The sequence below is a fragment of the Nycticebus coucang genome, chromosome 3, assembly GCF_027406575.1.
Source record: "Nycticebus coucang isolate mNycCou1 chromosome 3, mNycCou1.pri, whole genome shotgun sequence".
Taxonomy (NCBI): Eukaryota; Metazoa; Chordata; class Mammalia; order Primates; family Lorisidae; genus Nycticebus; species Nycticebus coucang.
In genome coordinates this window covers 64,137,681-64,256,469 of record NC_069782.1, presented here as the reverse complement: position 1 = coordinate 64,256,469, position 118,789 = coordinate 64,137,681, and the positions used below count along the sequence as shown (strand labels likewise).

General features: G+C 51.2%; 9 protein-coding genes across 23 annotated transcripts; 6 read left to right on the top strand and 3 right to left on the bottom strand.

The window, feature by feature from the left end:
* Positions 1-6,058: 6,058 nt before the first annotated feature.
* Positions 6,059-18,176, top strand: CDC37 (cell division cycle 37, HSP90 cochaperone). 2 transcript variants are annotated; one of them, XM_053583203.1, is made up of 8 exons: positions 6,059-6,255; positions 13,020-13,295; positions 13,612-13,720; positions 13,824-13,939; positions 14,024-14,146; positions 15,455-15,637; positions 15,724-15,795; positions 17,601-18,176. In XM_053583203.1, exons 1-8 carry the CDS (start codon positions 6,154-6,156, stop codon positions 17,754-17,756), a joined length of 1,137 nt encoding a protein of 378 aa, XP_053439178.1. In that variant the 5' UTR covers positions 6,059-6,153; the 3' UTR covers positions 17,757-18,176. The 2 variants fall into 2 exon arrangements, with proteins under 2 accessions (XP_053439178.1, XP_053439176.1); XM_053583201.1 differs by having other exon boundaries at positions 6,062-6,255; positions 13,800-13,939.
* Positions 18,177-28,848: 10,672 nt separating this feature from the next.
* On the top strand, positions 28,849-50,934 carry TYK2 (tyrosine kinase 2). 3 transcript variants are annotated; one of them, XM_053584768.1, is made up of 26 exons: positions 28,859-28,939; positions 29,716-29,911; positions 31,028-31,238; positions 33,885-34,008; positions 34,103-34,250; positions 34,609-34,772; positions 38,444-38,810; positions 39,257-39,463; positions 39,546-39,703; positions 42,005-42,113; positions 42,197-42,389; positions 42,468-42,571; positions 42,657-42,830; positions 42,936-43,023; positions 43,989-44,081; positions 44,473-44,600; positions 45,881-46,016; positions 46,096-46,250; positions 46,459-46,609; positions 46,806-46,903; positions 47,216-47,408; positions 47,729-47,847; positions 48,129-48,301; positions 48,574-48,691; positions 50,328-50,438; positions 50,523-50,934. In XM_053584768.1, the coding sequence occupies exons 3-26, from the start codon at positions 31,043-31,045 to the stop codon at positions 50,655-50,657; spliced, it is 3,642 nt and encodes a 1,213-aa protein (XP_053440743.1). In that variant the 5' UTR covers positions 28,859-28,939; positions 29,716-29,911; positions 31,028-31,042; the 3' UTR covers positions 50,658-50,934. The 3 variants fall into 3 exon arrangements, with proteins under 3 accessions (XP_053440741.1, XP_053440742.1, XP_053440743.1); XM_053584766.1 differs by lacking the exon at positions 29,716-29,911 and having other exon boundaries at positions 28,849-28,939; XM_053584767.1 differs by lacking the exons at positions 29,716-29,911; positions 43,989-44,081 and having other exon boundaries at positions 28,849-28,939.
* An 8,591-nt stretch (positions 50,935-59,525) lies between these two features.
* On the top strand, positions 59,526-67,258 carry ICAM3 (intercellular adhesion molecule 3). 4 transcript variants are annotated; one of them, XM_053582315.1, is made up of 7 exons: positions 59,526-59,557; positions 59,769-59,860; positions 60,884-61,150; positions 65,151-65,456; positions 65,785-66,072; positions 66,348-66,602; positions 66,721-67,258. In XM_053582315.1, exons 2-7 carry the CDS (start codon positions 59,779-59,781, stop codon positions 67,215-67,217), a joined length of 1,695 nt encoding a protein of 564 aa, XP_053438290.1. In that variant the 5' UTR covers positions 59,526-59,557; positions 59,769-59,778; the 3' UTR covers positions 67,218-67,258. The 4 variants fall into 4 exon arrangements, with proteins under 4 accessions (XP_053438290.1, XP_053438293.1, XP_053438289.1 ...); XM_053582314.1 differs by having other exon boundaries at positions 59,550-59,646; XM_053582316.1 differs by having other exon boundaries at positions 59,554-59,860; positions 66,721-66,969; positions 67,052-67,258.
* Positions 67,259-67,493: 235 nt separating this feature from the next.
* On the top strand, positions 67,494-82,429 carry RAVER1 (ribonucleoprotein, PTB binding 1). Of its 5 annotated transcripts, XM_053582310.1 has the most exons (14): positions 67,494-67,802; positions 69,325-69,391; positions 72,032-72,501; positions 76,560-76,751; positions 76,853-76,982; positions 77,377-77,471; positions 78,207-78,294; positions 78,566-78,777; positions 78,874-78,967; positions 79,043-79,191; positions 79,958-80,032; positions 80,358-80,498; positions 80,897-80,980; positions 81,078-82,426. In XM_053582310.1, exons 1-14 carry the CDS (start codon positions 67,533-67,535, stop codon positions 81,222-81,224), a joined length of 2,214 nt encoding a protein of 737 aa, XP_053438285.1. In that variant the 5' UTR covers positions 67,494-67,532; the 3' UTR covers positions 81,225-82,426. The 5 variants fall into 5 exon arrangements, with proteins under 5 accessions (XP_053438285.1, XP_053438284.1, XP_053438288.1 ...); XM_053582309.1 differs by having other exon boundaries at positions 78,874-79,191; XM_053582313.1 differs by lacking the exon at positions 76,560-76,751 and having other exon boundaries at positions 78,874-79,191; positions 81,078-82,429.
* Positions 82,430-82,551: 122 nt separating this feature from the next.
* On the top strand, positions 82,552-87,861 carry FDX2 (ferredoxin 2). 3 transcript variants are annotated; one of them, XM_053582324.1, is made up of 5 exons: positions 82,552-82,828; positions 82,916-82,970; positions 83,161-83,267; positions 87,000-87,087; positions 87,343-87,861. In XM_053582324.1, exons 1-5 carry the CDS (start codon positions 82,684-82,686, stop codon positions 87,374-87,376), a joined length of 429 nt encoding a protein of 142 aa, XP_053438299.1. In that variant the 5' UTR covers positions 82,552-82,683; the 3' UTR covers positions 87,377-87,861. The 3 variants fall into 3 exon arrangements, with proteins under 3 accessions (XP_053438299.1, XP_053438297.1, XP_053438298.1); XM_053582322.1 differs by having other exon boundaries at positions 87,306-87,838; XM_053582323.1 differs by having other exon boundaries at positions 87,242-87,448.
* On the top strand, positions 87,748-91,295 carry ZGLP1 (zinc finger GATA like protein 1). The gene is made up of 5 exons (XM_053583440.1): positions 87,748-87,940; positions 88,984-89,296; positions 90,190-90,275; positions 90,641-90,734; positions 90,912-91,295. The coding sequence occupies exons 1-5, from the start codon at positions 87,748-87,750 to the stop codon at positions 91,039-91,041; spliced, it is 816 nt and encodes a 271-aa protein (XP_053439415.1). The 3' UTR covers positions 91,042-91,295.
* Positions 91,296-93,897: 2,602 nt separating this feature from the next.
* Positions 93,898-101,404, bottom strand: ICAM5 (intercellular adhesion molecule 5). Of its 2 annotated transcripts, XM_053582307.1 has the most exons (11): positions 101,185-101,403; positions 99,974-100,243; positions 99,455-99,775; positions 98,941-99,228; positions 98,405-98,659; positions 98,019-98,267; positions 97,289-97,534; positions 96,929-97,201; positions 96,606-96,845; positions 94,979-95,245; positions 93,898-94,316 (listed from the first exon to the last, which is right to left on the bottom strand). In XM_053582307.1, exons 1-11 carry the CDS (start codon positions 101,264-101,266, stop codon positions 94,042-94,044), a joined length of 2,766 nt encoding a protein of 921 aa, XP_053438282.1. In that variant the 5' UTR covers positions 101,267-101,403; the 3' UTR covers positions 93,898-94,041. The 2 variants fall into 2 exon arrangements, with proteins under 2 accessions (XP_053438282.1, XP_053438283.1); XM_053582308.1 differs by lacking the exon at positions 99,974-100,243 and having other exon boundaries at positions 101,185-101,404.
* Positions 101,405-103,507: 2,103 nt separating this feature from the next.
* ICAM4 (intercellular adhesion molecule 4 (Landsteiner-Wiener blood group)) lies at positions 103,508-104,862 on the bottom strand. Its single transcript, XM_053582321.1, has 3 exons — positions 104,237-104,862; positions 103,818-104,120; positions 103,508-103,667 (listed from the first exon to the last, which is right to left on the bottom strand). Exons 1-3 carry the CDS (start codon positions 104,628-104,630, stop codon positions 103,549-103,551), a joined length of 816 nt encoding a protein of 271 aa, XP_053438296.1. The 5' UTR covers positions 104,631-104,862; the 3' UTR covers positions 103,508-103,548.
* A 412-nt stretch (positions 104,863-105,274) lies between these two features.
* ICAM1 (intercellular adhesion molecule 1) lies at positions 105,275-117,388 on the bottom strand. 2 transcript variants are annotated; one of them, XM_053582319.1, is made up of 8 exons: positions 117,070-117,388; positions 115,766-115,887; positions 113,398-113,658; positions 108,165-108,470; positions 107,642-107,929; positions 107,312-107,566; positions 106,891-107,139; positions 105,275-106,806 (listed from the first exon to the last, which is right to left on the bottom strand). In XM_053582319.1, exons 2-8 carry the CDS (start codon positions 115,830-115,832, stop codon positions 106,631-106,633), a joined length of 1,602 nt encoding a protein of 533 aa, XP_053438294.1. In that variant the 5' UTR covers positions 115,833-115,887; positions 117,070-117,388; the 3' UTR covers positions 105,275-106,630. The 2 variants fall into 2 exon arrangements, with proteins under 2 accessions (XP_053438294.1, XP_053438295.1); XM_053582320.1 differs by lacking the exon at positions 107,642-107,929.
* Positions 117,389-118,789: the final 1,401 nt, after the last annotated feature.

The window sequence follows — 118,789 nt, the reverse complement described above, 5'->3', positions numbered from 1 at the left end:
ACATGGAGCTCTCTTCTGGCAAATATCTGCAAGTCCCTCATCTCCTTCAAATCTTTACTTACAACTCACCCTTTCAGTATTTCTCCCCTTCTCGCCCCACCCCTATTTTTTTTATTTTTTTGAGACAGAGTATAACTATGTGGCCCTCAGTAGAGTGCCATGGCGTCACACCTCACAGCAACCTCAAACTCCTGACTTCAGCGGTTCTCTTGCCTCAGCCTCCCAAGTAGCTGGGACTACAGGCGCCCACCACAACGCCCAGCTATTTTTAGAGTTGGTCTCTCACTGTTGCTCAGGTTGGTAGGGAACTTGTGAGCTCAGGCAGCTCGCCCGCCTCAGCCTCCCAAACTGCTGAGATTACAGGCGTGAGCCACCATGCCCGGCCCACCCCACCCCCATTTAAAGTTACAAGCCCCCAGGTCTCCGGACCTCCTCCTTAACCAGAGGTTTTTCCCCAGCACTTATCACCTCATACCATACTATACGATTTATTTATTGTATTTATCATCTGTCTCTCCTCACTCTAGCATATCATATCCTGAAAGAGGGTAAGAATACTTTTTCTATTTTATTCATTACTATATCCCCAGTACCCGGAATAGAGTCTGGAAGATCGTAAGCTTTTAATAAAGTCTGGTTATTACATTGAGGACCCAAGAACATATTTATAATGTTCTTAGCAGGTCTGCTGTGGACTAGCTGCTTTGCCCCCTGTGTGGGTCTTATTTCATTTTCTTGGTTTATTTCACTAGCTAGCACTTCAGTTCAATGTTAATTAGTAAAAGAGAATGTAAATATTATCTCATCAACCTAGCACTTAGCTCCCAGAAGGCCCTTGATAGACATTTGTTGAATGAATGAATGAATGAATATAAAGAAAGCTTCAATGTGACCTCCATTTTTCAGCCAGATTGTAGACTGTGTTGCCTCTACTAAAGCACTCATCACTCTGGATTGTAATTATCTGCATTCTGCAGTAAGAAGTGGTATCCATGCATCATGGCTCCTCGCACATAGACTCAGTGAATACTGAATGAAGGAAGGAAGGAGTAAGGTAGACACAGGGAGAGAAAGGGTGTCTACCTGTGTAAATGCAGACAGACAAAGATATAGATGGCAGAGAATAGGTCATGTAGTTAAGATGCTTGGGCTCTAAAATTATACTGAGAGCCCTGTACTCAAATCCTGGCTTTGCTTATTAGCTGTACAGTTACACCCATTTTATTATGCTTCACTTTATTGTGATTTTTACAAATTGAAAGTTTGTGGCAATCCTGAGTTGAGCAAGTCTGTCAGTTTTTCCAACAGCATGTGGTCACTTGGTGTCACATGGTCTCTGTGTCACTTTTTGGCATTACAATATTTCAAACTTTTTTCATTATTATTATAACTGTTATGGTGGTCTGTGATCAATGACCTTTGATGTTACTATTGTAATTATTTTGGGGTGCTATGAATTGAGCCCTATAATCCATAAATGTGTGTTCTCATTGTTCTATCGACTGGACATTTCCTGATCTCTCTCCCTCTTTTCAGGCCTCCCTATTCCCTGAGACACAGCAATATTGAAATTAGGCCAATGAATAACCCTACTATGACCTCTAAATATTCAAGAGAAAGAAAAGTTTACGGCACCTGTGGCTCAAAGCAGTAGGGCGCAGGCCCATATGCTGGAGGTGGCAGGGTCAAACCCAGCCCCGGCCAAAAACTGCAAAAAAAAAAAAAAAATAATAATAATAATAAATATATATATATATATATATGGCTAGAAATGATCAAGCTTAATGAGAAAGGCATATCAAAAGAAAGTTGAGATAGGCTGAAAACTAGGCTTCTTTTGCCAAATAATTAGCCAAGTTTTTTTTTGTAGAGACAGAGTCTCACTTTATGGCCCTCGGTAGAGTGCCATGGCATCACACAGCTCACAGCAACCTCCAACTCCTGGGCTTAAGCGATTCTCTTGCCTCAGCTTCCCAGGTAGCTGGGACTACAGGCGCCCGCCACAACGCCTGGCTATTTTTTTTTTTTTTTTGGTTACAGTTCAGCCGGGGCTGGGTTTGAACCTGCCACCCTCAGTATGTGGGCCGGCGCCTTACCGACTGAGCCACAGGCGCCGCCCATAATTAGCCAAGTTTTGAATACAAAGGAAAATTTTTGGGGGGGAGAGAGATAGTCTCATGATGTCACTTTGGGTAGAGAGCCTTCTGGTCATCAGCTCACAGCAACCTCAAACTCTTGGACTCAAGTGATCCTTGCCTCAGCCTCCCCAAGTAGCTGGGACTACAGGTTCATGCCACAATGCTTGGGTAGTTTTTCTATATTTTTTAAAATTTTTTTTTTTTTTTTTGTAGAGACAGAATCTCACTTTACGGCCCTTGGTAGAGTGCCATGATGTCATAGGACTCACAGCAACCTCCAGCTCTTGGGCTTCTGTGATTCTCCTGCCTCAGCCTCCCGAGCAGCTGGGACTACAGGCGCCCACCACAACGCCTGGCTATTTTTTTATTGCAGTTCGGTGGGGGCTGGGTTTGAACACGCCACCCTTGGTATATGGGGCCGGTGCCCTACTCACTGAGCCACAGGCGCCACCTTAGGGACATTGTTTAAGCTCGTAATTTGGGGCCTGTTTATGGTGTTTATTTGTGTTATTGCATTTGTCTGGGTTTGAGTGTGCATGTGTGTTGAAAAGCAATTTACCGCCTCCAGGAAGTCGTTCTAGGATACCCAAGCAAGCCCACTATTTCTCAAGCCCTCCTATTCACAATGTGTCGGTATAATTTAGTTTATGTTGTTTCTTTTCAGTTTCCTGCAGTAAAGGTCAGCTCCACAGAGGCAAGAAGTCTTGTTTTGTTCTGTGCCCAGCACCTAGCATACAGTAGGCACTGAAAAAATACTCAAATAGTCATTGAATAGATGAATGCAGACTGTGTCTGTGTGGTATGTGGGGAGGGGTGGACACCAGTGGGCTTCATGAGTTCCTGAAGGCCCTGTGCTCAATTTGATCTCTGTCCCCTTCTTTCCCAGACATTCGCCCTTCCTTCAGACATCTTTTTTTTTTTTTTTTAGACAGAGTCTTACTATGTCGCCCTTGGTAGCGTGCCATGGCGTCACAGCTCATAGCAACCTCAAACTCTTGGGCTTAAGCAATTTTCTTGTCTCAGCCTCCCAAGTGGCTGGGACTATAGGCACCCGCCTCAATTTCTGGCTATTTTTGTTGTAGTTGTCATTGTTTACCAGGCCTGGGCTGGGTTTGAACCGGCCAGCCCTGGTGTATGTGGCTGGTGCCCTAACCACTGAGCAACAGGTGCCAAGTCCCTTCAGCCATCTTCACTTCTGCAGGAATGATGATACACTGGGCTCACTGCCTCCTATGAAAAATGGGAGGGGAATTGGATTGTTTCATGATAAAGCCTTCTTCCTGATCTACAGTTGTATGAATCTTTTTTTTTTTTTTTAGACATGTGGTCTTGTTATGTTGCCCAGGCTATCCTCAAATTCTTGGGCTCAAGTGATTCTCTCACCTTAGCCTTCCCAGGAAGCTGGACTACAGGTATGAGCCACTGTGCTCAGCTATACTGTGGATCTAGTGTTTCTCTAATCCTCTATTTCATTCAACATGAATCGGACATCTACTGCATGCCAGGCACTGTTGGAGACCTGACCCTGCCCTAATGTAACTCAGACTGAAGGAGGAAGATAGATGGGAACTAGAAATCTCTTTTAATCTTCAGGGCCTTGAACCCCCACCAAGTCTCTCTCTGCTCCAAGACAGAATTTTAATCTTCACGTGCTGAAATCACTTAAGGGATTTCTGTTTTTGTACTCATCTTGTTCCCTCACCAGCCAAGAGCAGGGACCCTGCTGGGCTGGCTGGTTGCTGCAGCCTCAGGAGCTGGCCACACGCCTAGCTCTTGGGAAATAGTCTCTGGATAAATGAGTGAAGTAAATGATGGCACAAAGACAAGCCTGGCAAGAATGACCTCGCCGATTCTTTCAATGTGTGAATTACCCACTTCGCAGATGAAGAAGTTGAGGCTGACCCGTAAGGCAAAGCCCGGCAGCTAAGTGGCTTGTGGCTGTGGGACACAGCAGAAGCAGCCAGGGTAGCCCCCCAAAAGGATCCCCAGGCCCCGCAACCCCCACCCTACAGGAACAAGAGACACAGTAAGGGATCACTGATTGGAGGCAGGGATTGGGGACAGAGGCACAGTGAAAAGCAGCTAGGAATCCCTGTCTATCTCAGTCCCCAGGGCTGGAGAGGATGTGCTGGCAGATTAGGAAATATTTAGCGCTGAAGGGGGAGCTTCCAGTGCCCTGTCCCCTGTTCTGGTAGCTGGGACTCTGGGGACCCGGTTTCGCTGGGGCGGGGCACCTCCTGAACCCGGCAGTACCTGAACTGGGAGACAGACCATCGCCCCACCCTTCCACCCCGCGCGCGCCTACCCAGAAACCCTCAGCATCTGGGGTCCTCCCCAGAACTCCCCAACCTGGCAGCGGGGCCAAGGCCCTCAAAAGGCCTACAAGGTAGGGAGTCTGCCTTTCTTGGCGAGCCAGGGAAGCCCCTGTTGTCCTGGTCCCCACCCTCTGGGACAGCGGAACCCCCACCCTACCGTAGCTCGCGTCCCAGAGCCCGAAGCTTACCTTGCAGGAGGGTTGTGAAGGGGATGCCCCGCTCTCTCCAGCCTAGGGAGCGGGATGGGGCCGGGGGGGTCCAGACCCTTTGTTTGCTGGTGTGTGTGTATGTCAGTATATGTGCGATTGTGAGACCTCGGGTGTGTGTCCGTCCGCGCGTGTGCCCAAGCCGTAACAGTCTCTGGTGTGTGCTGTACTGCCAGGGCTGGAGGGGGAGGTGGAAGAAAGGGGGACTCCCCCTCTCCTGCCCCTGCCTGCCCACTCAGGAGTTTGAATGGAGCGCGAGGAGGAAGGGCAGCCGCGGGAGGGCGCTTTTGTCCAGATGGCCCCGCCCCTTCCCGCGCCGGGGAATCCCCCCTATAGGGCGCCCCACACCCTACTCTCGCCAGGGCCGGCCCCCAACCTCGATTCCGGTAGAGACTGAGAAGAGGCGCAGCTCACACTGGCGGCTGGAGTTCTTCCCACCCAACCTCTCCCCCACGGGGCACTCTTTAATCTGAGATAATCCCGGCTCTTGGCTGCAATTTGGCTTTTTATTCCCGTTTCAAAACGTGGATTGGGATGTATACGTGTGCCAAGGTCCCGTAAGCTCAGAGTAATGGAGTCCTTAGGGGCGACCCCCCAGACTAAGGGGTGGGGCTATGAGTGACCTCAGACTAGGACTACAAGGAAAGCCCCCTCCCGTCCCTCCGCTGTCCTCCACTCGGCGCCGGGCCAGGAGCAGTGACTGCTCACTAGACTTCAGCGACACCCAGCGGCCATGCGGGGAGACTCCACGGAGGGGCGCCCGAGACCCGTTAGGGAGGTCCGGGTGATTCCAGAAAGTCTTCGCTGCGGGTGACAGGTGGAAGCGAGTTGGTCCGAGGCGGGGAAACACCAGATTCCAGGCAGGGCCACGATCCCCGCCGTAACTTCAATCCCCACCACAGGCAAGGTCATACTGCCCCCCACTTAGACCTTCCCAGGGCAGGGCCATACCACCTCTTATAGACCTTTACAGGGCAGGGCCATGGATCCCTCAGAAGGTCCCTCAGATCAGCCACCACTCCACAGCGTAGGTATGGGTCCCCCCAGCACAAGGGGCACGAGGCAGGCTTCTCGCCTAGGCTCTGCCCCCAGCAGACGTCACTGCGGCGTGGCTAAGGGGACAATCCTCTCTCTCAGCCTCGTTAACTGTACTTCCGTTGCCGCCGCAAATGCCCACCTTGGGGTGGAGGGAGATGAAGCGGGCTCATAGTCGGAGCGTCACCCATATCGCCCCCAGCATGCCTAGTGGAGCCCCTGCGCCGGATAAAGCCGGGCCTTGGAGGGAACTCCGGGTGGCTCGGAACACGTGTGCAGGGTCCTTTAAAACAGCCTCGGTCTCTAGTGCCGCTGCCGCGGTTACTAGGGATGTGACGTCCGCTAAGGGGGAGTGACACCTGGGCGGAAGCGGAAGGGGCGGAGCTCCCCGGACAGTGTTTTTAGCACTCCCCCCACCGCCACCACCGTAGCCCTACCGGGCTGGGCCGCCGAGGCAAGATGGTGGACTACAGCGTGTGGGACCACATCGAGGTGTCTGATGATGAGGACGAGACGCACCCCAACATCGACACGGCCAGCCTCTTCCGCTGGCGGCACCAGGTAGAGCGCGCGCGCCCATCCTCTTACTCTCCCCGACCCTGCTTAAGAGTTCTGAGACCTAGTACTGTCCCCAGACCCCACTACTCACACCTGGGATTCTCACCCCACAGTCTGGACTCTCAGGTTTCTCGATTCAACTCCTGAACCCCAGTATCGATGGAACCCTGCGTGTCTCCCCGCGATCTCCGGGTGCCCACTGCCATTTCTGCGTGAGACTCTGAGCGTCCTTTTAATCTAGTTTCCCAAGACAAGCCTTGGAGGGCCTTCCTAATCCCGTATGGGACCTGCTGTTTACACCCATAACTCTACCTCAGATTCTGGACCCCGAATCTTGCTAAATGATCCCTGGTCCTGTTCGGATACCGGGTACGCACTTCTGACTTGGGATCTCACATAGTCCCTTCCCCAAAGCCTTAGTCCGGACTACCAATGCTTTAGTTTTACCTTGGGATCTCCTTTCCAGAGTTTTGATCCGGAATTCTCATTCGGATCCAGAGACCCCACTTCTTTTGGAAACAGCAAGAAACTGTCCTATGCTGAGATTTCTATCCCTGGCCTGGGACCCCCTTTCTGGAATGTAGACTCACGCCCACCCAACGTCCTCAGTCCCATCTCTGGTTTGGGTTCCCCTCCACATTCAACTACCATTCCACCCCACTGGACCCTCCACTCTGGCCTATCACCTTTGACTGGACCTTCTGTAGTCCCTGTTAGACAAGGAAACACTGCCCACGTGGCTTCTGGAACAGCCAGAGCCCCTGCCACTACTTGGTGTTGCAGTCACTGTCCACCCCAAGGATGGCTTCCTGTATGAACCTCTGCCAGCATTGGAAACCGACCCCACCTTACTTCTGTCCTCAGCCTGACCTGCTACTTTCTGACATCCAAATTGTACCTGCCTCCACCCCAAGGTTTTCCAAGTTCACTACTACTCCATCTTTTATCTGTCTGCCCACAGAGAGCCCCCATGTCCAGACCTCCAAACTCCAAGTCTGGGTGATCCATCTTCTACCACTCCTCAGTGTTCACTGGCCAGTAGGGTGGCTCTAAGACCTAATACTCTAACCTCTTCCCCAAATCAGAGCACCTGCACCCACATACCTGTGTTTGTTATACACTCAAACTGCGGGCATATACCTCTCAGTACCTTCCAGTTAGGAATTCCTCATCTCACTTTCCAGTAGGGTAACTCACGGTCATGTATCCAGAAACCCCTGTCTATCTCCCAGTCCCCACCTCCAAACCTGTTCTTTTTTTTTTTTTTTTTTGCAGTTTTTAGCTGGGGCTGGGTTTAAACCCGCCACCTCCGGCATATGGGACCGGCGCCCTACCCCTTTGAGCCACAGGCGCGGCCTGTACCACCCCAAACCTATTCTTTAAAGCTGCAGTCTCAGGGCGGCGCCTGTGGCTCAAGGAGTAGGGCGCTGGCCCCATATACCGGAGGTTGTGGGTTCAAACCCGGCCCCAGCCAAAAAAACTGCAAAAAAAAAGCTGCAGTCTCCTGGGTAGTTACTTGCTAGGCAAGCTACTGGAGTGTAGGAAGAATGTTCTAGCACTTCTATTTCTTGCTGCGTGTAACATTTTATTATGGAATATTTAAGACCTCCACAAAGCTCCAAAGACTATTCTTGGTAACACCTATTTCTGTCGTGTAAAGAGGTTAATCTTTACTACTATGTGGAGAGTGGTCAGTCCTGCCTGCCCAGAGGAGGCTTTTCCTCAGCTGCTGGCTGCTGTACAGTCAGCCTGCCACGCCCTCCTCCCTTCTGGCACCTCTCCCTTCCTGTCCTACCTCTGAGAGCCCCATGGCTGTAGTGCACCGAATGAGAGGCAGGGGTCCTCAGCATGTCCAGTGCAGGTTCAAGGACAGGCAAACTTGGATTCTGTTCCCAGCTAAATTCGAAAAAACTTGGGGCAGGTCAAGGGATTGAGCCTTCTAGAGAGATAGGGGGATTAGTAAAGAGGTAGCCTGAGGTCTTTTTTCTGAACACAGGCCTGACCAAGTAGGTTCAAATCCCAGTTCCATGGCACCATGGCTCATGCCTTTAAACTCAGCACTTTGGGAAGCCAATGCAGAAGGATCACTTGAGCCGAGGAGTTCAAGACCAACCTGGGCAACCTAATGTGACTCTATCTCTTAAAAGAAAATAGCTGAGCATGGTGGCATGTCCCTGTAGTCCCAGCTACTCGAGAGGCTGAGATAGGAGTATCCCTTGAGCCTAAGAGTTCAAAGCTGCACTGAGCTGTGATTTTGCCACTGCACTCTAGCTTGGGCAACATAGTAAGACTCTGTCTCTTTAAAAAAAAAAAAAAAAATTCTGTCCGGCGGCGCCTGTGGCTCAGTCGGTAAGGCGCCGGCCCCATATACTGAGGGTGGTGGGTTCAAACCCGCCCCGGCCAAACTGCAACCAAAAAATAGCCGGGCGTTGTGGCAGGCGCCTGTAGTCCCAGCTACTCGGGAGGCTGAGGCAAGAGAATCGCTTAAGCCCAGGTGTTGGAGGTTGCTGTGAGCTGTGTGATGCCACGGCACTCTACCAAGGGCCATAAAGTGAGACTCTGTCTCTACAAAAAAAAAAAAAAAAAAATTCTGTCATTCGCATGCTGCAATGACTTATGCAGAGGTTCTCAACCTGTGGGTTGCAAACCCTTTTAACTATATTAAAAGGCTGTGGCATTAGGAAGGTTGAGAAGCACTGACTTATAGGTAGCTGTGTGATTGCTCTGTGCCCCATTTTCCCCACCTGAGAATCTGAATAACATCTACCCCATAAAGTCATTGTGAGGGTTACCTTATTTGATGTCTGTGATGCTCTTGAGGCAGTAGCTACTATTGTCATCATTATTTAGGTAATTCTTGCTAATGGTTTTTTTTTTAGAGACAGAGTCTCATTTTATCACCCTCAGTAGAGTGCTGTGGCATCACATCACAGCTCACAGCAACCTCCAACTCCTGGGCTTAGGAAACTCTCTTGCCTCAGCCTCCTGGGTAGCTGAGACTACTTGCTAATTGTGTTTGTTTGTTTGTTTGTTTTTGAAACAGAGCCTCAAGGTGTCGCCCTAGGCAGAGTGCTGTGGCATCACAGCTCATAGCAACCTCCAACTCCTGGACTCAAGTGATTCTCCTGCTTCCGCCTCCCAAGTAGCTGGGACTACAGGCGTCGGCCACAATGCCCAGCCATTTTTTGGTTGCAGCTGTCATTATTGTTTAGCAGGCCCAGGCTGGATTCGAACCCACCAGCTCAGGTGTATATGGCTGGTGCCTTAGCTGCTTGAGCCACAGGCACTGAGCCACTTGCTAATGGTTTAAAAGAAAAAAAAAACTTCCAAGCCAGGCGCAGTGGCTCATGCCTGCAATCCTAGCACTCTGGGAGGTCAAGGCAGTTGAATTGTCAAGCTCAGGAGTTTGAGACCAGCCTGAGCAAGAGTGAGACCCCATGTCTGCTAAAAAAATTGGAAAACTAGGCACTGTGGTGGGTGTCTGTAGTCCCAGCTACTTGGGAGGCTGAGACAATGGGATTGCTCAAGCTCAAGAGTTTAAGGTTGCCATAAGCCAAGATGCAGTGGCACTCTACCCAGGGTGACAGAGTGAGACCCTGTCTCAAAAAATAAATTTAAAAGTAAATTAATTATTTTTTAAAAATTCCAAAAGTTCTAGAAGGCAGCAAGTGTTTCTCTGTTCTCAGCCCCAGTTCCCTGACTCTTGCCCATAGATAGATGCTGTTAGTGGTTTCTTGTGGCTCCTTCCAATGAGCTGAACAAAATTGAGATTCTATGGGCCTCGGTTTCCCTGTCTATAAGGTAGGGAGGGGCCTAGTGACACCTGCAGCCCCTGCTTCCTTTGATGGCTTCTGCCCTGTCCAGCCTGCCACATCTCCTCCTAGGTGGGAGGTATAAGGCCTAGATTGGGCAGGCTGCCACCCCTAACCCTTCTAGGAGGCCTTTTTTAGCTTTAGCTTTCTAGCAGCTGCTCAGAGGATTCTGGGGAGAATGGTGGCCACCCAGCAGAGGCAAGCAGGGCTTGGGATTGCTTGTGTTAGTTCTATCAGGTATTAGAATAGGGTCCAGGAGGCTGGGTGGGGTGGCTCCCACCTGTAATCCCAGCATTCTGGGAGGCTGAGGCTGGTGGATTGCCTGAACTCATGAGTTCGAGACTCCATCTCTAAAAACAAACAAAAAAAATGGCCGGGCATTGTGGCAGGTGCCTGTAGTCCCTGCTACTTGGGGGGCTGAGGCAAGAGAATTGCTTGAGTCCAAGAGTTTGAGCTTACTATGAGCTGTGACACCGGCACTCTACTGAGGGCAACAAAGCAAGACTCTTGTCTCAGAAAAAAAAAAAAAAGAATAGGGGCCAGGTCTCCTAATTTTCATCCACTGTATGCTGGACCCTCTGATAAAACTTTGGGACATAACCTCAACTAAGGCACAGCAATGAATCAGCAGACCTGGTGACAGTGATGAGGATGATGACGACAATGGGACTTGCTTACTGAGTGCTGTTTGGGAAGTATTTTCCACAGACTTACTCATTCAGTCCTCACAGCAATCCTGTGAGGTCCCATTCACAGAGGGGAAAACCAAGGCCAGGAGAGGTTTAGGTGACATGAGGGAAGTCACATTAGCAGAGCTGAGTGCTTAGATCATATGGTAATTTTCAAGCATTAATTGATGATGATTATCAAGCATTAATTTCAGGTCAAGAGCTAATCACTTGAAGGACATTTCCTTGTTTAAGCCCCAGAATAGTTCTCACAGAAACAGAGAAGTGGACAGCACAGGAATGGTGTTTGCTGAATGCCCAGCATGCCCCTCCACTTTTTACTTTAATGTTCTCCTTTTTTTCTCCCAGTACAAGTTTGTGAGGTTGGCGCTGTTGCCTGTGTTTGACAGATGAGGAAACTGAGGTTCCAAGAGGTTAGAAGATGGCCTGACCTAAGATCTGGTGCCCTGAGGCTATCCTCCAGCACCTCATTACGTCCTCTGATGATCCTCTAGCACCTTGGGCGGGGTCACTTGAGAGCAAAAGTAGGTGAACCCCATGTGCAAAGGCTGAGAGGCAAGAGAGCTGGTGCCTTCAGGGAACATGGAGAGCCAACATCTGCCTAGGACCCGGAGTAGGTGTCCAAATTCCCATCTGAACCCACCCCTCTTAAGGTGGGGTGATGGGGAGAATGGGTAGGGTCAGGCAGTCAGATGTACAGGTGTCAAAGACCCCTCTGGAACCCTCTAACCCTGGATCAGAGGGATAGTGATTGAAGGCAGCAGCTCTAGACAGAGCAGGCCCCATAGCAAGCCAGGTAACATGACATGATAGCAGAGCCATGTGAGGATGATGGGGGGCAGAGAAGGCCCAGCGACCCAAAGGGGCCCAAATGGGGGTCTGAGTAAGAGTGGCAATAAAGGCAGGGCTAAGAGTCTGAAGAGATAGGCCACCATCACAGAGCTTGGGATGCAGCTCAAGAGGACTTGCTAGGCAAGTAACATCTGGGATAGTTGTGGGCGGGAGGGAGGTAAACACCAAGCTGGAGCTCAGGAGGGCACATTGGCCTGGAAACAGAGCTGCGGTGGCCTTGACAATTATCCTAGAGCAAGGCCAGGGGTAGAAGGAAGTGAAGAAGCATCTAGAAATGGCCGGGAAGGGTGGCTCATGCCTGTAATCCTAGCATTCTGAGAGGCTGAGGCAGGTGGATTGCTTCAGCCCAGGAATTTAAGAGCAGCCTGAGCAAAAGCGAGACCCCATCTCTAAAAATAGCCAGGCATTGTGGTGGGCACCTGTAGTCTCAGCTAATTGGGAGACTGAGGCAAGAGGATTGAGCTCAAGACTTTTTTTTTTTTTTTTTTTTTTTTGTAGAGACAGAGTCTCACTGTACCCCCCTCAGTAGAGTGCCGTGGCGTCACACGGCTCACAGCAACCTCTAACTCTTGGGCTTACACGATTCTCTTGCCTCAGCCTCCCGAGTAGCTGGGACTACAGGCGCCCGCCACAACGCCCAGCTATTTTTTTGTTGCAGTTTGGCCGGGGCTGGGTTTGAACCCACCACCCTCGGCATATGGGGCCGGCGCCCTACTCACTGAGCCACAGGTGCCGCCAAGACTTTTTTTTTTTAAGAGACAGAGTCTCACTTTGTTGCCCTTGGTAGAGTGCTATGGCGTCACAGCTCACAGCAACCTCCAACTCCTGGGCTTAGGCGATTCTTTTGCCTCAGCCTCCCGAGTAGCTGGGACTACAGGCGCCCACCACAACGCCCAGCTATTTTTTGTTGCAATTTGGCCGGGGCCAGGCTCAAACCTGCCACCCTCGGTATATGGGGCTGGCGCCCTACTCACTGAGCCACAGGCGCCGTCCATGAGCCCAAGACTTTGAGGTCACTGTGAGCTGTGACGTCAGGGCACTCTACTAAGGGTGACAAAGTGAGATTCTGTCTCAAAAAAAAAAAAGGAAGTATCTAGAATGAAAACTACCAGGATTTAGTGGGAGGGGAAGACTGGGCCTTTGTTGGCAGAGGGTACAGCGGAAGACCTGGTTTTGTGGGGGGAAGATGGGCTGTGGTGAGGATTTGGGCTCTGCTCTGAGTGAGATGGTAGCCACGGAGGGTTCTGAGCAGAAGGACCTGACCCAATATGATACTCAGTTGTGCACAGGTGCCCATGGGTGTGATAGTGGGAGACCAGGACACAGAGGTGGGCCAGACATTTCCTGTGACCATCTCCAGTGGGGGCCAGGCCTTTCCCCTGAGTGACAGGCCACTGGCGGCCCCTGCCTACAGGCCAGGGTGGAGCGCATGGAACAGTTCCAGAAGGAGAAGGAAGAACTGGACAGGGGCTGCCGGGAGTGCAAACGCAAGGTGGCTGAGTGCCAGAGGAAGCTGAAAGAGCTGGAAGTGGCCGAAGGTGCCAAGGCAGAGCTGGAGCTGCTGCAGGCCGAGGCGCAGCAGCTGCGCAAGGAGGAGCGGAGCTGGGAGCAGAAGCTGGAGGAGATGCGCAAGAAGGAGAAGAGCATGCCCTGGAACGTGGACACGCTCAGCAAGGATGGCTTCAGCAAGGTGGGCAGGACAGCTGGTACCATGTGCCACTGGGTGACCGTAGGAGGTGGGCAGGGACCCTAGGGAAAGGGGAGAGTAAAGGACTGAGGTAGTAGGGACAGGTTTGGGGGGCCGGGCAGATGAAACACTCCACCAGTTCCCCCTTGTGATCTGCTCGAAGGCCCATGCCCATGTGCCTGCTACCTTGATGTTCATGGCTTCATCACCACCTCCGCTGTGGATGGGATGGGCACTGCTGGCACCATGACCCACCTGGCCACACTCAAGGCACCCCGTAGCTGTGCCCCAGCCCACTCCCCTTCTCACTCTACCACAGAGCATGGTCAATACCAAGCCCGAGAAGCTGGAGGAGGACTCAGAGGAGGTGAGGGAGCAGAAACACAAGACTTTTGTGGAAAAATACGAGAAACAGATTAAGCACTTTGGTGAGTTGAACATGGGGCTCCCTGAGTGCTAAGGGGGGGCAAGGTATAGGCTGGCCTGTTGCCTCAAGGGCCTTTCCAGCATCTTGCCAGCACCTTCCTGCAGGCATGCTCCGCCGATGGGATGACAGCCAGAAGTACCTGTCAGACAATGTCCACCTGGTGTGCGAGGAAACAGCCAATTACCTGGTCATCTGGTGCATTGATCTGGAAGTGGAAGAGGTGAGTGGCTCTTGCCCCAGGGCTGGAGAAAAGCACTATCTTGAGACCACCACTTGGTGACATTGTTCCTGTTGTCCCTGGCAGAAATGTGCACTCATGGAGCAGGTGGCCCACCAGACCATTGTCATGCAGTTCATCCTGGAGCTGGCCAAGAGCCTGAAGGTGGACCCCCGTGCCTGCTTCCGGCAGTTCTTCACTAAGATTAAGGTGGGGCACTGCACAGCCAGGTGGTCCTTGAGGAGGCAGACACACGTCCACTTTGACTCAGTTCACCTTGTAAGAAGATGGGGCCTGGGAGGGGATGAGAGGCAGGCAAATCTTGTCCAGATTTTTCTTTTTATTGAGACAGAGTCTCATGCTGTTGCCCTGGGTAAGAGTGCCATGATGTCATAGCTCACAGCAACCTCAAAGTCTTGGACTACAAGCAGTCCTCTTGCCTCAGCCTTCAAGTAGCGGGGACTACAGGTACCTACCACAGTGCTTGGCTATTTTTAGAGACGGGGTCTCACTCTTGCTCGAACTCCTGAGCTCAGGCAGTCCTCCTGCCTTGGCCTCCCAAAGTGCTAGGATTACAGACATGAGCCACCATACCTGGCCATCTTGTCCAGATTTTATAAGTAGAGGTAGGGCGGGGTGTGATGGCTAATGCCTATAATCCTAGCAATCTGGGAGGCCAAAGCCAGTGGATTGCTTGAGCTCATGAGTTCAAGACCCAGCCTGAGCAAGAGTGAGACCCTGTCTCTAAAAATTAGTTGGGCAGCCTTGGCACCCATAGCACAGGGGTTACGGTACCGGCCACATATATCGAGGCTGGCAGGTTTGAACCCGGCCCGGGCTAGCTAAACAATAATGACAAGCACAACAAAAAAGTAGCCAGGCATTGTGGTGGGCACCTTCAGTCCCAGCTACTTGGGAGGCTGAGGCAAGTAAATAACTTGAGCCCAGGAGTTTGAGGTTGCTGTGAGTTATGACATCATGTCACTCTACCCAGGGTAACAAAGTGAAACTGTCTCAAAAAAAAAGAAAAAGTGGAGGCAACAGGATCTGCTGAAGGTCTCAATATGGATTTGGGGGTAAAGGATAGAGATAAGGATGCTCCATGTTGGTTTTTTTGTCTGTTTATTAGAGTACTTAGAAGAACAGGGCTGCCCTTTCTGAGATTAGAGAGACCCAGGGGCTGGGTGGGCTGGAGACTAATTAGGAGCTGGGAGATAGCTATTTTGAGTTACAGGTGCCCATGTGAGAACATTGAAGATGTGAGTGTCATAAGTCTGCAGTGAAGGAGGTCTCACAGGCTGGTGGGTGTCATCATATAGGCAGATGAGGTCCTGGTTGGGGGAAACCTAGACAGAGGAGAGGAGAGTCCCAAGCCTTGGGGCACCCACCACAGAGTTCAGGACCAGAGTTCAGTTCTGGGGTGCCTCTTAGGACCTGCAGCTGAAGGGTCTTTGGCCTGTTGCTGCCCAATCTGCCCAGCATTGGGCCAGGGCCAGTGAGTATTGCCTGCCCCTGCAGACAGCTGACCGTCAGTACATGGAAGGGTTCAATGATGAGCTGGAAGCCTTCAAAGAGCGAGTGCGGGGCCGTGCCAAGCTTCGTATTGAAAAGGCCATGAAGGAGTATGAGGAAGAGGAGCGCAAGAAGCGGCTGGGCCCTGGTGGCCTGGACCCTGTTGAGGTCTACGAGTCCCTCCCTGAGGTGTGGCTCCCCAGCCCAGGTGGGTGGCAGGTGGGCAGTGAGTCACAAGGACCTAGGCTCTGACCCTGGCTCCTTTGTACCCCCAGGAACTCCAGAAGTGCTTCGATGTGAAGGATGTACAGATGCTACAAGATGCCATCAGCAACATGGACCCTACTGTGAGTAACTGGCCAAGTCCCAGGCCTTAGGGTGCGGGCCATGTGTCCCCTTGGCCCTGCAGTTAGAAGCAGGCTAGTGAAAGTATCTTTCTTGGGCTTCCCCAAGGAGTAATGGGGGGTTGTGTCACTGTGCCACATGCTCATGTACATTTATTGAGCTCCTAATATCTGCCCAGGGTCCAATGATGGTTGTAGAGCTTCTAATGCATGGCCCTAGGGACTTAACAATGACTGTTACTGGGGACCATTTATGGGCTCAACCTCAGTTTCTTTATCCAAACCACATTTTCTCTGTTGATAGCAACTCACAAAATGCCTAGGGAAGGAGCTGACATGGGGTGGGTTCTGGTAGACACTGCCGCATCCTGGGCACCTCATTAGTGGTGGTAGATAAGGATTTGAGTCTTTTTTTTTTTTTGTAGAGACAGAGTCTCACTTTACGGCCCTCGGTAGAGTGCCGTGGCCTCACACAGCTCACAGCAACCTCCAACTCCTGGGCTTAAGCGATTCTCTTGCCTCAGCCTCCCGAGTAGCTGGGACTACAGGCGCCCGCCACAACGCCTGGCTATTTTTTGGTTGCAGTTTGGCCGGGGCTGGGTTTGAACCCGCCACCCTCGGTATATGGGGCCAGCGCCTTACCGACTGAGCCACAGGCGCCGCCCAGGATTTGAGTCTTAACAAACCTTGATTTGACTCCATTTCCTGCCACCTGGCTTACTGGTTGGCTACACCAGTTTCCTTATCTGTAAAATGAATCTAGTTGAGGGACCTGGGTTTCTAGAAGTTTCCATGGGAATAAACATCTAGAGCAGGGGCTGCAAAGTATAATAAATATAAAGTTTTATTGGGCCAGGCATGGTGGCTCACATCTGTAATTCCAGCATTTTGTGAGGCTGAAGCAGAAGGCTCACTTAAGGCCAGGAGTTAAAGACTATCCTGAGCAACATAGACCCCTTTTCTTTTGTTTTCTTTTTTTTTTTTGAGACAGTCTCACACTGTCACCCTCAGTAGAGTGCTGTGGTGTCAGAGCTCACAGCAGCCTCCAACTCTTGGGCTTAAGCGATTCTCTTGCCTCAGTCTCCTGAGCTGGAACTACAGGCACCCACCACAATGCCCAGCTATTTTTTGTTGCATTTGACGTTGTTTAGCTGTATTCAAACTGGGCTGTATTCAAACCCACCACCCTCATGTGGCTGGCACTGTAATCACTGTGCTACAGGGGTCAAATTAATTTTTTAATTTAAAAAATTAAAAAAATTTTTTTTTAATTATGCAGGCTTAGTAGCACATGTGTATAGTCCCAGCTACTTGGGAGGCTGAGGTGGGAGGATCACTTGAATCCAGGAGTTGGAGGCTGCAGTGAGCTGTATTCCAGCCTGGGGAACAGAGAGAGACCTTTGTCTCTAACAATAATAATAAAATTTTATTGGAACATGGCAGCCACGCTCACTTGTTTTTATATATTGTCTACAACTGACTTTTTTTCTACAATGGCAGAATTGAGTCGTGACAAAGACCATATGGCCTGGAAAGCCAACAGAGCCAAAAATATTTATCGTCTGGCCCATTACTAAAAAAGTTGGTTGGCCTTTTTTCTAGATTACACTACTTAAATTTAAATTTAAGTAAAATTTAATGTTCCATTGCTCAGCCGCACCAGCCACATTCAAAGGGCTCAGTAGGGCTCAGTAGCCACACATAGCTGGTGGCTGCTGACGTTGACTAAACAGGAAACAGGCTTGAGGGCGTACAGGAGGCAGGTGGGTCACTTGGCGGACTGCTCAGCCTCCCCATTTTCCCCACAGGATGCGAAGTACCACATGCAGCGCTGCATCGACTCCGGCCTCTGGGTCCCCAACTCAAAGTCCAGTGAGGCCAAAGAGGGGGAGGAGGCGGGTCCCAGGGACCCACTGCTGGAAGCTGTCCCCAAGTCAGGCGATGAGAAGGATGTCAGCGTGTGAACTGCCCTAACTGCCACCTGCCTACCTGCAGGCCTATGAGTACCCTTTTTCAGAAAACAAAAATAGATACCATCTCCCCAGCTCCTGCCTTCCTCCATTTTCGCTGTTTCCTCCAGCCCAGGGGGCTCACCCCCTACCCCTTGCCACTGCCCTGTTCCCCAGCACTCATCCAAGTCTCTGGTTTGAGTCAAGGGGCTTCACTGCCTGCAGCCCCTCTTACCCCCCAAATCAGCATTATGCCAAAGGCCCTGAGGTCCAGGGAGGGGCAAATGTCACCAGACTGGTCTACCAGGTTGGGGGAGTTCACAGCCCAGGGGCCCACTCCTCACTGTGGGCTCTGTTTTCACTGTCCATCTGCTGTGTGAGGCTTCTGTTTGGTAGGCAGCAGTGATCTTCCAATAAAGGATGTCAGATGCTTGCCAGGGCCTCTGCGATGACTATTAGCACTGCCCTCCTTTTGGGAGTGTGAGGTAAAGCCTGTGGATAAACCCAGCAGTCCAGGGTCCTCACTTCACACATGTTATCCCACTGCTGGAACAGTCTTCATTCAGAGGGTTTTGTTGTTGAGCTGCTAAAATAACCTTCAGTTCTTCCCCACCCACACCCCGGCCCTCTGTCCCTTGCATCGACGCCTTTGTGGCCAGCTCTACTTTCAAAACAGGTCTTGAGGCTTGGTGCCTGTAGCTCAGTGGTTAGGGCACCAGCTACATACACCAAGGCGGGCAGGTTCAAACCTGGCTTGGGCCTGCTAAACAAGAATGACAACTGCAACAAAAAAAATGGCTGGGCATTTTGACAGGCGCCTGTAGTCCCAGCTATTTGGGAGGCTGAGGCAACAGAATCTCGTAAGCCCAAAAGTTTGAGGTTGCTGCGAGCTGTGATGCCACAGCACTCTACCAAGGGTGACATAGTGAGACTGTCTCAAAAAAAAAAGATCTTGAGTGTGACTACTGTCCTTCATCATCCCCATGGCCTCCTCTACCTTGTTCAAGTCCCCTGTCACCTCTGGTCCTGACTACTGACCCAGCCTCCCTGTATTTTGCAGAAACATCAGTCTCCAGCAGGTGGCAGCCACAGAGCACCTAGAAACAGAAGTCAGTGCAGGTCCTGTCTCTCCCTGGGAAACTGGTGGGGTGCTCCTCCCTACAGCTCCCAAGGCCCTACACACTTGCCTGTTCCTGCCCTCTTGTGCCCACTCACAAAAGATCTTTGAACAGTTAGAATTTCCTGAGGGTACTGTGACTCTGGGCAACATAGAGTCATTGTCCCCCTATGTACAGCAAAAGTAACACTAGGGCCTTCCTCCCTAGGCAGTAACAAGGGGAGGATTAGGAGAGATACTGCTTCAGGCAAACAGTGCCTGGCACTTAGGTGCTCAGAATGTGGACCTTCACTGGCTCATGTATGTAGGCTCAACTTTTCAGGAGGCTGAGGCAGGAGGATCCCTTGGGCCTAGGAGTTCAGGCTACAGTGAGTGACACTACTTCCACCCTGGGTGGCAGAGAAAGACCCTGTCTCTTTTGTTTTGCCACAGTCTCCCTTTGTCACCCTCTGCCTGCCGTGGTATCACAGCTCACAGCAACCTCAAACTCTAGGACTTAAGCGATTCTCTTGCCTCAGCCTCCCAAGGAACTGGGACTATAGGCACCTGCCTCAACACCCAGCTATTGTTTTGTTATTGTCATTGTTATTTTAGTAGGCTCTGGCCAGGTTCGAACCTACCAGGCCCAGTGCATGTGGCTAGCCCCCTAACCACTGAGCTATGGGCACCAAGCCGACTGTGTCTCTTTTTTTAAAAAAAAGGGCTTTGTCACTTGCCTGTCTGCCTGGAATACCCTTCCCTCAAGTGCACTCCTTTACAAAGTCATGATTTCTGCCACTTAAAGCAAGGTGAGTCTCCAATCCATTGGAGCCAGCCGCCCGGCCCTCCCTGCCAACACCACCCTATGGAGGCTGTTTATCACTCAGACCACGATTCATGCCACCTCCTCCCATAGGCCTCCTTGACCCTTCTTTTTCTTTCTTTTTTTTTTTTTTTTTTTTTGCCGTTTTGACAGGGGCTGGGTTTGAACCTGCTACCTCTGGCATATGGTGCCAGTGCCCCACTCCTTTGAGCCACAGGCACCGCCCTTCTTTTTTTCTTTTTTTGCAGTTTTTTGGCCAGGGCCAGGTTGAAACCGCCACTTTTGGTATATAGGGCCAATGCCCTGCCCATTGAGCCACAGGTGCCGCCTAACCCTTATTTTTCTTTTTTAGCTGTTTGGGATTCATTGAAAGTACAAAGAATTAGGTTACGCTGATTGCATTTGGTAGGTAAAGTTCCTTTTGTAATTGTGTCCCACCCAAGAGGTGTGCCTTACACCATGACCCACCATTCCCTTCCCTCCTCCCTGCTCCCTGATCCCTCATTCCCCTCCCCTCTCCCCTTGTATTAGATCATCTATTAACTTCATATTAGAATTGAGTATGTTGGATTCTTACTTCTTGACCCTTATTCTGAGTCATCCTCATGCTAAGCCACCCCGCTGGCCTCAGGTGCCCTTCTCTGCTAACCTGTGTATTATGAGTCTCCCATATAGTGTGAACTCTGTCAGGACACAAACTAAATCTTTCATTTTTTTTTTTAAATACTGACAGCGGCCAGGTACCATGGCTCACGCCTGTAATCCTAGTACTCTGGGAGGCCAAGACAGGAGGATGGTTTGAGCTCAGGAGTTAGAGACCACCTGAGCAAGAGTGAGACCCCATCTCTACTAAAAATAGAAAAACTAGCTGGGTATTCTGGTGGCCACCTGTAGTCCCAGCTATTTGTAAGGCTGAGGGAAGAGGAGCCCAGGAGTTTGAGGTTGCTGTGAGCTATGACACCACGGCACTCTGTTGCACCCAGGGTAACAGAGTGAAGAAAAGAGGAGGGGAGGAGAGGGAAATCAACAGCACCATAAAAGGGGGTCCCCAGGAAACATTTGCAACTTTCAATCTAAGTATTCCCCAGATTGCTGTTGTGGCCAAGCTGATCGCCAGAAGGGGATAGTAGTAAGCTGCAAACTGAGTGCTTTGTGCAGGACAGAATGGCAGATGGAGGCTGCTGTTGACCAGAATCTCAACTTTTTTTTTCAGAGTCTCAAGCTGTGGCCCTGGGTAGAGTGCTGTGGCGTTACAGCTCACAGCAACCTCAAACTCTTGGGCTTAAGTGATTCTCTTGCCTCAGCCTCCCAAGTAGCTGGAACTACAGGTGCCCACCACAACGCCTGGCTATTTTTTTGTTGCAGTTGTCATCGTTGTTTTAGCTGGCCCAGGCTGAGTTCGAACTCACCAGACTTGGTGTATGTGGCCGGTGCCCTACCCACTGAGATATGGGTGCTGCCAAGAATCCTCAACTTTTTAAGAGATGGAGGTTTGGCCAGGCAGGGTGGCTTTCTGGGAGGCCGAGGTGAGTGGATCGCCTGAGCTCAGGAGTTTGAGACTAGCCTGAGCAAGAGTGGAACCCCATCTGTACTAAAAATAGAAAGAAAAAAAAACTAGGGGTGGCACCTGTGGCTCAAGGAGTAGGGCGCCGGTCCCGTATGCCGGAGGTGGCGGGTTCAAACCCAGCCCTGGCCAAAAATCAAAAAAAAAAAAAGAAAAAAGAAAAAAAACTAGCCAGACAAGGTGGCACATGCCTATAGTTCAAACAATCCAGAGGCAATAAGATCGCTTGAGACCAAGACTCTGAGGTTGCCGGCCGGGCGTGGTGGCTCACACCTGTAGTCCCAGTGCTGTGGGAGGCCGAGGCGGGTGGATTATCTGAGCTCAGAGGTTCAAGACCAGTTTGAGTAGCGGTGAACCAGAGTAACTGCTCACTGCTAACAACATCAAAAATAAAAAAAAAAAGCACTGCCAGAGGAAGAAGAAAATCAACAAAAAAGGAGTACTTCAAACAAAGAAGAATGAACAAGCAAACTGAAATTAAAAATAAAAAAAAAAGACTTTAAGGTTGCTGTGATCTGTGACGGCACAGCACTCTACCCAGAGCAACAGAGTGAGACTCTGTCTCAACAAAGAAAAAAAGAAGGCTGGGCATGGTGGCTCATGCCTGTAATTCCAGCACTTGGGAGGCCGAGGCGGGTGGATTGCCTGAGCTCATAGGTTTAAGACCAGCCTGAGCCAGAGCAAGACCCTGCCTCTAAAAAAAGAGCTGAGTATTGTGGGGAACACCTGTAGTCCCAGCTACTTGGGAGGCTGAGGCAAGAGGATCACTTGAACCCAAGAGTTTGAGGTTGCTGTGAGCTAAGACAGCACCGCACTCTACCAAGGGTGACTAAGTGAGACTGTCTCAGAAAAAGAAATAAGATTGGGTCTAGCTATGTTGCTCAGGATGGCCTCAGCCTCCCAAAGTGCTGGGATTACAGGCTTGAGACACCCTGCCTGGCTGAGACCACTATTAATAGTTTCTCACAATTCCTTTCATCATTTCTTTTTGGAAAATAAAATATATTCTTATCCCTCCCCACCTTTCTTTTCCACACAAAACATAGCACACTCTATGATCTGTGTGACCTGTATGCATTTTGCTTTATTTACTGAACAGCTTAGCCTTCTGATCTTCCCTTATCAGGCCCACATCAACTTCCTCATTCTTTCTAACTGACCTAGAGCCCCAGAATGTGCATGGATCAGCATTTATCACATTGGTCCCTTCTGACTGCCAGTTGGATAGACCACAGTTTTTCTATCCATTCGTTTGTTCATGGACACATGGCTTATTTCTACCTTTTGACAATTGTGAATAGTGCTGGTAACATGGATATATAAATATCCGAGTACCTCCTTTCAGTTCTTTTGGGGATATACCTAGGAGTGGAATTGTTGAATCATATGGCAATTCTATTGTATGTTTAACTTTTTTAGGAACTGCCACACCATAGCCTTTTTTTAATTCAGTAATGAGCTGGATGTGGGCGGCGCCTGTTGCTCAGTGGGTAGGGCACCAGCCCCATATACTAAGGGGTGGCAGGTTCAAACCTGGCCCTGGCCAAACTGCAACAAAAAATAGCCGGGCGTTGTGGCAGATGCGTGTAGCCCCAGCTACTCGGGAGGCTGAGGCAAGAGAATCGCCTACTCCCAAGAGTTGGAGGTTGCTGTGACCTGTGACGCCATGGCACCCTACCGAGGGCGATAAAATGAGACTCTGTATCAAAAAAAATTGAGCTGGATGTCAGAGACCCTGAAGCATACTGGAGACTCATCTTTAATGCCCTCTTGTGCCTTTAGGATTTGGAACCAGGTGAATGAATTACTTATTATTTTTTTTTTTTTTTGTAGAGACAGAGTTTCACTTTATGGCCCGCGGTAGAGTGCCATGGCATCACACGGCTCACAGCAACCTCCAACTCCTGGGCTTAAGCGATTCTCTTGCCTCAGCCTCCCGAGTAGCTGGGACTACAGGCGCTCACCACAACACCCGGCTACTTTTTTGTTGCAGTTCGGCCAGGGCCGCGTTTGAACCCACCACCCTCGGTATATGGGGCCAGTGCCCTGCTGACTGAGCCACAGGTGCCGCCCCAACTTATTCAAAAAGAAACAATAAAAAAAGAAAAGGATAAAGATGCTTCTTGGAAGCATTGAATCCACAAAATTGATATATATATATATTTTTTTTTTTTTTGAGACAGTCTTGTTCTTTCACCCTAGAAAAAGTACAGTAGTGTCATCATTACTTACTGCAATCTTGAACTTCTGGGCTCAAGCGATCCTCCTGCGTAAGGCTCACAAGTAGTAAGACTACAGGTGCACCACTATGTCCAGCTAATTTTTCTATTTTTAGTAGAGATAGAGTCTCACTAAGCTCAGGCTAGTCTCAAACTCCTGAACTCAAGGGATCCTCTTGCCTTAGCCTCCCAGAGTGCTAGGGTTGCAGATGTGAACCACCACACTTACTGAATCCACAAAATTGAAAACCCCATAAATGGCCAGGTGCAGTGGCTCACACCTGTAATCCTAGTACTTGGGAGGCAGAGACAAGAGAATTGCTTGAGCTGAAGAGTTTGAGGTTGCTGTGAACTATGATGCTAGGGCACTTTACTGAGCCAACAAAGTGAGGCTCTGTCTCAAAAAAAAAAGAAGGCAGTGCCTTTGGCTCAAAGGGTAGGGCCGGAGGTGGTGGGTTCAAACCCAGCCCCGGCCAAAAACCACACAAAAAAAAAGAAAAAGAACAAGAAAACCCCTTAAATGTTCATCATGACAGAAGGTCAAAGAAACTGTGGTCTGTAGGGCAGCACCCACAGCTCAGTGAGTAGGGCACCGGCCACATACACCTGGGCTGGCGGGTTCAAACACGGCAGCCACCAAAACAACAATGACAACTGCAACCAGGGCTACTTGCTGACTAGAGCTACTTGCATCAATAAGGGTGAGACTCAGGAACATGATATGGATGGGGCAAGTTACAGATCTCAGCAGATGGATCACATTATAGAATATAATGAATGGTATTCTCTTTTTTTTTTTTTTTTTTCTGAGTTTATTGTATGTGTCAGACTTTCTTTTTTTTTTTTTTTTTTGGTTTTTGGCCGGGGCTGGGTTTGAACCCGCCACCTCTGGCATATGGGACCGGCGCCCTACCCCTTGAGCCACAGGCGCTGCCCAATGAATGGTATTCTCTTTTGCTTTGTCTGTTCCCCTGCCTGGTATATTCTTTTCCGGGGCATCCATGTTTCTCCCTTTTTACCACCCTCAGGTGAAAGAGGAGGTCTCCAACCACCTAGTCTCCACCATTCCTCTCCAGAACTTTCTCTTATTCCCAAACTGAAAGTCTGTCCCCTTTAAACTTTAATTCCCAATACACCTTCTTCAGCCCTTGGCACCCACTATTCTATTTTCTGTCTATGAATAGAACTATGAAGTCTCTTAGAGACTTCATTTAAATGGAATCATACAGTATTTGTCCTTTTATGTCTGGCTTATTTCAGTTAGCATGATGTTTTCAAGGTTCATCTGTGTTATAACATAGGATGATGGACAATGAAGTTCACTACATACCTCATTGCTGAATATCACTGTGGTTACCTTCAAAGTTCACTTCTTGGCCATCTGGTGACCATAGTGATATTCAACAATGAGGTATGTACGGCTGGTGCCTGTGGCTCAAAGGGGTAGGGCGCCGGCCCCACATGCCAAAGGTGGCGGGTTCAAACCCAGCCCTGGCCAAAAAATGCAAAAAAATAAAAAATAAATAAATAAATAAAAAAACAATGAGGTATGTAGTACTTTTTCTAGGATGAATCTGTAAACTTAATTGTCCAACCCTGGCTTAGTGCCTATGGCTCAAACGGCTAAGGTGCCAGCCATATACACCTGGGTTGGTAGGTTCGAATCCAGCCTGGGCCCGCCAAACAACAATGATGGCTGCAACCAAAAAATAGCTGGGCGTTGTGGCGGGCACCTGTGGTCCCAGCTACTTGGGAGGCGGAGGCAGAAGAATCACTTGAGCCCAGGAGTTTGAGGTTGCTGTGAGCTGTGATGTCATGGTACTCTAACCAGGGCAACAGCTTGAGGCTCTCTCTCAAAAAAATTTAAAAAAATTAAAAAAAAAATTGTCCAACCCTGTATATCAGAATTTCCTTCTGTTTTGTAGCTGTATAATATTCCATTGCATAGGTCTACCACATTCTGTTTATTCATTCTTCTGTTAATGGACATTTGGGTTATTTCCACCTTTTGCCTAGTGATATTTTGATTTATCTCGATGTCTTTGGGGGCGTTAAATAGTTTATAATAAATTTCACAATATAGGGTGGTACCTGTGGCTCAGTGAGTAGGGCGCCAGCTCCATATACCGAGGGTGGCAAGTTCAAACCTGGCCCTGGCCAAACTGCAACAAAAAATAGCTGGGCGCTGGGGCAGCGCCTGTGGCTCAAAGGGGTAGGGCACTGGCCCCATATGCCGGAGGTGGCGGGTTCAAACCCAGCCCCGCCCACATACACCAGAGCTGGCAGGTTCAAATCCAGCCCAGGCCTGCCCAACAACAATGACATATAGTGAGACTCTGTCTCAAAAATCAAAGGAAAAGAAAAAGAAATACTGTGAGAGGAAAAACATAAATAGCGTTCATTTGCTCCATTATAAGCTCTTTGTGAGTATTAATTCATTTGATGTCCTCAACACACTTCTGAGTTTGGGACTCTGAGGAGCTTTGTTATGTAGAGGAAGAAACTGGGACACATATAGGTTAAGGGACTGCCCAAGATCAACCAGTGGCCCAGCTGGGGTCTGAACTCAGGCTTCTGGCACTAGCCTTTGTAAATGTAAATCTTTTGTTTCCACTCAGGCCAGCACAGAGTGTCCCATCCATGGCTGCTCTTGGGAATTTTCTAGAGAACAAAGGTTCACACATGTGCCCAATGGGGTATGGAACCTTCTTGGAAAAATTATCCTTGGGAAACATACTTCAGATCTATTTTTGAGAGGAGCTGTTTGCTGAACTCTCTCATTCAAAAGAATACAGAGGAATAACTGGCTTATTGTACCCTCAATGAATCCCCAACAATAAAAAAAAAAAAAGGAATACAGAGGAATTTTGTTTATAATTCATCAACTCTTGGTGTTTCTCAGGCCTGGAGAGAGTTCTAGGGAGGCTGTTCCTAGCAGGCTTGGTAGGATCAGGGAAATACCCTCTCCCACCCCCCCACCCCCCCACTTTCTGGTGCCTTCCTGAAAACCTACTGAGGCAGGGTCACCAACTGTCCTAATTTACCCATGACAGCACGGAAAGGCCTTCGCTGGGGAAATCCCCTCAATCCTGGGAAAGCCTGGCCTGTCATTCTTAGAGCCTGGGGCATCCCTTCTAGGCCAGGGCTGGTATTTGGAGAGCAGGCATGGGTCTTGGCACATGAACCTTTGCACAGCCTCCCTTGCTTCTTTTCTTTTGCTGGCAAGTGGGGGTGCTGGATTCACTTGAAAATCACCTGAGAAAAAGCAGGGAATGCTATGTACCCAGCCCTTGGCCAATCATCCAGGCAGGGAAAATTCAAGCTATTGTGATAATTTATTATGATTACTGAGATCATTACCAAGATTGTTATTAGTCACCCCATCTAGGATTTCCTGCTGGTTCCTGAGGCCCACCTAATCCTCTTGTTATCTGCAGCCAATCCCAGAGCCTCACCCATGATGACTACTGAAGAATTTGGCACCTTCAGCTTCCTGCTGCTGCACTCTCAGCAGTGACAAAAGAGAAACTGGCAGGAAGGTCACAGCCAGCCCCTAGACTATTCACTTCCCCAGTGCTGGCTTTTTTTTGAGACAGAGTCTCAAGCTATTGCCTGAGTAGAGTACCTGGCATCACAGCTCACAGCAACCTCAAACTCTTAGGTGTAAGTGATTCTCTTGCCTCAGCCTCCTGAGAGCATGTGTCTGCTCTCACTCAGACATAGTGAGACTCTGTCTCCAAAAAAAGAAAAAAAGTATGGCTCGTGCCTGTAGTTCAGTGGTTAGGGCACCCGCCCAATACATTGAGTCTGTTGGGTGAGGGTTCCAACCGGCCCAGGCTTGCTAAACAACAATGACGACTACAGCAAAAAAATTAGCCCTGGGCATTGAGGCAGGCTACTTGGGAGGCTGAGGCAAGAGAATTGCCTAAGCCCAAGAGTTTGAGGTTGCCATGAGCTGCGACACCACAGCATTCTACTGAGGGTGACAAAGTGAGACTCTGTCTCAAAAAAAAAAGTAAAAATAAAAAATCTAGCTGGGCATTGTGGCAGGTGCCTGTAGTCCCAGGTACTGGGGAGCCTGAGGCAAGGGGATCGACTGAGCCCAAGAGTTCCAGGTTGCTGTGAGCTATGATGTCATAGCACTCTACCCAGGTGACTAGGTCTCAAAAAAAAAAAAAAAAGGGCGGCGCCTGTGGCTCAAAGGACTAGGGTGCTGGCTCCATATGCCAGACCCGGCCAAAAACCGCAAAAAAAAAAAAAAAAGAAAAGGTGGGGTGATGACTTAGTAGGATCCTTTGGTAAGACTGGGCTGGGCAGGGCAAAGACAGGCTCAGCATCATGGTTAAGAACTGGTCAAGGCCTAGTCCAGGAGAGGACTCTCTTTTGACTAAAGTTTGGTCAGAGTGACAGTCTTTGTCATCTCTGGATGCCTCAGTTTCTTCCTCTGTGAAATGGAAGAGCCCCACACTGAGAGCGGCTGCCAGGATTAAATGAGAAAAGGCACATAAAGCGCTTAGTAAATGGCAACCATTTGCCCCGTGGGGATTTTGAACTCAGAAGTCCAAACTAGTACCTTGGACCTGATAAAAGACCTCAGATGACTGGGTTGCAGGTGATCAGGAAGAGGACAAAAACTGGAGGGTCAGGAATCCCTTCAGAAAGTTAAGAGGGAAATCCCAGCCAGTAAGATGAGGGCACCTGTGGCTCAAGCGGCTAAAGCGCCAGCCACATACACCTGAACTGACAGTTCGAATCCAGCCTGGGCCCACCAAACAATCAATGACGGCTGCAACCAAAAGTAGCCGGGCGTTGTGAGGGGCACCTGTAGTCCCAGCTACTTGGGAGGCAGAGACAGGAGAATCGCTTGAGCCCAGGAGTTGGAGTTTGCTGTGAGCTGTGATGCCACAGCACCCTACCCAGGGTGACAGTTTGAGGCGCTGACTCAAAAAAAAAAAAAAAAGATGAGGGTGGCCAAGGGGAGGGCCAGGTAAAGCCAAGAGCAGGGAGGTGGGACGGGATGGAATAGGGATCCAGATGGCAGGGGGTGGAGGGTTGAATAGCCCCCGAGTGCAGCTTCAAACTCCGAGATGAGAACAAGAGCCTATGACCAGGATCAGAGACATATAAATCTGACTAGAGCGCACAGCCCAGCCGGGAAATTAAGGTCTGCAGGCAATGCAGACAAACCTTGCTTTCCGGACTACTTCCGCGTCTCCGCCCCTACCCCCGTAGCAGCCATCGCAGAAGTTGTAGTGCATTTGAGAGCCGATTCAGCCATTGGCGGCTGAGTCACGAGTAACACCAAGGACCACCCAGAGTGCGGTTGTCGCGTTGAAAAGCCCAATGGTTGCAAACGAAGGGCCAGGGCAGTGGCCAATGGGTGTGTGCGTTTCAGGCGGCCAATGGGAGGTGGTGTCTCAGAGGCGAACAACCCTCGGGCTACCAGCTACAGAGGCGGGGCGGGGTCCGAGTTGGAGCCAGAGTTCCCCAGGAAGGGTGAGTCTAGAGGTGGGCATGCAAGGGGCGCGCTTGAGAGGTCATCGTCAGGAAAGAGGGGTGGGGACTTGCTGCGTGTGGCAGGCAGCACTTGCCCCCTCTGCCTTGGGTCTGGTGTGATGCCGGGGTGGGCGCAAAGCCCCATTTCCTGCCCCTGCCAACCGTCTTTGGAGGTTTTGGGGGGCGGTGGGTGCAGTCTTCCCGGGTGCAGACCTCACCCGACCTCATCTTCAAGGGTAAGTCTGGATACAGCGAGAGCGAAGAAGGAGGAAATAGGCACCTGGAAAGCCCCATCTCCAGGATCCCATCTCAAACTTAGTAGATATTAATAACGAGCATTTATTAAGCGCTTACTGTGTGCCAGGCTCTTTCCTTGCCTCACCTCGTTGAATCCTCCCAACAATTTTTTGACTACAGACTGGTACATACCCATTTTCCAGATGACAAAATAAGATCAGAGACGAGGAATCTACTTTTTGCCATTGTAACTTTTTCCTCTTCCCATCACTGTCTAAAATTAGCAACATCAGTGGAATCCCTGACAGCCCTTTCATGACAATACAGGAGACCTGGGAGGCCTAGGCCCTGAATTTGGGGGACAGAGTTGACCCTAATTCTCTTAGCTTTGGGCAGTCAGCAGGGACTGGGGGTTATTCATGGGGGCAGGTGTGGGAGACAGAATCATAGCCTGAAGGAGAAAACGATCATAATGATGAAATTAATCATAATTATTTTAATTTTGATTATATTTGTTATTTTTTCATGTCCGCATCAAGGTCTGAGCTGTACGTGTTAACATGCAGAATTGCGTTGAAATGTCACAACCATCTTTTGATGGCAGTGTTCTCAGCACTTCTCTTTTCCGGATGGGGAAAGTGAGGCCCAGAGTGGCTAAGTGACTTGCTAGAGTTGACACATGACACAGGGTGCTCTAGGACTCACTCCGTCTATCTGCCTCGTTATTTCAGGAAGGTGGGTTCAGAGTGGATTGTTACATTGGTGCTTATTTGTGGAAAGAGGTTAGGGGCCAGGTGCAATGCCTCACACCTGTAATCCCAGCACTTTAAGAGGCGGAGGCAAGAGGATCACTTGAGGCCAGGAGTTTGTGCGCAGCCTGGGGCGACACTGCGAAACCCCATTTCTACAGAAAAATATTTTAAAATTACGTAGTAGGCTGGGTGCAGTGGCCCACACCTGTAATCCTAGCACTCTGGGAGGCCGAGGTGGGTGGATTGCCTGAGCTCACAAGTTTGAGACTAGCCTGAACCAGAGCAAGACCCTGTCTCTAAAAAATAGCAAGGCATGGGCGGCGCCTGTGGCTCAGCCAGTAAGGCGCCGGCCCCATATACCGAGGGTGGCGGGTTCAAACCCGGCCCCGGCCAAACTGCAACCAAAAAATAGCCGGGTGTTGTGGCGGGCGCCTGTAGTCTCAGCTACTCGGGAGGCTGAGGCAAGAGAATCGCTTAAGCCCAGGAGTTGGAGGTTGCTGTGAGCTGTGTGAGGCCACGGCACTCTACAGAGGGCCAGAAAGTGAGACTCTGTCTCTACAAAAAAAAAAAAAAAAAAAAAAATAGCAAGGCATTGTGGTGGGCGCATGTAGTCCCAACTACTTGAGAGGCTGAGACAAGAGAATTGCTTAAGCCCAAGAGTTAGAGGTTGCTGTCAGCTGTGATGTCATAGTACTCTACTGAGGGTGACAAAGTGAGACTGTCTCAAAAATAAAATAAAATAAAAATTAACTGGGCATATTGGCATGTGCCAATTGTTCCCCCTACTCAAAAGGCTGAAGTGGGAGGATCACTTGAACCCAGGATTAGAGGCTGCAGTGATCTACGATTATACTACTGCACTCCAGCCTATGTGACAGAGTAAGACCCTTTCTCTAAGTGGGGCAAAAAGAGAGGTGTGGAGGTGACAAATCTTTTGGGATCCACATACCCTAACCCTGCCAAACAAATGTAGAAACTGGGGCCCAGAGAGAGGAGAATTTGATGTCACATAGTGAGAGAGACCCAGAAATCTCTGAGGTGCTAAAGGTGGCCTTTAAGCTGAAGCCTGGGACATGATGGACTATTCTTTCCCACCCAGGCCAGTTTCAGGAGCATGCCTCTGTGCCAGCTGGGGGCCTCCAGGGGCAGCAAGCCTGATGGGAACCGAGCTCAGCCTATGGCTACTACTGTAGGAGGCCTAAAGGTGCTTTTGCACTGGGCTGGCCCTGGTGGTGGGGAGCCCTGGATCATCTTCACTGAGGGCTCTCTGACTGCTGAGGAGATCTGCATCCATATAGCACACAAAGTTGGTGAGTCTGGGGCCTAAACACCATCGAGGTTGGGAGTTGGTGGGAGTACAGGCCGCTTCTAGGCCTTATCTGTCCATTTATCCATCTGCCCATTCATTCATCAGGTGCTGAGTGAGCACCTACTATGTGCCAGCCTCAAACTGCAGCCTTTGTAGAGCTGATATTCTAGTAGGGAAGAAACATAACAAATAAATGGCCAGGAGGCCAGGCGCAGTGACTCTTGCCTGTAATCCCAGCACTTTGGGAGGCTGAGGGAGGAGGATTGCTAGAGCTCAGGAGTTGGAGCTGTGATCATGTCGCTGTACTCCAGCCTAGGCAACAGAGTGAGACCCTGTCTCTAAAAAAATAATAATAATTACAGAAATAAATAGCCAGGTGTCGTGGCTCACACTTGTAATCCTAGCATTCTGGAAGGCCAAGGTAGATGGATCATCTGAGCTCAGGAGTTCAAGACCAACCTGAGTAAAATTGAAGCCCTGGCTTTTCTAAAAATAGAAAAACTAGCTGGGCATCGTGGCAGGTACCTGTAGGCCCAGCCACTTGGCAGGCTGAGGCAAGAGGATCTCTTGAGCCCAGGAGTTTGAGATTGCTGTGAACTAGGCTGATGCTATGGCACTCTAGCCTGGGCAACAAAGTGAGACTCTGCCTCACAAAAAAAAAAAAAAAAAAAAAAAAAAGTATGATTTCATCTGATAGAGGAGGGATGACCACGCCCAGCACCATGGTTGATTCTTTTTTTTTTTTTTTTTGAGACAGAGTCTCACTTTGTCACCCTTGGTAGAGTGCTGTGGCGTCATAGCTCACAGCAACCTCAAACTCCTGGGCTCAAGCGATTCTTTTACCTCAGCTTCCCAACTAGCTGGGACTACAGGCGCCTGCTACAACACCCGGATATTTTTAGAGATAAGCTCTCTCTCTGGCTCAGGCTTGTCTTGAACCTGTGAGCTCAGGCAAGCCACCCTCCTTGGCCTCCTAGTGGCTTACAGAATTACAGGCATGAGCCACTATGGCTGGCCACCATGGTTGATAATTAAAGGATTTGGGTAGGTTAGCTGTGTGGTATTGAATGAGGCCTTGCAGAGGGAACAGCATGCATAGAGTGCCCAGGAGGCTTTGTCTGTTTGCAGAAACAAAACATCTTCAGGGTCACTGGGGTGTCCATTTGCAGTCTGGAAGGGGAAGTAAGAATTGAAACTAGAGCATAAGAAGCAGAAGCAAGGTCATGGTTACTCAGTGCTGAAGAGGTTAGACTTTCTCAGGGGGCAGTGGGGAACCATGGAGGTTTTAAACCAAAGAGTAAAGCTGTCTAATTGGGTCTTTAGAAAGTCTCACAAGGAAGGTGTCTTCCCTTTGCAGAAGGCAGTGCATTTAAATACAGTAATTTTGGCCAGATGAGGTGCCTTACACCTGTAACCCTAATACTTTGGGAGGCTGAGGCAGCAAGATTGCTTGAGTTCAGGAGTTCCAGACCAGCCTGAGCAAGAGTGAGACTTTGTCTGTACTAAAAAAAAATTAAAAATTAAAACAGAAATACTAGCCAATATCATGGTAGATGCCTGTATTCCCAGGTACTCAGGAGGCTGAGGCAGGAGGATCGCTTGAGCCTAGGGAGTTTGATGTTGCTGTGAGCTAGCCTGATGCTACAGCACTCTAGCCAACAGAGTGAGATTGTCTCAAAAAAAAAAAAAAAATGCAGTGAATTTGCAGAGCAACTTGACATCGTCTAGGGTAGTTTAAATGTACATTCCCTGGGGCCATTTATTTCCACCCCTGGATATTCACTCTACAAACTCTCAGCTTATGTTCCAGAAAACACCTCTGGGAGCCTTCGGTGCTGCCTCATTTATCATAGTGAAAAATGGTTTCTGGGCACAGTGGCTCACGCCTATAATCATAGCACTTTGGGAGGCCTAGGCAGGAGGATTGCTTGAGGCCAGGAGAACATGGAGAATACAGAAACAGCAGGCCTTTGTGACTAATCTGATGTGAAGGAAAATGAGAAGTTGAGGATGAAGACCAGGGGCTCAGAGAACTAGGTAGAGGAGGGACAGGTTTGAGGTCCATGGATAAGATACATTTGGAACAAGGGCCATCTGATGCAGCCTGTGATGTTCCTGGGAAGATAACTAAGAGGAAGTTGGTTGTTTTTGGGGGGCTAGAGTTTAGGGGAGACACCAGGTAAATTGCCAGCAGTTTATAGAGTTGTTAGGCTAAGATAGGTTTTGCTGCAGTAATAACCAACTTCCCAAATCTTCCTGCCTTAAGACAATCAAGGATTACCTAAAATCAAATGCAGGTCTCATGGTTCACCTCCATCTTATATAGCTTTACCACCTGGCACAAGGTGCCTTCGAAATCTCTGACGTAGGGAAGATCAAGGAGTTGATTTCCAGCCTTGGAATGTGCCCACATCCCATTGGCCAGAAATCAGTTGAATGGCCCCATCCTAGCTGCAAGGGAAAGTAGGAAATGTCCTCTTGTGGGGCCACAGCATTGTCCTCCGCCCATAAGCAATGTGAACTTGAAACTGTAGGCAGGAGAGGTGGCCCATGATGGGAGTATGAAGAGAGACAGTGGATTTGGGGGTCCTTGTGGCTGATGGTATCAGATGACCTGACTCCCGACCTCTTTTCTCCCCTGATGCAGGCATCACTCCTCCCTGTGTCAATCTCTTTGCCCTCTTCGATTCCCAGGCCCAAGTCTGGCTGCCCCCAAACCATATTATAGAGATCTCCAGAGACACAAGCCTAATGCTATATTTCCGCATGAGGTGGGTAAAGGCCCCTGGGAAGGTTTGTCCCTTTTGTTCTGAAGCTGATCTGAGTCTGTATTAAGCTCACATCTATGCCTTTCCCTTCTTTCAGATTTTATTTCCGGAATTGGCATGGAATGAATCCTCAGGAGCCAGCTGTGTACCGCTGTGGACCCCCAAGCACTGAGGCTTCCTCAGAACAGACAGAGAATGGGGTGCAACTCCTGGACCCAGCCTCATTTGAGTACCTCTTTGAGCAGGTGTGAGAGGGGCTAGCCGGGAGGCAAGACTATTTATGGGGGACTAGGAACAGTTGAGGAGTCCCCACTTCTCTCCCCTATTCAATATAGCTAGTAGTTTTCAACTCATGTCATCTGGGGTCTCTTGGCTACCTGAACCAAATGTTTGGGTTGAAGGGGAGAGTGCTGTGATTGATTAGTGATATCTGCCACAGGCACAAGCTTGCACAGGAGAGGTATGTGTGCTGTATATTTGGGGTTTCTAGGAAACAGTGATACTTCCCTTCTCCAAGGTGGCTAGAAATAGTAAATCACAGTCCTCTGGCTAGAGTGAATGCATTCTCACACCTCCTTTTCTGCCCTACTCCCCCATCCTCAGGGCAAGTATGAGTTTGTGAATGACGTGGTATCACTGTGGGAGCTGTCAAATGAAGAGGAGATCCACCACTTTAAGAATGAGAGCCTAGGCATGGCCTTTCTACACCTCTGCCAACTTGCTCTTCACCATGGTATTTCCCTGGAGGAAGTGGCCAAGAAGATCAGGTGACTGGGAATGGGGTGGTAACATCGCCTAGGAAGCAGGGGATGGAAATGCCCCAAACATCTGAGAGACCGCATGGACTTTGCATATTGCCATGCCTTTATTCATTCAACAATTACTGAGTACCTAATGTGTCCTGGCACTAGTTTTTTTTTTTTTTGTTTGTTTGTTTGTTAAGCAGGCCCAGGCCGGGTTTGAACCCACCCCCTCACCATGGACAGGGCCAGCACACTAACCACTGGGCTACAGGCACCCAGCCTTTTGTTTGTTTTGTTTAAGGCAGGTATAGGCCAGGTGCAGGAACTCATACCTATGATCTAGCATTTTGGGAGGTGAGGCAGGAGCATTGCTTGAGCCCAGGAGTTTGAAACCAGTGTGGGCAACATAGTTAGACCCTATCTCTACAAAAAATAGAAAAATTGGCTTGGCACTTGTAGCTCAGTGGCTAGAGTACCAGTCACATATACCGGACCAGAGCTGGCAGGTTCGAACCCAGCCCGGGCCTGCCAAACGACAGTAACAACTACAACCAAAAAATAGCCAGGTGTTGTGATGGGTACCTGTCATCCCAGCCACTTGGGAGGCTGAGGCAAGACGATACTTAAGCCCAAGAGTTTGAGGTTGCTGTGAGCTGTGATGCCACAGCACTCTACTGAGGGTGACATAGAGAGACTGTATCTCAAAAAAAAAATAATAATAAAAGAAAAATTATTGGGCATGGTAGCTCACAACTATAATCCCAGCACTCTGAGAGGCCAAGATGGGTGGGTTGCTTGAGCTCAGGAGTTCAAGACCAGCCTGAGCAAGAGCGAGACCCCATCTCTTAAAAAAAAAAAAAGAAGTCAGGCTTTGTGGCCGGTGCCTGTAATCCCCCCGCTACTTGGGAGGCTGAGGTGAGAAAATCACTTGAGCCCAAGAGTTTGAGGTTGCTGTGAGCTATGATGCCATGGCACTCTACCCAGGATGACAAAGTAAGACTCTGTCTCAAAAGAAACAAAGAAAAGAAAAGAAAAATCAGCCGAGCATTGTGGCATGTGCCTGTCGTCCCAAGTATTTGGGAGGCTTAGGCATGAGGATCACTTGAGCCCAGGAGTTGGAGGCTGTAGTAGGGGATGCCAGCAGGTGTGTGTATGGGAATTTGGAGCAGAGAGGTGGAGAGTTGGTAGACCCTCAAAGCCCATTGGCTTTGAGAACTCATTAGAATTCAAGGAAAGGAAGAAGGCGGTAGTCCAGGGAGCTGGAAGCCAACTTTTCTCACTCCCCCTAATAGAGCTATTATAGATCCCTGCATTGCAGTGGCCTGGGCAATCAGCGCACAGTGACTGGAGGAGGAGGCACAAGAGCTGGCTCTTTCAAAACCAGACATTCTTTCTGGGTTTGGTGTCTCAGACCTGTAATCCCAGCACTTTGGGAGGCTGAGGCAGGAGGATTGCTTGAGGCCAGGAATTAGAAGCTACAGTGGGCTATGATTGGGCCACTACACTCCAGCCTGGATGATAGGGTGAGATCCTGTCACTAAATAAATAAATAAGACATCCATTCTTCTAGAAGGAATGTTATCACTATCCTGTTATCACTCTGAAGGACTAGGGCTGTGATAGCAAAATCCAGGGTGCTGGGAAGCCCGGAGAAGGGACTCTGTCCAGCCTGGAGAATAGAAAGTACTTCTCTGGGGAGATGACTTATCTGCTGAGAGTGGAAGTAGGGTGGTTTTACCCAGCTGCAGAATGCATTGGCAACTCATTCTAGGCAGAGGGAACAGCACATGTGAAGGCCCAGAGGCAGAACTTGGCAAAAACCTGTTTCCAGGGGAACTGAATGTAGAATGTTTTGATTTTTCTTTCTTTTTTGTAGAGACTGAGTCTCACTGTACCGCCCTCGGGTAGAGTGCCGTGGCGTCACACGGCTCACAGCAACCTCTTAACTCTTGGGCTTACGTGATTCTCTTGCCTCAGCCTCCCGAGCAGCTGGGACTACAGGTGCCCGCCACAACGCCCGGCTATGTTTTGATTTTTCTTTCCAGGAGGCTGAGGCAAGAGAATCGCTTAAGTCCAGGAGTTGGAGGTTGCTGTGATCTGTGATGCCATGGCACTCTACTGAGGGCAATAAAGTGAGACTCTGTCTCTACAAAAAAAAAAAAAGAATTTTTTGATTTTTTTTTTTTTTTTAAGACAGGATCTTGCTGTGTTGCCCCAGCTAGAGTACACAGGTATCATCATAGCTCATTGCAGACTCAAACTCCTTGGCTCAAGTGATTCTCCTACCTCAGCCTCCTGAGTGACTGGGACTACAGGTGCACACCATCATTTTTGGCTAGTTTTTCTATTTTTAGTAGAGACAGGGTCTTCCTCTTGCTCAGACTGGTCTCAAACTCCTGACCTCAAGCAATCTACCCACTTTGGCATTCTAGGAATGTAGAAATTGATTACCTGGGTTCGGCACCTATAGCTCAAGCAGCTAAGATGCCAGCCACATACACCAGAGCTGTTGGGTTCGAATCCAGCCCAGGCCTGCCAAACAGTGACAACTCCAACAAAAAACAAAAAAAAAATAGCCAGGCGTTGTGGCAGGTGCCTATTGTCCCAGCTACTTGGGAGGCTGAGGCAAGAGAATCGCTTAAGCCCAAGAGTCTGAGGTTGCTGTGAGCTGTGAGCTATGGCACTCAACCGAGGGCAACATAGTGAAACTCTGTCTCAAAAAAAAAAAAGAAAGAAAGAAAAGAAAAGAAATTGATTACCCACATGTAAGCGTCTGCCAGGTACTTGTCAAGGACCTTTTTCCTGGGGGTTCTGGGGAGCCTGGGAAGGCTTGGGAGGCAGCTAAAACCTTGAGCTTTAGAGTCCCTGTGTTCACAGTGGCAGAGAGAGGTTTGGGAAGTAGAAACTGAGGATTGGAAACCTGTGCTCTAGGTTTGCCATATTTGTGATCATTTGCAGGCAGGTGATGGGGAGAAGGGAGTAGATTTGGGAGGGAGAGGAGTAGGACTTTGTGAGGGGCCTCCCAGAACTGTGCCTTTTGTTTCATTTTGATTTTTGAGATTGGGGTCTCACCATGTTGCCTAGGCTGGTCTCGACCTGGCCTCAAATGATCCTCCTGCCCACCTTCCTGAGTAGCTGGGGCTATAATCACATGCCACCACATCTAGCTAATTGTTTTTTGTTTTTTGTTTTTTTTTTGAGACAGAGTCTCAAGCTATCACCCTGGGTAGAGTGCTATGGTGTCACAGCTCACAGCAACCTCCAACTCCTGGGCTTAAGCGATTCTCTTGCCTCAGCCTCCAAGTAGCTGGGACTACAGGCGCCCGCCACAATGCCTGGCTAATTTTTTGGTTGTAGCTGTCATTATTTGGCAGGCCCCGGCCAAATTCGAACCCGCCAGCTCTGGTGTATGTGGCCGGCACCTTAGCTGCTTGAACTACAGGCACCGAGCCTGTTTTGTTTTTTGTAGACATGGGGTCTCTTTATGTTGCCTAAACTGGTCTCTGACTCCTGGCCTCAAGTAATCCTCCTACCTCAGCCTTGAAAAATGCTGGGATTTTCCATTACTCCAGGGCAGTGTGCCTATTTTCTAGATGAGGTAGCTGAGGCTCAGAGAGGTTAAGACACTTGCCCCTTGTTACCCAGCCTGGTGTGTGGCATAGGTGCCTGACTGCCCCTCCACTTGACCTCCATAGCTTCAAGGACTGCATCCCATGCTCCTTCCGGAGGCAGATCAGGCAGCACAACATGCTGACGCGCCTGCGCCTGCGGAATGTCTTCCGAAAGTTCATTAAGGCCTTCCAGCCAGGCGTCCTCTCCCAGCAGGTGGTCATGGTCAAATACCTGGCCACACTCGAGCATCTGGCACCCCGCTTTGGCACGGAGTGCATGCCTGCTTGCCATCTGAGGTTGCTGGCCCAGGCTGAAGTTGAACCTTACTACAACCTGGATAGCAAGCAGGCCCCTGTGGACCCTAGCCCTGAGTTTGCTGCTGGGCCCTTCACCCACGAGGTGCTGGTTACAGGCACTGGTGGTATCCAGTGGCGACCTATACAGACAGAGGTGAGAAGGGCACCTCTTTTCACTCTGGGAATCCAGGTAGAGCTGAGGGGCGGGGTCTCTGCTTATCCTTGAGGGTAGCTGGGTGAGCCCTCTCTCCATATGGTTCTTGGCCATCTGTCCCTTGGGGTTTGTTCCTTGGAGAGTGTGCTGGATCTGTCTGCCTCCTGGGGACCTGATTTCTGGGGTTTATACTTATGTCTGGGGACCTGGCACTTGGGGTGAGTGGGCCAGGATTCTCCATTCTGCCCTCTCCAGGATTCTGGCTTCTAACATGTGTTATCTCTTGGAGGTGAATCCTTGTCCTGCCTGTGACACTGGGACTTGTGGGAGGGTGAACTGAGGTGGTGCCTGGCTCCTGTGGCTCTCATCTGAACCTAGAGGAAAAGTGCAAGGGGAATTAATAAGCATCGCTTACTCCAACCCCCACGTTACACACTGATATTTAGGACTCTAGTGGTAGCAGTGGCAGCCAAGGCAGGAATCCCCATGCCACCCGATCTGGGAAGAAAGCCAAGGTACACGAGGTGGGCAAGCTGCCAGCGGATGGACAGCAGGAGCCACAGTGGGCATACTTCTGCGACTTCCGGGACATAACCCACATGGTACTGAAAGAGTGCCATGTCAGCATCCATCGGCAGGACAACAAGTGTCTGGTGAGACCCAGGACAGGGGACTGGGCTAGAGGTCACTCTCACCTGGGACATCTGCCTGACCTGATGTGCCCCCGGCCTGCAGGACCTGAGTCTGCCTTCCCGGGCAGCAGCCCTGTCCTTCGCGTCGCTGGTGGATGGGTATTTCCGCCTAACAGCTGACTCCAGCCACTACTTGTGTCACGAGGTGGCCCCTCCACGGCTAGTGATGAGCATTCAGGATGGTATCCACGGCCCTCTGCTGTGAGTGGGGGCGGGGGAGCCCTAGAGCAACTGTGGGTGGGGGAGTGGCACTAAGGCTGCCAACTAGACTGGGAGCACCAGGGGCTGTGTGTATGCATATATGTTATATGCATATAATTCACGTGTGCATGTGTGAGTAGATGCATGCATGTATGGGTCTGTATCTGTGTGTGATACAAATGCATTGTGTGTATGCATGCCTTTCTGTGTGTGTGGATGTACAAATCAGTGTACATGGGTCAGTGTGTGCTTGTGTGAGTGCACATGCATATATGAGAGTGTGTGCACATGTGTGTATGCACCCATATCTTTGTAAGTGTGAGCACTGCCCATGTGTGTGCATGTTGCACATGTGCATGAGCACATATACCTATGAGCTATGTTGCTCTGATGCTGGTGACCATTGGTATGCGGGACACTTCCACCTTTGCAGGCAGGGAACTGTGTTTGAAATTTTTTTTTTTTTTTTTTTTTGGTACGGAGTCTTACTCTGTCACCCTAGGTAGACTGCTGTGGTATCCTAGCTCACAGCAACCTCAAACTCCTGGACTCAAGTGATCCTCTTGCCTAAGCTGGAGTAGCTGGGACTACAGGCATGAACCACAACATCTGGCTAATTTTTCTTTTTCTTTTTTTTTTTTAAGTAGAGACAGTCTCGCTCTTGCTCAGGCTGGTCTTGAACTCCTGAACTCACACAATCCACCTGCCTTGGCCTCCCATAGCTAGGACTACAGGCATGAGCCATTGCTCGGTCACTTGCAATTTTTGTATCTGTCTCAGCAGTTTTGTTTGTGACAAGTGAGGAGTCCATCCATGCCTGTGAGGTCTTCTTGTGTGGAGGTGTGTGCAGCCAACCTGAGTGGTGCCAGGTCATGGTTTATGATTATGTGCTTGTCTGGTCATCACCCCTGTGTCTGGCTGTCTCTTGTTCTACCTGTGACTACAGAGTGAGATATAGGGGGAAGTGGCTGCTTCACCTTGTGAGACCTGTGGCTGTTCCTGAATTCATGGCTGGGTGTATGCTACCCCTGGCAAAAGTGTCTGGGTTCCACACTGTCCGGTATGTCGGTCACACTAAGTGTGTTGCTGTCTGGGCCTATGGCTGTGTCACCTTACAGTACCTATGACATTGTCACCTGTGGGTCTGGGATATTAGGGCCCAGTGTTGCTATGTTACACTAGATAATCAGGTGTATCTATGATTGTTGTCCTTTGGGTATGTGATAGACCATCCAACATCTGTCACCTATGAGTGGTTGTGACCATGGGTGGGTGTGTACCTATCCAGCTCTGGATGGCTGTGTCAGCCCTTGTGTCAGATGTTGAGCATGAATGTGTGCCTGTCCTTGTGCTTGTGTCACCACGTTAGTTGGCTGTGTTTGATACTTGTCTCATTTGGGTTGTGTCCCTCTGGACAGGTGTTCTTTTTTTTTTTTTTTTGAAACAGTCTCACTTTGTCACCTTTGGTAGAGTGCCATGGCATCACAGCTCACAGCAACCTCAAACTCCTGGGCTTAACCGATTCTCTTGCCTCAGCCTCCCAAGTAGCTGGGACTACAGGCGCCCACTACAACACCCGGCTATTTTTATTTTATTTATTTTTTGAGACAGAGTCTTACTGTGTCCCCCTCGGTAGAGTGCCGTGGCATCACAGCTCACAGCAACCTCAAACTCTTGGGCTCAAGTGATTCTCTTGCCTTAGCCTCTCAAATAGCTGGGACTACAGGCACCCACTGCAACGCCTGGTTATTTTTTTGTTGCGGTTGTTTAGGTGTATGTGGCTGGCGCCATAACCACTATTCTACAGGTGCTGAGCCTATTATTTTTATTTTTATTTTTGTTATTGAGACAGAGTCTTACTTTGTCACCCTCAGTAGAGTGCTATGGTGTCATAGCTCACAGCAACCTCAAACTCTTGGGCTCAAGTGATTCTCTTGCCTCAGCCTCCCAAGTAGCTGGAACTATAGGCACCTGCCGCAGCGCCCAGGTTTTTTTTTTTTTTGTTTAGCAGGCCCAGGCCTTGTTTGAACCCACCAGCCCCACAGCATGTGGCCAGTGCCCTAACCACTGAGCTATGGGCACCCAGCCCCATCTATTTTTAGAGGCAAGGTCTCACTCTGGCTCAGGCTGGTCTTAAACTCTTTGAGTTTAGGCAATCCACCCTCATTGGCCTCCCAAGTGCTGAGATTACAGGTGTGAGCCACCATGCCCAGCCTAGGACAGGTGTTCTGTATCATTACCAGGTGTGTCCAGGAGTGGCCATGGGTGGACTGATGGTGTCCCTTTGTCCCTCCCCCTCAGGGAGCCATTTGTGCAAGCCAAGCTGCGACCTGAGGATGGCCTCTACCTCATTCACTGGAGCATCAGCCATCTCTACCGCCTCATTCTCACAGTGGCTGAGCGTGGCCAGGTGGGCCTAGTGTGGGGTTCCTGGGCTGAGGCTGGGCACACTCCTTGCCTGAACTGCTCACCACCTGCACCACCTGCACACAGGCCTCTGACAACACACAGAGCCTGCGCCTCCGGAAGTTCCCCATTGAGCAGCAGGCTGGGGCCTTTGTGTTGGAGGGCTGGGGCTGCCCTTTCACCACTGTGCAGGAGCTGCGGGCCACCTTGCAGGGCTGTGTGTTGCGCGCCGGGGATGACTGCTTCTCCCTGCGCCGCTGCTGCCTGCCACAGCCAGGAGGTATGATGACAGGGATTGCTGGGAAGGGTAGCACCTCTTCCCCATACCTGCCCTTAGTGACATCACTCCTGCCCCCAGAAATCTCCAATCTCATCGTTATGCGGGGGCCTCAAGCCAGCAGCAGGTCACTCAACGTCAGCCAGCTCAGCTTCCACCGGGTTGGCCAGGACGAAATCACCCAGGTGGGTGGGGGACACAGGGTTTGGGGCCTTGGGGAGGTCAGCTTCTAACTGTCCTCATGGCAATTTCTGTGCTGTGTTCCCACAGCTGTCCCACTTGGGCCAGGGCACAAGGACCAATGTGTATGAAGGCCTACTGCGAGTGGAGGGTGGGGACCCTGAGGAGGGCAAAGTGGATGGCAGAGACCCCCCAATGCCCTGTGGGCAGAAACTACGAGTGGTGCTCAAAGTATTGGACCCAAGTCACCACGACATTGCCCTGGTGAGTGGGCATAGCCTGCCTGGCCCATGTGTCACTGACAAGGGCACGGAGGCTGGATGGGAGGGGTCAGGTTTGCACCCATCTGACCTGCCTTTGTCCCCACAGGCCTTCTACGAGACGGCCAGCCTCATGAGCCAGGTATCCCACGTGCACCTGGCTTTTGTGCATGGCGTCTGTGTGCGCGGCTCTGAGAGTGAGTGGGCCCCATCCCACCCAGGCCCCTTTTCTAGGCCAGTCCCCCACTTGTACCCATTCCTCGGGTGGTACCCCCTCCCTCAATTTACAGCCATCCCACCTATGACTATTGCTCCACTCTCTCCTGCACCGTTGCCTGGGCTACACCTCAACCTTCAGCCTATACCTAAAGCCCTGCCTATATTCCAGGCCTCAACTTATATCCCTTAACCTTACCGTACCCAACTTTTGCCGACACCCTAATTCCTGGCTATGCCCTGATTAACATCTGCAACCCGCATACCTGCAAACCCAACCCCTGTCCACCCTCTGACCCCATCAGCACTAGTGCTCTGAGATGACCCCAGCCCTGTCAGGCCCCTGCATGTATCATATCTAGTCCTACTGAAAGCCCAGCTAAGGGCACCTCAACTCTGTGTGGACCTCAAAAATCACCTGTACAGGTGATTCCAGACCTACTATCCCTCAACCCCCATGTGTGGACATTTCTCTTACTTTCACCTTGGCACTGACCATGCCCCTACCCAGCCTATACTAGAATCCTTGTTTTTGTTTTTTTTTTGTAGACAGAGTCTCATTATGTCACCCTTGGTAGAGTACTGTAGCATCACAGCTCATAGCAACCTGAAACTCTTGGGCAGAAGTGATTCTCCTGCCTCAGCCTCCCAAGTAGCTGGGACTACAGGCACCCAGTACAATGCCCAGCTATTTTTTATTGCAGTTGTCATTGTTTAGCTGGCCTGGACGGGGTTTGAACCCGCCACCCTTGGTGTATGTGGCTGGCAGGTTCAAACCTGCCAGGCTTCTAGAATCCTTTTTTTTTTATTTGCGACAGGTCTTGCTCTGTCACCCAGGCTGGAGTACAGTATGCCTGGGTTCAGAGATAATCCTGCCTCAGTCCCCTGAGTGAGTAGTTGGGTCTATAGGTGCATGCCACCATGCCTGGCTTATTTTTTTTAATAGAGATGGGGGTCTCACTATCTGCCCAGGCTGGTCTGGAATTCCTGGCCTCAAGTGATTCTCCTACCTTACCTTCCCAGAGTGCTGAGATCACAGGTGATTACCACGCCCGGCCTAAATCCTAACATTACTTACTTTTCCCCATCTTCAAGCCCAACCCCCTGCTCCCCCACCCGCCACCCCCATTTGTACATACTTATCTCCAGTTCTTCACTTCCAGCGCTCACTTTTACCACTTAAACTTCATTTTCTTCAATGCCTCACCCTACATGCTACTATCTACCTCTGACTTACCCTGCATCCACCTCTACCTCTGCTCCATTTCTCCTCTCCCCAACCTCACTGCCAACCCAGACCAAACTCTGTCTATGTTTCTGTCATGACACTGCCCCAGCCACAGGCCAAGTCCCTGAGTCCCATCCTGCCTCTGGCTCCCCCAGAGAGAGGAAGCAGTCAGGCAGCCTCTGGAGCAGCTTTGTCTTTGCAGACATCATGGTGACCGAGTATGTGGAACATGGGCCCATAGATGTGTGGCTGCGGCGAGAGAAGGGCCGTGTGCCTGTGGCCTGGAAGATGGTGGTTGCCCAGCAGCTGGCCAGCGCCCTCAGCTACTTGGTGTGTGGCCTGTGCATGGGACCCTTCTCAGTCAGGGAGGGCCAGTGTGGCCTTAGTATTGGGGTAGGAGGCCTGCACTCTTCACTTAGTCTACATGTTGTTCCTGGAAGATCTCTCCATGAACCTCCTCTGCCTAGTAGATGAAGTCTTTGGGGCCTGGCTTTGGCCTCCTCTGTCTCTGCTTCTTGCCCTTCATCCCCAGTGCTTCCTGGTCTGTCACCCCAGTTTCCAGAATCCCCCTTTATATACTCATTGAGTGTTTACTGGGCACCCTCTGTGTTGCGGGTCCTGTCCCAAACCCTGGGGACACAACAGAGAATAAAATAGACAAATGCTTGTCCTCAGGGAACTGCCATTTTAGTTGTAAGGGATAAATAAGGAACAATAATTAAATATGTGACATAATATGTTAGAAAGTAATGGGAACTGCAGGAGGCTGTGCTCATGCCTGTAATCCCAGTAGTTTGGGAGGGTGAGGTAAAGTGGTAGAAGGATCACTTGAGGCCAGAGGTTTGAAACTAGCCTGGGGAATATAGCAAGACTTTGTGTCTTAAAAAAAAAATTAAAATATAAAAGAACGTAGAGGCAGAGATGAGTAGTTGCTATAATTTGGGGAAGAGGTGAAATTTTAAATAAGTGGCCACCTGAAAGAAAGGAGGGTGGGAGCTGTGAGGATCTGGGGGAACAGTTTTCCAGGCAGAAGAAACAGCCTCTGGAGGAGGAGTGTACCTATGTGGGTTTGAGTACAGCAGTGGGGTCTTGTGACCTCTTGCCCCTGACCTTTGGCCACCAGCTATGGGAGAACAGAAAGGATTCACATAGTTTCCAGTGCTATTGGTCGTGATGACAGTATGTTAGTATCCAAAACAGTGACCATGATTGTCATTTTCTTCCTTTTTGTTTCTTCTTTTGAGAAACACACCTGGGTAGAGTGTGATGGCATCACAGCTCACAGCAACTTCAAACTCTGGAGCTTAAGCAATCCTCTTGCCTCAGCCTCCCAAGTAGCTGGGACTACAAGTGCCCGCCACAATGCCCAGCTAATTTTTCTATTTTTAGTAGAGACAGCCTTGCTCTTGCTCAGGCAGGTCTCAAATTCCTGAGCTCAAGCAACCCACCTCGCCTCCAAGAGTGCTAGGTTTACAGGCATGAGCCGCCACACCTGGCTATTGATTGTCTTTTTATATCAGCTGTACCTAGAGGGGTCCCATGGTTTAGGGGATGGGAGTTGGGTCTACACCCCCTTCCCAGTGTTCACATCCCTATCCTTCCCACTTCAGGAGGACAAGAACTTGGTTCATGGTAATGTGTGTGGCCGGAACATCCTGCTGGCACGGCTGGGGCTGGTGGAAGGCACCAGCCCCTTCATTAAGCTGAGTGACCCAGGTGTGGGCCTGGGTGCCCTCTCCAGGGAGGGTGAGTACCTGAGTAGGGCAGGTACAGAGAGGGGCTTCCTGCACTCCTACCCTTGGTGACCTCTGACTATGGTCCGCAGAGCGGGTGGAGCGGATCCCCTGGATGGCTCCCGAGTGCCTCCCTGACAGGACCAGCAGCCTGAGCACTGCCACTGACAAGTGGGGCTTTGGTGCCACCCTCCTGGAGATATGCTTTGATGGGGAAGCCCCCCTCCAGGGCCGCGGCCCCTCTGAGGTATGTCCTAGAGGATGGATGGAAGCCAGTCCAGGGAGGGATAAATGTGACAACTATGGCCATGAGCAAGTTGTCTCTCCTTTGCCAAGCCTCAATTGCCTCATCTGCAAAATGTAACTAAGAGTAGACATGTAGCTGGTCCAGCCCTGCTGCTCTAGGCCTCTGCCTCTTGGGGCATACTGGCTCCTGTGGATCTCCTCCCCTGCAGAAAGAGCGTTTCTACCAGAAGCAACACCGGCTGCCTGAGCCCTCATGCCCAGAGCTGGCCACACTTACCAGCCAGTGCCTAACCTATGACCCAGCCCAGAGGCCATCATTCCGCACCATCCTACGTGACCTAACTCGGCTGCAGCCACAAAGTGAGCCACATCCCAGTTCTGGGACCCTGGGGAAGGGGGACAGGGCTGGGGTCCCTGCTGACTCACTCATAGTACACCCAAGATCTCTGGGTGAGACCAGAGATTCTGGGAGAACAGTGGCCCGCTTTGGGACCTCCAAATGTAAGTCTGCTGGGGAAAAGGCCAGGATTGGACTTACTTTCTGGGGTGCTTGCAGATCTCACAGACATCTTGACTGTGAATCCAGACTTTCCCGCGTCAGACCCCACAGTGTTCCACAAGCGCTACTTGAAAAAGATCCGGGATCTGGGTGAGGTGAGGGAGGAGCCTGGGCTGCTGGAAGACCCACGTAGTGGACGAGGAGTTTGGGGATTGAGTAAAGTCCCACCTAAGGGTAGTTTTGGGGAGAAGTGGATGGGGCCTGGCCTGAAAGGCGCTCAGCTTTGAGGGAGGCCCTGGGGAACCTCAGAGAGGGGTTTTCTGTACTACTCCTACTCCCTGGAGACTAAGCCCTCTTCCTGGGAGTATGTGGGCCCTGGAGCTTTTCAAATGGGTCTGCCTCCGGGCAGAGCCTGGGAACTGGGGGTGGGAGGATAAGGCTGACCCTTCCATCCACGGTCTGGCCAGGGTCATTTTGGCAAGGTCAGCTTGTACTGCTACGACCCTATCAACGATGGCACTGGCGAAATGGTGGCTGTGAAAGCCCTCAAGGCAGACTGCAGCCCCCAGCTGCGCTCGGGGTGGAGGCGGGAGATAGACATCCTCCGCACACTCTACCATGAGCACATCATCAAATACAAGGGCTGCTGTGAAGACCAAGGTGGGTTAGGCTAGGCGCGGCCTGGGTGTGAGGGACATGTGGTATTGTGGGTGGGGCTTTTCTAGCTTGGCCAATTAGAGCCCAGCTTGAAGGACGCAGCTGCAGGTTCCAGACTTCCTCCTTCCCACCTAGGGGGCTGTGCCTACAGGAATCTGTACGGGCAGAGCCATCAGCAGCTCGCTCCTGGGGGACCCTGTACAGGATGGGCCCCTTCCCTCCTGATGAGTGGGCCTAGCCTTCCTGGTCTTGTCCTTCCTTCCCCACCTTGGAGGAAGTTCTGCACCGCTCAGGGTGGGCTGTCCACGGCCCCTCTCTGCCAGGTGAGAAGTCGGTGCAGCTTGTCATGGAATATGTGCCCCTGGGCAGCCTCCGAGACTATCTGCCCCGGCACAGCATTGGGCTGGCCCAGCTGCTGCTCTTCGCCCAGCAGATCTGTGAGGTGGGTCAGCCCTTCGGATGCTTCCAGTACTTGCTCCCTCTTCGCCTAGCCTCTATGAGCAGTCTCTTTGGTCTGCTCGCCCGCCTCGCCTCTGCCCACTGAGCTACACCCAGTTGACCCAGCCCTTACCAATTCCTCCTCTTCCTGCCTGGCATTGTTCACCTGGCACTGCCTCAGCTTTCAGCCCGCTCCCTTTGCTTGGCTCCTGCCTGAGGCCCTGCCTATGGCTGCGAGCCCACCCTTGCCCCACTGACCCCTGAGTTGCCCCGCCTCATCCCCAGGGCATGGCCTACCTGCACGCTCAGCACTATATCCACCGAGACTTAGCTGCGCGCAACGTACTGCTGGACAACGACAGGCTGGTCAAGATCGGGGACTTTGGCCTGGCCAAGGCTATACCTGAAGGCCACGAATACTACTGCGTGCGCGAGGATGGAGACAGCCCCGTGTTCTGGTGACCAGTCGGGGCGCACTCAGAGGGGAGTTGCTAGGGTCATTTGGAAGTGCCAGGATGAAGTATATATCTGGTCTGAGATTACAAAGCCAGTCCAGAGGTGAGGGGGCGGGACCAGAAGGCAACGTGGTCGTTGGGTAAGGCCAGGCAGGCCTGGCCAGTTAGAGCCTTATCCCACTCCAGCTGTGCCCCTAAGGGTAGATCCTAAGGCCAGAGGGTCTGACCCCCAAACCCTGAGTCTAGCCCCCAGTCCTGAATGTCCTTTCCCCTAGGTATGCCCCAGAGTGCCTGAAGGAGTGTAAATTCTACTATGCTTCCGATGTCTGGTCCTTCGGGGTCACCCTGTATGAGCTGCTAACTCACTGTGACTCCAGCCAAAGTCCACCCTCGGTGAGAGCCAGTCCCACATCCCCCAACCCCAGAATTTGCTAGAGAAGTTAGACATGTGTTTATCTTCCACCTCTTTACTCTGACAAGCACTTAACTGGAACCTCACAGTCCTGATCTATAAAATGGGATGCATACAAAGCAGGGAACTTTGTGACAGAAACCCTATTCATACTGATGTAGGCAAAATCAAAACAGCATACTCCACATATTTGCAAACTAGATGGGAAGGAGTGTGGCGGAGGATATGGCTTACACTGGACTCTCAGATGTCATCAGGAATCCAATTTTCTCCATCTCTCTGGTCTCTGAGGTAGCATCTCCCTCACTTGTGCAATAGTACACCCCAGTGCTTCATCCACCCAGCTCTCTGGGGACCAGTGGTCCTCCTTCTGGGGTAATTCTCAGGACTTTGTCTGATTAGTCCAGCTTGCCTCATGTGTCCACCTTGGAGCCAATCATTGCATAGCCCTGGAGCCATGTGATTAGTCAGGCCTAGGCTGGAGGGAGGAGCCCAGAACCTGTAAGGGATTTATTCCCAAGGCCAGAGTACATTTATAGAAAAAAAAGATTCTGGTCAGGCTCAGTGGCTCAGGCCTATAATTCTAACACCCTGGGAGGAGGTGGGGGGAAGGATCCCTTGAGCTCAGGAGGGACCAGACTGAGCAAGAGTGAGACCCAGTCTCTACTAAAAATAGAAAAACTTAGTAGGGTTTTATGGCCAGTGCTGGGGAGGCTGAGGCAGGAGTGGGCAATAGGTGAGACTGTCTTAGAAAAGGAAGATTCTGAACAGGTAAGAACAACTTTCTGTTAAGGTTTTAATATAATAATAATAGCAGATACTGATTCAGACTTAGTCTGTGAATATTAGTTTATCCAATTCTTCACAGTAACCCCAAGTAGTAGATGCTATCACTCCATTTTACTGATTAAAAAAAAAAAAAAGGGCGGCACCTGTGGCTCAGTGAGTAGGGTGCCGGCCCCATATACTGAGGGTGGTGGGTTCAAACCCAGCCCCGGCCGAACTGCAACAAAAAAATAGCCGGGCATTGTGGCGGGCGCCTGTAGTCCCAGCTACTCGGGAGGCTGAGGCAAGAGAATCACATAAGCCCAAGAGCTGGAGGTTGCTGTGAGCCATGTGATGCCACGGCACTCTACCGAGGGCAGTAAAGTGAGACTCTGTCTCTACAAAAAAAAAAAAGGAAGAAGAAAAAAAATAGCTGAGCGTTGTGGTGGGCACCTATAGTCCCAGCTACTAGGTAGGCTGAGGCAAGAGAATTGCTTAAGCCTAAGAGTTGGAGGTTGCTGTGAGCTGTGATGCCACTGCACTCTACCAAGGGCGACATAGTAAGACTGTCTCAAAAAAAAGAAAAGAAAAATTAGCTGGGAGTGATGGCGTGTGCCTATAGTAACCAGCCACTTGGGAGGCAGAGCCAAGAGGATTACTTGAGCCCATGAGTTGGAGCCTACAGTGAGCTATGATGTTACCACTACACTCTAGCCTGAGTGACAGAGAAGACTGTCTCAAAAAACAAACAAATGTAAATAAATAATAAAGGAAAAAAACCCACCCAGTAGAGCCTCACCTTTCCCTAGTCTTCACTTCCTCTTAAAAAGAATTTATCTTGTTTCTACTTAGAAATTTATTGAGCTCATAGGCCTCACCCAAGGCCAGATGACGGTGCTGAGACTCACAGAGCTGCTGGAACGAGGGGACAGGCTGCCACAGCCTGACAAATGTCCCCCTGAGGTGAGACCTCCTGTGTTTTTTCCTGCCCCTCATGATCATGACATGGAAAGAGCTGCCACCACAGCCCCAGGTTTTTCTTCCTAGATCTATCTTCTCATGAAGAACTGCTGGGAGACAGAAGCCTCCTTCCGACCAACGTTCCAGAACCTCATACCCATCCTTAAGACCGTCCAGGATAAATACCGAGGCCAGGCCCCGTCAGTGTTCAGCGTGTGCTGAGACTCAGTGGTGGCACAACTTGGGGGAAATGGACCAGGCAATACTCACAAAGTGGGCCCAAGAGGGAAAATCAGTCTCACTTATCCCTTGTGCCTTATTCCTGTCTGGAGATCCCACCTCTGTGAACTGACTTTCCTTCCATGGCCAGGAACCTAACCATGATCCTGAGGGATTCAGGACAAGCAGGGAGAGAATCAGGCCCTGAGTCCCCCAGTTCCCATATTTGAGACCCTCCATCTTCATTAGCTGGTAATAAACTCCAGTTTCCTCTACTGGAGACTGTAGTCCTTGGGGTCTTCCTTCAGCCAAGGTGGGTTAGTGGGGGTCTGCTCTCCTGGGGACACTGTAGAGGTAGCTGGATTCAATTTATTTTGTGTGTGTGTGTGTGTTTTTTGGCCAGGGATGGGTTTGAACCCACCACCGGGGGACCGGTGCCCTACTCCTTGAGCCACAGGCGCGGCCCAATTTTTTTATTTTATTTTATTATTTTTTTTGAGGCAGAATCTCACTTTGCTGCCCTTGGTAGAAAGCCATGGCATCATAGCTCATAGCAACCTCAAACTCTTGGGCTCATGCGATTCTCTTGCCTCAGCCTCCCAAGTAGCTGGAACTATAGGCACCTGCAACAACTCCCAGCTGTTTTTATTTTTTTATTTTTTTTGAGACAGAGCCTCAAGCTGTCGCCCTGGGTAGAGTGCTGTGGCATCACAACTCACAGTAACCTCCAACTCCTGGGCCCAAGCGATTCTCCTGCCTGTGCCTCCCAAGTAGCTGGGACTATAGGCGCCCACCACAATGCCTGGCTGTTTTTTTTTGGTTGCAGCCGTCATTGTTTGGCGGCCCAGGCTGGATTTGAACCCCACATCTCAGGCGTATGTGGCTGGCGCCTTAGCCACTTGAGCCACAGGTTCCAAGCCTCCCAACTGTTTTTAGAGACATGGTCTCACTCTTGCTCATGCTGATCTCGAACTCATGAGGTCAGGCAATCCACCTGCCTTGGCCTCCGGAGTGCTAGGATTACAGGCATGAGCCACCATGCCAAGCCTATATTCAAATATTAAATTTTTGCTTACCTCTAAATCACTATCCAGACCACTACCTGGTACACAGAAGGCACTCAATAACTACTTAAATGTACAAAGTACTTGGTGGTGACCACATGTCACATAAATAAGACTCCCCTTTTTACTTTTTGATTCCTGTGTGACCTCAGGCCAATGGCTTTGCCTCCCTAGGCCTCATTCTCAACATATAATGGTAATTCTTGCTACCTCATAGGACTAATGTAAAGAACTAATGAGGTGGTATATGAAAAATGCTTAGCAGAGATACATGCAAATAAGTGTTTAATAAACATTTGATGTTATTGTTATTCTGGTGTTTGCCAAAGTGTTTCTCCTTAGTGGATGTGACTTAAGGTGGATTATGGTATCAGGCACATTTGTGAAAGGCAATTAAATAATTTTCTTCTCCCTCAAGGGCTTCTAAAGACTTTATGCATTGCAACTCTCCTGGCTGAACATTTCCATACTACTCCAATGACAGATGCTTTTATTTATTTTATTATTATTTTTTTAAGAGACAGTCTCACTTTGTCCCCTCAGAATGCCTAACGTCACAGCTCACAGCAACCTCCAGCTCTTGGGCTTAGGCGATTCTCTTGCCTCAGCCTCCCAAGCTATAGGCACCTGCCATAGCACCCAGCTATTTTTTTGTTGCAGTTTGGCTGGGCAGGGTTTAAACCCGCCACCCTCAGTATATGGGGCTGGTGTCCTACTCACTGAGCCACAGGCACTGCCAACAGATGCTTTTAATCACATTTTTCAAAATTAAATATTCATTATAATTTGAAATCTTTTGGTATGAATAGGTAATATCAGCATTGTTATAAATTCAAAGAGCATGTAAATGTAGGCAGTGAAATGTATCTCCTCTGTCCCTCAGTCACTAATTTCTCCTCTTTGAAGGTGACTAATGTAATCAGGTTTTCTGTGTTTGGTTCTAGTGATATTTACCCACAAACAAGGAAATCTGCATACATATGTTTTCCCATGTGTGCATGATAGTATATTATACCATACAGAGTTCTAAACTGTATCTTTTTTTATTTTTTCCCTCATAATAGATCCTGGGGATTGTTCCATACATCATGACATACAGAGTTTCCTTTCTGTTTTAAAATTGTATTATAGCCCGTCATTTAAAAGTTACAGCATTCATTTCCTATGGGTGTTTATGTAATTTCCAACTCCTTGTTGTTCCCATGATGTTGGTCCTAAGGGTGTTTATGTAGTAATTTCCAGTCCTTGCTGTTCCCATTCTGTTGCTACAGTGAGCAACTATAGACTTACACATTTCACCCACTCGCTAGGATCTCTGTAGGACAAATTGCCAGTGGGAACAACTGGTTGAGGGATCTGGCCTGGTTATTTGGAAAGATGGTACCACTGGAATATGCTTTGAAGTTTGGTAGGGCAGGTCTCTCTGTGTTCTTTTTCCTTTCCTTTCCTTCCCTTTCTTTCCCTTTCCTTCCCTTTCTTTTCCTTTCGTTCTTCCCTTTCCCTTTCTTTTCCTTCTTTTCTTTCATTTTTTTGGAGATAGCATCTCATTCTGCTGCCCAGGCTAGAGTGCAGTGGCATCAGCCTAGTTTACAGCAACCTAAAACTTCTGAGCTCAAGCAATCCACCCACCTCAGCCTTCCAAAGTACTAGGATTACTTAGGCATGAGGCCCGGCACCTGGTGCTCCTTATTCTTTTTGTTCAAATTTATCTTGGGTTATTCTTGTTTTTTAAAACTAACAACCTAAGGGTGGCACCTGTGACTCAAAGGAGTGGGGGGCCAGCCCCATATGCTGGAGGTAGCAGGTTCAAACCCAGCCCCAGCCAGAAACTGCAAAAAATAAAATAAAATAAAATAACAACCTTAATTTGTTTAGAGCAGTTTTAAGTGTACAGTAGAATGGAAGGTGTAGAGTTCCTAGGACTGTTTGTGAGAATCAGTAAACCTCCATAAAAACATTATCACCCCAAACTTCATTTTCATACAAAAGTCTCTAGTTTACATTAGGGTTGATTCAGTCTGCATGTTGTATATTCTGTGGGTTTGGACACATATATAATCACATGTATCTTCCATTAATATGCATAGTATCATGCATATTAATCTCACTGCCCTAAAAATCCTCTGTGCTCTGCTACTCCTCCTAGCCTCTGGGAACAGCACTGACCTTTGTATTTATTGTCTTCACAGTTGTGCCTCTTCCAGAACGTCATGTAGTTGGAATCATACATTGTGTTGCCTTTTCTGATTAGCTGTTTCCACTCAATGATAATGCATTTAAGGTTCCTGCACATTTTACCATGACTTGATAAGTCATTCCATTGTCTGGATATACCATGGTTTATTTATCCACTCACCTTATAAAAGACATCCTTCTAAGTTTTGGCAATTACTATGAATAAAGCTGTTATAAACACCCATGTGCAGTTTTTTGTGTGGACATATGTAAATCTTTTATTATCAATGATTTGTCAACATTATTCAAAACTATAGAGGGCTCGGCACCTGTAGCTCAAGCGGCTAGGGCACCAGCTACATATACTGGACCTGGCAAGTTAGAATCCAGCCGGGCCTGCCAAACAACAATGACAACTACAACCAAAAAATAGCCAGGCGTTGTGATGGATGCCTGTAGTCCCAGCTACTTGGGAGGCTGAGGCAAGAGAATTGCTTAAGCCCAAGAATTGGAGGTTGCTGTGAGCTGTGACGCCATGGCACTCTACCCAGGGCAACAGCTTGAGACTGTCTCCAAAAAAAAAAAAAAAAAAAAAACTAGAGAGAATAATGTAACTAACTTACACTTAACCACCAGTCAGCATCAACAGTTTCCAACACCTGTGGGCAGTCTAGTTTTAACTTTTACCTCCTGCGCCCACCCCTACAACTGGATAGTTTTGGGGTTTTTTGCAGTTTATGGCCAGGGCTGGGTTTGAACCCACCACCTCCAGCATATGGGGCCGGCGCCCTACTTCTTTGAGCCACAGGTGCCGCCCACAACTGATAGTTTTAAAGCCAATCCCAAACCTAGTCATTTTTTTTTCTTTTGAGTGATGATCCCAATTTATATAAAAATGTACATAGCTGGCTTGGTGCCTGTAGCTCAGCGGCGCCAACCACATGCACCACACACACTGGAGCTGGAGGGTTCGAATCTGGCTGGGCCTGCCAAACAACGACAACTACAACCAAAAAAAGCCAGGTATTGTGGTGGGCACCTGTAGTCCCAGCTACTTGGGAGGCTGAGGCAAGAAAATCACTTAAGCCCAAGAGTTTGAGGTTGTTGCGAACTGTGAAACCATGGCACTCTACCCAGGGCAACATAGTGAGACTCTGTCTCAGAAAAAAAAAAGTACATACCTCATAGAAAAAAAAACCTACAGGAGCGGCTGGGCGTGGTCGTTCATGCCTGTAGTCCCAGCACTGTGGGAGGCCGAGGCGGGTGGATTGCCCGAGCTCGGAGGTTTGAGACCAGTATGAGCAGCAGTGAGCCAGAGTAAGACCCCGTCTCTACTAACATCAAAACCAGCCAGACGTTGTGGTGGGCGTCTGTAATCCCAGCTACTGGGGAGGCAACCGGAAAGAGAATTGCCAAAGGAATAACATTAAAAAAAAAAAAGAAAGAAAGAAAGAAAAGAAACAACAACAAAAAAGTATTTCAAACGAAGAACAATGAACAAGCAAGCTGAAATTAAAAATAAAAATAATAATAATAAAAAAAAAAGCCTACAGGGGCTTGGCGCCAGCCATACACACCGAGGCTGGCGGGTTCGAAACCAGCCCGGGCCAACTGAGGCAACAATGACAACTGCAACAAAAAAACAGCTGGGTGTCGTGGCGGGTGCCTGTCGTCCAGCTACTTGGGAGGCACAGGCAAGAGAATTGCTTAAGCCCAGAGTTGGAGGTTGCTATGAGCTGTGATGCCACAGCGCTCTACCCAGGGTGACAGCTTGAGACTCTGTCTCAAAAAAAAAAAAGAAAAATAAGATAAAACCTACAGGAAGAATATATACCATCGTATTACTAGTGGTTTCGTTTCAGTGGAGTGTTGATAGGTAAATTTTATTTACTTTTAAAAATTTGGATAAATGTTTATAAAGTTTTTTTTGCAGTTTTTGGCCGGGGCTGGGTTTGAACCCACCACCTCCAGCATATGGGGCCGGCACCCTACTCCTTTGAGCCACAGGCACCACCCATGTTTATAAAGTTTTAATTTAAGATTTTCTTCTCCCTTTTTTTTTTTTTTTTGGTGAGGCAGAGTCTCACTCTGTTGCCTCAGGCCAGGCTAGAGTGCCTTGGCATAAGTGCTCACAGCAACCTCAAACTCTTGGGTTCAAGTGATCCTCTTGCCTCCCAGTAGCTGGGACTACAGGTGCCTGCCACCACACTCAACTAGTTTTTATATTTTTAGTAAAGACAGGGTCTCATTCTTTTTTTTTTTTTTGAGACAGAGTCTTACTTTGTCATCCTCTGTAGAGTACTGTAGTGTCATAGCCCACAGTACCCTCAAACTCCTGGGCTCAGGCAATTCTCTTGCCTCAAGAGAGGCAAGGGGCTGGGTTTGAACCTGCCACTTCCGGCATATGGGGCCGGTGGCCTACTCCTTTGAGCCATAGGTGCCGCCCACAACTGGACAGCCAATACTATCGAGTAGCTGATACTATAGGCACCTGCCACAACACATGGCTATTTTTAAAGATAGGGTCTCGCTGTTGCTCAGGCTGGTCTCCAACTCATGAATTCAAGCCATTCACCTGTCTTGGCCTCCCAGAGTGCTAGGATTATAGGCATGAGCCACCTCGCCTGGCCTCAGGGTCTCACTCTTGTTCAGGCTGGTCTCCAACTCCTAAGCTTGAGCAATCCTCAGACCTTGGCCTCCCAGAGTGCTAGGATTACAGATATTAGCCACCGCACCCAGAGTCCTATGCATTTTTTTATTGATATGTGATACTTGCATACATTTGGGGGGGTACATATTTTTGTGCATATATTTGGTACCCTGATTGGTACCAAATCAGCACATCATATGGTTTCACCTCTAAAACCTTTGAAGTGTATAGGTGGCTCACACCTGTAAATCCTAGCACTCTGGGAGGCCAAGGCAGGTGGATCACCTGACTTCAGGAGTTCGAGACCAGCTTGAGCAGAAGCAAGATCCCTGTTCTTTACTGAAAATTGAAAAAACTAGCCAGACATTCTGGTGGGCATCTGTAGTCCCAGCTTCTCTGGAGGCTGAGGCAAGAGGATTGCTCAAGCCAAAGAGTATGAAGTTCCTGTAAGTTATGACACTGGCACTCTACCTAGGGGGACAGAGTGAGATAGTCTCAAAAAAATTTTAAAAGATATGAGTGGCGCCTGTGGCTCAGTGAGTAGGGTGCTGGCCACATATGCCCAGGGTGGCGGGTTCAGACCCAGCCCCGGCCAAACTGCAACAGAAAAATAGCCGGGTGTTGTGGCGTGTGCCTGTAGTCCCAGTTGCTCGGGAGGCTGAGGCAAGAGAATCGCGTAAGCCCAAGAGTTAGAGGTTGTTGTGAGCCGTGTGATGCCACGGCACCCTACCTGGGAGCGGTACAGCGAGACTCTGTCTCTACAAAAAAAAAAAAAAAAAAAGATATAACCACACACAATAATCAGAATGTCACTATCACACCCCCAAAAGCCCAATCATTCCTCAATGTTGTTGTATATCTTGTGAGTGTTTAGATTTCCTCAATTCTTTTTTTTTTTTTTTTTTGAGACAGAGCCTCAACCTGTCGCCCTGGGTAGAGTGCTGTGGCATCACAGCTCACAGCAACCTCTAGTTCTCGGGCTTAAGCAATGCTCTTGCCTCAGCCTCCCAAGTAGCTGGGACTACAGGTGCCCACCACAACATCTGGCTATTTTTTGGTTGTAGTTGTCATTGTTGTTTGGCAGGCCTGGGCTGGATTCGAACCCGCCAGCTCTGGTGTATGTGGCTGGTGCCCTAGCCTGCTTGAGCTACATGCGCCAAGCCTTTTTTTTTTTTTTTTTTTGAAGCAGAGTCTCACTTTGTCACCCTCAGTAGGGTGCTGTAGTGTCACAGCAACCTCAAACTCTTGGGCTTAAGCAATTCTCTTTCCTCAGCCTCCCAAGTAACTGGGACTACAGGCGCCTGCCACAACACCCGGTTATTTTTTGTAGTTGTCATTGTTGTTTGGTGGGTCCGGGCTGGATTCGAACCTGCTAGCTCCGGTATATGTGGCTGGCAACTGAGCTACAGGCACCCAGCCTCTCAATTCCTTAAATATTTGTGTTTTGTTTGCTTACAGTGTGTTCAAATAACAATCCAAACAAGGTCCACAATTGCATTTAGTTGGGGCTAGTTTCCTTTTAAGTTTCTTTTAGCCCCTGGCTTCCTCTTCCTCTCCTTTCCCTGCTCTTACAACATATTTGTTGACAAAACCAGGCTATTTGTCCTGTAGACTTTACCAATCTGATGTCTTTGTGGTACACATTCCTCTATCTGCTGAACCTGATGGACAGTACACTGATTCAGTTTTGATTTTCTTGGCAAGATTCTTACATGCTCTTAGCAAGGAGCACACAAGTCCTGCTTGTCTTTCCTTTTATGACATGAGCAGCTGCCAAGTTCCACTAGGGACACAGTTTTTCTTTTCTAATTTTTTTTTGAGACAGAGTCTCACTTTGTCACCCTCAGTAGAGTGCTATGGTATCACAGCTCACAGCAACCTCAAACTCTTGGGCTTAAGTGATTCTCTTGTCTCAGTCTCCCAAGTAGGTGGGACCACAAGAGCCTACTACAATACCTGGCTATTTTTTGGTTACAGTTGTCACTGTTGTTTAGTAGGCCCATACCAGGCTCGAACCCACCAGCCTCAGTGTACGTGGCCAGCACCCTACTCACTGAGCTATGGGTGCCGAGCCATCTTTTCCAAATTTTTTTTTTTTTTGAGACTGAGTCTCACTTTGTCACCCTCAGTAGAGTACTGTGGCATCACAGCTCACAGCAACCTCCAGCTCTTGGGCTTAAGCGATTCTCTTGCCTCAGCCTCCCGAGTAGCTGGGACTACAGGTCCCAGCCGCCACAACGCTCGGCTATTTTTTTGTTGCAGTTTGGCTGGGGCCAGATTGGAACACACCACCCTCGGTATATGGGGTCAGCACCCTACTCACTGAGCCATAGGAGCCGCCCCATCTTTTCCAATTTCAAAAATTTTTCAAATATATAGAAAGTTGGGAAGAACTGTACAGTGAACACTTCAAGATACTTCTTTTGTTTTGTTTTGCTTGAGACAGAGTCTTCCTCTGTTGCCCCAAGCCATGGTGTCATATCTCACAGCAACCTCAAACTCTGGGGCTCAAGCAATCCTCTTGCCTCACCCTCCTAAGTAGCTGGGATGACAGCCTCTGTCACCATGCCCAGATAGTTTTTCTGTTTTTAGTAGAGACAAGGTTTCACTCTTGCTCAGGCTGTTCTCAAACTCCTAAGCTCAAAGGGTCCTCCTGCCTCTGCTTCCCAGAGTGCTACGAGTATAGGCATGAGCCACTGCACCGGGTCCAACAAACTCCTCTTGAGGCTATGCCTAGAAGTGCCCCTAACTTTGGCCCCCTTAAAACATTTCCTTGAAATCCCACCTCATCACTTCAAGAACAGTGCCTGCAATTCCCTCATTAACTTCCTCTCCTCACACAGAGTCCCCCTCAACACCTAAGTTCATCTGGGAGGAGGTGTCTTCTGCCACTCACACACAAGGCTTTCCAGGGCTGACAGCAAAGGAAGTGGGTGTGTTAGCATTTCCTGTGAGTTCAACTGGTAGTCAGCAGTGTAAGAGAGGCCTTTCCTGGTCTTGGCGGAGACCCACAGGTGGCAGCCACCTTCCTGTGCCTCACTTGTGTCCCCCACCTTAGGCCTTCAGGGCCAGAGCATCTCCCTTCCCCACCAGACCTGGAAAAGTACAGTTCCCTCCTCCCCCCAGACTTTTGCAATCTCAACTGCTGTGCTTCCGTTCTCCTGGGTGGCCCTGCTTCACACCTGCCTTTTTGGGGCACCTCCTAAAGGCACCTTTTTCCCTCAGGCCAGCTAACATGGTGCCCTCCAGGCTACTGCTGGAGCCCTGTTGGACTCTGCTTCTCTCCCTGTTGCTGGTCTGCTGTCTGCTGCCCTCAGGTGAGACTGGTCAACCTGGGGAGGCTAAGGTTAGAGTGGATAGGTAGAGGGTGGGAGACCAGAGAAAGTGAAGCTCCCCACATCCTGCTACCCTGGCTGCTGTCCTAGCGTCCTCGAGAGAAAGTTCTGGCTCCTTAGCTCAGCCTTCAGGTGGTCAGCTTCCCCCATCCCCAACTCTCTCTCTCTCTATGGGCCCTACCCCCACCCCAGGTCCATCTGGACCCCTGATATTTACCTATGCTGTTCCTCTGCCTAGATCAGTGTTTCTTTTTTCTTTTTTTTAACACTTTGTACATGTCTTTATTATTAGCACATTATACTGAAGTTATCAGTTTATAGGTCTGTCTCCCTTCTGAGACTGTGAACTTCTCATTAGCAGGGATGCTGGGTGAGTCATCTGTGTATCCCTCTGCTTGGTGCTGGGCCTGGCACAGAATTGGTATTGGCAGAGATTGTTTTTTTTTTTTTTTTTGTAGAGACAGAGTTTCACTTTATTGCCCTCTGTAGAGTGCTGTGGCGTCACACGGCTCACAGCAACCTCCAACTCCTGGGCTTAGGCCATTCTCCTGCCTCAGCCTCCGGAGTAGCTGGGACTACAGGCGCCCGCCACAACGCCCGGCTATTTTTTTGTTGCAGTTTGGCCGGGGCTGGGTTTGAACCCGCCATCCTCGGCATATGGGGCCGGCGCCCTACTCACTGAGCCACAGGCGCCGCCCTAGATCAGTGTTTCTTTCATATGGCTGCTTTTCCTTAGCCTTCAAAACTGATTGATGTTGTTCCTTCCTCCAGGAAGCCTTCTCTGACTCACCTCCTTCTATATGCTGGATCAGAGCCACCTCTGGTCTCTCTCTGAGCCCTCCTCCATTCCTGAAAGATTCTCTGTCATCCCTTCTGTACTGGGAGCATCATGAGGGCAGGGACCATATGTCTAAACTCCAGGATGGGGTTAAATTGTCGTACCTGCTAATGAGTGGGGTGCAGTGTCACCTGAACAACCATCAGAAATTCTCAATGTTCCCAAAGGTGCCGACGGGCAGGCATTCCCACTGCTAGTGGAGCCCCAGGACCCGGTGCTTCCTGTTGGCAAGTCCCTAGTGGTGAACTGCAGTACTCAATGTCCCCATCCTGAGCTCATCACCCTGGAGACATCCCTATTAAAGGAGCCAGTGGGCAACGGTCTAGGCTGGGCAGCCTTTCGGCTCAGCAATGTGACTAGTGACAGCCGAGTCCTTTGCTCTGGGTTTTGCAATGGCTCCCAGGTGACAGGCACCTCTGGGATCACCGTGTACCGTGAGTAGATAACACCTGAAGGTGGCACTGACCTCTGGCAGTGGTTGGGGAAGATAGCTAATGGCTTGGGAGAGTGAGAACCTGATTGCAGGGATGAACCAGGGTCTGACTCAGAACCTAGACCAGAACATATGTGTGAGACAGACAGGCAGACAGTACACAGTATGTCTATACAGAAGTTGAGAAATAAGTTTTCCTACAGGCATTTGTAAAATGTTATCTCATGACTTTTATTTATTACTTTTATTTTTGTGGCAAGAAATAAATGAATGTGGCTCAAAAATCAATAAATATAAAAAGATGTGGGTGGTACCCATAGCTCAGTGGTTGGGCACCGGTCACATACACCGAGGGTGGCAGGTTCGAACCTGGCCCAGGCCAGCTAAAACAACAATGACAACTGCAACAACAACAAAAAATAGCCAGGTGTTGTGGCAGGCGCCTATGGTCCCAGCTACTTAGGAGGCTGAGGCAAGAGAATCTCCTTAAGCCAAAGAGTCTGAGGTTGCTGTGAGCTGTGACCCTACGGCATCCAGGGTGACAAAGTGAGACTCTGTCTCAAAAAAAAAAAGTATTAAAAGGTATAAATGTAAAATCTCTACTCATTTGGGTTCGTGCCCAGCCCTGGCCAAAAAAAAAAAAAAAAAGAATTAAAAAAAAAATCTCTACTCATTTATCTACCATTGGCTGAGGGGGACATCCCATTTTAAGTGTTGATGTACAGGTGCTCATTCAGTCCTTACAAAAGCCCTGGGGTGAGGGAGGTATGGTATGAGCCTCATTTACCAGAGAATGAAATAGGTTGGGTAGAGTAAAGTCACTTGCTGGGGTTCACTGAACCTCAGTGCAGGAAGGGCTGCCTGCAGGCTCCCAAGTCTCTGTTCTGAATGCTCTTGGCACTCTCCACCTCCTTGTTACTGTTTTTTTAATTGCTCCTTCTGGAGCAGCAGTTCTCAACCTGTGGGTCACAACCCCTTTTTAACAATGAAAATACACTGTGGCATTAGGAAGGTTGAGAACCACTGTTCTAGAGTTTCTTTGCATTTAAAAGACTAGGATAGGCCAGTTGCCATGATTCATACCTGTAATCCCAGCACTTTGGGAGGACAAGGTGGGAGGATGCTTGAGGCCAGGAGTTCTAGGCCAGCTTGGGCAACATAGTGAGACCCGGTCTCTACAAAAGTTTAAAAAGTATCCAGTTGTGGTGGTGCATGCCTGTAGTCCCACCTACTTGGGAGGTTGAGGCAGGAGGATCACTTGAGCCCAGGAGTTTAAGGTTGCAGAAAGGTATGATCATGCTACTGCATTCTAGCCTGGGCTTCAGAGTGAGACCCTATCTCTTAAAAAATAAATAAAACAACAAAATAGACCAGAAAGTAGCAGAGCGCATCACTCATGGTGACTACTGATTTGAGAAGCCTTAGTAGGTAAGCGAACATATATGGTTGTATAGTCCATATGTATGGATGTGTATGTGTGTTTGTCTCTGAGCATATGTATCTGCATATGATTATCTCTGACTACCTGTATATGTGTAAATGTCTGTATGTCTAGGTGTCTTCATATTTATGTATGTATCTCTGTGTATGAATGTCTGTGAATGAACATCTGTGAATGTTTTATTCATCTGGATGTCAGTTCTGTGCCTTTTTATGTTTGCATCTCTATGTATGAGCATATGTCCAAATCAATATCTGCGTGTCTCTGTATGTGAGTGTATGTTAAGGCAGGTCTGCAGTTTATTTTATTTTAATTTTTTTTTTGAGACAGTTTCACTTTGTCGCCCTGGGTAGTGCCGGGGTGTCACAGCTCACAGCAACCTCAAATCTTGGGGATTGTCTTGCCTCAGCCTCCCGAGTAGCTGGTACTACAGGCGCCCATGACAACGCCCGGCTATTCGTTGTTGTTGTTGCTGTTGCAGTTGTCATTATTGTTCAGCTGGCCCAGGCCAGGTTCGAATCCACCAGCCTGGGTGGATGTGGCCAGTCCCCTACCCACTGAGCTACATGTGCTGCCCTATTTATTTTAATTGTTTTTTTTTTTTTTTTTGAGACAGAGTCTCAAGCTGTAGTCCTTGGTAGAGTACTGTGGCATCACAGCTCACAGCAACCTCAAACTCTTGAGCTTAAGAGATTCTCTTGCCGGGCGGCGCCTGTGGCTCAGTGAGTAGGGCGCCGGCCCCATATGCCGAGGGTGGCGGGTTCAAACCCAGCCCCGGCCAAACTGCAACAAAAAAATAGCCGGGCGTTGTGGCGGGTGCCTGTAGTCCCAGCTGCTCAGGAGGCTGAGGCAAGAGAATCGCGTAAGCCCAAGAGTTAGAGGTTGCTGTGAGCCGTGTGAGGCCACGGCACTCTACCCAAGGGCGGTACAGTGAGACTCTGTCTCTACAAAAAAAAAAAAAGAGATTCTCTTGCCTGAGCCTCCGAAGTAGCTGGGACTACAGGTGCCCATCACAACGCCTGGCTATTTTATTGTTGTAGTTGTCTGGGCGGCGCCTGTGGCTCAAGGAGTAGGGCACCAGTCCCGTATGCCGGAGGTGGCGGGTTCAAACCCAGCCCTGGCCAAAAACCACAAAAAAATAAATAAATATTGTTGTAGTTGTCGTTGTTTGGCAGGCCCAGGCTGGATTTGAACCCATCACCTCCAGTATATTTGGCTGACCCCCTAGCCACTGATCTACAGGTGCCAAGCCTAATTTATTTATTTTTTGAGACAGAGCCTCAAGCTGTCACCCTGGGTAGAGTGCCGTGGCATCACAGCTCACAGCAACCTCCAACTCCTGGGCTCAAGTGATTCTCCTGCTTCTGCCTCCCAAGTAGCTGGGACTACAGGCGCTTGCCACAACGCCCGGCTTTTTTTTTTTTTTTGGTTGCAGCCATCATTGTTGTTTGGTGGGCCAGGGCTGGATTCCAACCCGCCAGCTCAGGTGTACGTGGCTGGCACCTTAGCCACTTGAACCACAGGCGTTGAGCCCAAGCCTGATTTTATTATTATTATTTTTGAGACAGAGCCTCAAGCTGTCACCCTGGGTAGAGTTCTGTGGCATCACAGCTCACATTAACCTTTAACTCCTGGGCTCAAGCGATTCTCCTGCCTCCACCTCCCAAGTACCTGAGACTACAGGTGCCCGCCAAAACTCCCAGCTATTTTTTGGTTGCAGCCATCTTTGTTGTTTGGCGGGCCTGGGCTGGATTCGAACCCACCAGCTCAGGTGTATGTGGCTGGTGCCTTAGTCTCTTGAGCCACAGGCGCTGATCCTGAGCCTGATTTTTTAATTATTTTTTGAGACAGAGTCCCATTCTGTGGCACGGGTAGAGTGCCATTGCATCATAGCTCACAGCATTCTCAAACTCCTGGGCTCAAACGATCCTCCTGAGTAGCTGGGGTATAGGTGCCCATCACAGTGATCAATTAGTTTTTCTATTTTTAGCAGAGACAGGCTCTCAATCTTGCTCAGGCTGGTCTGGAACACCTGAGCTCAGGCAAGCCACCCACCTCGACCTCCCAGAGAGCTAGGATTACAGGTGTGAGCCACCACACCTGACCAGGTCTGCAGTTTAGGAACCAACATTCTAGCCTGGGTTTTGCTACTTCCTTGCTGTCTGTCCTAAGCAAATCACCTCATCTCTCTGGGCTTTATGTTTCTCCACCCATAAAAGAGAAGAACAAAAGAGAGGATTTCACTGTTGTGTGCATGAAGATAGATGATTTTCCTGGAAAGTTCTATGTAAACAGGAACTTGTGTAATTAAAATTAATATATTTTTTTTGTTAACTCGTAACATTTTTGGTAACAAAAAATTTTCCTTTTATTTTAGTGCCTGGTAAGGTGTCTGAGAACACAGGAAATAATCATGAACGCATTGGAACAGTTCTAAGCCCTAGATGTTTACTAACTCAAAGCTCACAGTGCTCCACAGGGCAGCCCTGTCTCCTCCCCAGGCCCAGGGTAGGGGTTGCATGGCCAGCAGATAAGTTCCTTTCTTCTTCCTGTCTTCCAGGGTTCCCAGATCAGGTGGAGCTGGCGCCCCTGCCCCTCTGGCAACCTGTGGGTGAGAACTTCATCCTGCGCTGCCAGGTGTCTGGTGGGGTGCCCCGGGACCACCTCTCTGTGGTGCTGCTCCGCGGGGAGGAAGAGCTGAGCCGGCAGCTAGCAGTGGCAGAGCCTGCCCAGGTCACTGCCACAGTACTGGCGGGCAGAGGTGATCATGGCGCCAATTTCTCATGCCATACAGAACTGGATCTGCAGTCCCAAGGGCTAGGACTGTTTAAGAACACCTCGGCTCCCCGCCAGCTGCGAACCTTTGGTGAGGGAAGGGGCTTCAGACAGTGGGTGGTGAGGGTAGGGGTTGCCCTAGCAGGTTTTCTGAGAATGGGGTGCCCTGGACCTCATGGGCTCCTGGGAAGGCACGCCCTTGGCTATTGGTTGGGTGGCCCCAAAGGGAGGCTCCTGCTGTGGGATCTTTTGCAAATGCAGTGTTCATGACCCTGCGGTGTGTCCTGGGAAAGAGGGTGACCCGCGCCTCAAGCTACCCTAGGAAGAAGACCCTGGCTGTCAGCATAAGGGTGTGCTGGGGAACACAGCGTCTGTAGCTGTTAAGGCCTCCTTTTGCTCACATGTGTCCTTCTCTCTAGTGCTGCCCGTGATTCCCCCTCGCCTCGTGACCCCCCGGGTTTTGGAGGTGGGAACATCGAGGCAAGTGTACTGCACCCTGGAGGGGCTGTTTCCATCCTCTGAGGCCCAGGTCCAACTGGCACTGGGGGACCTGATGCTGAATCCTACAGTCACATGCCATGGCGACACACTCAGGGCCAAAGCCATGGTCATAGCGCGGGCAGATCAGGAAGGTCCCCAAGAGATTGTCTGCAACGTGACGTTGGGGGGCCAGACTGGCGAATCCAGGAAGAATCTGACAGTCTTTAGTAAGAGGGACCAGGGCAAAAGGGTGTGGTTTCAGCTGTCTGGGGCCTGGCATGGAGGGGCGGTGATTAAGCAGCCAAAGAGGCGGGGCCTGGGCTGCGCAAATAAGAGTTGCTACATAGGCTGGGCCTGAGAGCCCCAAATGAGACAAGTCTTGCCAAGAGGGCGACGCTCCAGAAGCCTAAACGCTTAGCCCGGATATCCCGAGAGCAAAGGAGTGGGTAGAGGAGGAGGTCTAAGGGTCTGGTTTGTATCCTGCGCAATGCCTCGCCTTTAGGCTTCCTAGGACCCATTCTGAACCTCAGCGAGCCCAGCGCCCCCGAGGGGTCAATAGTAACCGTGACTTGCATGGCCGGGGCCCGAGTCCAGGTTGTACTGGACGGGGTTCCGGCTGCAGCCCCGGGGCAGCCCGCGCAGCTTCAACTAAATGCTACCGAGAGCGACGACCAGCGCAGCTTCTTCTGCAATGCCACTCTCGAGGTTGACGGGGAGATCTTCAACAGGAACAAGAGCGCTCAGCTGCGTGTCCTATGTGAGTTGGTCACTTTCATTCTAACTTTTAATCCCTCGACTCCTGCCCTGGAAAGATTTGATCTTCATTTAGCCCACTTAGGTGTGTTGGTGTGTCTGATCACATGGTGGTTTCATAGATGGTCCCAAGATTGACCGAGCCAATTGCCCAGAACGCTGGAAATGGAAAGATAAAACTATCCAGATCCTGCAGTGCCAGGCCCGGGGCAACCCAGCTCCCCAGCTACACTGTTTGCAGGAAGGCTCCGGACGGGAAGTGCCCATTGGGATCCCATTCTTCGTCAATTTAAAATATAATGGCACTTATTACTGCCAAGCAGCCAGCTCACGGGGCACGTACACCCTGATCGTGGTGATGGATGTTCAGGGTAAGCCTTGGCGGGGACAAGGGTCGGGAGAAGCCCAGGAGGAGCCGGGGCCCGCGTATTTACTCGGCGATTCTCTGCACAGATCGGAACTCCCTCTTCGTCAACATCTTCATGGGGGTGTTAGTGATCGTGGGCGTGGTGACTGTCGCAGTGGTCTCAAAGTACCTCTTCCGGAAGAAGAAGCGGAGCGGGTTCTACAAAGTGAAGCAGGAAAGCACCTCACTGCCCCTAACGTCTATGCAGCTTAACCAGGCCGTAGGGGAAGAACGGTCCTGAGCTGTAGGACACTGTGATCTTGACCTATAGTCGGCGGAGGCTTGGCTGTGTCCCTGGATTCCTCAACCAATAAAGCCCTCCAACTCCGTAGTGTGTGGCTTAGTTCCCACTCCGCTGCGCGTCCACTGAGTGGCACTGCGGGTACGGAAGGGGGCGGAGTCTGTGGCGTCCCAAACACGGCTGGAACTCTTGAGAGGAGGGCTGAGCCCTAGCCAATGGGCTGAGGGGTCGGGAGGGAGGTGGGGCTTCTCTCAGCCAATCGGAGGGCGCACCCTCGTTGCCGCTCTATGCAGCTCCGCCCCGGCTCGCTGGTCCCAGAAGGCTCCGGGTTTCCCAAGATGGCGGCCGACGTGTCCGTTACACACCGGCCCCCGCTAAGCCCGGAGTATGGGGCTGAGGTTGAAGCTGGCGATGCCACGGAGCGTCGGGCGCCAGAAGAAGAGCTGCTACCACTAGATTCAGAAGAGATCCGGAAGCGCCTAGAACACACCGAGCGCCAGTTCCGTAACCGCCGCAAGATACTGATCCGGGGCCTCCCGGGGGACGTGACCAACCAGGTATGGGGGGGGCGGTGTGGGAGCGTGGCGGGAAATACCACCGTGCGCGTGCGCGGGGGGAACCGGGCCACACCAGTGCTGACGGATTCAAGGGCTCATTGGTGGGTGTCCGAGTGCAGGATCCACGCGAGGTCGGGAAAAACCAAGAGCGGGATGTGGGCGGGGGGGGTGTTGATGAAGGGAAATACCAATTTTGGACGAGGGACGACGTTGCTAGGATCGACCGCAGGCTTGGACAAGACCATGAGATTAGAAGAAGGCGGAGAATGGGAGGGGGCGGGCAGCTTTGGCCCAGTTGATGGGTTGTGAATGGGCCTCTAGATCGGGACACCAGTTGCCCCTTTCTCGGATCATGCTTTTTCCCAATCCCTCTACCATGGGATGAGGGAACCTCATGTCCAGAAGTTTCGGAGCTGGCTGGAGGATGTCCCTCCATATCACGCGTTTATTCACTCCTCTTAGAGGTAGATCCGGAAGTTACAGCAGCCCCAGAGATCTCATCACCCAAAACCCCACCAATAATTTAGAAAAATGGGGTCTCCTGCCACCAGCCCATAGACCTGTAGCGGGGGGGAGCTTATATTCTGTGAAGACCGCTTGGTTAATAATCTTCCTCTGGAAGGGGCCCTACTCTTGGGGCCTACTTCCAGCAAGGCTTCCCAATGCTCTTTGGACTCAGGGAAATGGCATCTATGCTGTCCTGCCATGTGGTGGTGGAATGGGTTCTGTCTCCGCTGCTGAGAATCCCAGCTCTCCTGCCCATGAGCACACCTCCTACTTGATCATTCCTGTCCCTGGATGGTTATATGCCTGTGGGTATGGCCCCAGGATTGTTGGGAGGGGCTAATTTGAGACAGACCAGGGCAGGCACCACTAGCATGGTCTGGTTTATTTCTGGAGTGGATCCTCCTCTTAGTGCCCTCAGTCTCTCAGCTGGGAACACACTCTCTCGTAAAGTGCCAGTGTCTGACACAAGCAGGCCCCAGCCCCTTGCCCTTAAAGCTGGTTTGCAAAAGGGCAGCCTGTCAGCAGGAGGGATTTGGGACATATGTAAAACCACCTGATGTGGGCTTATTAAGTACCTCTGTCAGGTATCCCTAGGTGGCATTCCCACTGCCAATCTGACCAATTCCATGACCTTTAACAGGTCCCTTCACCCCTCTTGAGTCTCCCATTTCCTCGTGTGCAAAATGGGTTTGTTACTACTTCACTTGTAGAGTTGTTGGAAACAGTCTTGCCAAAGGAAGTTTAGACGAGTTAGTGACTTCGCTAAGGGCATACTCTCTAAGAGTGTGTCTTATTGGTTAATAGCATGGGGCCTGTAGGCAGACTCTCAATATTAACTCTAATGGGTATGGCATGAATGGCCTTGGGCAAATAACTGCCTTGAGTCTCAGTTTCCTCATTTGTAAAAAGGGGATGATATGTGACCTGCCTTCATAGCTGATACATTTGAAGGTGGTACCAGGTTGCTCCCTGCAGTCTCTGGTGACTCCCAGTCCTTTGGCTTCTGTCTTCACAGGAAGTGCACGACCTGCTCAGTGACTATGAGCTCAAGTACTGTTTTGTGGACAAATACAAAGGAACAGGTTTGTGGGGTTATGGGGAGGACCAGGGTAGGTGGTGAAAATCCTTGAAGATGAGGGCTCGGTATAGCTCCCAGGCCAGCCCAGCAGGTTACCCCAATCTGTCTCTCATCCTGGATGCCCAGCTTGGGGCAGCCTTCATGATCTCCTCTGGGCTTTATCTACCCTACTTATCCCATCCTATGTGGTCTTCCCCTTGGTTAGTGCCACCTGCCCCATGCCTGGCTCTGTCTAAACTGCTGCCTTCCCCTGGCCTCTTGGCCAACATGATTTCACTCCACTGCTGCCCCCCTCCGCCCCCCACCAGGTAGCCAGCTCTAGCTCCCTTGACAACCTGATCTCAGCACTCATCATCATTCTCTCCCCAAAAATCTCCTGTGCTCCTCCTGGCATGTGCCCCAGCCTCACTATCTCCTCTGCCACTTATCAGATTCCAGGCTTTTCCTTCTGCAACTATTCTTAGTTATCCCTTCTTCCATCCATACCCCAGCCAAGTGACATCAAACAGCTGCCCTTCCTAGTACTAACCACTCCTGGCTGTCATTGCTGGCTCTCCCATCTGCCTCCTGGACTCTAAGGCTGGTCTTGTCAGCTTTGTCCCCCCCACCCCCCACAATAAGGGAGACTCTTGGTGGATGTCAGAGCCCACCAGGCATTGTGCCAGGTGTTAAGACTTTTCAGGGCCTTTGCTTGTAAGCTGTAACATGGGTGAGAAGGAGCTAAGGACAGGTGCCCCTTGGAGAGCTACCTCGCAGGTTGGAGTAATGGTTAAGATCTTAGGGCCGGGTGTGGTGGCTTATGCCTATAATCCTAGCACTCCGGGAGGCTCAGGTGGGTGGATTGGTTGAGGTCAGGAGTTGAGACCAGCCTGAGCAAGAGCAAGACCTCATCTCTAAAAATAGCCTAGCATTGTGGCACCTGTAGTCTCAGCTACTCAGGGGACTGAGGCAGAGGATAACTTTAGCCCAAGAGTTTGAGGTTGCTGTGAGCTATAGATGCCACAGTACTCTACTCAGTACTCTACACTGTCTCAAAAAAAAGAAAAAAGGATCATGAACCCTGGAGGCAAAGAGACCTCAAAGTTCAGATCCAGGTTAGTTCTCACTCTGGCCATGGTCAAGTAATTTACCCTGCCAGAGCCTCAGTTTTCTCATTAGTAAATTGAGTATGCCATTAAACTTCAGGTACCTGCTTGGTACCTTAACAAACATATTAAAATGCCTAAAAGGCTGTGGGTGCCTAGCACGTAGTCGGTGCTTAGTAAACAGTGACAGGAAGACCAGGTACAGTGGCTGGCTCACAGCTATAATCTGAGCACTTTAGGAGGCCAAGGAAGGAAGATCATTTGAGGCCAGGAATTCAAGACCAGCATGGCAACATATTGAAACCCCAGATGTGGTGGTGTGTGCCTATAGTGCCAGCTACTTGGGGAGGCTGAGACTGGAGGATCCCTTGAGCCAAAGAGTTTGATGTTATAGTGAGCTATAATCACGCCACAGTACTCTAGCCTGGGTAACAGAATGAGACCCTCTCTCTCTCTTTTTTTTTTTTTTTTTTTTTTTGACCCTATTTCTTAAACAAAGTCAGGCGGCGCCTGTGGCTCAAAGGAGTAGGGCGCCGGCCCCATATGCTGCAGGTGGCAGGTTCAAACCCAGCCCCAGCCAAAAAAAAAAAAAGGTCAACAAGTCTTATGTTTACTAAGCACTTAGCCAGATGCCACATATCAAGGACCCAGATATTAAGTGATACTTCTGTTCACTCATTTAGTGCTTCCCATCTGCTAGGTACCATAGACACAGTTATGAAAGACAGAGGTAGTCTGTCCAGGGAGGGGGATGTTATTCAGATAACTCCAAGTGTAAAGGTGACATGGTCTTGAAGACCAAAAGCTCCAGGGCACTGTGGGAATAAAGAGCTGGGATCTGAAGCAAGAGCAGTCAGGGTAGGCTTCATGGGGCAAATGACATTTGAGATTGGATCTGAAGTGTGAGCTGGGGTTAGCCAGGTGAAGAGATGGGCTCAGTGTTCCACACTTAGGGACCAGTAGCTGCAAAAGCCCCAACAGAATGTGCCTGGGATAGTCCAGGAAATAGTAGTGAGTGAGTTCATGCAGGCTCCATTGGACCCTGCAACAAGAATCCTCTGGGCAGAGATGTAGTACTATCTGGTTATTTTGAACAAAGCTTCCTGCAGTCACTGGGTAGATAGGGAATTGGGAGCAGCACAAGGCAGCAGGACCAAGGGTCCCGTGTGACCCGGAAAGATAGTGGAGGGTGTTCAGAGCAGGGCTCTTGAGCCCAGCTGCCAGGGTTCAAATCCAGGCTACTCTGTTTGGGCAAGGAGTCACTGCTTTGGGCCTGTTTCCTTGCTGGCAAAATGATGGTTATGAGGATTAACTTGTGCCCATTGGACAGATGAAGAAATTGAGACCTCTTAGCCACCCAAGGTTTGGGACTTAAACCTGGGCTTAATGACCATGTACTTAACCACTATCCTTGGTGTCATCTGAGTGTGTGTGTGTTTGAGTTGCTCAAGGCTACCGACTGTTCACATGGGATATCATACCTGGTTTTGAGGGCCGTGGAGTGGAAAGGGAGATGTTTGGGGCCTCTCTGACCTTGAGCTCCCTTCCTACTGCTATAGCTTTTGTGACCCTGCTGAATGGGGAGCAGGCCGAGGCAGCCATCAGTGCTTTTCATCAGAGCCACCTGCGGGACCGCGAGCTGTCGGTGCAGCTGCAGCCTACAGATGCCCTGCTGTGTGTCGCCAACCTGCCCCCCAGCCTCACGCAGCAGCAGTTCGAGGAACTGGTGCGGCCCTTTGGCAGCCTAGAGCGCTGTTTCCTGGTCTACAGTGAGCGTACCGGCCACTCGAAGGGCTATGGTTTTGCCGAGTACATGAAGAAGGACTCAGCTGCCCGTGCTAAGTCAGACCTGCTGGGCAAGCCACTGGGCCCACGCACCCTCTATGTGCACTGGACAGATGCTGGGCAGCTGACACCTGCCCTGCTGCACTCCCGCTGCCTCTGTGTTGACCACCTGCCACCCGGCTTCAACGATGTGGATGCCCTGCGCCAGACACTATCGGCTGTCCACATACCCACCTTCTGCCAGGTGAGCCCTGTGCCCAGTGTGGGGGGCACTGGGGAGCAGATGCCAGGCCCAGAATACCTAAAGGGGTCCTTTGGAGTCACTTGCCTTTTCTACTCTCCTAGTTCCCTTTTCAGTAAAGCTTCAGCAACGCAACGTGGAAGGGGGTGCTTGCTAGAGAGGCCATGTGGTGCTGGGTGAGAGCCCCAGAGGGCTGGATGTGAATCCCTATGCAACTTCCAATCTCGGCCTCGCTCTCCCCATCAAACACAGCAAAGCTGCCCTTACAATTGCTAATCTCAGGCATGCTCAGCCCCTCACTTGCTGAGATCCTTCAGATGTTTATTGCATTCCTACCAGGCCCTAGCCGCAGGCCAGGGATTGAGGAGGCTGTTCCATGGGGGCCCATAATCTGTTTAAGCCGTAAGGTCATCAAGTCAGGCTTTGCTGACTTGGGAGGTTGAGGTGGAAGGATCACTTTGAGCCTAGGAGTTCAAGACCAGCCTGGGCAACATAGCAAGTCCCCAAAGTCAGGCTTGGTCAGATCCCCGCCTTGAGCCTCATTTTCCTTTCTCTGTCAGTAGAGATTCAATATCTCCCCCCTGGGTTTGGCCAAACAATCCCTTGTTCATTCAACCCACATGTGCCAGGCAATTCTCTGTGTATTTTGCCCTGTGACTGGTGTAATGGGACTAGATAGGCCAGGCCCAGCTTTCACATAGTTCTCAGAAGGCCTTGTCCACAGATCTTCAAGGGGGAACATTCCTTCGGCATTCACTGTGTGTCCTGAATATATTACCTACAATCGCTTAACTACCCAGAGAGGCAGGAATCATCCCCATTTTTAGGTTAGGATAGTGAGGCACAGACAAGTGACATAACTAGGGTCATATAGCCAGGGCCTGGCAGAGCCAGGATGGAAATACTACCACCTAGGTCCAGCACCCTGGGCCTGGCAAGAGTTGGCCAGCTCAGACCCCAGCTTTATGGCCCAGCTCCTAGGTGCCTTATGTAAGTAGAGTGTTGGTGCCCTATTTAGATTAGGCATCTATAGGAAACTCACCATTCCTTCTGCTGCCTTCTTTTGCACACCTACTATGTACCAGGAGGACACGGTGAATTGAATTATTATTACATTTTTTTTTTTTGTAGAGACAGTCTCACTGTACCGCCGTCGGGTAGAGTGCCGTGGCGTCACACGGCTCACAGCAACCTCTAACTCTTGGCTTATGTGATTCTCTTGCCTCACCCTCCCAAGCAGCTGTACTTTTTTTTTTTTTTGAGACAGAGTCTCACTTTATCCCCCCCATAGAGTGCTGTGACGTCATAGGTCACAGCAACCTCAGACTCTTGGGCTCAAGCAGTTCTCTTGCCTCAGCATCCTGAGTAGCTGGGACTACAGGTGCCCACCACAATGCCTGGCTATTTTTAGAGATGGGGTTTCACTCTAGCTCAGGCTAGTCTCAAACTTATGAGTTTAGGTGATCCACCCGCCTTCAGCCTCCCAGAGTGCTGGGATTACTGGCATGAGCCATTGTACCTGGCAGGGTTAATTATTAAAAGGATTTGTTCTATAAAAATTGGATTTAGTCGGGTGGCGCCTGTGGCTCAGTGAGTAGGGTGCCAGCCCCATATACTGAGGGTGGCAGGTTCAAACCCGGCCCTGGCCAAACTGTAACAACAACAAAAAAATAGCTGGGTGTGGTGGCGGGCAGCTGTAATCCCAGCTACTGGGGAGGCTGAGGCAAGAGAATTGTCTAAGCCCAAGAGCTGGAGGTTGCTGTGAGCTGTGATGCCACAGCAACTGAGGGCAACAAAGTGAGACTGTCTCAAAAAAAAAAAAAAAAAAAATTTGTATTCAGTCAAAAGGCCATACTCAAAGATCCAGGAGGCCACATGTGGCCTCAAGACCACAGGTTCCCCACTCTTCTGCACCAGCCATTTATTGAGCACCTTTTGAATACCGAGCATTGAGGTGACTGGTTTCTGAGGCGCTCACCATCTTGTTAAGTATCCTGGTTGAATGTGATACCTATTTAGGAACTATGTGGCCTTGGTCACCCTTTGACCTCCCCCCTCCCCCCCGTTCATCTGTAAGATGGGGATGATTATGAGAAGATGAACAGCTGGACTACAGCCAGCACTTTCCCTGCCTAGGCACTCTCCAGATGCAGGGCCCTGGCCTGGTCACTTCCCACAGCATCACTACCTGATTTGACCACTGCCTGGAATGGGAGCCTTTTCTTTCCTCACCCTTTGTTCAGCATCTTGTTTAATCCGCAGCCCTTTGAGGTGGGGCCAGTTGCTGGCCTGTTTTGCAGATGAAGAAAGAGAAGGATAGGGATATCCATGTTCATTGGCCACCCAGCAACCTCAGGGCCCAGGTGCCTAAAGAGGTGCTCCTGCCCCCTCAAGATGCCTAACAGGAAGTTTTCTGTCCTCGCGGGGGTGCATTTATTCCCTTTGTAATCAAGAGGAGAATACCAGGGAGATCCATAGAAAGCCACTGCAATGTGTTTCGTTATTTATTCACAGACAAAATTGCTTTATTTTATTATAAAGTTGCTTATAAGTATTTGCCATGCAAATGTATAAAGCCCTGAGTGTTAGTAAAAAGCCTTTCCACTATTTTTGTGAATGAGGAGTCCATTCACATTTCAAAATTTAGCTTGTGCAGAATGGTGAGTTGTCAAGGCCTCTTCCTGGCACCAGTTTGCTGTTTCCTTCCAGTGAGATTGTGTTATGCATTTCAAAATATACTTTCCTGATCTCCCCCTTTTTTTGACCCAAATATTGCTGTGCCTTGCTTGGTTTCCTTTCTTCACTTGCTTTGTCTCCAGTGTCTTTCTAGAGCTTTCAAGTTACCATCTTTCTTTTGTGGCTGGGCCATATTCAATTTTATGAACGCTATACTAGTCCCCTACTTATGAACGGGACCTTGATCCTGAACTATAACCCAGTCATCCACTTGTCACTTGGGATCAGGAGAGCATTGTTTCTTGGGACAGTCATCACCACCCCCAAGGTGGATGGTTTTATGGAGGAGGGTATAAAACCTAACCTGATCTGATCCCAGATCTAGCTCTGTAGCCTGGACACAGGACTCCCCTCCCTGAGCTTCAGTTTCCTTGTGAGAGCACAGAAAACGCCTGCCTCTGCCATGCAGTGACAGTACCAGTGGCACTGAGCCCTCAGGCATGCAGGGAAGTCTCTCAGTGCCAGGCAGGGCTGGGGCTGGGTGCCCTGACAGCATCTGCTTGCTCTGGGACAGCCCTCATCTACAGTTCTGGCACCTAAAATGCCCTGAAAACCAGGAGCTTTGTCCCCTGAGTTTGTGGCAGCAAACCCTGACATGAACCCATGTGAGCTTTCTGTGGCCTTTATCTTTATGTCTTGCTGCAGAGTGATTCATGTGTTTGCAGTACAGGGAGCTGCCCAGGCCCTGCTGGGGGTGGCAGGTACACAGTGCTTTATGTGCAGCTCTGTACCTTTCTAATCTAGAATCCTCAGTCCTGGAGCATGTCTGGCCCCAGGGTTCTGGGTCAGGCTGGGCTGTGGGCCTGAAGGACTAAATGGCTGCTATTAAGGGGGTGAAGAGACACACACACCTGTTCTTACTGCTCCCTGGCTGTGTGACCATTGCAGCCTTGAACCCCAGCTTGGAAGTCACCTGCCTCACCTTGAAGCTGTGTACCCTTCCTGGCCTCTGCTGCAGTGTCTTTAGCCTGGGGCTTGTGATCAGGTGGTGCCCTAGAACCACCTGCCTCTCTCACACTTTGTGCCTTTGTGTGCTTGGGAATCCCAAGGGAAGTCTCTCTTCTGTATGACATTGGCATTGGTGGTGTGGTGGCTCCCTGCACTGCCCTCCTCCCACCCCTGTGTGGCCTTGGGTGAGCTAACCTCTGCCTCAGTTGCCTTCTCTGGAAAATGGGTATGATGCAGGCTCTCTGGGCTATAAAGATCAAATGAAGCTAAGGCAGGAACAGGGCTTGGACAGTACCTGGCTCTGAGTTCCCCCTCTCTGGGGATCCCTGTTGTCACTGCTGCCCAGGCACTCACAAATGCCTGCCTCCTCTCTGCAGCTGGCATGCGGCCAGGATGGGCAGTTGAAGGGCTTTGCGGTGCTGGAGTACGAGACAGCAGAGATGGCGGAGGAGGCACAGCAGCAGGCAGATGGCCTGGCCCTGGGGGGCAGCCACCTGCGTGTCTCCTTCTGTGCCCCTGGGCCCCCCGGCCGCAGCATGCTGGCTGCGCTCATTGCTGCCCAGGCCACGGTGAGCGAGTGCGGGTGAGGGTGCCACAGGGTGAGGACCGGGAGACTGGAGGAAGTCCCTGCCCAGGTGCATGCTGAGCTGGCCCTCTGTCCCTCCCACAGGCCCTCAACCGGGGCAAGGGGCTCCTGCCTGAACCCAACATCCTGCAGTTGCTCAACAACCTGGGGCCGTCCGCATCCCTCCAACTGCTGCTCAACCCTCTGCTCCGTGGCAGTGCGGGAGGCAAGCAGGGTAAGGCAGGGCCAGGCAGGGCCCCCAGTGTACTCAGAATGGGGACCACAGCCCTGTCCTTCATGTTTCCTGAAACTTTGGTCATTTCAGTAGCAGCCACCGGGAAGCCCATGATGGTGCTGAGAGGAAAACAGGGGTGGCCCAAGGGAGCTGCTGCTGCCCATAATGGGGGTAGGGATAGGGATAGCAAAGCAGCTTATAGTCAGGGTAGTAGGAAGAGGGGCCATCCCTCCCTGGAGTGGACTCTGCCCCTTCCAGGACTTTCCTTTGGGCACATATGTTGCCCCCCGAGAGCTTCAGTTTCTTGCTCTGGCAAGATAACAGGCTTGGGGCTATGTTTTATGATGGGGGGACATGGGGAACCACTGCCCATTTCACTTCATTTTCCCCCCAGGCCTCCTGGGTGCCCCTCCAGCCATGCCACTGCTCAACGGGCCAGCCCTGTCCACAGCGCTACTGCAGCTTGCCCTGCAAACCCAGAGCCAGAAGGTAATGCCCACCCTTCCCTACAAGCTCTAAGTCCTTGCCCTGCCAGCCCTACCTGAGGCTGGGGAACCTCTGGCTGTGTCCCTGGGGCCAAGGAAGAAGGTGACACCAACTCATACCCCTCCCCCACTCTCACATGGCAAGGTTTGCCTTTCCCTCTACTCTGGAGAGGGACACTGGCCTTGGTGGCTGGGGTGGGGTCAAGGGACCTGGACACATCCATTTATGGCCTGAGACTGGGTGTGGGCTGGGAGCACCACTCCTGGGCACCAGTATGAATTGTTTGCTCAGCATCCCCTAGGGAGGAGCCATCTGGAGAAGAAAGTCCAGGCTGGCCGTACACTCAGATACACCCACACCCCACTCTGTTTGGTTTGGTTCCCTGGGGCCTACTTGGTGACATAGGTGTGTCCGGTGGTATGGACAAAGTGGGAGCTTATGGAACTAAGTGACTAAAACCCCATGTGGCTGCAGTCAACCCTGCTGTGTGACAATTGGCCAAGGGGTAGGTTTGGGACAATATGGGGTGACAGGTCCTGGCATGCACAAGATGCTCAGTGTCCTGGCTGACCAGATGGGCAATGGATAGAGTGTCACAAGTACTAGAGGACACCGTGCGTCCTGGCTATGGACTGGATTCTGGATGTGCTGAGTGTTGTGACCTTCAAGACTTGGGGACACCTGTTTACTGCACAGGCCACCCTACCCTGTCTCCAGCTATCTATGCTCTGTTCCTAGAAGCCCGGGATCCTGGGAGATTCGCCTCTGGGCACCCTTCAGCCTGGGGCCCAGCCGCCCAACCCCCTCCTTGGAGAGCTATCTGCAGGTAACACGAACCCTGCCCCATAACCCTGCCCCATACCTTGACCTCCAGGCACCAGCATTTTTCTGCTTCCTGACCTGAGCCTCTTGCCCCTTGCTGGAAGTTGTAAGTTCCCATCTGTATGCCCTGGGGCAAGAGGCATAACCTCTTTGGGTATCAGGGTCCTCATCTGTCAGTGGGGTGGCCATGAGCTTTGTCAATAGCCAGCATGTAGTAACCCCAGGAAGAGGGGTCCTGCAAGGTCAGGCCACTGAACTCCTCCTTTTCTCCCTAGGCGGAGGCCTGCCCCCAGAGCTACCACCCCGTCGAGGGAAGCCACCACCCCTGTTGCCACCACTGCTTGGCCCTGCTGGGGGTGACCGGGAGGCCATGGGCCTAGGTCCCCCAGCTGCCCAGCACACTCCTCCCCCAGCCCCCATGGGGCTCCGAGGCACTGGCCTCAGGAGCCTGCAGAAGGACAGTGGGCCCCTGCCGACGCCCCCCGGGGTAAGGCCTTGCCCTGTACCCAGCACTACTCTAGCCTCCTACCGGGCCAGATCCCCCCTGCCTGGGGCCCTCTTGAATCCAGCCCTCCCGCCACAGGTCTCGCTGCTAGGGGAACCCCCCAAGGACTACCGGATCCCCCTGAATCCCTACCTGAACCTACATAGCCTGCTCCCAGCCAGCAACCTGGCGGGTAAGGAGCCCTGGGGCTGGGGAGGTGCCGGGAGAAGCTGCCACCTAGCTGAGGGCCCCTTGCCTAACCCCTCAGCCCCTGGTGGAGGTGGCAGCGGTGGCAGCAGCAGCAGCAGCAGCAGCAAAGCCTTCCAGCTCAAGTCCCACCTGCTCAGCCCTCTCACCAGCACCCGCCTGCCTGCTGAACCAGGACTGCCTGACAGCTACAGCTTCGACTACCCCTCAGTGAGTGGCTGGCTGCGTGGCCCTCTGTTCCCTGAGGCCAAATCATTCTCCAATCTGGTACTTCTCTAGCACTGACTATGCCAGGCCTCGCACTAGCTGGGAATATGTCATATTTCTCTTAATCCTCAGATCTGTCCATCTCTGCACACTAGACCCTGCTTCCCTGTCTGCTTATTTGTCTACTTTCCAGACCTGCACAATCTCAGCCTGCATCTGTTTATCTGTCTGTCTGTCTCTTCTGATAGGCCTTAGGCCATTATTGGCTTCCCTCTAGATACAGGACTAGCCTCCTGCCTGTCTCTGATCATCTCTCCTGCGTTTGATTCCCATCTCTGTCCCTAGAGATTTGGTCCTTCTATGACCCCAATATCCTTCATGTCAGAAATTGTAAACTGGCCATCCCGCTGGCTGCCTGTGGTATGTTTGTCCCACACTGGGCTTCAAACAAATCATAGCTAAAATGTCAACACAGGGAAATTGCAAGAAGTCATTCAGCTTGTATTCCTGGCTGGCCTTGAAAATTTCAAACACTTGGCTTGCTGGGGCCACTTTACTTCCCAGCAGCCATCACTGGGGCAGAGGTGCAACTACCCCTTGGGATGGGGCACACATTCTGCCTCATTCCAGCTCCCCACTCTCTCATGGCCCCCAAGGCTACAACTGCCCCCTTTTGGGCCCAGAATGGTAGGCACCAACTTCCCGGGTGACCGCTGTGCTATGAAATTCAGCCAGCCCAACCCACTGTGCTTCTCCCACTTTTATTCAGGATGTAGGACCTCGGCGGCTCTTCTCCCACACACGGGAGCCAGCCCTCGGGCCTCATGGATCCAGCCGACACAAGGTAAGAGGCAGCCTGTGTTGCATCACAAGCCATGCCAGTGTTTTATTATTTCTCACCATTCTAGGGTGTGGGTGGTTCCCCGCAGTGACCTGGTGTTCACCTGGGCCTCAGTGGGGCACAAAGCCTCACTCACATACCTTGGTGGCCCATGGGCTTGAATGGCTCATCCTTGTGCCATATGGCACTCACCTCCATCAGGCTGGCCTACACTCATTTACGGGGTCTCTTCAGTCCATTAGGGCAAAGCCCATAGCTGGGGGGGATCCTACACAAGGGAGTGGATGCCATAGTCGTCTGCTTCACTCAGCTGATCCCCTCTCTGCAGATGTCTCCCCCACCCAGTGGCTTTGGCGAGCGAAGTGCTGGGGGTGGAGGTGGGCCCCTCTCTCACTTCTACTCGGGCTCACCCACTTCCTACTTCACCAGTGGCCTGCAGGCTGGCCTCAAGCAGAGCCACCTCAATAAGGTAAGGGCCTCCCCAGCCAAGGACCAGTCCTCTGATACAGCCAGGATGTGGGGGCACCTGCCACCAGGCTCTGTGACTCTCATTGCCTAGGCCAAGGCTGGGGCAGTGGCAAGTGTCAGTCCTGCTTAGGGCAGAGTGGATGCATCCTGTGGTTCTCTCACCCTGCGAGTCTTCTGAGCTCTCCCTCACTTCCTAGCAGCCTAGGGTATGGGTTGGTATTAGCCCCATTTGGCAGATGAGGAAACAGGCTCAGAGAAATGGAGTAATCGCCCCTAGTTCTCATAGCTAGTAAGTGGCAAAGGCAAGACTGGAACTTGAAACCCCTTGTCTTCCCTCTGGGGGTGTTCCCTGTGACCCCTAGGAAGTGACTCATCCCACCTCTCTCTCATTTCCCCCAGGCAGTTGGCTCCTCCCCACTGGGGTCCGGAGAAGGGCTCCTAGGCCTTGGCCCTGGGCCCAATGGTCACAGCCACCTGATGAAGGTAGGGGCAGGGGGTGGGGATATGCAGGGCTGAGAAGCCCTGGCCCTCAGGCAACCCCTGACCCATATACCCCTTTCCCCCCGCCCTTTGTCTCCAGACCCCACTGGGCGGCCAGAAACGCAGCTTTGCCCACCTGCTGCCCTCGCCTGAGCCCAGCCCAGAAGGCAGCTATGTGGGCCAGCACTCCCAAGGCCTCGGCGGCCACTATGCAGACTCCTACCTGAAGCGGAAGAGAATTTTCTAAGGCACCAGAGATGCCTGAGAGCCTGTACCAAATCGCTTTTGGGTTTTCTGGTGGTTTTTTGTGTGTGTTTTTAAAAACGTTTTTCTTCTTTCGGTGATAGAAGAATCTCTGAAAGACTTTACTGACCAGCAAGCCGGAGCCCCAAAAGCCCAAGGAGTGTGAGGGAGTCTGGGGGTCTCACTGCATCTCTGGCCCACTCCTGACACTGAAACCCCACAGCCTTAAGAGAAGGGCCCTGGCCTACTCTCTCTCCTTCTCCTGTTCTACATTTGTGCCCATATCTCCAGGAGTCCCTTCCTGCTTTGTCACTCCTGTATTTTGACCTTTCGAGTGCCTTGGAGGTTTCCCTGGCCTCCTGTGAGGATCAGAGACTGTCCCCTTTTTTAACTTTGACAATTGGCTTTTGTTTCTTTTTTTAGACCATCCAGGACAAACCCCAGCTCTGATTCCTTCAAGGTCTAGCCTCCTTCAAGGTCTGGGCCTCCATTCCACACTTTTTGGTTTGAAACAGCTCAGCCCTTTTCTCTTTTCCCATGTCTGCTACAGGCATGGCTGTCTCTGCCTGCCTGCTCTGTACCTGAGCCCCAGGTCGGTCCCCTGCTCCCTGCCTCAGCCCCTTAGCCTTCTGATGCCTTAAAGCTGGGCCCCAGGCCCTGGCTGGCCAGAGCTTCAGATGCCGAGCTCTGGGAGCTTGACCAAGGACCAAACAGCTCTGGCCTACGTTTTGGGTCTCCCTACGGAGGATCTCCACCCGGGAGATAGTAGAAGGCCAAAGCCTTCCTCTTGGCAAATTAATCCTACCATTCCTGCCCAGGACTAGGTGTAGAGATGGACTTTCTCAGCCAGCTTAAACCAGTTCCCTTGCTGTCTGTGGGAATCAGGTCTGGCACTCATTTCACCGAGCCTCTGCTGTCTGCCCCCTTGTTGAAGATGAGCTACACCCTCCATCCCAGGCCAGATCACTGGAGCTGGCCTCCTTTTGGCCCCATGCCAGAAACTAACAACTCCGTGCAGATAAGCTCTGCACCTGCCCTCTAGCAGGACTTGTCGACCTGTGGTGTCCCTGGGCCTTGTCCCTTTCTGACTGGGCCACCAGCTTCCCTTTCCCTGCCTTCGGGGGGTGGGGCCCCATCCACTCTAGGGGGATGTCCTCTTCCCCAATCTCCCCATACAGACCTTTGCTGAATAAAAGTTTGTAAGTAAATGGTTTTAAAGAAATCAAAGCTGGCTGGTTCTTGGGAGGACAGTGGGCCTGGGTGGGAGGTCTGGGATACCCCCACAGGTTTACGTGTGCCAGACTCTGCCCTGTGCCTTCCCACCCTGGTGGTCCCCGCCTGGGGCGCTTTACCGCCGCCTGCCCCAAGCAAACGTGGGCGCTTATGTTCGCGTAATTACGGGGCCCTATGCGTGCGCGCCTGGCGCAGCACTTACGCAGTCCCTGGGTCACGTGACGTTTGTCATGGCCGCCTCCATGGCTCGAGGAGGCGTGAACGCGAAAGTTCTGCTGCGGGCTCCAAGGGGCATTTGGTGGAGGAGACCTGGGGTCTGTTCGGGGTCCGGGGAGACGGCAACGCTGGCGATAACCAGAAAATTCCGGGAGACAGGTACCTGGGGCGTCCGGGATGAGCAGCGTTAACGCGTCAGACGCCCTCTGCGCGGGGCACGGCCGCTCACCCAACCGTGTTTTCCAGGCTCGCGCCCGACGGGAGAGGTGGAAGCCGGCGTCCCTGAGCGGCCTGGGGACGTGTGAGTGCTGGGTGGTGGGTCAAATTCCCTTTTTCTCTTTCCACAAGGTTTCTCTGGTCCCCGCCTCGCTCTGCAGCTTCGTCCCTAGGTCCCTCTTCTGGCTCTGTCCCTTGTCCGTCAAGCCGCAGCCCCAATCTGCAGACCCTAACCCCTGAGCCTATCATCGAGTTCACCCCTTGTCTATTCCCAGAGTGAATGTGGTGTTTGTTGACCGGTCAGGCCAGCGGATTCCAGTGAGCGGCAAAGTCGGGGACAATGTTCTCCACCTGGCCCAGCGCCACGGGGTGGACCTGGAAGGTAGGAGGCTGGGCACAGGGAATTGAGTAGGGCCTTACCCATTCAGAAACACACAAATTAGGTGTGTGTTTCCACTGCTTAACCCACCTATGGCTTTCCACCAAATACAGACTAAAACTTAAGTTCACACTATAGCCCCATTCCTTGCCTAGCTCTTAATTATTGAGCATTTATTAGAGACTACTAGAACTCCTGCCTTTTGGGAACTTATGGTTCTCTTCTCTCTTCCTCCCTCTATTCTAGCCACACTGGCTTTCTGGATGTTCCTGAAATAGCTAAGCTCATTCCTGCCTCAGGACCTTTGCATTCTCTCTGAATGCTTTCCCAACAAATATTCTGGCTTTGTCTTATCCTTCATATTTCAATGTAAATGTCGTCTCCCTCAGCCCAGCTAAAGCTCCCATCCCCTAGTCATTCTGTATCAGTGTGATGTGATACATAGCCCTTCTCACTGTTTTATTTCCTTGTTTGTCATCTGTCTCCTACTGAGGTCAGAGACCTTGGTTCACACTTACCTGTTTCCTATCATGGTACTTAAAAGTAACAAGTATTAATTGTAATATTTGTTGAGGGAAAGATAATAATAGCAGAATTACTTTAAGCCTGTTAACACATATTAACTGATTGAATCTTCATAACAAATTTATACAGTATGATAGACTGTTATTCCGTTTTATAGGTGAGGAGACCAATCTCCAGGTTAAGTAGACTTGGTCTAAGGTCAAGTAAGTAATAAAACTAGACTTGAAGTCATCCCATTTTAGCCAGTAATCTGTGTTGCTTTTCTTTTTTTAGAATTAAAAAAAGGATTATGTTTATTGAGGGCAAGGGGATGCAAACAATGTAAAAATCAAAAGCTCATCTGGCATTTAATTAACTTTTCCTTCTCTGCTTGATAAATGGGAGTTGGATTTTATTTGTATGTATTCTAAGGGTCCTGATCTGCTCATGAACTCCTTATACAGGGAGAAACTGTGGGACAGATGTTTTAAGCAATCATTTGAGAGAGCACTTTGAAGGGCAGAGTAATTGCTCAGTTCTGTCTACTTCTTTCCCTTCTGCTTCATGTGTACTACAAAATAGTCATTACATGTGATGGTGAGGCCCGCAATTAGGGAAAAGGAGCTCTGGAAGCCCACTTTGCCATCTTGGCACTGGTCCAGGTCCTTCATTATTTTGTCTAAGGCCAGAGGGTCTTTTTGATTTTCCAGAAATCCTGGGAACTCCTCCTCCATGAGCACTCTAGGGCCCTCCTTTGTTAAGTAGCCTTTATCCCTGCCAAATTTGTGAAATGTGAACATCATGGTTTCATGGCGTGCTCCATCCGAGATGGCATTTTGGTGAGGTCTACTGAAGTCTGGGCTGAGAGGCTCTGTGGATGCTAGCTAGCTGTGTTGTGGGGTGGGAAACAGAGCCCTGTGGCCAGCGACTGGGTGTGCAGGGTGGGAGCTCACTATTTTTTTTTTTTTTTTTTTGTAGAGACAGAGTCTCACTTTATCGCCCTCAGTAGACTGCTGTAGCATCACACAGCTCACAGCAACCTCCAACTCCTAGGCTTAAGCAGTTCTCTTGCCTTGGCCTCCCAAGTAGCTGGGACTACAGGTGCCCGCCACAACACCCGGCTATTTTTTTTGTGTGTGTGTGTGATTTTTGGCCGGGGCTGGGTTTGAACCGGCCACCTCCGGCATATGGGACCGGCACCCTACTTCTTGAGCCACAGGTGCTGCCCAAACCAGCTATTTTTTTGTTGCAGCTTGGCCGAGGCTGGGTTTGAACCCACCACCCTCGGCATATGGGGCCGGTGCCCTACTGAGCCACACGCACTACACCTCTTTTTTTTTTTTAAACAGAGTCTCACTTTGTCACCCTAGGGCTATGGCATCATAGCTCACAGCAACCTTAGTCTGTTGGGCTCAAGCAGTTCTCTTGCCTCAGCCTCCCAAGTAGGTAGGACTATAAAAGGCATCCACCACAAAGCCTAGTTTCTGTTTTTAGTAGAGATGGGGTTTTGCTTTTGCTTAGGCTGGTCTCGAACTGAGCACAGGCAATCTACCTGCCTGAGCCTCCCAGAGTGCTAGATTACAGGAATGAGCCACTGCACCCGGCCCTGCACTTCTTTTCTACAAACACTCAGTACCTACCGTGTGTTAAGTAACAATGTATAAAATAGAAGACCTCTATCATTTCACACCACTCTCAGCCTAATAAGGACAATAATTGCATGAATAAACTTGTAATTGCATCTTGGGAAGAGTGGTCTGAAGGAAAATGTACAGTGTTCGTTTGAGGGGGGGTGAATATAATAGGGAGCCTGATTTAATCATTAAAGGGGGGCAAGACCTTTTAGGGGCTCATGGCAGGATTACTCAAGTTCTGTTGTGAAATCCACTGGCCAGCAATCTAAGACAGAGATTGGAACACAAGTTTTAGAAGCGAGAGGCCTGTGTTCAGATTTTGCCTCTGACCAACTATGTGACCCTGAACAAGGTACTTAGCCTCTCTACACCTGTTTCCTCATCTGTAAAATGGGATAATTGAATTCCTGTCTCACTGAGTTGCTGTGAAGATTAAACTGTTTAACAGCATTTAGAACTTTCCACATCGTGGGGCAGCACCTGTGGCTCAGTGAGTAGGGTGCTGGCCCCATACACCAAGGGTGGCAGGTTCAAACCCAGCCCCAGCCAAATTGCAACAACAACAAAAAAACAGCCAGGCATTGTGGTGGGCACCTGTAGTCCCAGCTACTCAGGAGGCTGAGGCAAGAGAATCTCGTAAGCCCAGAAGTTGGAGTTTGCTGTGGGCTGTGATGCCATGACACACTACCGAGGACGATAAAGTGAGACTCTGTCTCTGTTAAAAAGAAAAAAAAAATAACTTGCCACATGGTTAGTGTGAAGTGAATAGTTGGAATGATTGTATTAGACAATCTTAAACTTATGTGATAAGGATGCCGACAGGATGGGAAACAAGGCTGAGGAAGAGACACCCAAGGACTCCTTGGAGTTTCAAGGCCCAGAGAGCTTCTCCTCAGGAAACAGAGAAGGTGGGCAGATTAGTCACAGATTCCTAGCAGTGACATTTCAAGGGAAACTGGGAGGCCTTGCTGGGTCAGGAGGTTGCCTTCCAGATCCCCCATCATTGACTGACAAGTCTGGAAGAGGGTAGATAATTCTGAGTTTAACATCTTGTGCACTTAGAATGGATGATTCTGACATCTACAGTGTGCCATGTTGAGTGCAGAAAGAGGAAGGCAGGTTTATGGGAAACAGGTTGATTTAGAGATTAAATTGCGTCCAAGACTGAAAGAGGGACAGGAGAGTTCTCAAGGACTGAGTGGAAGAGTTTAGATTTTTTTCTTGGTGTGAAAACCCTGTGGAAGATTTTAGGACAGGAGGGACATTATCCTCAAGCATAGATCAGTGATCAGTCAGGATTTGGAAGTGTTTCCAAGGGCAGTGGTCAGCAGAAAACGTCAGGTTGTGTATCTTTCGATCCTAATTCCCTGTCCCTTTCCCCTAGCACACTGGCCTTTCCTCTCTCAGCTCCACTGAAGTCAAGTTCATGCTCATTAACAGTTCTACATATGCAGCCAGCTCCTCAGCCTACTGGGATGTCCCTTTGTAAATCTAGGCTGCTGAGTAAATGACAGGGTGGGTGTGCAGACCCCGGAAGGGAAGATGAGGTATGTGGTGAAACAAGTCTTCTGATGGAGCCCCTCACTTTCTACTACAGGGGCCTGTGAAGCCTCCCTAGCATGTTCCACCTGCCATGTGTATGTGAGCAAGGACCACCTGGACCTTCTGCCGCCTCCTGAGGAGAGGTGAGTCCCTCCCAGCTGCAGCTTTGGTCACCAAGACTCTGGGTTCCAGGAGTCCAGAAATGTACCTGGGCAGCAGGGGAGGGCACCACTTCTCTTCCCCACCTCCAGTTGGTGGAAAGGGAGCTGCCCTTATGACCTCTCCTCCCACCCCCAGGCCATCCATCTCCCTGCCACCTGAGCCAGCCCACTGGCTGTTAACCACTGCCCTGTTACCCCAGGGAAGATGACATGCTGGACATGGCCCCCCTCCTGCAGGAGAATTCCCGGCTGGGCTGCCAGATCATACTGACACCGGAGCTGGAAGGGGCAGAATTTACCCTGCCCAAGATCACCAGGAACTTCTACGTGGATGGCCATGTCCCCAAGCCCCACTGACAAGGAAAGCTGTATGGTCCCATGCTGGCATGGTGCTGAGGGGCTGGACTGAAGGATTAGCCAAACTGCCAGACCCAGCCCAGAGCACTGGAAGGCTGGAGAGAGATGCAGGAAGCCTTCGAAAAGGCCGAAGCCCCTGCTTGGGAGAGATCTCATCGCTATGCCATGCTCTTGTGGGGCTAGGGCCCCTGCTGTGGCGGCTCCCCCAAACCCCTAAGAAACGGGGTGCTAAAAGGGGCAGACTTAAATTGGAGCTGCAATAAACCTGTCTCATAGACTTCCATTATGTCGAGTGTCCTTGGGGGGCAGATGCAACTGCATATGCTGACCTGCCCCTTCTTCCCAGTGATTAGTAATGGGGCCTCCTGTAGAGGAGGCCGCGGAACCCCGATTTTGAGCGTAAAGACCGCTGTGCGAGGCCCCGCCCCTGCCGCTGCGGAGGGATTTGGAGAGATTGAGGCCCCAGCGGGCTGTACAGGTGACCTGAAGAAAGGAGAAGCTGAAGCTGATCATTAGTTGATTCTTGGTGCCCACCCAACTCAGGTGGGGCTTATTGCGCCCTCAACCAGGTGGGGACTCATTCGGTGGGCCTGGTAGGGGCAAGGCAAGCTGGAATTAGGGAGTGGTCTGGGCTGGGTTGTGATGGAGCTGCTGGCGCCACCCTGTCTGGACCTAGAGTTACTGGCAAGATCTGCCCAGCGGAAGCCGAGGACCCCAGGATGCCGTATATTCTGTGGGAGGTGCGTAAGGCCAGGTCCCTTCCCCCACCAGCATACACACCTCCTTCAGACAGTGCACGTGGCTCCGTGGTCCAGGGGTCATGACCTCTGGTTCCTGGGGTTATCCAGGGTCCACAGTATTAGTTACTGGTACTTAACAAAGAAGAGGTTCTGGTCTCGGGTCCTTGGGGTCATCTAGTGTTCAGAGGTCATGCAATTGCATACCTCTGAGGCCGATGTAGACACCACCCAGGGGTCATCCAGGGGTTATGGAGGGTAAACCAATAGTAATGATAAAAATTGTCACCATCATCATCATCATCAAGGGTCCTAGGGTGGTCCTCCCCTGGGTGAGTTACTGGGTGGATGAAATGGTTTAACTGATGCAAGGGTTGAGAACAGTGCCCTGCACTCATGCAGTGGGCATGATGTGTTTGCAATCACTTCGCAATTTTTTTTTTTGTAGTTTTTGGCCAGGGCTGGGGTTGAACCCGCCACCTCCGGCGTATGGGGCTCGGCCCTACTCCTTTGAGCCACAGGCACCGTCCTCACTTTGCAATTCTTTTATTTATTTATTTTTTTTCACTTTGCAATTTTTAAACTTCAACCCAGTGTTAGGAGTGATTCTGAGCCCCAGATAGCCACGTAATCTTCCTGAGAGCACACACTGAAGAGAAGACACAGGTTGCAACCCCCAAACCCAGGAGTTACCTAGGGATTTGGGTGACCCCACTGCCCCTTGCCCCCAAGTCTCTTTGGCCTGCATGCCATGACTCAGTCACTTCCCTGTGCTTCCTCCAAGGGACAGCAGAGGAGCTGGCCCAGCCCCCTCACCAGAACACCCAAGCCCTAGGCCCCTGCTGGGAGCCAATATCTCTGGGGACTTTGGGCCCCGGGTCTCTGGACAGGGATTCCAAAAGTATGCAGACCCAGACCAGCCGGAAGCACCACAGCCTGGAGACCCCAGGGACTCACCTGGCCCCAACTCGGAGAAGACCCCGGAAGCAGCCAAACCCTTGCCAGGGCTCTGAGAAAGTGGACCCCGGGTTTGAGGGGGTGACTCTGAAGTTTCAGATAAAGCCAGATTCCAGCCTGCAGATCACCCCCACATACAGGTAGGGGCTGACCAAGGCCAGGTTGCCCTTTATACAAGTAACAAGGAGAATGAACACAGGTGGTAGGCAGAATGCCTTGGGACAGGTGCTCATGGGCTTCCACACTAGCCCTACATTACAGATGGCCCAGTCTCTGATGAACTGAGACCTCAGACTGGTACCATCCAGTCCTGCCACCCCTGAGGTGTCACCTTCCAGTGTGAGAACTGGTCTCCTCTTTAGGAGTCTGCCCTGACCCTACCAAGGGCTGCTGTTAACTTATCCCAGTAATGATAAAAGTAATGGCAACAATAGCAGTAAGCGCTAACAGGCAGCATTTGATGTATTGATGTATTTAGGCTCACTGAAGCCTTGGGAAGCCCATTTTATAGGAAACTAAGGCAGAGAGAGGGAAATAGCTTGCCCAGGGTCACACAGCAAGAACATGGGAGAACTGGGATTTTTGGTTTGGGTTTTTTGTTTTTTTTTGTTTTTTTGAGGAAGAACCTCGCTATGGTGCTCAGGCTGGGCTCAAAGTCCAGCAATCCTCTTAGCCTCCCAAAGTGTCAGATAACAGGCCAAGAATTGAGATTTGAACCTGGCAGGCTGGTCCCAGGCTTACTAGCTGTTAAAATAATATTAATTATTATTATTGTAATGAGTGAGGGGCAAAGTCAGGCCTTTCAGACATCAGATTCTTCCTCGGGAGGTGCCTGATTTATTTTTTTTTTGCAGTTTTGGCCAGGGCTGGGTTTGAACCCGCCACCTCTGGCATATGGGGCCAGCGCCCTACCCCTTTGAGCCACAGGCGCCGCCCAAGGTGCCTGATTTCTTGATAGTAGATCTTCATTTTGGGTGGTTATCAAGGACAAGATACAGATCCCTAATGCTAATTATTTGTCTAATGCCCCCAGCTTGGCCTGTAGCATCCGTTCTCACAGACCTCCTGCATGCCCTACTGGGGTCCCAGAGGCCCACCCTGAAGGCAGCGAGGCCCTGGGTGAGTCCTGAAGACTTGTCAGCTATAAATATTTAGGGGGGCTGATTTTCTGTCTTGCTTACCTTCTTCCCTGCCTCCCTTCTCCATCCCACTTCCCCATTTAGACCTGTCCACACAAGGAGTCGCAGTGTCCCTCTTCACTTGGGCTGAGTCACCCCCACCCCCAGCTTCCTTCTCTGCTGAGCTTTGCCATCTGTTTCCTTTCCTGGTTTCTACCCTGTCTTAGATCTGACAACAGTCAGGGCTGGCCCAGAGCCAGGTAGGGCCTTCATACAGACCCCTTGCAAAATACCTCCCCAAGTGCCAGGCTTCGTGGACTCAACATTTGACCTCTAACCCCTGCTCTTTGATACCTGACCCTTCAGGGCCTCGGCGCTGTGCATCTTGCAGGACCCACAGGACTCCCCTCTGGAGAGATGCTGAAGATGGGACACCTCTCTGTAATGCCTGTGGTATCAGGTCCTCAGAATGGACAAGGGAATTGGGGTGGGGGTCCCCAAGTCAGTCCATGCTTAGCTGGCATGAGGTATATTGGGAAAGCAAAACACTCACCTCTTGGGGAAAGTGGTTTCCTTGCAGCAGTTTCTGGGCCTCTGCTGCATCCTGAAGAGTGGTTTCTTGTACCCCTCACCTCAGGTACAAGAAATACGGCATTCGCTGCTCCAACTGCTGGCTGGTGCCCAGGAAAAGTGTTCAGCCCAGGAAGTTATGTGGCAGATGTGGAGTGACCCTGGGCCCTCACCATAGCCCAGCTTATGAAGGTTAAGTCCTTCAGCCAGCTGAGCCAGTTCTGCCTCAGTTTCACCAGAGGGAGAATGGACAGAAGGTCTTCTAGGAAGAGTGACAGCCTGCCACTGACATAGTGGCCTATGTCTGCCTTCAAGGATCCTGAGGGGAAGACCCAGGCTGCAGGCCTCTGAGCCTGTCTCAGCAGGTCACCCATTCCCTACTTGGTTCCTTCACCAGTCAGGTTGGGCTGAGCCTCCTCAGGACACCCTCAGTAGTGATAAACATATTGTGAATAGCAAGAACAATAAAACAGAGTTACTGAGAAAGAGTGGTGTGATTTGGGGATCCCACCTCTTGTGCCACTCCAGCTTGGAAACTGGGGTGGGCGATTTTTCCTTCCATGCTGAGCCAAAAGCTTCAGAGAGGTGGGCCATCGGCAGGTGGGACACACAGTCCTTCAGTGCAAACTTCAAGGGAGGGAGGAGGGAGAAGTCAGAATGGCTGGGATGAAACAAGGACAGGAAAGGTTCCTGCTATGGGCATTAGTGAGCCACAAAGCCAGTGAGACTTGCTTGGTCACATATCCCCATCAGACCCTTTTTGTCTCTCCCAGGTGGCCCTGGAGTCTAACCATCAGATCCCTGAATCATTTGGTCTCACCCTTCCTCCTCTGTAACACCCTCCCTCCACATCTCCCCATGGCTGCCACCTTCTTGTCACTTGGGCATCACCTCTTCAGAGAAGCCTTCTTGATGACCCAGCCTAAAACAGACACCCTCTCTTACCCTATGTCAGCTCCTTGCTAGTCTTCTCCCTCTTAGCGATTCTCTTGCCTCAGTCTCTCAAGTAGCTGGGACTGGGCACCTGCCACAATGCCCAGCTATTTGTTGTTGTCGTTGTTTAGCAGGCCCTGTCTGGGTTCAAACCCACCAGCCCTGGTGCATGTGGCCAGCCCCCTAACCACTGAGCTATGGCGTGAGCCTCCCTCTTAGAGCCATTTTATTTTTTTTTCTTTCTTTTTTTTAAGAGATAGGATCTTATCCAGCCTTGTCTCATCCTCCTGATCTCATACAATCCTCCCACCTCAGCTTTCTGAGTAGCTGAAACTACAGGTACATGCCACCATGTCTGCCTCAGAACATACCAGAATTTTTCTTTTCTTTTTTTTTTTTTTGTTTTTTGGCCGGTGCTGGGCCTGAACCCGCCACCTCCGGCATATGGGACCGGCACCCTACCCCTTGAGCCACAGGCGCCACCCATACCAGAATTTTTCAATTCTTGGTCTGGCCCATCTCCCCCAATGGAGCATAACTTCTCAGGTTTGAGTTGCCACATCTGTGTTCTTGATCGTGATAGGTCTCTCGAGTGCCCAGGGCATACACCTTCAATACATGAAAATTTCAAATCATGTATTTACAAAATCAAGGCTGCTTTTACTTATTTATTCAACATGTATTGAGCAACTATGTATGCCAGGCTCCTATGGGGATACTCAGCAGTGAATAAAACAGAGATATCTGTTCCAGTGTGGCTGATGTTCTAGGAGGACAGTAAAATGTTGAGTAAGTTATGATCTCCATCCTGAGCAAGAGTGAGATATCATCTCTACAAAAAATAGAAAAATTGGCTGGGCATGGTGGCAGGTGCCTGTACTTTCAGCTTCTCAGGAGGCTGAGACAGGAGGATCACTTAAGCCCAGGAGTTTGATGCTGCAATGAGTGAGCTATGCTGACACCACTGCACTCTAGCCTGGACAACGGACCAAGACCCTGTCTCTCCCTGCCTCTAAAGAAAAGGTTGGGTGGCTTGGGAGGCTACCTTAAGCCCCTTAATTATGGGGGTCAGGCAAGGCCTTCCCAAGGGGGTGACATTGCATGGAGGGAGACCCAAGGATTAGGAACTAGCTCTGGGACTATTGGAGGTAAAAACATGCCAGACAGAAGGAAGAACGAAAGCAAAGACCCTGTAGCAAGCAGGTTTTTTGTGGGCTTCCAGAAATCTCAAGGAGGCCAGAGGGAGTGGAGAAAGATGATTAAGGAGGTGACTGGGGCTGTTTCTTGCTGTGTCTTTTGTACCTGGCACCTGGCACCAAGCCCTGGCTTACCCTCTTGTGCTATTTCCTCATTGTCTCATGTATGCTCATTCAATGTCTGCATAGGATAGCCAGAGGCACTCAGCAGTCCAGGCCAGCTTCCTTCTCCCAGGCTCTTGTGTTTTTGCCTTTGAGGGAGGCTGCAGGGATGGGGATGAGGCCCAGCTGTTCTGCCTTATGCTATGGAGAATGAGCAGGGTGGTGATATGCAGTGGAGGCTGCAGCTGATGCCCTGTATTTTCTGTTCTGAATAATGATGGACCCAGTGGAAAGGCATGTGGGGGTAAACTGAGGCACTGTGGATGGGCACAGAATGGAGGCAGCATTCAGGATTGGGGTAGGGTGCACCCTCTAGCAGGAGAGACATTCTGAGGGCTGATACTCCTAATTGCAGTTACTGCCTTCCTGGCAAGATCTCAGCACAGGAGTGTGGTGGAAGGGGGCCACCCATCCTGGCAAGGTGGCTTAGCTTTGGCTTTGTCCTTACCTATAACCAGGCATGGAGGAAGCACCTAGCTCCTACCTCCAAGAATTAGAAGGATCAGAGGATAGTGCTGGGTGGAAGAGATAAGCACTGGGAGGAGAAGGAAAGGGTATGGTCCCCATCCCTGCCCAAGGCCCAGAAAGAGAGACAGGGCACTGAAATAGGACAACCTCCATTTCATACCACTAAAAGATGACTTGGATTATACTTAACACATACATAGTATGCTGTCAAAGTTAACAACAAAAAGGATTTTTGAATGCAGAGTGAAGTCGAGATTGTCTCACTTGGCAGAAACAGAAGCAGACCCCCCAGAGTCCTTTGTAAAAACTTTATTGGGTACTAGGTAGAAAATGGGGGTGATGCCCCTGTAGTTAAACAAACAAATAAATAAAGCAATAAATAACCCCCCGTGAGTGTCTGGGGAATGTCTCCCAGCCTGAAAGGAGAGGGAACTGGGCTCACGTGGAGGTCAGCTGGATGGCAAAGACCTCACACCCTGCAGGTGACTCAGCAGTGTCCCCCTCCTCGGGTTCACCTTCTGCACCAGAGGTCCCTCCGGCACCGCCGCCTGCGCCATTGAGACACACAGCCTCGCCGGAGCTCTCAGCCTCCTGCACATTGTACTCGCCCTTCTTGCAGGCGGTGGAATGCACATAGAAGGCCAGGCCAGCCCCTGCAGCCAGAAGCGCCGCGCCCCCTGCTGCTCCGCCCACGGCGACCCACAGCCATGGACCTAAGGGGTGGAGATCCTCACGGAGGGTAGCCAAGGGGGTAGCTCCCTCAATCCCCACCACAGCTGTCCCCTCCCCACAGGCAAGAAATCAGTACTCATGCCCCAAGGAAACCACAAGGAGAGACCCACTTAATAAGGCTACTTCCAGCACCACTGCCACCTCACACCTAATTTACACCACATCTCAGCCCCATGGGCATATAAGCCTGTGACCAGCCAGCCCCTTGGTGACAGGCCACAGGCAATTCCCCCTACCCTCAAAGGGATGAGGATCACAAAGATCCCAGCCTAGAAGCTCTGGGAAGTAGTAGGAGGAGATGTAGACGTCCCTCATGGTCTTCTGTCCTTGACAGCCCTCCAACACTTCTTCAGCCCCCCCTTCCCACCCCACCCATGACACAGTGGAGAGTAGTAACCCATCCCTAGTTATTAAGACCCTCCCCACGCCCGGACAACTCTGAAGGGTCTTTCCCCTTGAGTTTCAGCTCCCACCCCCAATCTGTCATCAACAGCCACACCCAGTCAAATCCCTTGACTTCTACTCTGGCCCACTTTGGTCTCAACTATGGGGACTGAGAGGGAGGCAGAAACAAGGTCAGGAGCCCCAAGCCTGGGTCAGGCCCTCCTGCAGATCCCTCACCCAGACCCCTGCTGCCACTTACCGGCCACGTGCACTGTGATGCGACGCGCATGGCGCCCATGGGCGTTGGTGGCTGCGCACTCATACTCGCCCCCATGGCTGCCCATGGCCCCCGCCACGCTCAGCGTGCTGTTGTTGCTTGACAGGCCGATGTTGAGGGCCCCGGGGGGCGCACGCCAGCTGATCTGCGCTGGAGGCCAAGCCTCCGCCCGGCAGGTCAGTGTGAAGTTTCCACCTGGCTTCACACCTCCAGGAGGCCAGGCAGCCAGTTCTGCCACCACCGGTCGGTCTGCAGGGGGACAGGTGGTGAAGGGGTTTTATTCATTTTATTTTATGTATTTTTTAATTTTTTAATTTTATTTTATTTTAATTTTTTTTTTGTAGAGACAGAGTCTCACTTTACCACCCTCTGTAGAGTGCCATGATGTCACACAACTCACAACAACCTCCAGCTCCCGGGCTTATGCGATTCTTTTGCCTCAGCCTCCTGAGCAGCTAGGACCACAGGTGCCCGCCACAACACTTGGCTATTTTTTTGTTGCAGTTTGGCCAGGGCTGGTCTCGAACCCGCCACCCTTAGTATATGGGGCCAGCGCCCCCCTCACTGAGCCACAGGCGCTGCCCTATCTTTTATTTTTTGAGACAGAGTCTCACTATTTCACCCTTGGTTAGAGTGATACGGCATCACAGCTCACAGCAACCTCAAACTCTTGGGCTTAAGCAATTCTCTTGCCTCAGCCTCCCAAGCAGCCAGGGCTACAGGTGCCCGCCACAACCCCTGGCCATCTTTTTGTTGCAGTTGTCATTGTTAATTAGCAGGCCCGGGCCGTTTTTTAATCCACCAGCCCCAGGTGTATGTGCCTGGCGCCCTAACCACTGAGCTACAGGTGCCAAACCATTTATTTATTTATTTTTGAGACAGAATCTTATTTTGTCATCCTTGGTAGAGTGCCACGGTGTCATAGCTCACAGCAACCTCAAACTCTTGGGCTTAAGTGATTCTGTTGCCTCAGCCTCTTGAGTAGCTGGGACTACAGGCACCCACCACAGAGGAGGTCTCGCTCTTGCTCAGGCTGGTCTCCAACCTGTGAGCTCAGGGCAATCCATCCGCCGCAGCTTCTCAGAGTATTAAGATTATAGCCGTGAGCCACGGCTCCTGGACATGAAAGGGGTTTTAGCACCAGACCAGCGGTGATCAGGGGCCCTTGTCCAGGTTACTGCAGAAGTCTGAGACTACCTGTCCTCTAATGGGCAGGCGAGGATTCTGCTTCTCATCAGCGCCCTCTGCCCCCACTACAGGCTGTTGTAACAAGTAAAATTCTGTCCCCTTCTTCACCGAATGGAAGGAACTGGAGCCCCAGGCCAGTGTTCTTCTGATCCAGGATTTGGGGCCTGTGGCCTGTTCATTACCCAAAGGCTTAGGCCACGATTCTTTGTTTCCTAGGGGTCTCCCACAGCTGCAGGTCACTTTTTTTTTTTTGCTGTTTTTGGCCAGGGCTGGGTTTGAACCTGCCGCTTCCAGCATATGGGGGGCGCACGCTACTCCAGCATATGGAGTAGCACCCTACTCCCTTGAGCCACAGGCGCCGCCCGCTGCAGGTCACTTTTCCAGGAAATGTACCCTTCCATTCCATGCTGCCTTCACTCACATTCCACCCCCACAGTGATGGTGCGGGAGTCCGTGCCATGTGCATTGGTGGCCACGCAGTGATAGGTGCCCGCGTCTTCTCGGGACACGCGCTGCCGCTCAGGCCAGGGTACACCCTCCCGGTAGCAGCGCACCCCTGGGTAGGGGTGACCCCGGGCATCGCAGGCCAACGTGGTAGCCTCAGCCCCTTCCAGCCACGTCTGGTGACTTGGGCATGTGGACTCATCCATCTGTGGCGGTGCTGCAAAACAGCCATGGGGGTGTCATGCAGACACGGGAACCGTGGGCCACCCCTATGCCCCACCCACCTGGGCTCCAGCTCACACTCCGCGCTCACGATGACTGTTTTGACCATGGAGCCATGACGATTGGTAGCATTGCAGATGTAGACACCGGGTGCCATATCACTAGGGGTGCCAGGGGCTCTGAGATCTGGGGGTGCCAGGGGCAGCAGGACCCCCTCACTGGCTCCTCCAGAGCCGATGCATTCCACATTTGGTTCTGGCTTTCCATCGACCTCACAAGAAAACAGTTGTCCAGATCCTTCCACCCACGTCCAATTGCTGGGACAACTTAGTTCTTCAAAATTGGGGCCATCTGGGGAGTAGGATTGCAGAGGTTCACACAGGGGACAGGAAACCCAGCTGAGGTTTTCCCAAAAGACTCTGGGCTGCCCCTACTCACATTCCACTGTGACAACCACATTTTTAGTGGCAGAGCCTTGAGGATTGGTGGCTTCACAGTGGTAGGTGCCCGCATGCTTCCGGGCCACACGCAGCAGCCCCTTAGTGACCACCCCAGCCTCCTCAGAACGCACACAGCTCACGTTTGGTGGTGGGACCCCGTGCGCCACACAGCTCAGTGAGGCCTCTGTTCCCTCCAGCCAGGTAATGCTCTCTGGGCAGCCCACACTGTCCAGCGCTGGTGCATCTGTAGTGGGGAGTGTGTGTTGTTGGTTTGGGGGTTTGGGCACCAGTCTATTGTCCCTAGACTCTCTTTCATGTCCCAGGGCTGCCACCAAAGCTATGGCCTACACAGGGACTCCAATCAAAGGGGGTGTTGTGCTAGTCTCCCCCAGCACTCTCTCTGGGGGCTCTATGAGCCTTAGAGAGCATCTTTTTCTGATTACCATAATGTTCCTAGGGGCTTTCCCCAGGTTGGCCTACAAATTGTTAGACTGCCTGGACAGCCCACCTTTGCAAGACTCCACTGAAATGTCACACCTCATTATGGACAGGCTAATTCCACACACACCCACTTCTCCAAGATCCTTTCCCCAACTTCAATGACTAGCTTCTTCCCATTTCCAAAATCCTGCCCAAAGGCACATCTCATACTATAGGTCAGACATCCCCAAACCCTGAACTAGACAGGGATTAGTTTCTCTAGATGCTCCCTGCACACCACCACTCACATTCCACCGTCAGCGTCACGTCTTTAACCGCCTCGCCCTGGACATTGGTTGCTGTGCAGCGGTAATTGCCTGCAAGCGCGCGGGTGATAGGACCCAGTAGCCCCAACGCCAGCACGGCCCCACCATCTGGCCGGGCGCAGTGCACGGAAGGCTCTGGGTTTCCGCGGGCCTCGCAGTGCAGCGTCTGCTCTGGGCCCTCGGGCCACGTCCAGCTCCTGGGACAGTCTGAATCATCCAGCCGAGGGGCATCTGCAGGCAGGGGCGTGAGATACAAAGAGGCTGTAAGGGGACCGTAAGGCATGGCCCTGCCTCGACGACATGGTCAGAGACCCATGTAGGTCCTTGGAGATCATGAAGAGGAAGGCGAGGGGTTAATACCAACTCACACAGGACGCGAAGCTCAGCGCTCTGGTTCTTGCTCAGGATCTCCCCGTCCACCTCGAGGGTGGCGTCGCAGAAAAAGCCGCGCCTGTCGTCGTTTTCAGTGGCGTTCAGTTGTAGCTGGGTGGGCTGCCCCGGGACCGCTGCTGGAATTCCCTCCAGTGTGACCAGGGCTTGGGCTCCAGCTGCGCAGGTTACTGTCACCGTCTGCCCCTCCGGGACGCTGGATTCGCTCAGGGTCAGGAGGGGCGGGGGGAAGCCTAGAGGCGGAGCACTGGCTGGAGTCCACTGACCACGCCCCTCCCTCCAGTCAAGGACTGCCCCTTAGTTGTAGCGCCCCTCCTCTCAGGATCCGCCTCTCCAGCTCTTTTGTGTCTGGCCTCCAGCTGCCTCTCCCCTTTGGGACTCTTGGGCTACTCCTGTTCCGGAATTGACGTCCTACCCACCCTTCGCCCCGCGTTCGCGTTCTTCTTCCCCCACTCCCGAGCTGCGAATGAACTCATCCCTAACCCCAAGTTCCTCTCCCCCTGCTCCTTCTTACTGTAAATGGTCAGGTTCTTCCAGGTCTCGCGGCTTTCGCCCCCCAGGGTCACATTACAGACCAGCTGCTTGGCACCCTCCTGCTCTGCGCTGGCTGTGGCTGTGGCAGTGGCTATGAGTGTGTCCCCTTCTGGGGTGACATCGGGACTCAGCCTTTGGTCCCCCAGCGCCAGATAGACCCTGGCCTCTGAAGCCGGAAACAGGCCGTCCAGGGTGCAGCGCACGGGCTTTTCAGAACCTACTTCCAAGAGCCGGGGAGCAGCGAGGCGCGGGGTGTTCGGAGACAAGGCTAGGGGTCAAAGCACCGAGCTTGAACGAACAACTTATGTACTGAGCACTCAATACGTACAAAGCGCTTTATATGCACTATTTTATGGTATTATAACCCTCAAGGCATAGAGTTAGAAACAACTCGGTGAGTGTAGAAGTAAGGATTAGAATTCAGACGCATCTGTCTCTAAACATTTTTTCTTGCCTGCCCGATTCTACTTGGTTCCCATCTCCACCCCACTCACCAAAGGTTCGGAGCTCTCTGGGGGCCGAGCTGTTTTCAAACAGTCCCAGGCCATGAGGCCGGAGGTCTAGCTCAGCATGGCAGGAGAAATTGGCCCTATGATCCTCCCTCCGAGCCAGTACGGTGGCTGTGAGCACTGCGCCCCGCGCTCCGGGTGGCTCGCCCGCAAAGCTGCGGCGGATCAGCTCCTGGGTGCCTCGCAGCAGGGTCAGCGTGAGGCTCCCACGGGGCCCGGCACCGGGGACCCTACAGCTTAGGGTGAAGTTCTCGTCCACCGGCTGCCACGCAGGCAGCGGCACCAGCTCTACGCGATCCGGCCGCTCTGCAAAGGAGGAACGGCAGCTGTTGGAACATCGGGGCTTAGGGGGTACTTGGCGTGGAACCCAAGGGAGCCTGGGACAAGACGGAAGTCTGGGGATTCGGGGTGGGGGTCTAAAAGGGAGGACCCCAGGACTCAGGGGGCGGGGCCTGGAAAAGAGGAAAAGTAGTGGAGTACGCGCGTGGCCAACCTAGAACTCACGGAAAGTGCGAATGAGCCCACGCGCCAGTAGTGTGCGCCGCGCACAGCGGAAGAAGCAGACCGGCTGGGTCTCTGGCTCGCGGATGTCCACCAGCTGCCGCGCCAACCAGCGCAAACCCCTCTGCGTCCCGTTTCGGCGCAGCGAGGTCTCCAGGCCACCGCGTTCCGGCCGAGGGCAGTTAGTGCTACAATTCAGCCACAGGGAGCCCCCGCGCTCCACGAGCGCCACGCGGGGCTGCAGGTCTGCCCAGAAGGGGTCCTGCGCGACCGCTGCCCAGGGAAACCAGGGCTCAGTTTGGGGAGACAATTCCCTGAGATTTTAGCGCTCTTATGTCGAGTCAAGGGTTTCAGGGACGAGCAGAGGCCACAGCCAGGAAAGAACCCAGGAATCCTGGCCCAGGGCTCAGGTCGGAGGGGGGCGCTCCCAGAGTCTAAATCTTGAGGGTGTCTCTGGCATGTAGCTGCAGAGAGCCCTAGTCTCCAAGGCGCCGATGAAGCGGTAGGAAAGTATGAAGGAAGTAGGGAGACGAGAGGAAAGATGGGGTCTTTGATGCACAGAGCATTGCTTTGTGCATCAGAGAGAAGGGGACCCCCGGGGTGGGGGAGGAGGAACAAACTGGTTCTTAGTGTCCTGGCAGATTGCCGGGAGAGGAGGAGACTGAGATTGGGCGATGGCAAAGAGAGATGAAACTGGGTGAAAGATAAGAAAAGATCCTAAATTGGGGCGAGAAACATGGAAAGAGGACGAGGGGCTGTGCTCGCGGAAAGAACCGCGGGAACGGCAGAGGGACCCGGTTGCCACGGCTCCGGGTGGAGCGGGAACAGCGCCTCTGAGTCACGGTAGTTGGAGATCGAGTCTTTGCGGACCGCGAGTGGAGAAGATGCCAATCCGTGAACCATGGTTCACGGTAGAGCGTGAAGAGGTACGAGGGGGAGAGGACATGAGAGCCACGGGGTCTCCAGGGCGCGGAGTTGGGTGCGGAAGAGCGCCCAAGATCTCCAAAGGGGTAGGGGTGAGCAAGGAGTCAGGAAGCTGGGTCTCCATGTGTGTTGGTGGGAGGGGAGAGGGGAGAAGACCCGGCTGGTGGTGAGGGCAGAAGCGTGGGAGCGTGGCGAGGGCGGAGCCGGGAGGGGCTTAGGGCCACCACCCAGGTCCGGGAACTCCGCCCCCGCCCCCGCCCTGTCCACCCCAAGCCCAGGAGGACTCTTACCTGAGAGGCCGAGGAGCCCCAGGCTCAGGGCAGCCAAGAGGCCGGGTAGCGCCCGGCGCAACCCTGGGGAAGGCTCTGACATCGCCGCGGTGGGGAAAGCGCAGTAGACGAGGGGAGCGCGAGCCAGGAGCTGGGCTAGAGGACTGCGCTGCGCGACGCGGCGGGTGGGGTGTGGGGGAGGCAGAGTTGCGCTCTGGGATTGGTTTAACGTTGGTAACTTGGTTTCCAAGGTGGGGGCGGCAGCAGAGGCGGCGGAGGGGAAAGCCGGAGGCGAGCGTGCGCTAAGCTCCAGGCCTTGGAGAAGGCAAGCTGGCTGGAGAGAGCGATCCCCAGGGTTTACGTGGAGGCCGGCCTGATTTCCCAGAGCCTTCTGGGGGCGACCACGCTTTCCAGCGTCATCCCGGGCAGCGACTCGGAGATGGGGGATGCTGGTTTGCCCTCCTCAAACCCCCTTCCCAGCCCTGCCTCTGGTGCTATGATAATGAGTTGGACCCCGAGCTCCGCCCCCATAGTTAGATTCGCCCATCAGAGCCCCTTAGGGTAGAGATTGATGTGAGGGCTAGAAGAGGTTTGGGAAGCACAGAATGGAGAAAGGACAGTTCTAGCAGAGAGCGTGGAGATGCTTTTTCTTTTTCTTGCAGTTTTTGGCCGGGGCCGGGTTTGAACCCGCCCCCTCAGGTATATGGGGCCAGCGCCCCACTCCTTTGAGCCACAGGCACCGCCCATGGTGATGCTCTTTTTGACCCCTCAGAGCCACACTCCTAAATGCTCGGCCCCAGCACACGACAGATGGGGGTAGGACGAAAGTGCCAGCGAGTCGGCAACAGGGTTGCGTGCGCGCCGCTTTCACGGGCGTCTAAATCAGAATCCGCTCGGCTCCGGGTCTATTTACCCAGAGTGCAGCGGGCACATGCCCACTCGGCGTGTGTGAGCGCGAATCGGTCTTCTGCGCGGTGGGCAGGGCCCAGGATAGCACCCGCTCTGCTAAGCATGGGTGTGGGTATGGGCCCGGATTCTGCCTCCATACCAGACCAAAAGATAGATTGTGACGCTTTTAACCCCACAGCCGGACCCCCAAGCCTTGACACCAGCTGCCTGTTCCCTCCTGGTCGGATGACTACTCGAACACCTTGCCAGGATGTTAGTCTGTGGCATTCCATGTGGACCATCTGAATACCCCTTCCCCACTGTCACTATATGGACATTTCTTTGACAAATTCATGTCCCTCTATATGTCCATGTGACCCATACGTGTGGTCTCACCCTCAGTGTTACTGGTGAGCTATGAGGGATGAGTTCTCGCTCCACAGTTGAGTTGATCTACCAGAAAGCCCAAGGTCTAACCTGGAGGTGGGATTAGAAAGGGAAACTTGGGGGTGGTGCCTGTGGCTCAGTGAGTAGGGCGTTGGCCCCATATACCGAGGGTGGCGGGTTCGAACCCGGCCCTCGGCCAAACTGCAACAAAAAGAATAGCCGGGAGTTGTGGCCGGCGCCTGTAGTCCCAGCTACTCGGGAGGCTGAGGCAATAGAATCGCCTAAGTCCAAGAGCTGGAGTTTGCTGTGAGCTGTGACATCACTCTACCAAGGGCAATAAAGTGAGACTCTATCTAAAAAAAAAAAAAGAAGAAGAAGAAGAAGAAGAAAGAAAGAAAGAAGGAAGGAAAGAAGGAAAAGAAAGAAAAAGAAACTTAATCCAATCAGAGCTGCGGCGTGATAGCGGCGGAGCCAATCAGAAAAAGCCATACCTAGAACCAGGCCTCCCCTGTCCTGCTCCCTTACCCGCTCCTCGCCCATGCTTAGCCTGTCTGCACCGCTTGGATAATATCAGCAGGAGAGGTTTTTACTACCAGCTGGGAATTCAGAGGGACTGGTAATTGGGGATTACAGGTGGGCCCTGAGTGGAGACTTTTTGGGCTGCAGAAAGGCTAGCTGGCGGCGCCTGTGGCTCAGTGAGTAGGGCGCTGGCCCCATATGCCGAGGGTGGCGGGTTCAAACCCGGCCCTGGCCAAACTGCAACAAAAAAATAGCGGGGCATTGTGGCAGGCGCCTGTAGTCCCAGCTACTCGGGAGGCTAAGGCAAGAGAATGGCCTAAGCCCAGGAGTTGGAAGTTGCTGTGAGCGGTGACGCCACGGCATGCTACCGAGGGCAATAAGGTGAGACTCTGTCTCTACAAAGAAAAAAAAAAAAAAAAAAGAAAAGATGGGGGCAGCACCTGTGGCTGAAGGAGTCGGGCACTGGCCCCATATACTGGAGGTGGCAGGTTCAAACCCAGCCCTGGGCCCCCCCCAAAAGAAAGAAAAGGCTAGCTGAGGAAGGCTTTATTGATCCGGAGTTTTTCCCACATTGTTCCAGATTCCTTTTTTCTATGTCCGAGACTGCATCACCAGGCACTTGCGCAGGTAGGTAGCCCCCACGATGAGAAGGATCCCCACAAGGGCTGCGAAGGAAGTGGAGGCCAACGCTTTGGATGCAGGGCTCCAAGCTGGGAGCAGGAGGTGATAATTAGGAATGGAGCACGTGGAGGCCTGCTGACGCGTGGAGCTCAGGCTCCGTAGTCTATCTTTGCGCCTTCCTGGGGTCATAATTCTGTCTCCTCCCTTCCCAAGTCCCTGGGATCACAAGAGTGCCTCACCGAGCGTCAGCATAATGGGTGCTGAGCTGCTGCACACCACCAGGCCATCAAGATTGAGGCAGGCGAGGCAGGTCACCGGCTGCCCGAAGTCGCGGGGTCCAGCGGGAAATGCGTGGATCAGCGTCACATTGGCTGGATCCAGACGAGTGAAGCGCTCCAGGCTTTCAGAATAGATGACCCGGACGCCGCACTTCAGGGTCACCACCAAGAAACCCACAGGGAACACGCGTGTCACGTGACAGCGCAGAGTATACTTGCCACCATCTAAGACCGGAGGCTCCATAGTCACGCTGTGCGGTGCTTCTAAGGCAAGAGGGAGCTGGTGAGCAAAGTCCGCGGGCGCCCCCTCGACCGACTGTCAACCCGCTCCTCCAGACCCTTCCTCTCTCCCCAGCGGGGCCCCAACCCGCGTTCCTCACTGTAGGTGGTTATCCTGGCGGTGGCCCCGCGCGTTTCTCCTAAGCAGGTGACGAAGCAGCGCACGTCGGAGATCCAGGTCCTCACGTCGAGTAGCTGGTAAGATATCCAAGCCGGTCCACTGAACGTCTTTCCCCGCCGCAGATGGGTGTAGAGACTGGAATTCTGTGGCAGGGGACAGCTGCTGCTGCAGTTGAACCACACTGAGCCCCCCGGCGGCACCGCCACGGACTCCGGACTTATGCGCACCCAGAATGGCGCTGAGGTCCTGAAGGGTGCAGGAGGGTTGTACCTGAGGCTTTGTTCCCGCTTCACCGGGCGCCCCAGTACACTCTCGTTTCCCCAGTATGCAGTTGCCAACAAGAGCAACAGCGACAGGGGGAACACAGACCCCATAGCAAAGAGTCCTGACTGAGGGGGCCCACTCCGGAGAGCCAGGGCTGGCTCTGGAGATAAGGAGGCCTAGGGCACTGCCTCCTCAACCCTGCCCAAGAGAGAAGGGAGGCCCCTAGAGGGCCCTTAAACCCTGAAAAAGATACTCCCTTCCCCCCTTTGTGAGAATGGGATTCCAGACCCCATTGTAAGCCAAATACCATTGCCTTTTCTGGAGAGGAGCCTTTACTTTTTTTTTTTTTTGTAGAGACAGAGTCTCACTTTACCGCCCTTGGTAGAGTGCCATGACATCACATGGCTCACAGCAACCTCCAAGCTTTGGGGCTTACATGATTCTCTTGCCTCAGCCTCCTGAGCAGCTGGGACTACAGGCGCCCACCACAACGCCAGGCTATTTTTTGGTTGCAGTTTGGCCGAGGCCGGGTTTGAACCCACTACCCTTGGTATATGGGGCCGGCACCCTACTCACTGAGCCACAGGCGCCACCTGAGGAGCCTTTACTTTTTGCTAGAGTCATACAAAGCTCCAGATTTGGACCAGAACCTCAGGGTTGGTCCTTGTACCCACATCCTTTTTTTAAGGGAGGAGTGAGAGGTTAGGGCTGTGGCACAGCTGCTTAGAAATAACTCTGACTGGACATGACACCTCCCATGAATTCACACAAGTTTGAGGCAGATATAAAAGCTTTATTAGCACAAAGGTGGGGGTGTCTTCTAGAGGTGGGAAGGGTCCATCAAGGCTTTGGCCCCTCTCCCTACTGCTTGGAGGGCCCAGATCATTTTAGGAATTGGAGCTACACAGTATTCTGTTCGCTGAGATGGAAACAGGCAGGACAAGGAGGCACGCAGGGGTTGGACCTAGTTTCATGGGACTCTATGGTTTAGTTGTCAAGGAATATACGCCCATGTTTGGACATAGACATTGAGTGTCACTAGCAGAGATGCAAGTGGGTGGGAAGGTGGCTAACAAAGGTCAGTGCCAGTGTTGGGACTGGGGGGTTGTAAGGACTCACTGGTGGTCCCTGAGCATGTAAGCATTGCTAGTTCTTACAGTGCTTTGTGCCAGAAAGAAAACTCAGCTTGGCCAATGAAGTGTGAAATTGGTCTTTTTGTGCAGTGCATAGCCTGTTCAACTGTACCTGGTGACCCTGAATGAGATTAGATTAGGAGCTCCATGAAGGCAGGAACATATATTCATCTTATTCACCAAACTAACCTATATAAAAGATAATAAATAGCTGGCAAAATCACAAATGGATAAATATGTCATCATCAAGAGTTGAGGACAAGGCCGGGTGCAGTGGTTCATGCCTATAATTCCAGCACTTGGGAGGCCAAGGCAGGTGGATTTCCTGAGCCCACAGTTTATAGACCAGCCTGAGCCAGAGTAAGACCCCTGTCTCTAAAAATAACCAGGTGTTATGGTGGGCACCTATAGTCCCAGTACTTGGGAGGATCACTTGAACTCAAGAGTTTGAGGTTGCTGTGAGCAATGACACCATGGTGACAAAGTGATACTCTGTCTCAAAAAAAAAAAAAAAAAGTTGAGGACAGCAGTAGACAGCAGCACCACAGTTGGTATCCGTCTATGTGGGCATTTGTGTTTCCATACTGCACATGTCTGTTTAGGTCCACTTCTTTCTTGAGGCTGTGGGGTCTCAAGGAAGAGTGTACACCTGCGGTGTACACAGCAGGCAGTAAGTTTCAGTATTTCTTGAGTATATGTCTCCATGTTGGGAGTATCTGTCTCTCATCATTCCCACTCTAGCCAGGTTAGACTCTGATATTCCTCACAATTGTATCTTGATTCTTACTCCCTCTTGGCTCAGTGCTGTGCCTACAGGTCTGGCATAAGGCCTGAAGGTCTTAGGTGTGCAGATGCTGTGACCCCAAATGCTGTCTGTGTCTGACTGAGGCTGCTGTCCTGTCCTCTGGCACGGCATGTGTCCACCACTCTGTTTACCATATGGGGGCCCAATGAGGAGGTCCTGTCCTGGGATGGGCTCAGGGTGGTGTGGCTTGTGTGTTCAGCTTCATGGAGGCCACCTTCTGGGCTTTCGGTAGCTTGTATTTCTTAATCTTCCGCTGGCGATTATAAAGGAAAGCCGCGATGCCCATAGCAACCAAAACGATCATGGCTGTCACCAGAATGATGACCACTGAAGTCTGGTGGTCTGAGTCTGTGGGGAAGACACAAGGGATGTTAAGGACTGAGCCAGGCTCACTACCCCTGCTCCACCCAGTCCACACACTGGCAAACTCACAGAGCACCTTGATGAACACCTCACGAGTAACCTCTCCACGCGTGCTCACAGCCCGACAGATATAGGTGCCTGTAAGATTACGTGTGATATAACTTAGGTTCCCAATGGGCAGCAAAACTCCATCCCCTTTACGGGAACAGTTCAGTTGAGGGGATGGGTTCCCCCATGCCTGGCATCTCAGAGTCTGCTGGGAACCTTCTTCCCATGTCCAGTTTCCTGGGCAGTCCGTCTCGTCCATTCGGGGACCATCTGAAGAAAACCAACAAGAGATTGAATTCATGAACCAGGACACCCCTCCCCATCTAGGACTGAAGGACTTATGAATAGGGGAAGGAGTTTTCTAGAAATAGGGCTTGAAGGACAAAAGCTTATGGGATTGTGCCTCAGAGGACAGGGGTCATTGTCCAGCAGCTCCACTCACACAAGACACGGAGCTCCCGGGTCTGGGTCTTGTTTAGCATCTGCCCATCCACTTTCATGGTAGCATGGCAGGAGAAGGTGCGCCTGTTGTCCTCAGCGCTGGCATTAAGCAAGAATTGGGCCCACCAGCCTAATGGCTCAGCTGGAGCCCCACTAAGCGTCACCACAGCTCCAGGGTGGGCCTCGCAATGCACCATCACCTCAGTTCCTTCTGAAACCTCTGCTTTGCTCAGAGTCAGGTTAGGCTCAGGGAAGCCTGGGGGCAGGACACACAGTGAGCTCTGTCCCCTTACTGGCCCCTCCCCCCATGAAGGCCCCCCCCCCTTCTTACTGTAGATGGTCACTCTCTGGCTAATCTGCCGGCTCTGGTTCCCCAGTATCACAGCACATGTCAGCTGCTGGGAGCCCTCCTCTTCTGCATTTGATTTGACAAACGCCTTGGCCAACAGGGACTCATTCTTGTATGTGATTGTGGGGTTCAGCCTCTGGTCCCCTAGTGCCAAGTGAACCTGGGCCTCTAAGACTGGGAACAACCCATCCAGAGAGCAGTCCACGGTCCCCTCTGTGCCTATCTCCAGGAACCCAGGGGTGACAAGTTTCGGGAGAGTCGATGGCAGGACTAGGAAGAGAGGGTAGGCATGAGCAGATGGGGATGCACTTTCCTGGGGCATTTTACTCCCCACCTGGAACATCCTCTTTCCAGAAGACTCAGCAGCCTGGGTCACCCCATCCTAAGACACAAGCACCTCTTAGCTGGTATCATAGCCTTCTTGAATATTCTGCAGTCATGGGCAGGGCACCCACCCCATTGCAGAGCACCCCATCCTCTCCCTGCTGGCTCCCCAATGCCTCACCAAAGGTTTGGAGCTGATGGGGGGCTGAGGTGTTCTTGAGAAGTCCCAGCCCTTGGGTTCGCAGATCTAGTTCTGAGCGGCACGAGAAATTGACTCGGTGGTCACTTCTGCCCACCAGCAATGTGGCCATGACCTTGGTGGGCTCCCTATCCACCTGCTGCCTGCTCAGCACCTCATCCCCACGGAGCAGCACTGCAGACAGGTAGTCCCGGGGTGCCCCGCCAGACACCTGGCAGCTCAGGGTGAGCTTCTCACCCACGGGTTGCCAGGAGGGCAGGGGTGCCAGTTCTACCTTGTCTGGGTACCCTGCAAGGAAAGAGAGGGAGGAGTGTCCCTGGGAGCTGGACTATACTGCAGGCCCACAGACAGGTCACACCTGACCTGCCCGGGAGGTCCACAACTTCACTTTCTCCCAAAAACACACCCTTCCACCTAAGTGGACAGGAATGTCAAGAGAGCTTTGGGGAGACTAGTAAGAAAGCTCCAGATGATTGTGAAGGAGACAAAAAAAATCATTATTCATGGCGGCAGTTTCTTTCTTTCTTCCTTCCCTTCCTTCTTTTTTTGTGTTTTTGTTTGTTTTTAGAGATAGGGTCTCACCCTGCTGTGTGGCCCAGACTGGAGTGCAGTGGCCCAATCAAAGCTCACTGCTGCTTCAAAACATCCTCCCAACAGTAGCTTCCCAAAGTGCTGGGATTACAGGCCAGAGCCACCTTGCCTGGCCCTGCAGCAATATCTTAGAATGAAAAGTGGAAAAGAACTTCAAACAAGTCAAGTAAATCCAGTAAATGTCAGCAGCCCAGTCCACTAGACATTGTTTTAAAAAAACAAAAACCCTGGCTTGGTGCTGTAGCTCAGCAGCTAAGGCACCAGCCACATACACCACAGCAGGTGGGTTTGAACCCAGCCTGGACCTGCCAAACAATGACAACTACAACTAAAAAAAAAATATATATATATATAGCCAGGCGTTGTGGCAGGTACCTGTAGTCCCTGCTACTTGGGAGGCTGAGGCAAGAGAATCGCTTAAGCCCAAGAGTTGGAGGTTGCTGTTAGCTGTGATGCCATGGCACTCTACTGAGGGCAACATAGTGAGACTCTTGTCACTAAAAAAAAAAAAAAAAAATCTTCACAGCCTTATTTTTCTCCATAGCATGCTTCACCTTCTAAGATATAAAATAATCTATGATGTTAGCTTGTTTTTCCTCTATTTCCCCCATAGAATGTCAGCCTCAGGAAGGGTGAGGATTTTTATCTGCTTTATTCTCTTGTTGTGCCTGGTACACAGTAGGTGCTCAATATTTGTAGAAAGAATGAGGTAGAGCCCTCCACACTGAAGTGAGGACTTGCAGGAGCCTGCTTTTAAGGAAAGGAGTGACCAAGTGTGTTGAGTAAAAATGTAAAAACAACTCACACATGTTCAAAATGAAACTGAATATCCATTGAACACACACCACTGGCTTGGTTTTCATAGCCAGGCAATCCCCATTCTGCACAAGGTCATGGATTGCCAGTGAAAGTTTACAGCAGGGCAGCACCTGTGGCTCAGTGAGTAGAGCGCCAGCCCTATACCGAGGGTGGCGGGTTCGAACCCGAACCCGGCCAAACTGCAACAAAAAAATAGCTGGGTGTTGTGGTGGGCGCCTGTAGTCCCAGCTACTTGGGAGGCTAAGGCAAGAGAATTGCCTAAGCCCAAGAGTTGGAGGTTGCTGTGAGCTGTGACACCACAGCACTCTAACAAAGGCGATAAAGTAAGACTATCTTAAAAAAAAAAAAAAAAAAAACAGAAAAGAAAGTTTATAGCAAAGAGCAGAGCCCAGAGAGCCATGGGTCAGTTCTAGACCTCCCAGGTTTCCTAAGGGAGGAGTCTTGATGATTCTTTCTTCTATGTCCCTTCTCAAAAGGGCCTGAGACATTACTTGGCAATGCTGTTTAAGTGCTAGGAAGGCCTGTGTTAAATTCCCAGCCTTGCTTCTTTGCTCTGGGTTATGGGCAAGTGACTTGTCTCTCTACACCTTAGTTTCCTGAGTTGTAAAATGGGCCTATTATGGCCAGGCACAGTGACTCACACCTGTAATCCCAGCACTTTGGGAGGCTGGAGCAGAAGGATCAAATGAGGCCAGGAGTTCAAGACCAGCCTGGACAATATAGAGACCCTGTTTCTATAAAAAAAATTATAAAACTGGGCGGAGCCTGTGGCTCAGTGAGTAGGCTGCTGGCCCCATATATCGAGGGTGACAGGTTCAAACCCGGCCCCGGCTAAATTGCAACAAAAAAATAGCCAGGCGTTGTGGCAGGCATCTGTAGTCCTAGATACTTAGGAGGCTGAGGCAAGAGAATCGCTTAAGCCCAAAAGCTGGAGGTTGCTGTGAGCTATGACACCACAGCACTCTACAAGGGCAACAAAATGAGACTCTGTCTCTAAAATAAATAAATAAATATATATATATATCTTAGCCGGGTGTGGTGACAGATGCCTGCAGCTCCAGCTCCTGGGAGGCTAAGGTGAAAGGATCCCTTGAGCCCAGGAGTTTGAGGCTGCAGTGAACTATGATTGTGCCATTGCACTCCAGCCTGGGCAACAGAGAAAGACCGTTTCCAAAAAAATAGGTTTTGCCCTGGGTCTCACTCTGTTGTCCTGGGTAGAGTACCATGGCATCATAGCTCACAGCAACCTCAAACTCCTGGGTTCAAGTAATCTTCTTGCCTCAGCCTCCCAAGTAGTGGGGACTACAGACGCCTACCAGAGCACCTGCCTACTTTTTCTATTTTTAGTGGAGACAGAGTCTTGCTTTTGCTCAGGCTGGTCTTGAACTCCTGAGCTCAAGCAATTCACCTGCCTTGGCTTACCAGAGTGCTAGGATTACAGGTGTGAGCCATTGCGCCCAGCCTAAGAGAAATAAAATTTAAACATTAGCCAGGCACGATGGTGTGCACATATAGTCCCAGCTGCTTGGAAGGCTGAGGCGAGAGGAAGACTTGAGCACTGGGCTTACAATTATAAGGCAGAGATGCAGAAAGTCCTCCAAAGAGGTTTCTGGGGTTTTCTCAGGCTACCAGGAATGTTTGGGGACTTCCCTTACCTAGGAGGGCCTGGCCATCATTTGCTCAAACATCCACCAAATCAGAAGCAATTCTGATATTTGCCCAAAGGCTTCTTTTGTCCCAGTGTCATGATGGTGGATTATCCTTCCTTCCTCACTGAATCATTATATCTTGCAGGGGAGGTTGTATGTGACAGCAAAGGAAAGCAAGAGGCCTCGTCCCCCTAGGACACCCAGCTATTTAGGGTCATGCTGGGTCTTGGAATACAAGGCTAATTCCAAAGCTACTTGGCCAGTTTTCTTCTTTTTTTTTTTTTAGAGACAGTCTTACTTCATCACCCTCAGTAGAGTGCTGTGGCATCACAGCTCACAGCAACCTCCAACTCCTGGGCTTAGGCGATTCTCCTGCCTCACCTTCCCGAGTAGCTGGGACTACAGGCACCTGCCACAATGCCCGGCTATTTTTTTTTTGCCGTTTGGCTGGGGCCGGATTTGAACCCGCCACCCTCGGTACATGGGGCTGGTGCCCTACTCACTGAGCCACAGGCACCATCCTCTTCCCTTTTTTTGTACCTTGTTTTTCAGTTCACTTCACTTTCCTTTGAGTTATATTCATTTTTGTGCTTTAGCAACTCATTCTCACCAAGGTAGAAAAAGGTACACAGAAAAAGTTCTCCATTCTCCAGACCTCTCCCAGAGCCTCTCCTCAAAGACAATTAATGTGATTTCTTACATTTTCTTTCAAGACTCCTTTATGCATGAATATAGCCTCTGCCACCCTCCCCCCTGCTGCTCCCTAACTTGAGAGTGGCATGCCATGCATATTCAGCATACTTTCTTTCTTTGCAACTTTACAATATACTTTGGAGCTCACTCATTCTTTTCACAGTTGCATACTATTCCTTGGTATGGCTAAACCAAAGTTTCTTTCCCTGGCCCTCCATGTTTGAGTGGTTTGTAAACTGTTAACCTTCGGATAGAGATGCAGTGGGAGGATTGCTTGAGTCCAGGAGTTGGAGGTTGCAGTGAGCTAGGATCACACTGCTGCTCTCATGCCCAGGCAACAAAGTCCCTGTCCCCCCAAAAATACAAAACCAAACAAAACTCCAAAAAGCAGCAGTGAATAATCCCATGCCTCCACTAGATCCCTCAGGGGTAGGGCCACATGTAGCATTGTCCCTTACCTTGGCCAAAAATATATATATATGTTTTTTTTTTTTTTTGAGGCAGAGCCTCAAGCTGTCGCCCTGGGTAGAGTGCCGTGGCATGACAGCTCACAGCAACCTCCAACTCCTGGGCTCAAGCGATTCTCTTGCTTCTGCCTCCCAAGTAGCTGGGACTACAGGTGCCCACCACAACGCCCGGCTATTTTTTGGTTGCAGCTGTCATTGTTATTTGGCGGGCCCAGGCTGGATTCGAACCTGCCAGCTCAGATGTATGTGGCTGGCGCCTTAGCCTCTTGAGCCACATGTGCCGAGCCTCTCTCTATCTTTTTTTAATAGCTTGGGTCTCATTATGTTAACCAGGCTGGATTTGAACTCCTGGGCTCAAGCCATCTTCCCACTTCAAACTCCTGGGAATATAGGGAGGGGCCACTATGCCTGGCTTAATCTGCATCTTTTTTTTTTTTTTTTAAGTATTGGAACCAGGGCCTTGTCACATGTTTAAAGAACAAGGCATAAAGAGGTGGTATTCTCTTGGGCGGCGCCTGTGGCTCAGTCGGTAAGGCGCCGGCCCCATATACCAACGGTGGCGGGTTCAAACCCGGCCCCCGGCCAAACTGCAACCAAAAAAATAGCCGGGCGTTGTGGCAGGTGCCTGTAATCCCAGCTACTTGGGAGGCTGAGGCAAGAGAATCGCTTAAGCCCAGGAGTTGGAGGTTGCTGTGAGCTGTGTGAGGCCACGGCACTCTACCGAGGGCCATAAAGTGAGACTCTGTCTCTACAAAAAAAAAAAAAAAAAAAAAAAAGAGGTGGTATTCTCAAATGTGCTAAATTTCTGTGACTGCTCTAAATGCATCCATCCAAAGAGGTTCAACAAGACTTCCAAATGACAATGTGACTTTCCAAGAATCTCCCCATCTGCCCTTCAGTGAGTTTGTCCTGGCCCTAAGGTCTAGCAACAAAGACTCCCCCAGCTCCCTCTCCCTGTTTATCTACAGGCCCAGCTCTCTGGGCCCAGCCACTCACAGTAAACAGTGAGGGAGGCTCCAACTGATGACTGGTTATTGTTGCAGTTTGAAAAGCATATTGGTTTGCTATCCATTCCCACGTCGTTCAGTTCATAGACTATCCAGTTGTCACCATGGGCCACTAGTCTTTTAGTCAATGGAGTCTCCAGGCCCATGGTGGCTTTCTGGTCACAGGAGGAACTGCAATTTATTTGCAGGGAGCCTCCTCGGGGTAAGATGGCTTTTGAGGGAGATACAAATGTTTGGGCTTCTCCAGGTCCTGTAAGAAAAGGGTGAAGAGGGGACAGATATTATAAATCAGGTTGATCAACATAACATGACTGTGGACCCAGCCAATGGTGGGTACTGGGGACATAGCCTTGAACAAGAGAAAATGCTCTGCCTTCAGTGTGGGAGAGGGAAATGTTCAAGAACAAGATAATTAAAAACTGTTGTTAATATGTGCTTCAATGAAAACAAAACAGAATGATAGACCAGAGTGCCTTGGGGACAAGGTGATGTCTGAGCAAAGATCTAAGTGATGAGAAAGGCCTGCCGATATTCAGAAAAGGGAAGTGGATTCCAGGCAAAAAGAATAGTAGACATAGGCTCAGCACCCGTAGCACAGTAGTTACAGAGCCGGCCACATACACCAAAGTTTGAACCTGGTGCGCCTGTAGTCTCAGCTACTTGGGAGGCCGAGGCAAGAGAATTGCTTAAGCCAGCAGTTCTCAACCTTCTTAATGCCGGGGCCCTTTAATATAGTTCCTGTGAGTCATGACCCACAGGTTGAGAACAGCTGGCTTAAGCCCCAGAGTTTGAGGTCGCTGTGAGCTGTGACCTGAGGGTGTCACACTCTACCGAGGGTGACATAATGAGACTCTGTCTCAAAAAAAAAAAAAAAAAAAAAGGAATAGCAGAATAGCAGACACAAATGTCCTGAGGCAGGTGGCTGGAGCCTAGAGCTGGATGGAAGAGTGGTGGGAAATGAGTTCAGGAGGATCACATGGGCACTATAATCAACACCAAAGATATGTTCTTTATTCTTAGGGTAATATGCAGCCATGGATAGGATTTTAGCAGAGTCCATTTTAACAACCAACATGAAGTCAGGCCAGGTGCAGTGGCCCATTCATGCCTGTAATCCCAGCACTTCGGGAGGCCAAGGCAGGAAGATCATTTGAGGTCAGGAGTTTAAGAACAGCATAGGCAACATAGCAAGACCCTGTGTCTACAAAAAAATTTAAAAATTTAATAAAAACTAAGAAAAAAATTAAAAATTAGCTGGGCACAGGCACACCTATAGTCCCAGTTACTCAGGGGGCTAGGCAGGAGGATTGATGGAGCCTAGGAGTTTGAAGCTGCAGTGAGTTAATGCAATGCTAATACAAATAACTCAGCACACAACAACAACAAAAAACAAACAAACAAACAAAAAACAACTCAGCACAGGCCAGGTATCGAGTGTGTACCTTGCAGGTAATACAGGTAAGAAAGGAGTTGTTTTGATTAGATTCCTCAGAATCTGGTGCCTCCAAAGCTAAAAATAATGTCTATCGGCACCCAGGCCTACTACTCCCCCACTCCCCCCTAGTGATTCCTGTCCTCAGATTTGCTCTATTTGGGGTGGAGGTGCGTGAAGACATTAGCTTTATAAATTCTCCTAGGGTGATTCTGGAATTGTTCCCATTTCACAGAGGGAAAGACAGACTGGGAGAAGGGAGACAACTCAGGGAGAAAGCAGTGGAGTCAGCATCAGAGTCAGGATTAGAACCCTTTGTTGGGCTGTTAACCAAGATGTCAATCTTCCACTCTCCTGTTTCCTAAAACTCACCACCTTTGGGACCTCTGCCTCAATTCCCTCTTTCCCAGCTGGACTGGAGTTGTGGCGAGGGGAATGGAATGACCTTCTCAGCTTTGGGGTCATGGGTAAGTCAGCTCTGGAATTCCCCTGAGTAGAAGCAGCCCTGGACTTCCCCAGGGGAAGAGGATAAAGAACAGAAAGTGTCTTGGTGCTGGTGGGGGTGGTGGTGGACGGGTCCTCAAGCCTTCTACACTTGGGGCAGGGTTGGGGGGCAAGTCCCCAAACTATCTGACTGCATCCTGGGGCCAAGTGCTATGCTGAGCCACTACACAAACCTTGCCAGGTGGCCACTATAACATTCCGTATTTTACCGCTCAGAAAACTAAGCTCAGGAAGGGGCAATCTATAGCCTGAGGTCACACATGGAGGATTTGAACTCTCAGTTGACTGAATTTCAAAGTGCCTCTAGCCCCACCTTCTCATAAACAGGTACTACTGGGAATGGGCCCTTCCAAGGGTGCCCAGGGCACAGTTAGGATCCGGGGAGCTGGCCCGACTGCGCCCTCCCCACCCCTAGACTCACCTGGGAGCAGAGTCCCGAGTAGGGCTAGGAGCACAGGCAGGGTACGCAGGACGCCCCCGAGAGCCATAGCGGACTGAGGCAGGGCCGGGTAGCAGCAACGAAGCAGAGGGAGGCACAGAGGACTGGGGAACAGAGGAGTGCGTCGGTCCCTTTATAACCGCTGGCCACTGGGGGCCAAGGGGCAGGGCTGCTTTCCCGGAAATCTCGCGCCTTCCCCTCCGGAACGAGGGCCTTTCCGGACTGAAAGTGTGCCTGGCCCGAGCCAGGCCGTCTTCCCCGCCCACCGAGGAATTTCCAGACTGAAGTAATGGGTCGTCGCAGCAGTGGGTTGGTGACCTGGAGGCTGCTCCGGGTTCCCCAGGTGTTGGCGGGGGCGCCTAACGCAGCCACACACAGACCTTTTCTCCTCCTCCTCCTCTCCTCCGAAGACAAAGACACAAAGGACCTGGCTAGCCCCACCCCCTAGAAGTTTGCGCCAAAGGACCCTAACTTTCCTAGCAAGCTGTGGAATTTGCCCACCCCCTACAGCCCCATATAAAAGGGGTCTCTAACTGCCCTCGGGAGCAGATGCTACCTTTGCAGTGCCCACGCGGGTCACCGTTCACTTTATATAAACCTGGCCTGAACATCTACACTACGGCCTCGACTCCGGGCGCCACCGCTTAGCCCTTTCACCAAGCGTCCAATCTCTCAGCTGGGCTGAGTTCCACTCACTATTTACACTGCAATCAGCACTTTATAGGATACTGCCGACTACGCTGGGCAGGGAGAGATTGTTATCGTGCCCATTTCACAGAACAGTAAGCTGTGGCTCCGAGTTGAGCAGTGATCCGATCTCAAGCCTTGACTCCCCAGCTCACACAGGCCTCTTTAACCGACCAGACGAGCCCTCGCCTGAGTAAGAGGCCCAGGAATCCTCATCCGGCACCCTCCGGTGCGGCATGTTCCCGCCCAGCTAACGTTGAGATTTCCCGAGAAGCGGTCAGCACAGGCCAGACACCTCCTGGAGCCCAGGAACCGTGGGAGCGAGGCCGCGAGGCCGCACCATGTCTGGAGAAATAAGCGTTCTTCCCCCTGCCACCCATGGGTGCTTCCACCCCCACAGTCTCCTCGCTTCTCCTTTTGGCCTCGGTAGCGGGGGCGTCTTTACAGCTCCCAGAAAAAGGAAGGAAGCCATGTGTTCCCGACGCTCTGAGCCCCTCTGCTGGCGTCTGGCTCCGCGAGAAAACTGAGCCAGCAACTCAAACCTCGAGGACAGCGGAGAGAGGGGGCGCTCGAACCCTTGCCTTACCCGCGCACGTCACCTGAAACTTGGACTCTGGGATCTTGCGCTGAATACGTGCGGGTGTTTGTCCGGCCACCAGCTTTGCGTGTGACCCCAAAACTCGTCATTTCCTACATCGAGGCTGGGAACTTTGGGGTCTCCGAGTAAGGAGCAGCACGGCCTTAAGTCTTCCTGTTGTGGAGCGCGCTTGGTGTCGCCTTGGAGACCTCGGAGGGGCCAGAGAGGTCGTGCTCCAAACGGGAAGAGAAGGATCCTGGGGACCTGTGGGCTGGGCCCTTCCTCCGGTGGAAGGGGGCTGCGAGTCACCCGCTATCCAGAAACGCATCCCTCCCCCTGCACTGGTCATTCCTAAGGAATTTCCACGGGGATCTTTTTCTTGGGGGGTGTGTGTGGCGGGGGGAGATACTGAATTCCCGCCCCGGAACGGCCTGGGCAAAAAAATCAGAGTGGAACGGGAATGTTCCCACGCTACTGATTACTATTTTAATATCAGGAGACTTATATATATATATGTTGCTAATCTTCTCTGTATCGTTCCAGTTTTAGTACATGTGCTGCGGAAGTGAGCATAGATCAGGCGACTTTTCTCTCACTTGTGTGTGTGTGTGGTGGGGGGCGGGTGGTTCCCACCGGAGTTGCACGGGCCGCGAGCTCCCCCTCGCGGCCCAAGTTCCCCTTGCAGCCACAAAAACGTCAAACATCCATCCTTTTCTGAACTAATCGCTCAGTTTCTTAAGCACCTACTGAGTGCCAGGCATCTTACCAAGCGCTGCGGGCACTGCAATGAACAAAATAGATAAAAATCCCTGCCACCGTTCAAGGATCGTCTCCATAGGAGCTATAGACAAACAAAATAAAAACCTCCGATATATGGGGCCGGCGCCCTACTCCTTTGAGCCACAGGCGCCGCCCCTACATTTGATTTTTAAATCTTTTTTTTTTTTTTTTTTTTTTTGTAGAGACAGTCTCACTTTATAGCCCTTGGTAGAGTGCCGTGGCATCACACAGCTCACAGCAACCTCCAACTCCTGGGCTTCAGCGATTCTCTTGCCTCAGCCTCCCGAGTAGCTGGGACTACAGGCGCCCGCCACAACGCCCGGCTAAGATTTTTAAATCTTTTTTTTGTAGAGACAGAGTTTCACTTTATGGCTCTCGGTAGAGTGCCATGGCCTCACACAGCTCACAGCAACCTCCAACTCCTGGGCTTAAGTGATTCTCTTGCCTCAGCCTCCCAAGTAGCTGGGACTACAGGCGCCCGCCACATCGCCGGCTATTTTTTGGTTGCAGTTTGGCCGGGGCCGGGTTTGAACCCGCCACCCTCGGCATATGGGGCCGGCGCCTTACCGACTGAGCCTCAGGCGCCGCCCCGATTTTTAAATCTTTTTATACATATGGGATCTTGGGCTGGATGTGGCGGCTCATGCCTATAATCCTAGCACTCTGGGAGGCTGAGGAGGGTGGATTGCTTGAGCTAATGTTTTGTTTGTGTGTGTGTGTGTGTGTGTGTGTGTGTTTGTAGAGACAGTCTCACTTTATTGCCCTTGGTAGAGTGCCGTGGCATCACAACTCACAGCACTTCCAATTCCCGGGCTTAGGTGATTCTCTTGACTCAGCCTCCCAAGTAGCTGGGACTACAGGCACCTGCCACAATGCCCGGCTATTTTTTTGTTGCAGTTTGGCCTGGGCTGGGTTTAAACCCGCCACCCTCGGTATATGGGGCTGGCACTTGACCCACTGAG

Coding starts and splice junctions, on each gene's coding strand:
- CDC37 (XM_053583201.1), top strand. CDS start 6,154: ATGGTGGACTACAGCGTGTGGGACCACATCGAGGTGTCTGATGATGAG. Junction 13,296..13,611: donor GCAAGGATGGCTTCAGCAAG/GTGGGCAGGACA, acceptor ACTCTACCACAG/AGCATGGTCAATACCAAGCC. Junction 15,796..17,600: donor TCAGCAACATGGACCCTACT/GTGAGTAACTGG, acceptor TTTTCCCCACAG/GATGCGAAGTACCACATGCA.
- TYK2 (XM_053584766.1), top strand. CDS start 31,043: ATGCCTCTGTGCCAGCTGGGGGCCTCCAGGGGCAGCAAGCCTGATGGG. Junction 34,009..34,102: donor ATGCTATATTTCCGCATGAG/GTGGGTAAAGGC, acceptor CCCTTCTTTCAG/ATTTTATTTCCGGAATTGGC. Junction 39,704..42,004: donor GGTATCCACGGCCCTCTGCT/GTGAGTGGGGGC, acceptor CCTCCCCCTCAG/GGAGCCATTTGTGCAAGCCA.
- ICAM3 (XM_053582315.1), top strand. CDS start 59,779: ATGGTGCCCTCCAGGCTACTGCTGGAGCCCTGTTGGACTCTGCTTCTC. Junction 59,861..60,883: donor CTGCTGTCTGCTGCCCTCAG/GTGAGACTGGTC, acceptor ATGTTCCCAAAG/GTGCCGACGGGCAGGCATTC. Junction 65,457..65,784: donor CCGCCAGCTGCGAACCTTTG/GTGAGGGAAGGG, acceptor CCTTCTCTCTAG/TGCTGCCCGTGATTCCCCCT.
- RAVER1 (XM_053582309.1), top strand. CDS start 67,533: ATGCAGCTCCGCCCCGGCTCGCTGGTCCCAGAAGGCTCCGGGTTTCCC. Junction 69,392..72,031: donor GGACAAATACAAAGGAACAG/GTTTGTGGGGTT, acceptor CTACTGCTATAG/CTTTTGTGACCCTGCTGAAT. Junction 80,499..80,896: donor AGCAGAGCCACCTCAATAAG/GTAAGGGCCTCC, acceptor CATTTCCCCCAG/GCAGTTGGCTCCTCCCCACT.
- FDX2 (XM_053582322.1), top strand. CDS start 82,684: ATGGCCGCCTCCATGGCTCGAGGAGGCGTGAACGCGAAAGTTCTGCTG. Junction 82,829..82,915: donor CAGAAAATTCCGGGAGACAG/GTACCTGGGGCG, acceptor CGTGTTTTCCAG/GCTCGCGCCCGACGGGAGAG. Junction 83,268..86,999: donor CCACGGGGTGGACCTGGAAG/GTAGGAGGCTGG, acceptor TTTCTACTACAG/GGGCCTGTGAAGCCTCCCTA.
- ZGLP1 (XM_053583440.1), top strand. CDS start 87,748: ATGTCGAGTGTCCTTGGGGGGCAGATGCAACTGCATATGCTGACCTGC. Junction 87,941..88,983: donor GGCCCCAGCGGGCTGTACAG/GTGACCTGAAGA, acceptor GCTTCCTCCAAG/GGACAGCAGAGGAGCTGGCC. Junction 89,297..90,189: donor CAGATCACCCCCACATACAG/GTAGGGGCTGAC, acceptor TAATGCCCCCAG/CTTGGCCTGTAGCATCCGTT.
- ICAM5 (XM_053582307.1), bottom strand. CDS start 101,266: ATGTCAGAGCCTTCCCCAGGGTTGCGCCGGGCGCTACCCGGCCTCTTG. Junction 99,229..99,454: donor CAGAGAGCTCCGAACCTTTG/GTGAGTGGGGTG, acceptor TTTGACCCCTAG/CCTTGTCTCCGAACACCCCG. Junction 97,535..98,018: donor CGTGACGCTGACGGTGGAAT/GTGAGTGGTGGT, acceptor TCCCCACTACAG/ATGCACCAGCGCTGGACAGT.
- ICAM4 (XM_053582321.1), bottom strand. CDS start 104,630: ATGGGGTCTGTGTTCCCCCTGTCGCTGTTGCTCTTGTTGGCAACTGCA. Junction 104,121..104,236: donor CGCCAGGATAACCACCTACA/GTGAGGAACGCG, acceptor CTCTTGCCTTAG/AAGCACCGCACAGCGTGACT. Junction 103,668..103,817: donor ACCCATTATGCTGACGCTCG/GTGAGGCACTCT, acceptor TCCTGCTCCCAG/CTTGGAGCCCTGCATCCAAA.
- ICAM1 (XM_053582319.1), bottom strand. CDS start 115,832: ATGGCTCTCGGGGGCGTCCTGCGTACCCTGCCTGTGCTCCTAGCCCTA. Junction 107,930..108,164: donor CCATCAGCTCCAAACCTTTG/GTGAGGCATTGG, acceptor CTCTCTTCCTAG/TCCTGCCATCGACTCTCCCG. Junction 107,140..107,311: donor CCGGGAGCTCCGTGTCTTGT/GTGAGTGGAGCT, acceptor GGTTTTCTTCAG/ATGGTCCCCGAATGGACGAG.